The 144179-nt window shown below is 43.8% G+C and overlaps 1 protein-coding gene across 1 annotated transcript; it reads right to left on the reverse strand.

Moving 5' to 3' along the window:
- Positions 1-49284: 49284 nt before the first annotated feature.
- On the reverse strand, positions 49285-117787 carry LOC144827256 (lectin-like). The gene is made up of 5 exons (XM_078685638.1): positions 117718-117787; positions 111857-111945; positions 85727-85867; positions 66743-66854; positions 49285-49525 (listed from the first exon to the last, which is right to left on the reverse strand). The coding sequence occupies exons 1-5, from the start codon at positions 117773-117775 to the stop codon at positions 49440-49442; spliced, it is 486 nt and encodes a 161-aa protein (XP_078541764.1). The 5' UTR covers positions 117776-117787; the 3' UTR covers positions 49285-49439.
- Positions 117788-144179: the final 26392 nt, after the last annotated feature.

The raw sequence follows: 144179 nt of genomic DNA on the forward strand, positions 1-144179 counted from the left end.
AATGGATTCATCCCTGTTAACACAGAAAGGGCAGGTTGCTATGGTTTGCCAGGGTGGCTTCCAATTCGCTGTCCATGTACAAAGGGGCAAAACTCCAACCCTAAATTTAAAATACAGTGCCCTATCCAGAGGGTTGGAGATCACATCCAGGCAAGGTTCTCTAAGGAGGGAATTTTTAATTACCAAGAACTCAGCAGCAGATCTACAAAGATTGGAGTGGCTCACTCTCTCATTTTCCACCCATGACCAAAATAATTTCTTTAGCTGTTGTTTAGGTGGTGAAGATCTATTGACCCAAGCGTCTCCCAGGCCCAGTTCGAAAAGGAGGCGCTTTACTTCCATGAGCCAGCCGATTTTGGACCACCCCGGGGTTGCGAGGAGTTCACATAGTGCGTCTGCATAGCTTGAAAGTTCAGGGACATTCCAAATGCGGGCCCATAATAATAGAGGGCGTAACTTAGACTGCTCGGCTATGGAGCGTGTGCCTGTGTCAAGTAAGAGAGGGAGAGTGGGAAAGCTATGAGGGAGCCTCATTAGGTCTTTGAGGAATTTATTCTCAAGCTGGGACAGAGTATCAAATTTCCGCGTGCCCCACAGCTCTGCCCCATACAACGCCGCACTCACAGCTTTTGCCCTATAGATATCTAGTATCACCCCAATAGGTTTTAGGGGAGAGGCACGATGTTCTTTTAATAACGCACCTGTGACCCTCCTATGCGTCAGGATAATTTTTTGGTGATGCGCCTTCCAACTCATAGAGTCACAGAGTCGTATGCCTAGATAATCGAATTCCCTTACCCTTTCTAGTGGGACTGAATCAAGGGTTGGGGGGTGTACTGACTTCCTAGGGGGATTCAGCACCAGGAACTTGGTTTTGCTGATGTTAATAGCCAAGCCCCTGGCGTCGCAAAAGCCCTGAAACCTTGATAGCAGCGTTTGGAGGCCTAGCGGGGATTTCGAGATCAACAGGGTATCATCAGCGAACAGGAGAGTTGGTATCTTCCTGCCCGCCAGGGATGGTGCATCAGCTGGTAGTTTGAGAAGATGCTCCACCACTCCATTTAGATATAGTGAAAATAGAGTGGGGGCTAGCACACACCCCTGGCGGACGCCCCTGTCAACAGAAATGCGAGGTGTTTTTTGGCCCTGCGTGCCCCATCTAACTTGAGCAAAATTGCTTTCGTGGAACTTAATGATCAATGCGAGCAGGTATGAGGGCATGCCCAAGCCCTCAAGGACGGCCCACAATTGGTTACGTGGGACTAGGTCAAAGGCAGTCCGCAAATCTATGAAGGCGAGATACAGACTGCCTTTGCCCAGTTTAACCACTTTCCAATAAAGCATTAGGAATCGAAATGTCTGCTCAATCGTGCCAGTACCTGTTCTAAAACCGGCCTGAAAGTCAGACAAGACCTGCTTTTCCTCGGCCCACTGCAGAATCCTCCCTAAGACTACCTTCCCTGCTACCTTCTGGGTGGAATCAAGCAGACTTATAGGACGGTAGTTGGCAGGGTCGTCTCTGCAACCTTTTTTAAAAATGGGGACGACTTCCGCACCCCTCCAAGAATCTGGGAGTCCTCCGCCCTTCATAGCCTCATTCAAGAGTTGGGCAATGAGTGAGCTCCACACCTCCAGGTTAGTCCGGAGCAAATCGCCCGGGACGCCATCTGGGCCTGCCGCCTTATTGGGCACAAGACACCTGATCGCTACTTCGACCTCCTTGGGTGTAAAGGAGGGGACTAGCTCCATGCTCGCTTCCGGCATACTGTATCTGGGACCCCTGATCAGGCCCATGGCCCCTAATGGGTTAGAATAGAGTTAGGAAAAGTGAGCCAACCAGGCCTCCCCTGTGATGTTGCATGTCAGCAATGAATCGACCGGCCTGTCCCTTCCTCTAAGCAAGGCCCAGAAACCCCTTGAGTCCTTACTGGAGCAGGTGTCCATTAGGTCTCTCCAAAAGTTTGTTTCATGGGTATCCTTTGCCACTGCTAGGGCTTTTTTATAGTTTTTCCTAGCGAGTGAGATCTGAGCGGCGTCTTTCCTACCAACCGCTCGGATAAGTGCGCCTTTGGCTGCACGACAGGCGGGGGAGTACCATTGGTCTCTACCCCTATGTTCAGCTTTCCTAGTGGCCCTAGCCCTACCCTGAGGAACCACAAACAGGTCGCTGAGCGATGCGACGGTCTCCGTAAATGTCATAAGAACGGCAGTATCGGAGTCCAGCGCACCCAAGAGGCACTCAGCTTTCATCATTATGGACCCAGCTTGGGCCATTCTCATTTCGTCCGCTGCGACTTTTGCCCATTTTAATCGCCTGCCGCAATTGCTTGGAACAACTTCGTGGGATGATTTCCAGTTAGAACTGGGCGATAGTGAATTCCCTACTTCCCACGGAAGGGCAAGTGATAGGACCAAAGGGTTATGGTCACTATCCATTGTTTGCTGGACTTCCATGTCTTGGAAATACTGCCATGAGTTATGGTTTAGCAGTATATAATCTATTCTCGAGGTGTAGCCGACCCTGTTAAAGGTGTGCGCACCCCTGGTATCTGATTTAGAACGGCCATTAGTGGCCCTCAGGTTATATTCTAAACAGAGAGAATTAATATCAATGACATTCTGAGTCCATTTTTTAATTGGGTCCAAGGCAAGCAAAGGGATGCCTCTCTTAGTATCGTCTTCCCAGGTGTCCAAAATGTCTTCACTGGCCAGCGGTTCAAAACAGCAATTAAAATCCCCAGCCAGGACAATCAAGGAGTCAGTGTTACAACCACTGAGCTCCTCTTCGACTCCAGTTGAAGATAAAAATGAATTCCCCCCCCCTGGCCCCCCTAAGATACAAATTAAACACTTCTAGGTTCCTACCCCCCGGGCACTGTATGGTGAGTCTCATGAGGTCTGGAGATTGGGTATTTATGTGTCTTATCTTAAGCCCCAGTGTAATACTGACCCAGATAAGAAGGCCACCAGAGGGGCGGCCTTTACTGCCCTTAGGTTTAGATGCTGGTAGTGAATACGTCGTAAAACCCACCCTGTGCATGGGCTCCAAGCACCAGGTTTCTTGGAGGAGGCAAATCTCGAAGGGCTCCACAAAAGAGTTCCAGTGTGGCTTATCGAAATTTCGTGCAAGCCCTGCCACATTCCAGCTTAAAATCTTAAGCTGGGAGTTGCCTGCGGGTCTATTGCAGGGCGGGGGGGCAAGGGCTGATGGAACAGCATCGAAGCCGACAGGCCACGAAGACTGGGGAGGAGCTAAGGGTGGCGACAAGGCAACGTCTGTGTCGCTCACCATAACAGAGGTGCTGGTAATATAGTCAGAATTGGGTGGGCCCTGTACAGGGGGAGCCTGAGTCCTGAGTTGGACTGGGAGGGCAGTACTAGTCACAACCAGGGTAGGCAACAGAGGACAGGTATCAGCTACCACCACAGGGGCCTTAGGTCGGGGTGGTGGTGCCAGAGCAGGAGACATTGGGAGTCAGTCAACATCCTCGAGACTGCCGAACCTATTTGAAGTTGAAATCCCGAACCAGCCTCTAGATGAATTTTGCTCCCTGGAAGAGTACCCCCAGCTGGGCTGTTGGGGTACCATGGACCAATTGCCCCCGTGTGGGAATGCAGCACGTGGTGGATAAAAGAATGACAAAGGCCTCGGCACAATAGAGGAGCCCCCATCTTGGGTCACCCAGGCACAGATGTGATTAGCCGTGAGAGGGTCGTCAAACGTCACGACTATACAGTCGCCGGGAATGGATTTCCTTGTTGAGCCCACCCACGGTACTCTTCGTACCATACTGACTCTACTCCTCCTGCCATTGGGGATCGGTCTGTACGTGTTGAGCCAGTGCATGACCTTATTGTGTAGGGAATGCTGATATTCGTGATGGCCATTCTCTGCCTCTGGCACACCCGTCAAAACCACCACATAATCATTGGCTTCCGGAGGGAGATCAATATATCCCCCTCGAAAATTGCTCTTGGTTTGAAGACCCCCAGTAGAACGAGTGGAGGATTTGTTTTGGAAGACCTGGATAGGGCGGAGACTAGAGCTATTAGGATTCTGTCTCCTCAGGCCAGCCATATTAGTGCGGGTGTGTGGTTGTGGGATGGAAGCGTTTGGGGTATTAACCCTAGGCTGGGGTGCCGGATTAGATGTGACGACTCTCTTAGTACGTGGTTTGGGGATGGGCTGAGTGGGACAAGGCGCAGTAGGGATAAGTGTCGGGCCATGCGGCACTAAGGGGGAAGGGGTAGGAGCCTGGGGAGCAATATTGTTCTCTATCAAACCCTGGTGTTCAAGACCTCTCAGACCAAGTGTAGCCAAGGCTATGATGCTTTTCTCCATCTCTAAGAGATGGTTCTCGATTCGAGAGAGTCTTAGATCCAGGGGAGATAAGAGACTTTTCAGGGTATCCCAAACCACTCCTATGAATTCCCTATCCCTCCCCTCCTGATCATTTAGAGCAAGATTAGCTCTATCAGTTAGTGAAATGCTTTTGGAGACAACAGGAGCTAACCCCACGTTATCGGTGCACCATGGAGCCTGCGGGAGGGTATAGAGCATTCCCAGACTACCGTCGGCTGGGGTATTACCGGTGTTAGAGACCCCCTGGTTTTTGGTCTGTTTCTGTGGGGAAGTTGAGCTGAGGGAGCGTTTTCTTTTATGCGGATTGGCCGGAATGCTATCGAGTCTACCATAGGAAGTGGATGCAACAGAAATATCTGAAGAAAAGGAAATAGAAGTGGGGGGATGTTGAGGGCTACCCTCGGGGATGGATGAGCTTCCAGGCAGAGGTGATGGACACGGGGGTGGCGAGGGGATAGGCAAAGCAGGAGTGTCGTGCACAACAGCCATCGTTGATGCGCAGTGTGGAATGTGTGCGCGCTTTGGGGTGATGGCTGATGCTATGTGCCCTAAGGAGGATTTCTTGGAATTAGCAAATTCGAGTGACAACTTCCTTGCGGCTTCCAAGTCGAGGGACACTCTAGTTTGGAGTTTGGTAATTTCCTGGTCTATGGCGATATTTGTGCGTGTAATAAAATCGTCCATAGGGCCATTGTGGACCAGCCCCCCCTTGGCCGCCCTATTGCGAGTCACACGAGTACACATAGGGGCTTCAACAAACTACCAGCCTAGGCGGAAATGGTGACCAATGACGATTAGAAGAAGGGCAAGGCTGGGGCGAAAGAGAAGGGGCCCAGACCAGACCGCTCAGACCTCGAACGGCCTCAAACGGCCCGCTCTTAGCCCAGTCTTCGCCCCGGGCTGCGTCCCGCGCTGCGGGAGACTGTGGCAATGATATAGGGGGCGTAATGGGCGGTGGGCGGGCCAGCAGGGAGAGCAGACCGGAAGCTGGCCGTCGGTCTTGCAGGGACTCCTGGGTATTGGAGTCCCCGCACGCTCGCAGCCCTGCTGGTTCCTCTTACCCGGTGCCGCCTTGGTCGTTAGCCTGTCTGTAGAGCAGCCTTGGAGCCCGCAGGGCGAGATGTGGGCGGGGATGGCTGGAAAAAGTGCTGATGTGCCTCTGTCCTTCAAAGAACCTCCGTGGAAACAAAGCAGTAGCCCAAATGCAAAAGGTGAGAGATGCTTTTAAAGTCCTCCGTTGGGCGGGGGGCGGGCCAGCAGGGAGAGCGGACCGGAAGCTGGCCGTCGGTCTTGCAGGGACTCCTGGGTATTGGAGTCCCCACACGCTCGCAGCCCTGCTGGTTCCTCTTACCCGGTGCCGCCTTGGTCGTTAGCCTGTCTGTAGAGCAGCCTTGGAGCCCGCAGGGCGAGATGTGGGCGGGGATGGCTGGAAAAAGTGCTGATGTGCCTCTGTCCTTCAAAGAACCTCCGTGGAAACAAAGCAGTAGCCCAAATGCAAAAGGTGAGAGATGCTTTTAAAGTCCTCCGTTGGGCGGGGGGCGGGCCAGCAGGGAGAGCGGACCGGAAGCTGGCCGTCGGTCTTGCAGGGACTCCTGGGTATTGGAGTCCCCGCACGCTCGCAGCCCTGCTGGTTCCTCTTACCCGGTGCCGCCTTGGTCGTTAGCCTGTCTGTAGAGCAGCCTTGGAGCCCGCAGGGCGAGATGTGGGCGGGGATGGCTGGAAGAAGTGCTGATGTGCCTCTGTCCTTCAAAGAACCTCCGTGGAAGCAAAGCAGTAGCCTAAATGCAAAAGGTGAGAGATGCTTTTAAAGTCCTCCGTTGGGCGGGGGGCGGGCCAGCAGGGAGAGCGGACCGGAAGCTGGCCGTCGGTCTTGCAGGGACTCCTGGGTATTGGAGTCCCCGCACGCTCGCAGCCCTGCTGGTTCCTCTTACCCGGTGCCGCCTTGGTCGTTAGCCTGTCTGTAGAGCAGCCTTGGAGCCCGCAGGGCGAGATGTGGGCGGGGATGGCTGGAAAAAGTGCTGATGTGCCTCTGTCCTTCAAAGAACCTCCGTGGAAACAAGGCAGTAGCCCAAATGCAAAAGGTGAGAGATGCTTTTAAAGTCCTCCGTTGGGCGGGGGGCGGGCCAGCAGGGAGAGCGGACCGGAAGCTGGCCGTCGGTCTTGCAGGGACTCCTGGGTATTGGAGTCCCCGCACGCTCGCAGCCCTGCTGGTTCCTCTTACCCGGTGCCGCCTTGGTCGTTAGCCTGTCTGTAGAGCAGCCTTGGAGCCCGCAGGGCGAAGCGGCACCCGCGAAGCGGCACCCGCGAAGCGGGTGCGGCGAGATGTGGGCGGGGATGGCTGGAAAAAGTGATGATGTGCCTCTGTCCTTCAAAGAACCTCCGTGGAAACAAAGCAGTAGCAACAGAATGACAATGGGCAGTCTGGGCTTTAAAGCATGTGGCGGCCTCCTCCTGGCTCAGTGTACAGCAAGGCTTTCTGTTAGATAAAAGGTAAAACGCCAATGCTGCAACTAAAAAGAACGGGTTATAGTTCTTTCACTGTCTCTTCATTTTAGAACTGAAGTATTTTCAAAATTATATTCAACAAAGCCATGGCTGCTACTTATTTTACTTTAAACAACTAACAACCATTGACAAAGCCAATAGTCTTGGCTTGGGATGCACAGAAACAACTTAATACCAGTCGGGCGGAACACTATGCTAAGCACAGATTTTTAGCCTAGCCGCTTTAAACCACACCCTTAATTACATCAAACACCCCCTTTGAAGAGACCCCCCCAGCTATTATACACCACTTAAAGCCCTGGAAACACCACCATGTCACAGTCACCTCACATCCTGGCACTGTGCATCATGCATGCAAAATGAACTCTCCCTCCCCCCACCCCTTGCTTTAGAAACTACAGCAAGGTGGAGTTCTTGATGGGCCTCTCCTGTCTGCAACTCTGCAGACAAAGGCTCAGCTCATAATGTGAAAAGGTGGGTGAGTAAATAAGTGAAGGAATGTGTGAATGACTGGATGCATCATTGAAAGGATGAATAAAAGGGTGAATGGATATATAATGAAAGAAAGGATGGATGAGTGAATGAGTGGAAGTATGGATGAGAGAAAAGGTAAATAGATGGTTGTATGGGTGTAAGGGTAGATGGATGGGTAAAAGGGTGGATGGGTGTGTGAAAGGATGGATGGATGAGTGAAAGGGTAGATGATGGGCAAGTGAATGTTTGGATGGATGAGTGAAAGGAAGGATGGATTGATGAATTGATAAGTGAAAGGGTGAATGGATGGATGAGTGAAAGGGTGGATGTAAGGATTGATGAGTGAGTGAAAGGGGGTAGATGAACAAAATAATGTATAGATGTGTGAAGAAGTGGAAGGGTGGATGGATGAGGAGTTATAGGATCTATGGATGGATTCATGAATGGATGAGTAGATGGATGGGTGGGGGGGGGTGGATACGTGAAAGGGGGATGATGAGAGAAAGGGAGGATGCATGACAAAGGGTGAATGGGTGGAAGAATAAGTGACTGGGTGGATGGATGAGTATGTGAAAGGATGGCTATATGGGTGAAAGGGTAAATGGATGGATGATGAGTGAATAGATGGATGGGTGAAAGAGTGGATAGGTGACTGTACGGATGGATGGGGTGAAAGAGTGGGTAGATGAATAATGGATGGATGAGTAAAAGGGTGGATGGAGGGATGGATGAGTGAAATGATGGATGGAAGGATACATGGTGTAAAGGTTTGCAAATGGTGGAATATATTTGGATATAGATGGGCACATTGATGGAAGGCCCGAATGAATGGTGAAAGAAATCACCATTATCTTAAGTAACATTTCCTATACATCGACTTTCACGTTAATATGAGTCATTGTCTCTATATAATGTGTGTGTGATGTAACGAACTCTGACACCCTGCCCTACATACTTGGGATGAGTAACACTATAAAAGAAATAAAGTACACTTGAGAGACGGTCTATGTGAAGATGAGGAGCACCATTGGAGGGTGGTAGTAAACCCGGACTAGCCGGATTGGGCATCAGGTGTTTCCCTCGGAGGCTGGAAAGGGGGGGGGACTGTTTTGTTACTTGGGGCTGGCACTGCAAAGTTCCTTGTATATCCATTAGTTTTCAATCAACAATAAAAGCGGCCATTGTCTGGTGACTAATGTATCTGCTGGAGCGAGATGCAAATTTTGAATTGTCTAAGGTAACACGCTGCGGCCATACTGAAAAAATGTGAAGTGCACGATTGTCGCAAACTAATATAAACTTATTTTGACTTTTACTTAGGTGGTTGTCTATTTACTTACTTATATACTATTGTGTGACCTCCTCTGACGTGTCTATAAAACTTACCTTTTGTCCCGAAGTTTTGTCCAGAATTTTGACCTTTCGTCCTGAATTTTTGTTCGGAATTTTGTCCCTTTGTCCTGAATTTTTACACTCACCGACCTGAATTTGCGCCTCTGCCAGTTGGTCTCCAGCCCTCCTTGACACTAGCGTGTGCGGCCCATTTTCTGCCCTCACATTTTACGCAATTATTTTTAAAGCATCAACTTGTGAATAAGGGCCACGCTGAGCAGTTGCATATGATGGCGTGAGTGACTCTGTCCAGCCCAACCATTCTGTTAGAGACAAGGGTCTGACACATCAGTGTCTGTAGCAGGGACTTATAGGCCTTTCAGCGGCAGTGGCCTGGCTTGAGAGTAACTTTGCCAGACCCTGCCGTCCCTTCAGATGCGCTGGCCGGACAGGAGGGGTGTCTGTCTGTCCTTCACCACCACAGACCTGTGAGAACCACTGGCCTCTAAGGAAAGATTTCGCTTTCTAAATCCGTCTCTCACCCTCGAAGGGGGAGGAAGGGGTTGTAAGAGTTTCATGCAGCTGCCCAAAGACGACGACTCGTGACTCTGACTCTGACGTGTGGCAGCACTGGCGCGGTGACATGCCGACAGCGTAGAGGAAATGGCCAATCATTACTGCATGGCTTCACATAAGCCACAGTGTGATTGGCCATACAAGTGCGGCACTGGGCAGTTGCCACCACCCACGTGCAGCACCATACTGCAGGCTGCGGTGTCTCAGCCAATCCTGGCACTGCATTAGCAGCGTCACTGCACCAGGATTGGCTAAGAGCAAGGTTACTCCCTGCCCACAATGAGACCCAGGGGCAGCGGTATGAAGAAGCACCCTCGGGTCCCTCGCCACTGTCTGAGTCGCATGGGGAGGAGGGAAGGTACTACTGTATGTGCGTGTGCTTGTGCGCATGTTCGGGCCAGTCATAAAAATGACTAGCACAAAAATTGACATGCGCACACTGCTGCTGTGCTATTTCCGCCCTCAGTCACTCACTGCGACAGCCCCGCCCCACACCCATCAGCGCCATCCAGATTGAGACAGGCTTGTCCCGGTAGAGCTGTAGAGCGTTGAACAGAGTGTGAGTGCGCTCAGTGCGCCGTTGCGAGATTCGTTTTTCTAAATTAATTGAATGTTAGTGTGACGGTCGACCGTATGCTTAGTGGGGCAATGCTCCAATGCCCCCAATGGACGCACCGCCACTGCAGTAACCATTGAATACTCATCATTGTAATTAAAGTTTGCCTTCTGACTGCGAATGATCGTTAGTTTTTCTAAAAAGATCGTAGTTTTTTTTAAACAATCATTCAGTTTGAATTTTTACTTTAGTAGGCAGCTAAAGTCATGCATGGGATGCAGGGAAAAGCTGACGGTCCTGCGAGGAGTAAATGCAACACTGATGAAGAGTAAGTAATAAATAAGACCTGTCCAGTCCTGCAGGTGTTGGAAAAAAGGTTGTGGCCCTTTTTTAATTTTTAAAGGCTGTGGCGCTTGGTCATTTTCGGAAAGAGAAACGTACAAGATGGAAATCTACCTCAATTGTTGGCCGTCTTTGCAAGTGCTGCTGCAGTGCTCCTGATCTCGCATGTAAAAGGGGCAGGTGGGAGATGTGGTTACATAACGCGGTATGACCGCCATTGAAACCAATTGAGTCTTGCCTTAAGACGTGGGGGCATATTCTCAAGGAATTATGGCCGATTTATCGGCACTTTAGCGCCGCAAAAGTGGCAATAGATTTATCGCCCAATTCCCAAGCTGGTGCAAACTGCCGACATCGCCAGTTTTCCAGTGATAGCTGCCACAAAAAACATCACCATGGATGAGGGAGACAACTAACGCTATTTGTTGGAAATGGCCCTTTTTGCAGGGTTATCCCCCAACTTTTTGCTTCTTCCTCCCTTATTTTTCCTGACCTGTGGTTGTTGGTAATAGGACTCTGGGCACTTTACCACTGCTGTTCAGTGCTAAAGTGCATATGCTCTCTGTGTAAATTGTTACTGTAATTGGTTATCCATGATTGGCATATTTGTATCACCAAGAAGTCCCTAGTAAAGTGCACTGGGTGTGCCAGGGCTGGTGATTCAAATGCTAGTAGTGGGCCGGCAGCACTGATTGTGCCACCCACATGAGTAGCCCTAAAATGGGGTCTCAGGCCTGCCACCACAGTGACTGTGTGCAGTCTGTGAACTGCCATGTCAACCTGGCCAGTGTCCCCACTGACCAGGCCTAACCCTTCCCTTTCTGTACACATTGGTCACCCCTATGGAAGGCCCAAGGTACCCCCCTGGACAGGGTGCAGTGTATGTGAAAGGTAGAGCATGTACTAGTGCAGGTAAAATGCTCTGGTAGTGAATTACAGCCATTTTTGTTTTTCAAAATTGTAAGGCTATCTTGCCCATAGGCTATCATGGGGAATGCCGGCTACAGTGGCTACCAGCATATCTTCCCATAGGAGCAAGATAGGACATAAAAAGTCTGGTATCCTTGAACTCAGAATTTAATAACACATCTTTTAGGAAAGGTTGTTTTTAAATCCTGTGTTTGAGAACAGCACTTTTAGAAAGTGGCTGTTCTCTTGTCCGACCTTTCTGTGTGCCTTGGCCTGTTTGTGAATTGACTGTCTGGTTTGAGAGTGACAGGGGCTGGGGAGCTCACAGGAGGCTGGATGAGTCAGCCCTAGGCTGAATGACTGCATCTGCATCTTGAGTGGTGGGAGGGGATAGCACCCGGGCCTGAATAGGGCTGTGCCTACTTTTCACAATGCTGGCTCCACCTCCGGCTGGGCGGCTGACAACCCTGCCCCTCACTCTGAAAGGAAAGAAGAAGCCTGGAAAACAAAGTGCTCAAGGAACACCCAGTACTGGGTCAGACCGGGCTCAGAGCCCTCCTGCACAAAGGGAACAACGACTTTTAGGGGTATAAGTATAGGACCCCAGACTACAGAAAATTAGATCATCCTGGAATCAAGAAGGAACCTTTGCCAAGGAGAAAGCTGGAAGACTGAAGAAGGAAGACTCTCCTGCTGTTGCTTTGCTGGACTGACCTGCAGTTGCTTTGCTGCCAAGGAGAGGGGAAGGACTTTGCTTTGTGCTGTGTCCCCTTGCTTGAAGGAATCTCCAAGGGCCTGAAGAAGAGCTAGCTCCCTGTTAAGAAGTTCCAAAAACAAAAGGACTTCACCCCCAGGTTCCCTGAACTCCACTGAGAGAGTTCTGTACTTCCTAGAGTGTTTGGGCCAGTTGTGGTGCCTCTGGAAGTTGTACCTGTGTTGGGAAACTGGAAACCAAGATTTTAAAGACTTTTTGCAAGTTTTCACGCATCACTTGCTTGCGGAGCGTATACCCGTCAGTGCGAGGAAATTCCCACCACCGCGAAGGCCGAGATCGTTGCAGTGCCTGTTGCCGCTGCTTGAGTCGTCGCATCCTTCGTTTGCGGGAGGCACCAGTCTGGTGCGGGAAGAGTATCATCACTGCAAATATCGTCGCAAAGCCTGTCATCACTGGGTGAGATCGTCGCACTGCTTGCTTGCGGACCGCATCACGTTGCTGCAAGAGTCGTCGCAGAGCCATCGCATCGAGGGGCTGCGAGAGGAGAAGATCGCCGCTGAGCTGCGATTCATCGTCGCACCGGAGAACGTCGCTGCCCGAAGATCTTCACATCGTTCCTTTTACGAGTCGCTTCCACCGAAACCTGTGCTCCGGAATCCACGCAAGGTATCACATCCCTCCCCACACAGACCGGAGTCACCGCAACACGCCTGCTGCGTCCAGCTGGGTTGTTGCATCACCTCCACAGGGTCTCAAGAGTGACGCATCGCTTGCTTTTCAACGCTGCAGCTTTCACTTGGAACTTTTGTCACATCTGAAGGTACTGTTGGCTAAAACGTGACGCAACTGTGGATTATTTTACTGCAACCGTAAGAACTTTTTTGAAACAATATTCTTGAACTGTGTATGTTAAATTTTTGTTGTGTTGGTCTTGTGTAGTTTAGATTAAATACCTTTATTTTTCTAAACTGTTGTGGAGTCAGTTTGTGGTGTTTTCACTGTGTTACTGTGAGTGTTGGTGAAAATACTTTACACATTTCCTTTGATAAGCCTGATTGCTCGTGCCAAGCTACCAAGGGGGTGAGCAGAGGTTATCTAAAGAGTGTTTCCTCCTTGCCCTAACTAGAAGCAAGGGTCCCTATTTGGACAGTGGTACCTACCTCTGCCAACTAGAAACCCCCAGATCTAACACTAATGATATGCAGAGTAGGTGTTCCCGTGCAAAAACACCACTTCGCAATATTCTCAGCGACCAGCCAGATCTGCGATGCGATCCAAAAACAGGCGATAAGGCGCACTGGCAGCAGGGATTTAACACCTGGCTTTTACTGGTGTTAAGCAGGACGACAACATGCAGTATGATAGGGAGCCCAGCTCAGCGCCACATCTGAAGACCAACACATGTCATGGAGCTACTGAACATGCAGTTAGGAGACCCAAGAGGGCCACAAAACTCACCGCCACCATCCCCAGGCCACCCCCCGGACACCTCCCTGGACTACCAATGAGGCAGCACAGAATAAGACAGCTGACCTTCCAAAAATGGCATGGCCCCTCAACCGCACAATTGCAGAATGTGGGGGGAGGTGGGAACCAAGTATGTGTGATGGAGGCAAGTCACCCATTAATAAGAATGTACACAATGCCAAGTGTGGCGGTGATTTGCTGGGCAGACTTTAGTATGCAGAGCACAGACATGTCCTTGCAGGCATATACGGCTGGTGTTTGTAGTGTTGTGGACAGTGGACGCAACCATGTTATCTCAGGCAGTGGGGAAGACCTTGGTCATGTAGCTTTGCTGTCCCCCTGTAAGCGTAAGCGGAGTGGGATGGTCCAGAGTACACCAGTCCAGCGTAGGAGTGTGAATAAATAGGCCCGGGCTCTGGGCTTTGTTCAAGTCTGGGATGGCCAATGCATCTGCCAGGGTGGCGCCGCTCACCCTGCCATGAGTCCGCCGACATAACCAGCAGCCTCCTCAGCCGATCACAGGCTTCCGGGATACATGCCCCAGCGGCACAGCACCGCAGAGTTATGTGTGTGCTGAATACTACCTTCGGTCTACATGTTGGTCAGCGGGTCCCCCAATTCAAATCGAGTCTTGATATATTGATAGCGCAGTCCAGTAGGCAACAGACATTGCTTCCAGTGTGGCCCACCCGGACAACGCATCATCGCAGGCAGCACACCCGCTGAGCGCTTCAGGTGCCACTAACTCTGTGCAGCTCAAGTCAACGCCACATGGCTGTGGGACCTTGCTGACCGCTGCATCCAGCCTACACTGCGGTCAGCAGGGCTCACACATATCAAATCCAATCCTGACCTGCAAGGACATGCCATCATCACTGGCTGTGCATACGTTGAGCTCTTCAGGTGCCACTAACTCAGTGCACCACAACTGATGGACCCTTTATGATTGAGTTTTGTGCTGTGGACAGCAGACACAACAATATCACCTCAGGCAGTGGGGAAAACCTGGGACGATGATGATGAAGATGAGAAAGGTTTACCACACCCCACTGCAGCTGCCGCAGGAATATCCCAAAGGGACACAATCATTAACAGTTTCTTCACATGAGCACGCTCAGCTCTGGTGCCCCTACCTCAGTGCAGCTCAAGTCATCGCCACGTGGGGGTAGGCCCGTGCCGGCCGCAGTGCATCTGGTGCCACTAACTTAGTGCACCACAAGTCATGGACCCTTTATGATTGAATCTTGTGTGTGTGATTTTAGATCTGGTGCCCCTACCTCAGTGTACCACAAGTCATGGACCCTTTATGATTGACTATTGTGTGTGATTCCAGATCTGGTGCACTGCAATTCATGGACCCTTTATGATTGAATCTGTGTGTGTGGTCCGATGATCACTGTTCTAGTTGTTGCCAGCACCAACCACTCCCTGAGGGCTGGCCTACACTCACTCCACACCCATCCAGCACAGGCGTCACTGGACATGTGACCCTGGTAATAAAAAGGGGCCGGTAGCACGTGCTCGTAGCCAGTTCCACTATCTATCTGTCCGTGTGGACATTATGTATGTTTGTATGCATGATGGCCCAGGGCCCTAACACATTATATTTTGCTGTGGACAGCGGACGCAACCATGTCACCTCAGGCAGTGGGTAAGACCTTGGACATGTAGCTTTGTCTTCCCCCCTGTAAGCGTAAGCGGAGTGGGCTGGGCTGGCATATGCCAGTCCAGAGTAGGGGTGTGAAGAATTTGCCTGGGGCTCTGGGCTGGTTCAGTTCTGGCCTGGACAAGAAAGTAACTAATGCGTGTTTCTTTGTTGTAGTGTCCAATAGTCCTAGACAGAGAGAGCACTACCTGTAGCACTCATGAATGAGTGTATCATCTGAGGGCCCGATTCACAGAATGAACTTAGGACTAAATCTTAAACTTACTACTATTTGGTATTCACAGAATGCACTACTACTTTTGCCATTCACAGAATGAACTTACTACTTTCGGGATTCACAGAATGAACTTACTACTTTCGGGATTCACAGAATAGACTTACGACTACTAACTTTACGTCCGCACCCGGGCAGTAATTTCCGCCACTGGGCCGTAATTTACGGCTCTGCTGCAGGATTTACGATTCCAGCCAGCAATTTACGGCATTGTGTCGTAATTTACGATTCCGGGCGGTAATTTCCGATCCCGGGCCAGAAGATATGATTTTTGGCAGTTGGTTATGTTAGCCAAGGGTAAACACCTGTCCAAGTGCCTACCATCCCCCACCATGGATCAGCTGACATACTGCAGCCAATCCTAGCCAATAGCTCCATTTTGCCATGATGAATGTTGCCAGTGCCTACCATCCCCCACCACGTTCCAGCTGAAGCTAATTAACACTAATTGACCAGCACCACATAACACATAAAAGCAGCACACATTGAAGAAACAGGTTTGGCCACAACGCTCACAGTGCCACAGAAAATGGAATTGAGGAGAAAAAGGAACTTTACTGCAGAGGAGACCAACATGCTTGTGGAGTTCATAGTCAGGCACCAGAAATGCCTATATGGACTCACACCCTACTGCACCAGTGGGACACAGAAGGCAGACCTATGGCAGCAGTTAGCCACTGCTGTCTCAGCATTGGGGGAGGAGAGGCGCACAGTACAGGACATAAAAAAAGTGGCAGGACGAAAGGCAGAGGGTGAAGGAGAAATACTCCAGGATGGAATTAAGCAGGATCCTCCCTGCTGCATACCCTGGACCCCGCATCCATCTCACCTCACTGGAGGAGGATATCCTCACAACAATACACCCCCACCGTGTCCATGGGCTGCCTGTCAGTGACGTCTGCTACGTGGTACCAGGTAAAAGGAATTAAAAGAAAAAGTGCATGAAAAGATTGTCTGTGTTGCACTGTCATTGTGATTAGGGAACTTGCCCAAAGTGTATATAAAAATATAGTCAGTCAGAGACTCATGTGTCACCCTCTACGTAGCATCACAAGTCCCAGAATCCATTGCATTAGAAAAGGCTAATCCCTCCCCCCCTTTTGAAAACATGGGCACAGTACTGATGCCGTACATACCCAACCCTGCTAATTCAATAACTGTTCATATTGACTGAAAATGTGAAATGATATATGGAAATGCTAAATAAAAGTTAAAAAAAAAAGTAGCAATTGACAAATATTAGCAGGGAAGCGCCAGTACCAATGTGACATGCAATTCAACCCTTGCGCAAACACGGATGCCTCGCATTTACATGGCGGTGCACTATGGCACAGGGATAGACAGATGTGTGTTGTGTCTGATGGTGTTTAGGGGAGGCTTTGCTGGAGTCGTGTCGCTAGAGCGATGCAACTACAATAATGTACATGGACTGCCCATACCTAATGTGCTGCGCCACTCCTTACATCTGCTTCAAGCAGGCGTAAGGTTGCGTCGCAGCGGCCTCTGAAAAGTGACTCTGTAAAATCTTGTAGATTTCACTGAATCACTTTTACGCGGCATATCCCATAGGAATGCCCACCCTGCCTACATCAAAGCTGACTCAGGTTTAATGTTGCGCAGGGCCTCACAACGTGACGCTTCACCATAGATGCGTCACGTTGTGAATAATTCTAAATGTGTCATCTGTTGTACACCACCGCTGTGTCACAGAAGTGATGCTACAGCAGTGTAAATCTGATTCAAAGGGCTTGTAAACCTGCCACAAATTCTCCAAGAAGTACATCACCCTGTGCCAGCCTAAATCACAAAGCAGAAGGCGAGAGAATCATCAGATCAAAATATGTCATACACATATTCTGTTGACCATTTTCCACTCTGCCACGCCATTACATCCCCAACACACCACTACTCCTACCTGCCCCGTCTGCGGCAGTACTTCACTGTTAGTACGCAGAAGATATGGGGAAATCCCTGAAAAGTCCCACAAGCACATTTCCAATTTGGTTACTTTTTTCTCTTCTCACCCATTGACACATCATGCCAGAGCACGGACAACTGCAGTAGCAGAGGCCACTGCAGCTACTGAGAGGAATCGACAACGTACAGAGGAAGGCATGACAACCTCACAAACTGATAAGTCAAACTGGCCAGGAGATGGTCAAAATGAATACATTGTCAGGAGACGACAGAGGGACAATTAGTGCCCACCTATGAAAGTCAACCAGAGATGCAAAATTTGCTTCATTACAATTGGAGTTGTCAATGGACATTCACCTTTATCATATGACATTTGTGAACAGCGAAAGCCAAAATAGAAAATGTCTTGGCTCATCATACCTTTGTATTGTGGGACACAACATGTATTTCACCAACAGTCCCAGACCGGGGAATCCAATCCTGTAATCGAGTGCCACAACTAGTCAAAAGGGTGTGCCGATTATTTTGTAATAGTGTCTGTAGACCTAATCAAGAAATCCTATTTGCACAGATATGGAAATGATGAACAAGCAGTGAGATACCAGTCTCAGTAGTATTGACAATGCATCCACTGTCCAACTTCAAATCTTTCCAATATATATTGAATTGCACAGTCCACACAGCTGGTCATGTACTGCTTACATTGGATGTATTATTTTTTGGGCATCAACTAAACACAATAGTTGACCTTATCTCTTGATTCGTAGGCATGTAAATGTGATATAGGTAGCATCAAGGTAGTGGGCCCATCCTAAGTTATATGTGGGATCACTCATTACATTATGTATGACACACTTCTACAATGGTGGTGCCCACAACTGCTTGTGCTCATCCTTTGTGCCAGAAATTGAGTGCCATCGAGTCGAGAGGATAACGAACACTGCACTCTACTTCTTCTTTTTAAGTGATTGAGTCGCCCCTGATTTATTCTGGATAAATAATTATATATGAGACGTCACATTTGGATGTAGTGAATGCAGCAGTTTATTGATTGGACATTATTGTCTGTTTAGACTTTAAGACCTCCGGCTGGAGGTTTTTGATGTATATGTGCAACTTGTCCTGATGATGGTCCTATGGATTTACTTTAACCGACGAGGGACCGAAACGTCGACGCACGACACCGTTTTGTTTTCATTTGTACCATTGTTTGTGTGATGTTACAATGAATGTAATTTGTTGAGATATAATCCTCTCCACATGGTAGTTTGATTTTCCATGTAAAGAACATAAGGTGTCAAATACTACGAGAAACCAAATCTGTACATTGTGTAGTATTTTTGTTGCCATGTCATTTTTTGATAAAGAAAATAATGCATAAAAATAAATAACAGTAAAAGACTGTATCCTCCTTGCTTTCATATGCATGTTAGATCACTGTTGTGACTAAAAGAGTATTGAAGAAAACTATTTAAATAACTCCTACGGGGACAATTTGTAATTTTGTTATTGATTATACCCAGTCCTCCCGGGATTATTGGGTGGCTCTGTCTTGTCTAACAGAAATTGAGTGCATCACATGTGGCAGCAGAAATGTAAAGTTGCAAAACACACTTATCATTGTAGGTACAATGCGGTCCTCCCAGAATCAAAGACACACACTGACTTCTGCTACAAGGTTGGACGTGACATCTGGTCAGGGACCACACACTGCTCCGGTGCCGGACCAAGGTAAGTCAACCTGGCTGAATGCTCATTAATTGGGTCTTTCAACTCCACCATATGTGTTGTACAACACAGTTGTCCTGTATCACAATATGCTCACATATTGCATTTGAACACATGACAGAACACACCCTGGTGGCAAATGAGAGGCTGATACAAAATGTTTGCCAAGTGAGTGCAGAATGGACATACAATAGAACAATGTGTCAAATGAACTTACCAAAACACAACAGGCTTGCAATTCAATGATAGGATACATCCCTAGCAAAATAAACATGGTTAAATCAAAATGAAATTGGTATGGCTGAAGCACACACTGATGCCCGTTGTGTACCTTTGAGATGGGTGTAGGGGCTACTAAGGTGACTCTTCATGCATTTACACCTGCAAAATGAATTGGCTGAAGAGCAACACGATAAACCAGTGCAGGCGGGAAGCCTCAAAGCTTCTCACATCATCTGCCATGTGTGATCAGAACCACATGTTGTTTTCTGCTTGCCTCCCTTCTATCGTATTCACATGTATAGGTGAGTGTTTGACATATGAGGTTTGGAAGTCTGCTGCACAAGACACCATCTGTTGTCAGCTAAGTAGTACCATGATGTCGGAAATAGAGTATGGGAACAGAGGACACTCAAAGGATGGACATTATAAATCTGTGTTCTCTCATTCAAAAATTATCTGTGTGACCTCATGGGTAGGGAAGCACAAATGAGCAACATCATGTCACTGACAACTGCACATCTCACACATGAACTCCTTTCTGACTTGTTAACAGACAACATTACACTCATGAAAAATGTTAGTTTCAATGGTAAAGGTGAAATCAGTGTGATGTGGATGAGTTCATGTCATTTATCCCCTTCCTTGAAATATCAATAACCTTCTCATACAAGTTTGTCAGTTGATGTGTCATTTTATTGATGTGAGTGCTGCATGGATGTAACAGCTGGCAAATGCTGCATGTGAGCAGGTGCCCACATGTAAAGTCAATGAGGTAAATATGCTGCACATTATCCTTGATTATCCGCAAATTGTTATTGAGAATGACATGTTGGCTCATAGCTACAATCTGTTGTACTAAAATATGGACATGTATGTCTTATCACAGGTGCTGACAGGATGATACCGCTGCAGCGGACAACATCCCGGGGGATGCATGACATCCTGGCTGCAGCAGAGTAACCCTCGCTGGCCTGTCCTTCAGGTAAATCTGGCATGAGGTGTGTCACTAGCTTAGCTTACTAGGCCATGACAGAGATCAAGATCCCCTTCGGCATGGAATCAACAGTTGTTGTTTACAACGTGAATTACAAATCAGGAGTGTCACATGTGCCTGTCTGTCAATTGGTGATGCAGATCATTGAGAATGTTGTTTCTACCCTCTACAGCTATGTCTACAACATCTATGAGGAGACAGGTTCAGCTGGATACACCAGGGGGAACGCAAAGGGACAGAGAGTTGTGGCTGGCGCTGGTGAGTTTGCTAGTATTATGTACATCTTCTTGTAACACCTCGGTGCTATGGTGTGAGCGGTCACATGATCCTCATCTGTTGATGCAAAGTACAGTTAATAGAACCCTGGTGTTGCACCACATGTAATGCCAGGTCAATCACTAATACGGTTGCAACCTCTGTGTTTCAGATGATGCTGAGGGAGAGGATGACAGACCGACGACCAGTGCTGGCCGACGGGGAATCAGAGGGGAGAATCCCCTGATCCTCCAGTCAGTAATGTCGGCAGCAAGTCATGCTCAAGAGGAGGAAGAAGATCATGAGGACGTTGACTTTGAGGATGATGATGAACACATATCCATCCACTCCGTGGATGACGATTCTGATGTCACAGCATCACATCCTCGGCCAAGCAATGTTCGTCAGCCTCCTCCCAAACAAACAATACCATGTCCTCAGCATAGATCAAACCAGCCACGCTCCCACACATTCAATCACAGACATCACTCCCTCACAGGTCTCACATCCTAAACCGACATGGTGGTTCCCCTACCCGCTCTTCCCTATGCAATGTATCCCTGCCATTCTCTCCACCATCTGTGGGAAGTACCAGCCCTGTTGCGGTGCAGGTATTCATTCCCTGGGCACTATTCTCCTGCCCACAGTCTTCTACTTGCCAGCCCCTCTGGTGTTGGACCTGCTCATCTCATCCCTGCCAGACACCTGCAGACGGGGGCCTGCACCTGGTGATGGTGGCCAGTGGGAGGAGGACTTCTACCAATAGCAGGCAGATGTGAGACAGGACATTCGTGCCATAGGGGCTACCCTGTCAGACATGTCTGGGTCCCTGCAGGACATGGTCCAATTCCCTCAGGTGGTGGACAGGGTGAGCCAAGCTGTGGATAGGATGGATAGAACTTGGCAGGACATGTCCAGGAATATGACTGACCTGATATCCATCCAAAGGGAAGAGAGTGCAAGACACCATGACTTGGCAATGAAGATGATGGAGGGCATGGTGAGAGTGATCCAAAGTCTCCCTTCACGGCCAATGCAGGGAGGGGAACAATCATATCTGCCTGTAGGACAGCACATCCACACACCTGTACCACCAACTGCACAGCACCACAGCAAAGGTACACAAACACACCAGCACCCTGAACAGGCACCCCCACCACCTGCACAACCACCACCAACCCCTGCACTGTCACTCCCACCACCTGCACAACCACCACTAACCTCTGTACAGTCACTCCCACCACCTGCACAACCAGCCCTTGTCCAGGCACAGACACCAAATATGCAGACACCATCTGTACCTGCACTTGTAGATCACCCTGTACAACACCCACATACACATAGGCGACAACCTCAACCTGATTCTTCACAGCATTCATCACCCCCCAAAATTGCTGAGTCACAAACAGGATCGCCAGTGACATTCACGTGGTTCAATTTGTCTTGGGGTCGTTAGGTGTATAGTGAAAATAAAGATCTCCAAAAGTAATATTCTGTTGTGTATATTGTCCTGTCTAACGATGTAGGCATGTATGTGTGTGTGTGAGACACAGTTAAAAGTGTAACACATCATTGCAAGACGCTATTATGTGCATGGCATATGACTCACAACATATGTGTCAATATTTGGAAACAGACATTCAAAATGAAGTCAAACAAGTTAAACTAAGTAGAATTCCTCAAAGATATTTATATAGGAAAAGAAAATAACTGTCCGTTTGGAAGGGAGAAAGGAAAACAAATAATGATCTTAGTGCAGCAGGAGAAAGGAACTTGGATTGGGGTGGGGCAAAAAAAATATAATACGTCAGGGAGCGTCAGGGAAACCAGTCTATTTACAAGGGGAAAATGAAATCTTTGTCCACAACAATGTCTCAGTCAAAAAGTCAAGTGTCCTTCTGGTCATCCTCCAGGACCTCAATGTCTAGATCCTCAGTGTCCGATGCTGGCACACGGCTGGCTGGTGCAGGAACAGGCACCACATGGGATCTTGACACACGAGGAGTACGGGGGGAACCGTGTGGGGCAACGGACAGGGGGAAACATTGACAGTGGTATGGGAAGGGAGTTGGGAGACAACAGGCAACATGGCTGTGGTCAGGGACTGGACGTTGGGGGCGAGGTTGTCCATAGATCGGACAAGGTCCGCTCGCATCCTGCGTATCTCCAGACACACTTGGAGCATGATGCAAGCAGACATGTCCGTTTGACCCTCAACCATCCAATGCAAGTCCCCTGGCACAGCCACAGGAGGGATGTGGTGCCTCAGTTTCAGAGCTGATGTGTTTGGCTTGGTGGCTACGAGGAAGGGGACAGGTTGCAGGAGATGGAGCTGGAGCCCATGATGGCATGGGGACTCTAGAGGTAGGGAGGGGCTGATGACTGGCCCAGATTGAATGTTGGCCTGCCCCGGGGACACCTCTTCAAGTGCCACTGGTAAAGATTGTGTGGGAGAGTGGCTCTCCACCACATCATGGTCAGAGGTGTCCGGTCCTTCCCCCCACCTTCAATGTCCACAGCCTCCACCCGGAACGTAGCACCAGAGTTGTGTTCTTCCTCATCCCAGATGGGCGCAATCCCCTTGCTCCTGATGTTGAGGTCCCCTCCTCCTCCTCTTCTTCCTCTCTGGTGAAAAGAGGGTATAGCCGCCGGTGAACTGATGTCTTCCTGCCCTGGAACTGTTCCTGCAGTTCTTCTGTCTCACCAGCCGTGCCTGCAGAGATGTAAGCAAAATCCTTATGTGGTGGTTGGTTAATGCAGGACGAGACACATACATAGATGAGCCAAGGTCAGATTTTGGCCTCCAGTGATCACACTATACAGTTGTCAGGGGCCGATTTACGACTTTGGCGCATCTCTGCTAATCAGCAGAGATGAGCCAGAAGAGTTGCGACGCATCTGCCCAGCCGTGCGCCACCCATGATGCGCCGCATTTACAATACAGTGAATAGTCTGGGAAACCCAATAAACCCTTTTAGGCTTGGGCAATGAATAATTAAGGGTAAAGACTGTCTACAAGGGATTTTGTTTATGAAAAATGTGTAATTATTAGAGTCTATTTAATGAGTAAGTCATTAAAGTACCAACTCCAAAGTGTCCAAAGACAACAACACTGAATGAGAATGGATGAAACAAAGCACACGGGAAATCCTAATTATGTAGAAATATTTATATTTTTATATACCACAATTGAAAGGAGTACATACATAAAGTACACATCAGCAAAAATGTCATGAAAAGATGTAGAATCAAATTAGTCAAACAGTTCAAAACAAACATCAACTCCCAACATAATCACAAAGCAACAGTTCTCCAATAGAGAGTAAACGTCACTTAAAAGACAATAAATTTCTTTGGAGTTGATGGAAAGGTCGAAGTTTCGGTCTTTATGGCGTCAATCCGTTAGACCATCATCAGGACAATTTGTTTTTAGCAAAGAAAGACCCTTCATGTTGAATAAAGCCTGGATAAGGCCAACACATAAAATGTGGCTCAAACTTGAGATTGCAGTCAGGCCGTGATAGAGTCACTGATGGATGGTACAGATAAATTTCGAGTCGAGACCCAGCCTGATTGGCAGTATACTCTTCGAAACTTAGTTATTCAAATTTATTTCACGAGCAGTGTCGTATGGAAAGGCATAACATAACATAACATAATATCTGTCGTAGGAAAGTCCAAGCACATGGACGTAGTTTCCGGAGTGGGGGCGTCATTTCCGCGCACACGCATTCAGCCACAAAACCGGAAATTACGATTTCGGGTCTTAATATCTGAAAATAAACTAGAACACATCATTTCATACAGGCAATGTTATACAGGAAGTGGGAGACATGAAATACATCACAAGCCTTTTGTGATTAAGTGACCCATCCTCATGAGGTCCAGGTAAGTCTGTCAGGACATGTATTGTTTGTCATCAGCGTGAATTCTTTTTTTTTTGGGACATCCACTACACTGATCGCTGACATGGGCACATGACCTGAGGCACATTCCACCTTTTGACTAGTGTCAGCAGCTGTGATTTACATGCAGGTAGTGTGGCTTTCAAAGTCGTCTCAGGGTGGAATTTATTGACACAGTCGTTTCTATCCAAGTTTCATCATTGACAACAGACAGCAAACCACATTTTGTCCATGGCACTACAGGTTGCTCATGTGAAAAACGTGGCAATGAGCTGTTCACCGACTTGCCCTGACGTCGGTCATGTGCAATGACCCGGTTTCCCAGATTCAGAGCTAGCCAAGGTTCCAGAGGCATGTGTGAGCCATGGGTTAAAGCAATGTTGTGCAAAATGCAACAGGCTAATATGATCTTGCACACAACTTCTGGGGAGTACAGCAGCACACCCCCTGTACGGTCGAGACATCTGAATCGCGAGTTCAACAGACCAAAAGTGCGATCTATGATTGCTCAAGTCCGTCTGTGTGCCCTATTGTACATACGCTGAGGTACAGTGTTTGCACGCCTGTAAGGGGTGAGGAGATATGGGGAGAGTGCATACCCAGCGTCGCCTGAGGAGGGAAGAAAGGGCAGTTGTTTACATTTCCCTCTTTGACTTGCACAGAACATGATCTATACGTTAGTACATGCAGTGTCTGTTGGGCCATGATTCTTATTGTACAATGGTTAATATTAGGGGGCATTCAGACATTTCAATGACACATATCCCTCATTTTTAGTGCTTAGTACCTTCCCAGTAGCCACATGTTACCAAATTCTCCAGCAGCCACCCGCCGGGCAAGAGGTGACATGCGGAATATGAAGCTGTCATGGGTACTGCCTGGGAACACTGCATGCACATTGATGAACCTCCCACTGGCATCACAGACAGCATGCATATTGATAGAATACCATCTGTGTCTGTTGCAGAAGATGTGTGCAATGTGGCTGGGTGGCTGAAAGGCCACATGGGTGCGATCAATTGCACTCAGAACACGTGGAAATTGTGCAAGGAGATAAAAATCTCTTGCTGCCGTTTGTCTCCTGGCCAGTGTATGTGGCATTTGTATGTAGTTGGGGGCTCCAGCAGTGATGCATCTCAGTACCTGATGCAGGCACCGTGACTGGCTCACCTGGGAAATGCCCACATGGTCACTGGAGACCCTTTGGAGAGACCCAGTGGCAAAGAAATGGAGAGCAGGAAGTATCTTGAGATACGCTGGTATTGCATGTGAGCAGCAAGTCACAGAGTCAAGATACTGCTCCCACTCACATACCATATCCGAGATGACTTCTGGTGGGAAACGGTACCTGGCCCTTACATCTTGGCTGGACATTACAAATAGGTTGATCCTCTGTCTGAAGATCCTCTCTGCTCTCCTCTTCCTCCTCAAGTGGATTTTTTCATGGCAAGGGGCAGTGCTACAAACACATTCAGTGACATTGTGAAAGGGATTGTTTGTGTCTGCTCTGCATTTATACATGCTGCAGGGCTAGGATTGGCTGCAGTGTGTCAGCTGATCCATGGTGGGGGATGTTAGGCACTTGGACAGGTGTTTACCCTTGGCTAACATGACCAACTGCCAAAAATCGTATCTTCCGGCCTGGAATTGGAAATTACGGCCCGGAATCGGAAATTACGACACAATGCCGGAAATTGCGGGCCGGAATCATAAATCCCGCCACAGAGCTGGAAATTACGGCCCGGGTGCGGACGTAAAGTTAGTAGTCGTATGTATATTCTGTGAATACCGAAAGTAGTAAGTTCATTCTGTGAATGCCAAAAGAAGTAAGTGCATTCTGTGAATAGCAAAAGTAGTAAGTTTAGGATTTAGTCTTAAGTTCATTCTGTGAATCAGGCCCAATGTTATACATCGAACTTAATACAGATAAACAGTTTTTTAAAAATACTTAGCGTAAAAACAAACAAAAATATTCCAGTGCATCTGAAGGTCAACATAAGACAATAACTTCATCCGTATTTCTTCTTAATGCTTCCTTTTATTCTGAAGCAGAATTCATAACTCATATGAAACTTCAATGTGCAAAGTACAACTTCTTGACAATCATGAAGAAAATCAGTCTCAATGCATTTCGGGTGTATTCAACACCCTTCGTCCGGGGTTATCTACAACAGAACGTATACATTTTAAATATGTATTACCTAATGTACAACAAATTAATAACTCTGAAAAATCTCTCATTATCCGGGAAAGAAGAATACTAAGGGGTCCATTAGGATGTAGGGCGTATCGCTACCGCCCACATGGTGGTGGCGATCTGCCCTACACCCTTCCCCGCACGCCACCCATTTCCCCAACCCCAAACTAGTGCGATATGTACATACTGAAAAACATGCCCGTCAACAAATCTAAACATACCTTATCAAGTTGCAAACTTGTTAACAATGCTTAACATACTGTTACCCTGAACTCTGCCTGTAATAGGTTCCAAATATGTATTTTCTTATACAATCTATATTGAGCTAATCTCATAAACATATTACGGTTGGGGTAACAGTATGTTATGCATTGTTAACAAGTTTATAACTTGATAAAGTATGTTTAGATTTGTTGACAGGCACGTTTTCACTACGTACATATCGCACAAGTTTGGGGTTGCTTGAACACAGATGACGCTGACAACACTTACTAGATATCAGCATAGTGGATTCGTGGGCTTTTCGATAATTCACTTTGTTTTAAATTTGTGGATTCTTAGGTTTTTCGTTAACTCACTTTGTTTTAAATTTAAGTATCGCTATATTTCCTCTTACTCTATTCTTTGAAGGGTTTTAGTACTTTCTCTAAGACTTGCTAATACGGCCGCCAGGTTTCTACAACATCGCTATGTTATGAGAGTCCTTTTTTAGTTTCTCGTGACGCGCAAGGAACTTGAGATGAATGGGAGTGTTCTTTAAATACAGCTTAGGTGCAGGCTTCATTGAACTTTTCACTAGTGTGTTTCTGGGGAGTGGTTCCCCGTTTCAGCTACCGTCAAGGTGGTAAGTTGTTGAACGTGAGACCGAGGGGCATAGGGAGATGGGTGAGTGGTGACTTATCCTGATGTTCACATTTCATGCTGGTTAACTCCGGATTCTACTGTGTTGAGGTTTCTACATTCGTGCGAGAGTTTGGTATCTTTCTAGCAGGTGAGAGTACTGAACACTGGGGCACTCGAGACACACACTAGCGTTAGCTGGTCCAGAGGTGTAAGAAAGATAAATAGGAGTTTTATGATGTGTTTTAATTCCAGGAAGGTTGCAATCTTGGAGATCACTTCATTACAGTTGTGGTTCACAGGACAGACTTTCGTCGGTAGCTAACACCAAAGTGGCAGGTGAGAGCACTAGATAGATGGTAGGACAGCCACTTTATTAAATATGTTGCATATCATATTATAGCGATTTTTTTGTATTTTACAATGATCAAAGGACATCCTTCAGGTGTTCCTTTTAATATGTGGCTGGAGCCTTTAAAGTATTTGTGGGCAGCGCGTTATTATCAAAGACGAATTGAGGTAACGTGATCTCCCTCTAAGTCTAGAGTGTAATGCATGGATACATCCACTAGAGTGAGAATTAGCACAACATGGGTGGAATATCCCACTGTCACTATTAACAACGCGACTCACGTTATCAGCGGTGTGGCACTGTTTTCTTTCTTCGGTTTTCTTTTTTCTTTGATGTGGCGATTCACTTCTCAATGGCACCATAAGGATGACTTTTACTACTACTGCTCTATTGGTTAAGACTTAGTATTCTTCTTTCCCGGATAATGAGAGATTTGTAGAGTTATTAATTTGTGGTACATGATGTAATACATATTTAAATTGTATACGTTCTGTTGTAGATAGCCCCTGACGAAGGGTGTTGAATACACCCGAAATGCATTGGGACTGATTTTCTTCATGATTGTCAAGAAATTGTACTTCGCACATTGAAGTTTCATATGAGTTATGAATTTTGCTTCAGAAGAAAAGAAAGCATTGAGAAGAAATATGGATTAAGTTATTGTCTTATGTTGACCTTCAGATGCACTGAAATATTTTTGATTGTGTTTACGCTGAGTACTTAAAAAAAACTGTTAATCTGTATTAAGTTTGATGTATAACATTGATGATACACTAATTCATGAGTACTACAGGTAGTGCTCTATCTGTCTAGGACTATTGGGCCCTAGTTAATTTTTATTTTTTAATTTTTCTTTCAGAACCAGTGGGAGGGTGGAACACCTCATAGTGAGCACACTAACCGTGATTACTCGAGTCTGAGTTTAATTGGAAAAGGGTTCAATTGATTGCACCACTGCTGTTTTTTGTATCTGTTGTATTGTCTGCACCACCCGGCCCGCAATCGACAATGTTGCAATGTAGCATGCACCCGGAGGCGGGCTCGCACGAACGGAGAAATGAAGGAGCACAAGACCGCTTGAGGTATTGGCTCATGCATGCCAAGTGTTGTGTGTATCTGTATTGCTGCAACATGAGCCAAATGCCTAGCCCTAATCGCAGCACGAGTTCCGCCAGGCATGAACTCTACATCTGTGTCTGCCCTATCCTTACCTTAAGCCTACACGCACGTGGCTGCCCACCTTCAACGGCCAACATCATGGTGCCATTGTCAGGCTTGTGGACATGCACAGACAGGCATGACAATGGTTTGCCATATGAGTGCAAGTGATGCAACGGTGCAGCACACACAAGTAAATAGGCTTGGGAAGGGAGGACCAGCTGTGAGGCAATGTAACACACAGTGATGCCGCTCATTTGTCACATGCAAGATATTTCAAACATGAATCCCTAAGTCGCACACATCCCAACCCACCCCCAACAAGCCACATCACATTTCCTGAATGCAAGCAGATGACAAACTAGCATTAGGGATGAAAGCTCCTTTGTCTGAAATATCAGGCGGAAGCAAATCTGCACCTCCGACCTCGGAATTGCATGTGCCCGGCACCCCTGGCACATACTATAGCAGCTGATGCCGACTCCCACACCACGCACAGCCGAAAGCCCAACGTATACATACACCACACACAGAAGTCCTTCCTTGAAGTTATCTTGCATGGAATAGCCTTCACACTTACTCTCACACCATCCCAGGCGTACAAGCGTTACACTCTAAAACAACTCATTGATCTTAGCTGTGGCATGCTTCAACCAGAGCCACTAACTCAATGGTAAAGATATCCCGGACACATGCACAACCCCTGTCACATGGAACTGTACCATGCACGTATGCTGCATTTACAAGGGGCACTGCCATTGGCAGTGCTGTGGATCAGTTACCGGCTAAGCTTCCGCCTTGCCAACGTCACCTGTGTTCAGCCTGTGTTGCATTGTCACGCATTTTCAAGTGGTCCATGGATGTCTGCCTTTCCAATAGGACGGTAGCTGAACTAGATTTTGACATGTGTGTGTGCGCCCCCTGTTGGCCCACGAACAGGAGTGTCACAGTGATACTCGTTTATCAGATGCCTTGATACTTGGCACACATGCTGTCAGCTGGACCTTGGAGATTGCACAACTCCTCTTGTGCTGTAACCACATTGAACCACTCCCCTATTGGCTGTAGTGCTAATTGATGAAAGGGGGTGGACACAGCACATCTGTCCAGACCTGCTAATGGATCGCCTCGCCGTCCTGTTTGATGAAGTCGACAACTACCTCATGTTTGAAATGATAGCCTATGAAGCTGCAATCGCTCTCATGGACGATTAACTACGTACCTGCAGCCGCAATAGATTTGAACCCAATGCACATGTCCCAACACCTTGTTGCATCATGGAGATCCGGTCAGATATCCCACGAAAATAGTGGACATGGCTGCATTCTCCTGGACTCCGAATACATGAGAGGACAACAACGCGGGTTAACACACACCTGTGAAAAATGAGGCACTCCCCCGGAGTGGACAGCAGTGCTTGGCAACGTTCTTCATTCTGACATACTGCTGCATTGGTCTGCATGTCTTGGCACTTATCTTGCCAGTACTGACACGCATATGCTAATAAAGTCTACGCACCTTCACTCGTATTAAACTGTGATGAGTGTTGATTTGAATGACAATGTGTGTCTCACTGCCTATCTGGGTCATGGCCATACATGCGCATTGATAGCATTACCCAGGGAGTACCTTTTTGTGAAATCACTGCTCCTACATTCATCCATACTTTCATACTTGATTCAACATAGCCATGACACATCTGTGTGAATTAGAAAGTTTTATTCACATTCAGTGGAGGGTTGAAGCTGGACCAGTACAGGGCCATGCAAACACCACTTTACATTGTTGCCCTGTGAAGGGCCAGCCAGAGACCTTTAGGGATTGACAAGTTCATCAGAAGTGGAAAACTTCAGTCCGCAGTGTGATTGCTGTGTCATTGGTAACAAAACAAAATATGGCAGTCCATGACGAGGTCCAAGGTGAGTGTTGCTGAGTGTATCGGGGGACAGTGGAAGGTGTTATTCCAGGGCAGGATCCAGAGGGCAGAACCAAGCTGAAACCGGTCATACAGCGGAAATGAATGCTACAACTTCATTCTTACAACAATGCCAGATTCATCATGATCTTCGTCCTCTGATGTGTCAGGTGCCTCACATGTGGGTGGTGGTGCTTAGTCTGCATTACTGTGTGGCAGTGACACATCAGGGGTCGGAGGTGCAATGTCTGCCGTACTGTGTGGCGCTGACACTTCAGGGGTGGAGATGTAGATGGAGTAGTTGCAGCAGCATTCATCCACGCCAGGCATTGTGGTGGCAATGCCATGATGAGGATCTGCACTGCTTGGAAGATCACAGCTACATCTCGCTGGTGTGCCGCGTGGCACACATTGTTTCCGCATGCATCTGCTCCAAGCTCTCCATCATTCTCCTTATGTGTCCCAACTTCCGGCTGACATCGCTGGAGCCACTCTGACTAGGCAGTTGTTCTTGGCTCAGAGTCACGACTCCAGCCATGTCAGCCATGGATTATTGGAGAGCATGGAGCAGACAGTGGGTGTCCGTTAGGGACTGTAAGTCATCCCTGATGGGACTTAGACACCACGTATGGCATCTAGTTTGGCTGAAATGAGGTCGAACCCCACCCGCAGCTGATCAGCCATCTTCTTCTGGCACCCTAACACACTCGTTGGAATGCCATGTGTTGGTCTTCGGGGTCCAGTGAGACAGCTGTGGTGGTGGGTGCTTCCTGCTGTGTGGTCTGTGCAAGGGGTGGGGTCTCCTCGATGTAGCTGGGCTGCCCTGCTCCTGGAGGTGGGGTGCCAAAGCTGTCCATGAGCTGTTGGACGGCATGGGTGTCGATGTTGGGGAGGTCCTCTTCATCATCAGTGCTGAGATGTTCGATATGCTCTGCAGGAGGGGTTGATTCTCCCTCTGCATTGTGAAGGGGAGATGCAGATTGACATTGTGTTCATATGTATGTTCACACATTGTACAAGTTTACTAACAGACTGCATGACAATTTTGTGAGGAGATGCCTATTTGACGTGGGACAGTTGACATTTCTACACCATCACAGATGTGAGGTTGTACTTGTACATTATCATCTCACAGTTTCCTGCTATGCTAAATGCGAATGGCCATTTTCTAAACACAAGTGGCAGCAGTAGCGTCCTTTGTTCTGTTGTGAAAGTTTTGCAGTTTGTATCACATTGTTGTCAATGTTGAGGTACTCTGAAACTTATGTGTGTGTGCTGCATTGTGGTTGAGTTGCCCCTTCAGCTCTGATTTGGCTGGCCCTTATCCCTTTCAGGAGACGTGCCTTTCACTTCTGTGCTTATACTGTGCTGAGATGTTGGAGACTAGGGTAAATTGGGCTCTTGGTCGGAGTTTTGACTCTTGGCCATGGTTTGTCCACAGATTTACTATACTTAATTGTGCATGTGTGCCATTGTGCCCACCTTCCCTCATCCCCCCAGTCCTTGGTCGTTATTCGTGCTTTTGCTGTTGGCTCAGGTCATGTTGTGCAGTGTCCGTCAACTGATTCATTGGCAGTGGTAGCCGCTCCAACACACTCCTCAAAACTAGCCACCGGCATCCTTCAAGGTATTTTTATTACCGAAGATGCTGTAATAGCGACCATCAAAACAATTAGGAAAGACATGGCCCCAGGTCCCAATGGGATTCCTGCCCCTGTTTTTACATCAGCACATTCATGCATTCACCACTGCAATGAAGCTGAGTTCTTGGAGAGGTTAAATATACTTTCTCATCCATAAAATAGGTGACCGCTCCAACCCAACAAACTACAGGCTTGGGTCCCAGCTTAATCTAGAAGCCCAGGGTTATGCCAGAATTGTCTCGAAGGAGTTGGAGACTTGGGAAAAGGAAAAAGGAATCTTTCCATTTTTTCAGTCAGAATTCAGGCCAGACTGCTCAACTATGGGCAATATCTTAGCAATGACATACTTATCTACACAAGCTGTCAGGAGGATGCAACATCCCTTGCTATGCTGCCTCATAAACTACAACACTGCCTTTGACAGTGTGAATCGTGGAAGACTATGGGAGAAGCTGTCTGCATGGGGAATACACCCATGCTCCTCAAGGCCATTATATCCTTAAACCAGGGGACATGGGTTCAGGTTAAAACAAGCCCCACAACAGTAACCCCCAGAGTTGCCACAAACAACTGGCTTAAACAGGGCTGTGGTTTGGACCCCTCCTACTAAATCTCTACACTGCAGATGTGGGTGCTGTCCTGCAAGACTCTAGTATAGTTACCCTAAGGCGGGGCAGGATATGACTTCCCATCCTGCACTTTGCAATTGGCACTGTAATCATGGCCCACACTAGAGTTGGCCTACAGAGAGCCCTTAACGCATTCCATCTCTACAATCAGGAGAACAATCCTAGGTAATAGCATTGGGTAAATATCCCCAATAAAAGCAATCTCGCTGGCAATTGTGAGACGTGCCAGTAGGAACAGCATCAGCTTACAACTGCCTTGGTGTTTTGCTTTCTGAGGGACAAACTGGCCGCTCATTTAAGGCACCTCAGTATAAAGTCCAACCGCATCATCCACACATCAAAGCGCCTAAGCAACCGTCTTCTAAGTTTAACTGCAGAACCCATGCTGACAGTCTTGAAAGCAAAATTGAGCCCAGCCCTCAAATACAACTATCCAGCATTTTTAGGTGCCCTGGAGAGGCTTTTAACAGTCGTTTAGACTAAGGCACACAAAGCCGTGTTGTTGGTCCCACGGCAAGCCAGAAGAATTTGGTTGAAGTTGGACCAGACTTGGCGACTCAGGGGGTCCTAATAATGTTTTTCATCAGGGTCCTGCGAGCCCCAAAATACTCACTCAAACACCAACTGAGGAAGATCTTTGAGGAGGAGGGCTCCTCCTGGGAAACTGGGCTTGGACGGGCAATCATCAGCCGAAAGATCAAGGCAGAAAGTTTGCTCTCCGTCGACATTCCGCCGTCTGCCTGGAAAAAGGCGACGAACAGGCAGGTGTTAGAAACCATTTGAAAAGGAGCATGCAAATCTTCATGCTAATCCCATCACAACGTCATTGGATGCATCATACATCTTGGGGAAAGCCCAACCCTACTTTCATCATGCCCTGATAGTCCAGGCCCACGTTAAAATATTCTACGTGAGTCTTATTACATTACCAATCTTTGACGTCAACCCTGCCTGGGTACGCAATGCTAAGTACATATTGGAAATACAACTGGCTGCATTTGTTGTGCTGTTGCCCTAAACTGGCTGATAATCAACGCTGCCTGCTTTGCCTTATCTTTCGGGCTAATAAAAACGGGACTTCCAGGGAGGCGTTGGACTTGTGCTTCATGGAATTGTTTTAAGCCCTGGCAAGACTTGGAAAGTTCACGAATTCCATCAGGTCTGCACTCACTGAGTTGCCAAAGATTAATATCAGTCCTTGACTGGCCAGTACACTGCACTTTATCTGTTTCCTACCGCAAACCTGAAAGTCATTGAAAACCGTAATGAGCCACTCCAGCAACTGTGAGTGATAAATGCAATACTAGGAAGCTAACAGGACAGCACTTCACACTTTACTCCTTCTACCTTATAGCACACCACGTTCCCTCCCCTACTAAAAGGAGCTTGTAGTAAGGGCCTCGATTGACAATTTATTTTAAATGGTCTTGGACCTCAAGAGTTTACTTATTTTTTGGTTTTAGAGCGTGATAAGCCCCTATTCATTTCGTACAACTGATTGTATCTGAGAACATGCCCATATTAACAAAGAGTGGGCATTCCCATGTATTGCCTTTCACAGCTGCAGGTGTAATTCACACCATCTTATGAGCGCCCTTGAGACAGGGCAGGTGCCCTAGGTTGAGGCAAAAATGGCAAGTGTAAATTTACGACTGCGGTACTGAAATTGTGAGGAAATTATTCCTTAATAGAGATGATGACAATGGGTACGAGTGAGAACTGGAAATCCCCCTAGGGCGCCATAGAAAGCAAAGTGCAATAACAGGCTCTGTACAATACTTATTGAAAGCTCAATTTGGTGGATCTGTTTGTATTTTATATTTTTTGCATGAGAATGAAGGTGGGGGGTGCATAGTTGAATATCTTTTACTGTAAGAATTTTAACAAATCAAACAGGATATAAATAGATTCGGTACATATATTTATATATTTGCGGTATTATTACATTGTTCTTTAAAGCAAAACAACTATTTTGTCAGGGTATCCCATCTTTATTGCACTGCATTTAAACTGAAACTTCATAGCACCCCGTGTAGGTAACACCTTGCCTGCTCAGCAATGCACCACTGAATCAAGAAGGCTTGAGGGGCCATCTCTACATTCCAGACCGAGTACCCAGTTTTGATGTTGCCAAATTCTACCCCTGCCCCACGTTACTATAGGCAATTGGGAAAAGTTTGACATTAGAATGATTGTTTCAAATACATCTCTTGACCGATTTTTCTAATATTATTAGGGCTTTTGCCAATATGTGTGTCCACTGTACAAAGTAAGCTTTCCTTGGACATTTGTACATGTACACCTAAAACATGCCCTTCAGCCGCCTAGCCATGTGCTCAGGAATCAGGGAGCAGAGCATAGTCTCCAGCATTGGAATGCATCCAAGCCCAAGAATCCACTGCTGAAAGAGATTGAACTTGAGGGTGATCCCCAGTTTTTTTAGCACTTTCAGAGTTCTTCATCATGGAAACGCACACAGTGTCCTTGCACATTATCCTTTGCCCATCACAGCTGTCGCTGACAGAGATAAGAACACTTTTGAATTTGATGTAAATGTCATGGCTATTGTGGTATTATAGACCAGGCCCACAACAGACCCCCACAAAGGGACTGCATGTACAAACTTGTCTGGTGGTGGTCCCTGACTGGAGCCTTGCCGGTTGCCCCCGGGCTATTTATTATCTTATGGTTGCGTACCCCAGCCATCACCACTTCCGTTACGCACACTGGGTTTTACCAATATCCCACTGTGTCCGGATCACTCTATGGTGTGGCTCATAACTCTCCAACACTACCTTCCTCTTTTACCAGGAGATACAAAACATATCAACGGTTGAACAGGGAAACATCAAACAATAATAATGCTTCGCCACAGTCCATATACTGACATACATTTCACATCATACTCTCACTTTGTGTTGTGGTACAAAGCACCTACTCACAAACGTAACATCGCCATAATTCTCTGGTTAGCCGGAGACAAAGTCTTTGTACTTCAGATGACGTCCTTTGTCACCCCTGGATGAGAGTTCTAGTGAAGATCCTCTTTGGCTTGGAGTGTTGGAGGCTCTTGGGCTCCTGCTGAGTGCCACCGAGAGTGTTTTGTCTGTGTTTTGAGACTTGCTTTGCGGTAGTGCTGAGAACAGTTCCTCTGAGAATGTGCCTGTCTCTTGATCTTTATCGTACTCGCTGTTGGATGTCTGGGGATCTGCTTGTCGTGGCATCTCCATGCGGGGCAGTTAACATGGGCATGCTGGCAGCTCTCCTTGGGGCTTTCTGGAACTGAAAGATGTTCCACGTAACGCATTTGTGGCCCCTTTTGGCCGTCACTAAAGTACCTTTAATGTCAATGACAACTCATGGATCCAGTTCGAAGGGTAGTCTTAACTCTGCGCCTTGGTGGCGGTCTTTCACAAGTACTTGGAGGTCAAACTTGATGTAGCTCTCCCGAGCCCGTCATTTTTGGGAGGCGTACTCATTGGTTTCGGGTTCTCTGGAAGTCTAATTGGTTAGGGAAATTTGGTATTTCCTACCGCACAGGGTGATTGGGAATGGTATCCCTCACCGAACAGCCAAAACCTAGCTTGCTTGGGGAGATAATAATAATAATAATAATAATAATATTAATAATAATAATAATAATAATAAATTTGTTAGGCATGCAAATCATCCCCGGGGGATCTTTCAGCTCCAAAGCTGTCAGATGCAGTTTACAGTTCCATTAGGTGATTAAACAACCATGTTTTCAGGGGTTTCTAAAAATGGATTAGGTTTAAGAATGAGCAAAGGGGCAAGGGTAGCTTGGTCCTGTATTGGGGGTTAAAAAAGAAATGGAGCAGTCAACATATCTGGCTCTATGGATACGTTTAGGGCATCGTAGTAGAAGCTCGCTGGATCTGAGCTGAAGTACCGGGATATAGGGCTCAGGTTTTTTTCAAAGATACCATGGTCTCCTCCCTTGTAGTGATTTAAAAATCAAACACTTAAGTTCGAAGAGCACACTTTTTTATAGGAAGCCAATGAAGTGAGAATTACACAGGTTCATATGGAGATCGTGGAAGAAGATTTCAAACAAGACGGGCAGCTATGTTCTGAACCACCTGAAATCTGGAGAACAGACCTTCATTCATGCCAACCATCAGGGAATTCCCATAGTCCAGGAAGTTCACTATTAACGTCTGGACTAGGGTTTTCCTAGCATTCAGAAGAGCCCATTGACAAGTCTTCCTAAACATGCGCAGCAGACCAAAACAAGTTCCAGAAATGGATTTGACATGTTTCTTCATAGAGAGATTGTCATCCAAAAATAAACCCACATTTTTAACCAATTTTCTAGGTATCCGCTTGGTCCCAGTTTGGTTGGCCACCAGTCTGTGGACCAGATTGAATGAGTCTTCCCAAGAAGTAGAACCTCTGGCGTACTGGAGTTGAGCTAAAGGAGGTTAGCCGTCATCCATGATGCAATTTGTAACATACAGTGTTGAATTTAACTTTGGTAAGTTCTGGATTTGGATCCATGGTGATGATTAGTTGAATGCCATCAGCATTTGAGATTGTGTCAAAGCTGCAAGACCTGATCAGCCTGGCAAGGGCAGTCATATATATGTCCAAAAGAGCAGGGCTCAAAATAGATCCCTCTGGAAGCCCTTTATCCAGGGCCATGGATTTAGAGTGATAAGATTCCATAAGTACACTATGAGTTCTTTCTAATTAAAGAAAAAATCCACCCATTTCAGAGCTTTGCCACTGACACCAATCTCCTTCAATCTTTGACATAGAATTGGATGGGAGATGGTATCAAATGCAACTGATAGATCAAGGAGAATAAGCATAGCTGAATTCCCCTCGTCAAACGTAAGTCTGATTGTGTCAGTGACATCCATTAGCACTTAATACGTGCAATGAGATCCACAGAAGCCTGACTGGGAGGGTTCCACAGTGAGTTGGATTCCAAAAAAGACACCAATTGGTGGCTTACCAGTGAATCTTATACTTTGGCAATGAGATGGAGCAGTGATATAGACCTATACTTTTGCATATCCATAGGATCCGCCAAAGGTTTGTAAGAATGGGTCTAATCCATAAATTTTTTCATTTTGATAAAAGTGTTACCAACTTAAATGCAAGATTGCATAGATCTGTGATGGGGGCAAGAATGATTAGAGCCAGAGTGATAATGACGTAAGGGGGGGCAGGATCCAATGTGGACCCAGATTTTATCCTATGTAACCTATCCAAAACTTGATCACGGGTGGCGGGATTGAAAGACTCCAGGGTGGAGGACTGGGAGTTAACATGAATTTCAGAGGAGGCTAGTTTTGTCAATGCCACATTATTTGAAAGAGATAAATAGATATTATTCATCTTTTGTTCATAATGAGCTGCCAGGACATCGCAAAGCATCTGCAATGCTGGCATAGTAGAGATCCAGGTGGTTGGAAAAGTAAATTATTTAAAACATTTTTAAAACTCTTTATAGGATTTTTTTGCAGAATTGATTCTGTCCACTAAGTGAGTCCTTCTTGCAGTATTGTATATTTTTAGATATTTTCTTAATGGCATTTTAAAGATGAGTCTATCCAAATTTAGACTTCTCCATTTGCAGTCATGATTCCGACATATGGATTTTTCCTTTTTATGGATTCAGTATAGCAAGGAGCGGGAGGGTTTTTTGTTTTTGTTTTGCTCAATTGCAGGGGAGCAATAATGTCTACAGCCTGTGTTATGGAATCCTCAAAAACGTTTAATGCAAGATCCATATCTTCATAGTCCCTCAGAGGAGGGGAGTAAACATAGAGGAAAAAGTGGAAGGAACTACGGGGCATATTTACAAGGGCTTTATCTCCACTTTTTTGGCTTAAAAAAACAAAAAAGCAGAGATAAAACTATCGCCCTATTTACAAGAGGGTGCTAACATGCCAAATTGCACGTTAGCACCCTTTTCCCAACTCTTCCCTTTGCATCTCTAATGAGATTCAAAGTGGGCATCACTGGGCGTACCACGTATGGACTACCTTGCAAATATTGCTGATGTTCACATCGCGATATTTACAAGGCAGCCCACAGGATTATAGCACACGTTAGTTTTGGGAGAAAACCGCTGTTTTCTCCATAAACTAACGTCTGCTAAAATGCAAACTTACGTATCCCTAACATTGGGGTGGATTATGTTGATACGACCCTCTGGGTCGTATCAGCAAGGTTATCGCCGTTTTGCAGGGAACATCGCTGGAAAACCAGTGATGTTCCCTGCAAAACAGTGATTTTCCCTGCTATCTCTGTTATTTTTATCACCCGGGAGTAACGTGTTGTTAATAACGCGTTACCATTGCGAGAAATTCCAGAGATAGGCGGCGATAAATAACAAAGCGCTAAAATTGCTTTGCGTTTATTTATCGCCATCCTTGTAGATATGCCCCTACCTTCCTCCAGGATCTGGTATGCTTAGAGCCATTAGAATAGCCAGCGCTGGGTTTCCGAAATGCTAAAGAAAAATTAAGAGAGAAGTGCATACCAGAGCAGTTGGGGGATTAACCACTATGTTGGGGGAATTGGTACACACGGTGTCCAAGGTATGTCCAGCGATATGGGTGGGACTAATTACCTCTTGATAAAGACCAAGGGATTCTAGATCTTCAAGAAGACGGATAGAAACAGAATCAGATTGATTGTCCACATGATGGTTGTAGCCCCTAAGAACAGAAACTGGTCTGCTGCCAATATATGGGGTGCTAACCGTTCCATAAGCATAGCACTGAAATTCTTCTTTTCGCCAGGACTGCGGCACACCAGGACCCCCTTCCAGGGAAAATCTGAGGTGATTTTAAGTTGACAGATGATCATTTCCAACTAGGTACGGGAACAGGAGCCCAAGGATGTTATCTGTAATGGGCTACATACAGCAATGGCCGCTCCACCCAACATTTTTAACTGCCTTTCCAATCTAGTCAATTTATAATCATCAGGGAATGCTACTGCAATAGATGAGGAGGCAGTTGAGTGAAGTCATTTTTCAGTATAAAGCATGTTAGGTTTGCTAGGATCTAAAAGATTCCAAAGCTCCAAAGCATTCTTAGAATTGAATGTGCATTGAGATATAAGCCGTGTAGTTAAGAGGGGGTACACCTAGGAGTACCAGAGGAAATCCTATTTTTACTGATTGAAGGGATATGTCCTGTGGTGCAAGGTGATTCTAGCTTGATCTGAAAGTGGGAAGAAGCGCAGGAGAAGTTGCATATGTTACAGTGCCATGTACCTTCCTCATCCAAAGGAAATAATATCCCTGAACAAGGGGTGCTAAAATTTAAGGGGCAGATTTATGAGGCACTTGCGCCACGTTTACGCCGCTGTTGCGTCACGCAAGGCGGCGTAAACGTGGCGCATCCCTACGAACGATTTACAACGTGGCGCATCTAGGCAGATGCGTCACGTTGTAAAGCCCTGCGCCGCTTGTGGGCGTTCCGGCGCAGGGTGGGCGTTCCGGGGCAGGTGCGCCTCGCAAAAGTGGCTGAGTGAAATCTATAAGATTTCACTCAGTCACTTTCAGGCCAATGCTGCGTCAAAAGCCTGCGCCTGCTTGAAGCAGGCGTAGGTCTTGACGCAGCATTGTGGAGATGGGGCACCCCCGAGCCTTGCTGGAGCTGCGTCGCGCTTGCGACGCAACTCCAGCAATGCGTCACCTTTACGGCACAGATGCGTCACGCATCTGTGCCGTTTTTGCCCCATGGTGCGCCGCATCATAAATGCAGCGCACCATGGGTGGCGGAGCTGTGGCGCACTGTGGCGCATGTTAACTGGCGCATCCCTGGGGATGCGCCAGTTAACATAAATCTGCCCCTAAATTCCTTATCATGGTGTGCGGCGAACTAGTATAGGATAAGTTGCCCATGGCTTATCCATTAGATAAGATGTAGACTTTGTGGCGGTGGGCGGGGGTGGGGTCCAAGCGCAGACGGGTGCAGATGGGCTTGCCTTTGGTTTCCCCTCAGCTTGCCAGCAACTCGCAGTCTATGTGTGTCCCCTCTGCGTTCACGGTGGGGCTTATATACTAAGTGAAAGCCTGGGTAAGAAGAAAGTTGGAGACCATTAGACGGGCTATGAGGCGGTGCTTGATATTGTGAGAGACCAGATACCCCACTAGCTCAGAGCTGATGAAGGGGTTGTCCATTGTCCGTGCTTATTCAGGATAACGTCTGCGACAGATGTTGTCACTATGATTTCTACTTCAGGATAGCGTGAGTTGACACCCACAATGACCAGCATGTGTTTTGATTGCCATTCTCATTGTAGACTGCCAAAATCTGTGCTTACTCTCTGCCACGTGGCTCTGGGCCTACTTCGGTGATTACCGGTGTTGTGCAGTCAGGCGGTCTCATGGGAAACAGATTCGACAGCTTTGCACAACAGCCTCCTCTTTCTTGTCCAAACCCAGGAATCAGACCTTGCTCCTTAGCCAGTTCTTGGACTTTACGATGCCTTGGTTTGCTCCATGTGAAAGGAGCGCTGCCTTCTGAGTAAGACATTCCAACAGTAGGAGTCGGGGGATGGTTACCGACAGCTCCTCACAGACGTAATACAATGCCTTGAGGATTGACTGGGCCTCTTCTGTGTGGAAAGATGCTGGGTTTTGCAGCGACGCCAAATCTTTGATGGCGACTCCCTTGATGGCAATTTGCAAGGAGTCATCTCATTCGATGACGCCTATTTCACCAGGGACATCAGAAGAGGTTTGGAGCGATCCACAATCACCTTCACATACTCTTCGGTTTCCACAGCTTCCGCTGACTCAGGAAGAGGGTCAGGTCAGGCATGGATGGATGGGAAATCGGCAGGGTTTCAGGTGCCATGTCAGTATTCAACAGCAATTAAACTCTTGCAGATGCAGGATCCATTCCTCAATCCTCAAGGGAGGCCTCGACGACAATCCTTGAAAGAGCGGGATCAGTGGCTTATGGACTATGATGACAAAAAAATGGGTGGCCAAATCGGTAGATGTAAAAATGCCTGCAGACCCATAGAATGGCAATCGCTTCACCCTCTATTTGAGAATAGCGCTGCTCTGTGGGTGTGAGAGTGTGGCTGACGTAGGCCAGCAGAGCTCATTCTCTGCATTCCTACCATTGAGCCAGTACTGCCCCTGGCCGGTGGGACTAGAATCCACCACCAGCTGTGATGCTCTCTGGGGGTTGAAGTACACCAGAGTGCTATAAGCAGACAAAGCTGCCTTAGTGTATAGGAATGATTCTTCCTGCTCAGGTCCACAGACCTATGGGCTGGATGACTTGGTGAGATCCATGAACAGGCCGGTGATGTCTGACAAGTTTTTCATGGAGTGTCCGCAGCATGTCACCATGTCTACGAAATTACGGACTCCTGACATGGATGACGGTGATTCTTGAAATGCCCTAACCCCTATCGGGGTCAGAGCCAAAGCCTTTGTCCAAAAAGCGGTACCCAAAAAAACTAATGTCCTTCCGTAGGAATTCATACTTTTCTTGAAGTTGTGTTAGCCCATGTTCCTTGAGTTGTATGAAGATGTTACGGAGATGAGTCAGATGCTTTTCAACTGTGGGGGTGTGATTGAGGATGTCATCGCTCACGTTGAGCACCCTGGGCAGGCCATGGAGGATGTTCTTCACAATATTCTGGAAGACCATGGTGGCACTGGAGATGCCAAGGTTGAGCCTTGTGTGTCTCCACAGGCCTAAGTGGGTCAAGAAAGTGATGATGGGACGGAAGTCTGGCTGCAACAGGATTTGGTGGTACCCGGAGCTGAGGGCTATTTTGGATAACCATCTGGAACCCGTCAGCTCCCCAATGTTGCCATTTATGGTTGGTGTAAGATGGCATTCTAGCTTGATCGTTTGGTTTGTGACCTTTATGTCAACACAAATGCAGACTGCATCTGGTTGCTTAGGCTTCTTTGCCACTATGATGGGGAATGCCATGGTGTGGGGCCTCGTAGCCGCTCAATGATGCCTGCTTTCTCCAGTAACTTCAACTCGGCTTCTACTTTGGGTCTAAGGTGGAAAGCAATCCTTCTATGCCTGTGGCCAGAGGAGCAATGGACTTATCAATGTGCAGTTGGATGTCGGGACCTGTCAGGCAGCTGATTCTGTCGAACAGCAGTGTGAAGTCCTGCAACAGATGGTCTAGATCAAACCCATGCACCCTAAAAGCAATTTGTATGAGGTCAAGACCTTGAGCCATGTGGCAACAAAGCAGAAATCCTGACCCGTTTTGTGACACATAGATCTTCGCTCATCGGTGTGTGGAGTGATGGGACAGGTTTGCCTGAAATATGCAGTGATGCAGCAGCGGTGAGCAGTTGCCAAAACAGTATATCTATATGCTAGTGTTCCTGAGTGCCGGTGGGCCAGGTAAGCTGTGCCTGACATCCACTGCCATAAGATTAATAGTGGCTTCTGTGTCTATGAGAGCAAATACAGGGTGATTCTGTACTTTGATCCTACAGATAAGGGCAGTCTTGAGGTTATCCAGCTTCCTCACCACATGGACAACCGATTCATCATCTTCATCCATGTCGATGTCCCACAGGTTTTCTGCGTGTGGTTCCACTGTGTGCACCACTTTCCATGGGCCTTTGGGTTGTTGCCCTTGCAAAGAGCGGCAGACTTTGGAGAAGTAGATTGCCACATGGACTGCACATCTTGCCGTTGGTGCGGCAATTTCAAGTGTGAGGGTATGGGCCAAGCACCATCTGCAGGTGCGAGCTTGCAGTTCTTGTGTGGTGGGGCTTGGAAAAAGCTTAGCAGACTCTGGCTTACCTCCCTGCGCACCTTGATGGAGGGCATTCATTGCTTCTTCTTAGATAGGGGTAGAGGATTGTGGGTCCATGTGGGCTGCCCGAGCAATGGAAAGTTCCCTAGAGCGCCCACATTTTAGAACATGTCTCATGAACATGTTGGGCTCTTGCAAGACATGCTCACACAGTTCAAGGCGGTATACCCTTGAATGAACTGGGCCTGGACGTCATCATCTTCATCTGGCAGAGTGCAGGTGCTGGCAAGCTTTCTTAACTGCCCATGGAAAACATCCACTGATTCGTCCGGTAGCTTCCAAGCTTGGCACAGAGGAATCTTTCAAAGTCTGGGTTGGTGTAAGGTTCAAAGTGTGCAGTGACGGCATCCCTCATGGTGGCGGTATTTTTGCGGGGGACCTGCTTCAACCAAAGACTTTGATATTTTATGAATGTTGGCTCCTTCTAGGAGGAGAAGCATGGGGCATCTGCAGACAGCAGGGACCTCTATAGCTTCAAAGTAATTCTCCAGGTGTTCACACCATGCTTTACAGGGAGCCGCTTAGGAGGGTCGAGGCCCCGTGATCGTGAAAGGGTCTAGTGAAGGGATGGTAGCCATGTGGCTGAGGTGTGATGTGCAGCAGAGGTGATCAGGGGTCCCAAGAGGTCACAGTCCGGGTTTGAGGGTCGGTACAGTTGCTATGCGCACTGAAAATAATGGATACCTTGACCTGTGGAACCTGCGAGTGGGCGACATGTGGAGACACTCCTCTAGCCAGGGAGTCCTGAGGTCATGACCTTATCTCCCTCTTAAGTATGCTGTGCCTTGATATCTTCTTTTTTTGTCAATGATGGATAATTTTCACACTTGAGTGTTATTTCTGTTATATATTTTTTAGTATTCCTCCGTGCACCAAAGATGCCCCTCGGCCTCTTGGGGGTTGAGCTTGGGGACTGGAGTCATTGATGTGATCACCTGGTGAGGCAGGATGTGCTAATGTGAGCATAGAGCCCACCCCTCGGACACAGCGGACCCGGGTGGGGCAGAGATGCAGCAGGTCGACAGCTCTCAGGACTGGGAGGCTCCGTTGGTGAAGTACCGCGGGTGCTGGGAGCTGCTGAAGAAGAAGTGAGAGAATGCAGAAGGCTGGAAGGATGAGGGAGATCACACACATAAGTACTGTGGCCCCTTTGTAGCCAGTGTGGTGTCGTAGACCAATCACACAATTGACCCTACAAAAGGACGGGATATACAAAGTGATCTAATGGTGGTCTCTGACTGGAACCATGCCACGGCACACCAGGCTTTTTTATTTTCTTATGCTGGCTTACACCAGCCATCACCACTGCTCTTACATGCAAGGGGTTTTTACCAATATCCCCCTGTGCACGGAACACTCTATTGTGTGGCCCATGACCAGGCAACACTACGGGTATTATTATTATTGTGTGTGGTAGGTATCTTCATACTCTCTGCAAGGTAAACAACATCATGGGTCTCATCTGTGAGTGGCAGATGGTAAATGGTGATTTGCTATGGGCTTCCTCCACTGGTCTGGGGACAGTGATAAAAAGCCTTTTCGGTATCAGAAACATATTCTATGTGAGACAGTCTCTATGCAAGTCTCTAGGCAAGTCACTGTCAGGTTTTGGGTGGCTGGCTTCAGTAGTGCCTGCCTCTGGTAAGACAATCATAGCAGGCCTGTTTGAGGAAGAGAATGCAGAAGCCAGAGTGTACATGGCACCACATACACATATCCTCTCTCCTTGTTAGATCCGAAGCATTACACTTCCGTTTATGGACGGTGCTTAGCACTGATTAGCTGACTTGGGCCAATCAGACGCTATACGGGAGGAGCCAGTTGTTGCCCACAGGCTATTTGATGCTTGCCACAGCACAAACGCGCTGCTTGTGTGCCAAAAGTGCGCCAAAGGCAGGCCCTTCTGCCACTGTCCGTGCCTGGACAGCACCAGGTGCTAGGCACTCTGCCTGAGGAAATAGGCATAAGCTCTCATACTCGCCTAACAACCTCTTGTCCCTCAAGGCACAATGCTCTACTTGTGTTAATCACGCCTGATTCCCACTGGGGGTCACCTTAACTGCAAATAATGTGCGTTCCTCCCCACACCTCTGTGTTCAGGTTTCTCAGCTGGAATTGTAGGTCCCTGGCCAAGCATTATGCCAAGGTGTTTGACCTGTTACTAGAGGAATTCACAGATAAGTGGTCCTTAAGGGAAACCTAGCTGACACAGGACTCCATTGTTGAATCATGGTTAGCATTACCCCTGGGCTACGCTATGAAGCAATTAAATAGAGTCCGTAACAGAGGGGGGCATTGCAATAATATTTAAAGAGTTCTACTACTGCCGCTTCACTTTTTAAAACTACCCTAAACCACAATATCTGGCTTGCTCATTTATCTTCCTCCAGGGCCATCTAAAGTCTTAAGGGAAGAGCTGGTTAACAAAGTCACCATATTGGCCAGTAAATCTATAAATTGTACTATTCTGGGGGAACTCAACCTACATCTTGAAGATGACTTTAAGAAGGAAATTGCCAGTTTCTTAGCAGATTTAGAGGCTTGCCAGCCATTGCAATGCGGTGTTAGGGTCACGCATTTCTGGCCTCCAGTGAGGTTTTCCCTCCTCTTCACATGGGTTGGTTGGATCATTTCCTTGTCTCTATTTCCCTGCGATGTCAAGGGCATCCACTACAGATTTGTCTGCAGCCTGCTATTAAACAACCCTGGCACCAAATTCGACGTTAACAACTTCTCTGATCTGCTGCTAAGTCATTAACCCCAGCTACCCTCTAACATATGTGCAGCAAATGTCCTTTTTCAGGTCTGGCTTACACATGCCCTTGACAGCCATATTCCTGCTAAACGGAGCAATAGAAAAAGAGCGAAATCTAACCCTTGGTTCAATGAGTCTTTGACCCATGCAAAAATAAATGCAAGCAACTTGAGGGTGCTTGGAGAAGCTCACATGGCCTAGAAGCGAAAAAACAGTATCGCGCACCCACCGCAAGCCAGGGCTGAGTATATTGCCTCTAAAATTAAAGAGAATAATAATCCTTCAAAAATGATCTTCACCCTTCTTAAGGTAATGAAGAGTTCAAATTCAGAAACAGAATCGCCCATCACCTCGACTAATCAGTGTGACGAGTTGGCCAGATATATTTTTAACAAGGTGAAGAAGATTTACAATAATTTTCCAACCATAAATGCATTGCCAACATAGATTGTAAGGGAGGTCAAAGGCACAACCGAAAAAATGTTGGAAGAACATTGTTCTACTTCCCTCTACTATACTTCTCTGAGGTTGAGTCTCTCTGAACTCAAATTAAATCAGGCTCCCCAGCTGATCCTATGAAACCAGATCAACTCTGAAAATTTCAAAAACTTATTCTACCAGTATGTTGGGAGCTGATTGATTTATTCCTGACTCTGGCATCTGTACCACTCGCATGGAGGCATGCTAAAGTAATACCACTATTAAAAAAAAAAGTCTTTGAAGCCATTCAAGCGAAAAAACTATTTCCCTATATCTCAGCCCCCTTTCCTGGCCAAAGCTACTGAATCTCATGTGAATGCCATCCTCACAGAGTTTGTAGAGCTACTGGACTCATCACCAAATGGTTTCAGATCACGCCACAGTACTGAATCCGCTTTGTTGGCAGTGATGGAGCAAATTCGAAGCAGTTTTGATGAAGGAAACTCTGCGGCTCTAATTATTCTTGACTTAAGTGCCGCATTTGATACAGTATCCCATAAGATCCAATTGCGCACATGCAGGGCATATGTATAGGGGTGCGGCCTTGGCCTTGTTCGGATCTTTTCCTCAAGGCAGAACATTCCAGTTCACTGTACCATCCCACTGTTAGCAGGAGTATGCCATCCATAACTGTGTGCTGCAGGGATCAATATTGATTCTCATGCTCTTTAAAATCTACCTGCAACCCCTCGTGATGGTAGAAAAAAGCAAAGGTTTGTCATTAGTATCTTACAATGATGACACCAAACTGGTCATCTCCTTTTCCAAGAGCAAAAATAACCTCTTTAAATTTAAGGAGGGCATGCTGGCTATTGCTGACTGGATGACAGCAAACTGCCTGCAGTTAAATGCCAGCAAATCCGAAATACTACTGCTTGGGGGAGACAATAAATTGTGGTGGAGCAATGATGGCCAGATGAGTTGAAGCCTGCACCCCTTCCTAAGGAGGCAGTGAAAGATTTTGAATATGGGTTGACAGTGGGCTATCCTTAGAAACCCAAACAAAAGCAGTTGCAGGGCTTGTTTTGGGTTTTTGCGAGGACTGAAGCCCTTTTTAGGTTTCTTTGACTCGCAAACCCGCAAGACCATTAACCAAGCCATGATTTTATCCAGACTGGTCTACGGTAATTACCTTTACCTTGGCGCTGATAAATATGGGATCCAGCGCCTACACAGGGTACAAAATGCGGCAGCACGCACTCTTTTTGCTCTGCCAGAATTTTGCTCAGTGTCAAAGCTTTCACCTAAGCTACACTGGCTGCCTGTTGATAATTGAGACATTGTGCTTTGCTCACAAAATTCTGACCCAACAGGCACCCCCTGTCTTAGCAGATATGCAAGCACCGTACTTAACGCAATGTACATTGCGCTCAGCCGATCCAGTTTTAGCCTTTACCTTCCCATTCCTAGGAGCAAGAGCTGGGACCACTCTTTTATGGCTTTGGCGGTTGGACTCTGGAATTCTCCTGTATCCATCAGAGGTATTCAGAACTATCTACACTTTCGAAAGACCATAAAATTCCGGTTATTCCCAGCTTAACCTCTCTCCCTCTGCGTGTCTTCCTGCAATGTGTACCTGGGTAGCGCTGGGAAGCCCCGTCGCTGGGGCAGCAATGCGCTTTATAAATCCTTTAACTTAACTTGTTACTGAAAACACAAGCCTGGAGGAGGACATGCCGAGTTTGACTGTAGGCACTCAGTGAGAATTGTGTGACACTGACGTCCTGTGATTTGAATCCCTAAGGCACAAAGTCTTACCCCTACATCTGCATGCTGGTGTTGAGCTGGGACAGGTAAGAAATATGGGAGACTTTGTTGGTTTTGTTGATGACCAGGCGGAAGAATTATTCTGCATACTGTCTGAAACTGCGTTTCATCTTGTTGCTGGATTTATACATTTATAAGGCTTGAGACCATGACGGGTGAGTAGTTGTGCTATACAAGCCGATTGATTGATTGATTGGTTGATTGATTATTTGATTTTTCCCTTCATCTATTGATCTTTTCTGCTTTGTGGAATTCCTCCTTGGTTTGGAAAAACATATATTTATTTTAATATGTGTATTGGACCTTTCTTTCCCCCTGTAAATTAACAGTTTTACTTTTTCAAGTTAAATTTCATTGGTTCAGTCTTTGACATTAATAATGACTTCTCAAAGCTCCTGGTAGCCAGGAGAGGAAAGAAGCCTCAGTTGTTGCAGGGTTCATACAGGATCCTAGCCCACTCTCACATGGTAACTATGTGGTAAAGTGAAGAAATTCTAAGAAAGCGTACAACATATATTCATGAAGATAGAAAACAAAACAACTTTTTTTTTCAGTTTGTGCTATGATTTTATTTTGAATTCAATTACCAATAACTCCAGCCTCTAGTTATATACTGACATGTGATCATTAAAAGTAAGGATTTATCATTTCTAATAATTAAAATATTAGAGTGTAGCCCTTCTGGCAAAATCTGGTATGGTGCTTATCCAAGAAAATCAAGGATGTCATTTGATTTGCAGACAAATGCCCAAGTTGTGTCGCATTTCACGTCATTCCATTTTCCAGGTCCTGTGGAAGATACAAAATACATAATATATTTCATTTTTTTCCAGGATGCCATATATCTGATGTCAAAATTTAAGTTTAAACATCAAACGACATTTGCTCCAGAAATTGACGAATCTTCTTGTTGATATTTGTATAAGATGTTGGCATTACCTACCCTGTACTTCCTCTCACATTGTTTTTATCATGACTTTTTGACATCATTAACACATAGTCTAAAGTTCTATATGTTCCTGTATGAGTGCCCAGTCACTAATTATGCTTCAAGCCCTTGAGCTGATCTGCTGTTATTGGTTAACTGGGGGTCTAGGGGTAGCCTGGCATCGGACAGGCTACTCACCTGATTCTAGGGCCTATCAAATGGTACCCATTAAACCACTACTTCACAAGCAAATGATGATGCTTCTTTCTACAGTTTGCACCTTCACAATATTTGCTATCTCAAAAATAGTCCATGTTGCTAAAACCTTGTACAAAAAGTTTGACCTTGACTTAAAACTTCCCATTATTGCCTCTCCTTTATCTTTGAATGAACTTCTCATTACTTTCCATCCTCTGCATGCCTCCTCTTTTTAATACAGCCAAATGTAAGTCATATGCATGTGTGTATTAGTCTCTAGTATTGTATTACCTTAAATTGCGCCTTACCTCATCTAAAAAACGAATTTGGTCCTTTTTTAAAGTCATATCCTGCAACCTAGCAATACCTAATCCCCTGTAGCTCATCTGCTAATTCCACCAGCCATCTGCATGAACTCACATACCCCATACTTGTGCACTAATGTTCACACCTAATTCCTACTAATTTAATGCACCAAAAAGACACTGGAGTAAATGCCCATAATGGCCTCATTGAGAGCACAAGACTGATCCCAATGACACCAATGACCACGAGCCTTGGATTCCAGAGCGGCTTGCTCCTGACGTTCAGCAGTTCTGTGCCTCTTCAGGAGCAGTAAGCACTATAGAACTGCAATTAAAATGCTATAAATGTGCAAATTGCTCAATAGATTAATATATTTGCAAATTTAGGAGAAGTATGCCTAAAGGAATCTGTAAGATCAAGTGTAAAAATACCAAGATGCAAATTACCCTTGCTCCCTAAGTGCTTGACATAGTTTTGCATTGAATTTACAGATGATGGCAAAATATGGCAAACAACTAATATACTAGTATTCATTAGGTCTGGGAGGGACTAGTTGAGTTTTGCTCTGCTGAATTCTGCAGAACTACATGAAAACTCTGCGGGATTCCACAGCTGGATCGAGTGGAGCATTTGGTGCTATGGAATGCTGATGGTACTTTCCACTAACTTTGGAAAAATTAAAGGCTTAAATTCCTAATAAGGATTTAAAATTCCAGTATTTTTCACAATGTACAAATCAAAATTACAAATGAATACCCACTGATGGCCGAGGGCAAGATGGACGACCCATGGACTCTGCTGCCCCTAGTACTGCTGCTCTGCACCATTGTGCGGTCCATCTTGATTCCAGAATGATGTGAGTACAATAGAGCCCTGCTGTGAGCGGTACATCCGTGCTTCTCTGTGGTACCTCTTGAGGTACCTCCCTACATCTCTAGGAGCACCTCCCTGCACTATCTCCTCGCCTCCTTCAGCTTCCACCCTCTCTCCCACCTTCTCTGCTCCACATACTTATCATCCCAGCACTCCGCTTTCTCTCTTTCCAACCATTACATTCTGCCCTCTGCCCTGCACCTCCCTTCTTTCCTGCCCCCTCTTCTCCTTCCTTTCAGTTCCCACTACCCACTTTCTTTTCATCCCTTTACTCTCTCTATTTGCTTCCGTGGCCCTGACCTACACCCTCTTTCTCGCCAACGTCTTTCATGCACCCCATTCCATGACTATCCCTCTACCTATTTTTATCGTCCCCCCAGTGCCTGTCAAGACATCTTTCTCATGCCTCTTGCCTTGTCGCAAAGACCCTTCTGACTGACCCTTGCATGTATCCCTCTCTTTTAGGCCCCGGATATTTGCTGTTTGTTTTTGCTATTTAGCGGCATTAATTTTTCCCCTTCCTTCAGGCTCTCAGAGCAAGCCCTGTCAGCATCCATTTTATTCTGGTGTAATTAGGGGCCCAAATCGACTTTATATATTAGGGAATAGTGGAATTGGCCTGGATGACAACATTGTCGCATCCCTGGAGGCCAGTCCTTCAAATAAAGAGCAGTTCTGGCCTGAGCAGGTTGTTGTCAGGTGCCACTCTGACATGATCCTCCCTTAGACCTGATTGACTTTGTCCAAAGCCTGTCTGGAAGGAAGCCTTCGGCATGCAGAAGAGGCCAAACTGTGGATCTTAAAGCCGGGTGAGAACCAACCTTGTGGGGGAAATTCCTGAGCCTAGGAGTGTTGGATATCATCGCCCAATGTGCTCCACACAGACAGTCGGTGCCCTCAAGGGGCTGAGCAATGCCCATGGGCAGCTAGTGTATTTCGGGTGGGCATGCACCAACTGACAGCATCGTAGTGATTTGGCAGTAAAATTAACTGGTTGGGGCCCCCAGGGGCCTCCCCTGCCTCCAGGGGCACTGGGTGTGGTAGCTGCACCTTCGGTATGCATGTGCTTCAGATCTAAGTACTGGCTCATGAGAAGCCCGGTAAGTGACATTCACTGCATTGGTTGCCATGACAAATATTTGGCAGCAACCGGTCTCCGTCATTTCACTTATGGCCATGTATGATCTGGGAACCTTCTCTGAATGAGGATCGCCAGTCCTTTGAAAAAACCCGTCTGATCGCCATCTTGATGCCCCAAGCTCTCCCGCACCCACCTGTGAAGCATCATCCCTGGCAGCACCAACAGCTCAAATACTGGGTAGGATGCAATGGACAGCAAGGGGCACACTTAATGGGTGAAGCCGGCATCTACCTCACACTAGATAGCGCTTGCCTCATCTTAACTACTTCTAGCTAGCACCAGACTTGTCCAAGGTAACATCCGCCTTATCCTAGCTATCATTATACTTATCCTAGCCAGCACCTGCCACAATGAAATGTATGTAATGACACCCAACAACTGCACACAAAGGTGTGTTGTTTTAAAGGGACCAGAACCCCCTCTCCACCATGGATGTGATTACCTTCAAACACTGCAACTACCCATGGGGGAATTCCTTTCCACTCCTCAAGTAAGTAGAGATTTAGAGAAAATAGAAAGAGAAAGAAAGAGAAAACGTAAAAGAGAGAATGTGGGAGGACAGGAGAAAAAGAGTTTGAGAGACTGGAAAGCAAAGAAAGAGAGAGAGGCTGGATTGAGAGAGCATGTGACAAAGACTTGCAGTGCTGCATAAGTTTCCTGGAGGAGTGACATAATTTAATAGTTTGTTAGTAGTTAAAAGAGTAATGTGGAATTACTAAATACCTCCAATTTCATCGGTGAAATTAAAAATTACACCAACTTCTATTATTGATGTACATTTCGCATGTGTTATTGGTGCATGTTTGCTATTTTGAACATGCATCAGTTGTTTGATGTTGTCATTACAGCTTCATTCTGGAATAAACCTGGTTTGGTCTGGGTCAATGCATCCCTGTATGTAGGGATTGAGGTGTGCAGCCGGTAGACTTGTGAAGAGAAGAGCTTGGCATATATGTTAAGCAAGGATATCGGGCGGTAGGAAAGGCATATTGCCTGATACTCACATGCTTCGCAATCACTGTGATTAGACCATCTTGCATCCATCTCCCTAAATGAGTTGCCTAAGGGCTCCAGCAGTGGGGATAGTTGTGTGCCAACGTCTGTGTAACAATCTGCTGGGAACCCATCTATGCTGGGCACCATACCCATCTGTGGTCACAGAATTGTGGCAAGTACCTCATTCACCCGTATTTCTGCCTTTTCGGAGTGCCCTTCTGACGTAGGGAGATGTACAGTGTGCGCGGAGAAGAGATATGAGTATGTCATATCAAATCATTTTCATTTCATTTCATAATCTTTATTTCGATGATTGTTCATCATAAAAGATACAAAACAGTACAATCATACAATGTAAAAAATAGTATTGCAATATTAAAACTCCCACAGTTAAAAGATTTAAAACTATTTCAGTCAGATGCTCAAGTTAACCGCAATATTCCTAATTTCGAAGGGCTGCATTCAGACAATAGCCCCTCCTATGCCAGACAGTGCCCAAGTAATTTGCGACAGCAAACACGATGTTTTCAGCAAGGTCAGATTTAAGCGCCCTGTAAGCCACCAAGCACTCAGTGAAGCCTAAATTTTTACACAGTGGTACTATCCATTTCTTTCTTGCACCACTGTATGCTGGGCAGAAAAAGAGGATGTGGGTATCTGTCTCTCTATCTGCTCCACACCCAGGGCAGCTACTCTCAGTGGGCTTACCCCACTTGCTTGTGAGGGCACGAATCGGTAATGACCCGTGCCTCCACTGCACATAAAGCTTCCTTATAGAGGGCGGGTAGATAATATCTAGGACTGGTTCGAAACAGTAACAGTCTTTGAAGAGCAAAAAAGACTCAGTGCAGGACCCCATATTTTTATTTTGCACTAGTGTCGCTAGTTCATGGTCATAGTAGATTTTTGCCAATCGCTTCTTGGGCAGCACTGGACAGGTGACCAAAGGGTTAGACCATACAGTATGTAATCCAATCCTCTCCAACCCCGATTTAACAAACTTGAGCCAGGGAATTTTGCCTGCTTTAGGCAGGGAAAGAATCTCTTGCAAGGCCTCCCTATAACTGGCTAATTCTGGCGTTGCCCAAATCCTGCGCCAGAACATCAATGGTCTCAAAGATAATTCTTCATCAATTGGTCTCAAGCCTATATCCAGCCTCAGTGGGGTCAGCGGTGTGCTAAGGGGGAGTAACAAAAGCCTCCTGATCAACTTATTCTCCACCTTCAACAGGTCATTACAGGGTAGATGTCCCCACAATTCGCTACCGTACATTGCCGCACCTTTTGCCTGGATCTTATAAATCTCTAAGGATGGGCCAACAGGTCTCATCGATGACTTGTTCTTCTCAATCATCTTTGAAATCCCACCTACAAACTGGGCTAATTTGAGGTGCGCTTTTTCATGTTGGTGGCCCCAGGCTAAGGTTTCATTCAGGGAGACCCCCAAGTATTCGAAGGTACGAACCCTTTCGAGTTTGTCCGGGCCAATGGACGGAACAAAACGGAATTTGGGAGTTGGATTAAAGACCATATACTTGGTCTTTCCGGTGTTAATTTCCAACCCGTGCTCACTGCAAAAATCCACGAACCCGTTAAGGACACGTTGAATCCCCATTGGGGATTTGGAAAGCAGCAGGGTGTCGTCTGCGAACATAATCACCGCCACCCTGCTGCCAGCGAGCCTAGGGGCATCACTGTCTGCAACCCTGTTGAGGTGGTCAATAACCCCGTTGACATAGAGGCAAAACAGGGTCGGTGCAAGCACACAACCCTGTCTTACCCCCCTGCCAACGGGGAATTCACCAGGGAGGCCCCCAGTCCTACCACACCTGACCCGGGCGTAGTTGTCAGTGTGGAGACGAATTATCACCTTCAAGAGACTTGGCGGGACCCCCATATCAAATCAAATATACTTTATTTAGACAATTAAGTCCATTAAAGTGCCAAGTGTCATAAAAAGATTAAAAGAAGGATCAATACATAATATGAGTATGTGGCCCGTGGGTCCATTGATTCTGTGCTCCAGAGGTCAGTATAAAAATGTTTGAATGCTTGTTCTATGTCATGGTCAGTGCGTGCTACGGAGCCTATTTGAGTATATATATCCCCTGAACTCTATGTTTGTGCGCCTCTGCTTGGAGCTTACATGCAAAGAATTGTCCCGCCTTATTACCGCTGATGCAAAATCTCTGTTTAGTGTGAGGAGGGCTAACTCGGCTCAGTCATGTCAAGAGCCCTGAATTGGTTACGGGCCACGGTCAAATGGCGGCGCACTCTATGGTGCTGGTTCGATGATGTGCCTCCTCGAGTTCTTGCACCTGGTTTTACGGGGCAGACCTCTTGTCCTTCCTAGTCCCGCTCCGCTTAGTCGATATGGCCAAGAAGGAACCTTGTTCCACTGCCTTTAAGATGTGCGATAGTATTGTGATTGGAGTGTTATTGGAGTTGCACACCTGAAAGTGGTGGCAAATCATCTCATTCACTTCTTCGATTTTAGATGCATAAGAGAGGAGTGTGTGGTTGATGCACCATGTTTTATAGGCATTTGGGCCCCATGAGTGTGTAACAGCAGCATAATGGGAGCATGGTTAAGAAGGGCAGAGACCCTGATATCAATGACAACATTTGCTGCCCCAAGGCGGGAGGATAGCACAGAGTAGTCTATGCAGCGGACCTATAACATAGGTGGGTGGCAGAAAAGAAAGAGTACTCTCTTGGTGTGGGGTGGTGAACCTGCCCAGGCATCTATGAGGCCCACCTCACAAATGCCACCTCGTCCAAGTTCATAACTATCCCAATCTTTGGGTCAATCTCTCAAGGTCAGCATTAAAGACCAGATAAAAGTTTCTTCATATTGTAATGTCTGCATCTGTGGTTGGCGTAACTTGATTAAAGGACCGGAAGAGGAAGCGTTCCTGTTGTTCATTAGGTGTGTAAATCATAGCAATCATAAAGGTGTATGTTAAGAGGGTAAGTTGTAACATCCGGAGTCTGCCCGTAATTTTGGCTTGGGTCTGCAGCACCGATCCCTGAAACTTGGAAGAGAGGAGTGTAGCCACACCTGCTTTCTTACAGGGGCCTGATGAAATATATTGTTGGTCAAACAAGCATGATTTTAGCTGTCTCCAGTCTTTCAGTAGAGGTGCATTTCTTCTAGTAGCCATATTTCGCAGCCCATTTCCCTAAGCATCGACAACGGTTCTTGTCATTTGTTGGGGGCATTAAGACTCCTGACATGTGAAACTGAGTATTTAAAGCATAGAGGGTGGCGTTTAGGGTTGGCTGTGTGGAACTGGCATGGGTAGGGAATGACACTGGCTGGTATGGTGACGAACTGATAGCGCAGCAGACTGTCAAGTAACTGTGCAGACCACCAAAGGGGATGGGTAGGAAAGGTTGGGGTAACTAACAGAATAGTACCCCTGATAGGGGTCAGTGACATGGTGTAAGGGGGGTTTGTGTCTGAGAATATGAGAGGTCCGTATGCCTAAGCTGAGGGAAGGGCTTTCCTTACCTGTCTATATGTTTTGCAAAAAAGACTGCGGTCCCCAAGTGCAAGTCATATTGGGAGGAGAGAGACCGTGTAGTCAGTATTGCATGCATCCAATTTGCAAAGATTCATTAGCAAATCCTCGATTCTTAATATCATCACAATTTGTACATCACACATCAATTATTAAACACATCATTCCAGATTTAAAAAAAATAATTATTAAAAAATTCTAATTCTGGAAAAATTCTATCACAAGTCCAAAATGTTTTAATTTTTTGTTATGAATTATGTTGTGACTACATTTACAGCAGCTTAGCTAGTTTGCATGTTTCTGTGTGTATGGAACCTTGGAGTGCATGATGACAGCATGGAATGTTGGTATGCCTGGTGGACTGGAGGAGTGACAGTTGGAATGCGTGGGTGAGCTATGAAGATCAGCTCCTGGTGGGGCCATGTACTAGCTTGGATTTACTTTATACCATCTTGAATTGATCCTGTAACCAACATGAATTGATCTTGTAACAACTTAATAAAGCTCTACTTGGATCTACCCCATGACTACCATTATACTTCATTTCATTGGCGACGAGGATGGGTTAAATCGGATTTGCCAACAGTTCTGCCTCCACAAAAATTGCCTCCAGTACATAAGTAAAGAAGCTAATCAGTGTCTGTCTGCTATTGCCCACCTGAGAGGGATATTTTGGCGAATTGGCTGTACATTCAGAGTGGACTTTAAAACTGCTTGGCTCAGTGAGGCTGGCAATATGCACCTCAAATGAACTTTTTAACAAGTATTCATGACTTCTGCGGCGAGTTTCAAGAACTTTCTGGCCAGTACTGGAATATTATCTTGTTACAGTTTGGATGAGCTTTTTCATGCAATTTTGTTGAGGCAGAACTGTTGGCAAATCCAATTTTATTCTGGTCTTAGAGACGCTTTGTCTATCTTGTACATTGGAATTTATTCGATGGACAAAGTAGTGTTACTTTTATTTAAAATGTCGAAATGTTCATATACTTTACTCAGGGGCCAGTAATATCGACAGTTGGGCATTGCTTGTATATTTTTAAAAGAGCTGGCGCTTCTCACCTTGACAACAGGAGTCTCCTCAGCCTTTCATGACGTCTCTGTTCCTTCACGATCTACGAGGCTGCTGATTGAAGTTTGGAGTAGGAGCATGCAGTTAGCCACCCGGCGTGCGTCTCCCGTGCGTGACGCCATCTTCTGGTTAGAACCTCCTGACACTCTTTGTGAGAAGCTTTCCAATGTGCTCCCTTAAAATTTGCCAACTACGATTTCTTCCTTTATTGGTAATTTTAAACGGACATTCATGCTGCTCTAATACCGATGGTTGACAAGAAAAGGTTTGTTTCTCTTGACAAAAGCAAGTTTAACACGGACGTCCCACAGGTACTTAATGAAATATGTGCACATCGAATGTCTGACAAAATATCGATAACACAAATATCGATATACAAAAATATCGGAACAAAAATATCGAAGTCAAAAATATAGGAATCCTATCCCTAACAAGGTAAGTACAAATATATCGAAAAAAAAATGTAGAATGACAAAAATATCGTTTTTTGTAAAATATCATTTTTTTTATTAAATAAAAATCTAATATTAACAAAATAATACTTATAAATGTAATAAACATATGTAAAAATTTACTATAATATTTCAAAATAATACATAATGTAATACAAATTAATATTAATAAATATATAATACATAATATATTTTTCAATAATATTAACTCTAAATTAATTATTTTCATAACTTATAAAAAAATATAATTATAATAAATTACTAATACATTTATATACATAAAATAATCACATAAATAACAATTAATAACAACATAATACTAATAAAAAAGCTAAATACATTTTAGATAGTGTATGAGTAAAAATGACTATTCCCACTCCAGAGAGTGCAACAGTAGGGAAAGTGTTGGATAGCGTAGGGGTAACAATTACTATTCCAACTCCAGAGAGTGCAACAGTAGGGAAAGTGTTGGATAGCGTAGGGGTAACAATTACTATTCCCACTCCAGAGAGTGCAACAGTAGGGAAAGTGTTGGATAGCGTAGGGGTAACAATTACTATTCCCACTCCAGAGAGTGCAACAGTAGAGAAAGTGTTGGATAGCGTAAGGGTAACAATTACTATTCCAACTCCAGAGAGTGCAACAGTAGGGAAAGTGTTGGATAGCGTAGGGGTAACAATTACTATTCCAACTCCAGAGAGTGCAACAGTAGGGAAAGTGTTGGATAGCGTAGGATTAAAAATTACTATTCCAACTCCAGAGAGTGCAACAGTAGGGAAAGTGTTGGATAGCATAGGGGTAACAATTACTATTCCAACTCCAGAGAGTGCAACAGTAGGGAAAGTGTTGGATAGCGTAGGGATAACAAATACTATTCCAACTCCAGAGAGTGCAACAGTAGGGAAAGTGTTGGATCACGTAGGGGTAAAAATTACTATTCCAACTCCAGAGAGTGCAACAGTAGGGAAAGTGTTGGATAGCGTAGGGGTAACAATTACTATTCCAACTCCAGAGAGTGCAACAGTAGGGAAAGTGTTGGATAGCGTAGGGGTAACAATTCCTATTCCAAATCCAGAGAGTGCAACAGTAGGGAAAGTGTTGGATAGCGTAGGATTAAGAATTACAATCCCAACTCCAGAGAGTGCAACAGTAGGAAAGTGTTGGATAGCGTAGGGGTAACAATTACTATTCCAACTCCAGAGAGTGCAACAGTAGGGAAAGTGTTGGATAGCGTAGGGGTAACAAATACTATTCCAACTCCAGAGAGTGCAACAGTAGGGAAAGTGTTGGATCGCGTAGGGGTAACAATTACTATTCCAACTCCAGAGAGTGCAACAGTAGGGAAAGTGTTGGATAGCGTAGGGGTAAAAATTACTATTCCCACTCCAGAGAGTGCATCAGTAGGGAAAGTGTTGGATGGCGTAGGGGTTGAAATAACATACTTATAAAAAATTATTCATTATTACTTAATTACATTAAAATTAGTTCGCACCATATTCCCCTAAAAACACACAACCCGCAACAGAACACATTTATCAATTAATGAATTATTTAAAATTAATTACCAATTAATTATAATTATTTACCAATTAATAACAATTAATGTATGCTTCGTACTAATTAATAATTAATTCTACATAATTAAATTACTTCCCACCCTATTCCCCAATAAACCCATAACCCGCTACAGAACATATTTATCAATTAATCAATTAATTAAAATTAATTAAAAATAATTCTCAATTAATTAATTAATAATTCCTACTAATTAATAATTAATTTAACATAATTAAATTACTTCCCACCCTATTCCCCTATAAACCCATAACCCGCTACAGAACATATTTATCAATTAATCAATTAATTAAAATTAATTAAAAATAATTCTCAATTAATTAATTAATAATTCCTACTAATTAATAATTAATTTAACATAATTAAATTACTTCCCACCCTATTCCCCTATAAACCCATAACCCGCTACAGAACATATGTATCAATTAATCAATTAATTAATATTAATTACAAATAATTCTCAATTAATTAATTAATAATTCCTACTAATTAATAATTAATTTAACATAATTAAATTACTTCCCACCCTATTCCCCTATAAACCCATAACCCGCTACAGAACATATGTATCAATTAATCAATTAATTAATATTAATTACAAATAATTCTCAATTAATTAATTAATAATTCCTACTAATTAATAATTAATTTAACATAATTACATTACTTCCCACGCTATTCCCCTATAAACCCATAACCCGCTACAGAACATATTTATCAATTATTCAATTAATTATAATTATTTAAAAATTATTCTCAATTAATTATTTTATAATTCCTACTAATTAATAATTAATTTAACATAATTAAATTACTTCCCACCCTATTCCCCTATAAACCCACAACCCGCTACAGTACTAAAAGTCAACATTTAATTAAATTACATTAAAAATAAATTATTAAACATAATAAATACAATATAATATACACAAAATTTATTTAAAAATCGATATTAGTAACATCGAAATTATTTACTTCGATATTACTGACATCGATATTTAAAACTTCGATATTACTAATATCGATATTAAGAGTGTCGATATTACTTACCTTCTATATTATGACCCTTCGATATTTAAACTTCGATATAATTGTATATCGAAATTTAAAACTCGATATTTTGTCTGTGTACCTCTTGTAACGTTTTTTCGAAGCTCTTCTCAGGGGTATGAAATCTGATTTTCGCTGTGCTGTGCAATGCAGCCTTTTTACTTGTTTTTTTTTAGCTACAAGTCTATTGAACATGAACAGTTTTCCGATATACTAAACAAGGTCACACTGCCATCTAATGGATTATTTTGGTATTTATATTCTAGTTCTTCATTGACTGGTTCTAAGGTTTCCTGGAGCTTCTACTGTTTTAAAACACTGTACTTATTTAAAAACAGTACTGCTTATGATAATGTTTACAACATTTTAAGTAAAGTTGATTTATTTTAATGACTTGCAACAATTTAAATGCAATTTTACCATTTGGGTTAAGCTATGCAGCGTTTTCAGGAAGACTTATTTATTTATGAAGATAAAAGCAGTTTACTTAGAGGATTGTATATGTTTTACAATTATAGCGTTTTAATGCTAATGTTTTATACTGCTATTTAATTAAGATTCTAAGTTTTTGTGAAGTCATCCAGCTATTTCTTTAAGTATGTTCTATTTTAATATTATTAGCAGCAATTTTTGTAAGACTGTTATGTTGATAATGACTTACAGATAGTTTTAGTAAGATTGTTCCACTATATTCATAGTTACTTATACAGCATTCCAGTAAGACTGCTATACTATATTATTTATACAGCATTTCAGTAAGTCTATATTATTTTTAGCGATTCTTACAGCATTTCAGTAAGACTGTAATATTTATGTGATTCATACAGCAATTTAGTAAGACTGTTTTATGGGTATTACAGCAATTTAAGTAAGACTGTTATACGTTAAATGATTTATACAGCAATTTTGAGTAAGACTGTTTTATGGGTATTACAGCAATTTAAGTAAGACTGTTATACGTTAAATAATTTATACAGCAATTTGAGTAAGACTGTTTTATGTGTATTGCAGCAATTTGAGTAAGACTGTTATACGTTAAATGATTTATACAGCAATTTACGTAAGACTGTTATATGGGTATTGCAGCAATTTCAGTAAGACTGTTATACGTTCAATGTTTCATGCAGCAATTTAAATAAGACTGCAATGCCTGGAGTAATTCATTCAACACTTATTTCTAGTTATTTACACTTCTATTGTGTGTTACGTGGTACAATTTTTGTGTGAGTTGCTTATTTTTCTCTTGGTATTGCTGACGCTCTAAGTGTATTGGTTGTTTTTTGTCGTAGGGCGGTAGTATTTAAGAGCTGGTCTCTATACTCTTGATCTAGTCTGCAGTGTGGGTTGTGCGCACATCCTTTTCACTGTTCTCACCCTACCTATGTAAACTTTGTGTCTACATTACTTTGTACTCACCTGTACCTGTTTTATGGTGTGTTTAGTTTAGATCTGCACACGTTATTTTATTATTACTCTCTAACTCTCTAACTTTTCTCTATATTTTTATGATGTTCCCTAGGGAAGGGGTGGTGTGTCTCGCTACGTCTTCTTGGTAAAATCCTGTTAGCATCTATTCATTTACATCCTGTTCCTAGTATGTAATTTAGTATGTACTATTTCTGCCTGTCTTTATCTTTGGCTTTCTGCTCTTTTCTTTATTATTCGTTGTAACTATTTATTTATTTGTTCTCTTTGTCTCCTTAAGGAAAGAGGATATGTTGTGACTACATTTACAGCAGCTTAGCTAGTTTGCATGTTTCTGTGTGTGTATGGAACCTTGGAGTGCATGATGACAGCGTGGAATGTTGGTATGCCTGGTGGACTGGAGGAGTGACAGTTGGAATGAGTGGGTGAGCTATGAAGATCAGCTTCTGGTGGGGCCATGTACTAGCTTGGATTTACTTTATACCCTATAACCAACATGAATTGATCTTGTAACAACTTAATAAATCTCTACTTGGATCTACCCCATGACTACCATTATACATTTTTTTTTTTTGGGAGTTTTATATAGCGCGAACTAGACCCGAACCGAATCAGGTATCAGAGCGCTTTACATATTTTTCCAGTTACGTTACATTTTACGTTTCCAGTTACTTTCATTTTAGGCACAGGGAGATTAAGTGATTTGCCCAGAATCACAGGAGGTTTTGGCGTCGTTACAGAGACTCGAACCCTCATCCCCAGGTCCGAGGTCGAGCGCCCTAGCCGTTAGGCCAACTCCTCTCCTACTTCATTTCAAATTACAATTTATTATTCAGCAGTGAGCCTCTGCAAATAGGACATGCATGAAGGAGTGGAATTATTTAATACACAGAGGGCCAGATGTAGGTAGAATAGATTTACCGATTCTTAATTACCGATTTGGTAATTAAGAATCGGTAAATCTGAGGGGTGGATATGTAGGTATTCCAGATGTGCTGGACTACTGAATCGGAACAATTCGGTATTTACCGATTCACAAGGGTGCAGGGGGTGTCACTTTGACACCCTCTGGCCCCCCCAAAACAGGCTCGGGTGCCATGTGGCAGGCATACATGCCTGTCATATGGCATAGGTGTGCATGCACACATGTGCATGCACACCGGAATCGGTATTTTACCATCAAATTGGATTTGATGGTAAAATACCGATTCGGTAAGGCTTTTGGGACTCTGAAGAGTCCCATCTACATCTCAGATTTACCGAATCGGTAAAAATGCCAATTCGGTATTTTACAGAATCTGTAAATTTACCGAATCGGTAAATTTACCGATTCTGTAAAATAGTGCCCCTACATACCGATAACCCATTTACCGGTCGGTAACGACCGAAATCGGCCGTTACCGGTCGGTAAATGGCCAGAAACGGCCACCTACATCTGGCCCTAAGGGCCAGATGTATGTGCCCAAATAGCGGTCGGAAACGGCCGAAAATACCGATTTTCAGCCGTTTCCGACGGGTATTTGGGCATAGTTATGGAGGGGTGTTGAAAACATACATATTCGGTAATTTTACCGATTCGGTAATTACCGAATCTGTATTTGCTATTGATTCCTATGGGCTTCAAGGCCCATAGGAATCAATGACAAATACCGATTCGGTATTTACCGAATCGGTAAATACCGAATCTTACCGATTCTGTAAAAATTACTGATTTTTTATCTACATCTAATTTAGCGATTCATAAATACCGAATCGGTAAAATTCGGTATTTATGAATCGGTAAATTAGATTTACCTACATCTAGCCCTAAGAGTCCAGGCTGTTTCTCTAGGTTTTTATGAATGTTCAAATGTATGTCCATGTATTTATATTTTGTAAACCATATTCAATATTAATTTGAATACCATTTTTTTTAATAAGAATAGAAGACAGGTGTTAACTGTTAACATTGACCAATTTGGCCAATATTGTAAGTTTTCAGTGCATACTTATAATATTACAATTGGACATTTACAGGTTGCTAGCAGGAAAGGGAATTTGTTTTTCTTAATTGTTTTACCTCCCCTGTCCCTTTTGGCTAAAGAGGGGGACTCTCTTTATTTAGAATTATCAAAAAGAAGAAATGTTTTCTCCAAAACAGAAAGAACATGAAATACTTCATAGATTCAGTTAGATGTAATAGAAACGTAAAATAAATCAATGGATGTTGACTCAGAGAGCAAGGGTTTAGAACAAAATAAATAGCAGGAGAAGTCACAGGGGAGACTGGTGACTGTGACTGAAGGGCAGATGTAAGTAACTGAAGACAATTAGTGTAAGCGGGAAGAGAATATTTAAAGTAGGCTCTGTGGGTGAGAAGAAATGTGGAAGAGCCAGAGTGCCCAATAGACCATTCAAACATTGAACCGAGTTACATACCAGGTGCAGCACTTTTTGTGATGCACCGGCGGCATAACATATGCATCACACTGCGGCATATCTACAAAGTGATGCTTCAAAGCAGATGCGTCACTTTCTAAACCCCTAGGGCCTCATTTATAAAAGCCCTGCGCCACCGGTGCATCACTTTTTCCCATGTTAAAAGTGACGCACCGACGGTGCAAGGCCCCTACTCTATATTATATCTGAATCAGGTATAATGTATGCAGGGTGGGAATTCCCTTGCTAAATAGGCTTGTAGAAGGGTTGCAGTGAAATCTATAAGATTTCACTGTGATGCTCCTAGGACATCAAATCCTTGTGCCTGCCTCACAGCAGGCGTAAGACTAATAAAGGCCCTTTAGGACACATTGCTGGAGTTGCATCTGTTTTCAGACACACCCTAGCAATGTGCCATGTTTGCACCTACAGATACGTCAGGAATACTGATGTATCTGTAAATCATTGTGACGGTTCGATCCCCGGCTCCGGCGGTAGGGGTCTGCCCAGAACCATGTGACTCTGGGCTATAGCTCGCTTAATCTTCCCGATGGCCCCCAGCGCCTTGACACCTTCAGGAAAAAAATACTGGACAGTTACATGGAGCACTGTACAGTAAATACGGAAGGTGTCGCAAGGAGGGAGCGCTGAAAAGTGTTGCATCGCTATTTTCATGCAGCGATGCAACACTTTTCATAAATGAGGCCCTAAATGAAATATTGTCCATGAAATTGGCTCCTGCAGGCCTGGGTGGGGGAGCGTCTATTTATAAGTGGGAGGTGGCTGCATATTAGAGCAGCTGCTATTTGGTGTAAATAATAATGAGCGAATCGCACTTAGATGGCTATATAACATTCCTAATTGGACAAAATAAGCTGTTTTGTATGTGAATGAAATATGATCATTTGTTGTTATAACATATTGACCCTGATTATAAATAGCCCATTGAATTGCAACCCTTGCACAAACACCTGTTTGTACACGGATATCAATTACGATGCTTATCACCGAATGCAAAAAAGATTACACCCTTTGTTACACTGCAGCAGTTCAACCTGTCAGAATATGACAACGGGCAAAGGTCAAATATGTACAGGGACATGCAGTGGTAACAATTAATTTGCATGTTACTCTCCGAAAACGGAGACTATGCATTAACTATTGCAGCCAATAAATGCCTAACACCTAGGTTCGGACTCTTATCAAATTCAGTAACTATCACATTTCACAGGGCCTACTCGTGAAACCTGGAATTTAGCTTGGATAATGCAGTGATGTGATTAGGCAACACAGTCTTCCAGACTTGAGCACTCTCTCAACGTTGCCACGCTCTGAATGGAAACAGCTGCTTAAAAGGACCTTCCTGCAATGGCTCTGTTCAGTCGTGCTCCACTCAGGATTGCCAGGTGGCCAGCAGGGCTCATCAAAGTGCCAAATGAGTGTCGATGGTAAACATAAAGATGTACATTTGGATTCATGAGAGCATTAGATACACCAGGTGAGTAGGAGCTGTGTAGTGGAGTCATCGCTGCATAGTGATGGTCCCCCCAAGGTGGCATTGACAATACTATCTGTGGAGGGCTATTTTTGCTAGTATTATTGCTGACACCCAGCATTGTTTCAATCCATATCTGGAGCTCCAGTTAGGTGCACAGCTGACCGACACCATATGGTTAGGTCTCAGGTGATACTCATCACACACCCATTCTTTTGCATTTCTTCGCCTTCTCCACTTCTGTAAATAAATCTTGACCAGCACTTTCTGAGGGTTGTGAGGGAGCTGTGAGGAGATAGTCATTGAGACAACAGTCACAGTGTGTTGATAAATCCAGAAGGAAGGAAACCTGGCCAGGCAAGGGAGGGCTCAGTTAGGGATTTTGGAAATAACACATGCTGCAAGAAATAAAGCGCAAACAGCCAGCTTGTGAGGCTGGACAGAACGAACACTACCAATCAAGCTGAATGAGGCACTAAATAGTAGATAAACAGTATACAGAAACATAATCTGGGTAGTTACTGAGTGCTATTCTATAGGAGTTCTCACTTACTTTCATAGTTGAAATGCACGCAGGGCTCCCGCCCACCTTTGTTGTCGGGTTCATTGTTATACCATGCCTGGAAGTTAAACTGAGAGCCATCTGTCCACATGAAGGTCCTATCCTGCAGACAAAGGAGATTGAAAACACACATTTACTGGAATCAGATATGTATTTCTACTTATTTAGGTTGTCCTTCTTTGAAATCTCCCTAAAGCAGACATGTTTGCAGTTACAATATCAGAAGACTTATCTTAATCTGGCCCCAAAGTTCCCTGTTCAAGGCTCAATTATTGCACCAAATTAAGGTAATATGGTTCTATTTAGCAGTCAATTCAGAACCTGCGTTCTATCCTAGCAAACCCCATGCTGCGCTCAGAGCGAGCGGTGAATATTCATCTGTTACATATAAAGGGCTTCAACACAGAGCACCCCTGCCAATATCTCATCATAAGTGAGTATGTTGGAGTGAAATGGAAGATGGGGATGGGATTTGGAGAGAAGCACTAGAAATAAAATAGAGACAAGGGCTGGAAGGACAAAAGGTAGGATTTTCTACTGCTCAGTGCAAATAACTGGAAAAAATCCCAAGCCAAAATAAATGAAAGAAGGAAAGGCAATATATGTTGCAGCAATATGTTTCTGAGAATCACCTGACTATAATGGTAACCACTTTGGGGAATTTTCATCAACCAGTTGCGTTACCCTTGCACCATGCAACGGGGTGCAAGAGCGATGCAACTCTAAGTTAGATTTATCCAGTCAGACAAGGCCACCTTTCGTGGCCATGAAAGGCTTGATAAATCTGGAGTAACGCAATGGTCAGTTTTCTCAGACGCGTAAAAGCCGAGCCCGGAAGCAAATGAGGTTTGGTTCCTAAATCTGCTTCAAGTCTGCTGTTTGCCGTCTGCTAGTAGGCTGCCACCTGGCAACCACTTAGTCCAGTGCAGGCAGTTCAAGGGTGGAATGGCGTCCCCTTGCCCTGAATTTGCAATAAAACATGTCAGACGTTCAGCTTAAAATGGTCTAAACGTGGTATGGTTTTTAATCATGAGTGAGGGCACCACAAATTAAAGACGGATGTAGTGTGCCTCTCCATAACTTATTTTTAATCTCTCTGTGTGTTAGAAATGGGGTTTCTGGTTAGCTAGGGTATGCACCTAAGCCAGGCAGACCCCACCAATCTAGTTGGGGTAACGGAGTTGCACACCAATTATAACCCCTGCTCATCCCATTGGTAGCATGTCAAAGCAGTCAGGATTATCCCAGAGGCATTGTGTAAAGCGTTTGCGCAACACACACATGCGCGCACATCAGTGACACACTAGGCACGGGGAACATCCTTTACAACCCAACTTTTACAACGCACTACCATTACGACGCAACTTTTACAACGCAAGTTATTACAACGCATTGCACTGGAGGGCGCTCTAGGATGGGAATAGTTTATTTACTATCCAACACCTTCCCTACTATCCACGGGGACTGGAGTTGGATTAGTAAATTAAACTAGTCACTATCCAGCGCCCCCCAGCGCAAGTCATTGTAACGACTTGCGTTGTAAAACCTGCGTCGTAATGGCATGCGTTGTAAAAGCATGCGTGGTAACGTCATACATCCCTAGGCACACCACAAAAAGAGACTGCACACAAGGTTATATAAAAATATCACATATATTGTATATAAAACATATCAGACCACAATCACATGAATCACTTTGCCGCTACGCATTTGTCATAATAACTCATAGATCATAAATCTCTTTGCCATAAAGCGATTGTCATAACAGGCAGTGCGCTTGGTAATTAATTATAAGTTGCATTTGGCATGACCACCAGCACGAATACATTATGTCTTATATCACAGTTTATGCAAAAGCTAAATACCAGTAATGTTTCCCCTGTCATAGAAAATATCATTGATGCCTAGCACCACCTTACACCATCACTGTGCAAATGTATGCAGTTCCTGAAGTAAGAACACATTTTTAAGTGGCATTACATTTAGGGCATCAAACAAAAATCCAGTAGGTTTGATTAAAACCCAGTGAGGTAATCCCACATCCCCATACTGGGGCTGGTAACGCTGCAATACATAATCACTTACTAGCACTGTGAACTCAGCAGAAGCAGCTTCCCTGCCCTTCTACTACCCTTCGTAGGGAACATTAACGTGGGCCACCCAGGCACCAGCACTCTTGCATGCTTTACGGTGGTTTCTAGCTTATGCACTGAAGTCACTTGGTGATCCTATTACGCTGTTCTTAGCGTTAGGGGTCCAGTGCATTCCTATGTTATACTTCCCCCACCTGCCCTTGATGTAGCTGGGGTTGGCAGCCAAAGCCGCACAGACCCCATAGGCACAGTACCTGCCTCTCAGGGCAACAACGGCCGGGTGGCACGTAGAATTTCAATCCCGCTTTAAGTTGACGGTACTGCTGGCTTCCATTGGCATCCAATGGCCTTGTGGAGGTGTGCGCCCAGTTCAAATCTGTGGTTGAGGCACTGGGAATGGAGCACAGCAGGCTGAGCATGGCACACAAGGTCTACTCCTGACTCTCGACCACGTGACATGTCCCGGGACTCCTCCAGATATCTGAGCTGTGTCCTCAGTGGCCCAGCAATGCTCCAGCAGGGCAGTCGGCTCTCGGGTGCATCGCACTTGGGTGGGGAACATGGGTCCCAGCTACAGGCCTGCTACTCTTCTTCTTGGCAGGATAAAATACGCCCACCTTGCTCTCAGCTCAGATAGTGCCCTGCGGCTGGGCCAGACTGCCTTTGCCGCACAGTTCCTCTCCAGCTGGCGGAGGTAACATGAGGGAGCAGGGACTCCCTCGAGGATCTAGTTAATGTCCTGGGCTAGAGGTCAGCACTCACTACGCACTCCCGACAAGGGGCCCAGGTAGCATTTCCCACATGTACACAAAGGGGATCGCCACACAATGATCCCTTAGGTACATATAGCACTTACCATGCACTAGCAGAAGAAGGCATAATAAGCTCCCTAAGAACTACATCTGCATAAGAAGGATTTTCACTTTTAAGCACAAAACATTACAGAGACGCACCCTAAAGCGCTCCATGCGCTCTCTTTTGAATAAACAGGTGGTAAGAACAATCCAATTCTCCTCCTGCTCCGGACAGGAGTAGCAACTGCAGGCCTTCCCACCCCAAAAATATCAGGGCTAGTGCTCCTCATGCAGTTCTGCAGTTTTCCTTTCGGCAAATTTCCCTTGAGATCCATCCAGGATCTTCTCGTGAGGTCTTTGATTTCCCTGATACATCCAACAGGAGGCAAGCATACACAGCCCTTGGAGATTTCTTCACATGTGGGATACCACAGCAGGGTAAAAGAGTCTGTCCTTTTCCGCCACCACGGAGAGAAGCATCAACCGCAGGCTAACCCACTCCTCACAGAGAAAAGGCGGCACTCCTCGCACAGTTCTTCTGCTCTTCTTATTGGCAGGATTCTCTTGTTTCAAGAAGTAATATAAAGTCCTGGGGTTTAAGGTGTTCATACTTATAACTCATGTTGTCATTTTTCTGTTTGTGGCAAGGATCTCTGGCTCAGTCCAAACCAGTCCTGTCCTCCTTGGTGCAGCATGACCACAGGGGGTGGGACAGCATTGTGCAAAGGAGACACAGCCTATTCAGGTGCAAGTGAAACTCCTTTCACCACTCAGAACCAGGCGGCCCGTCTTGTCCTTCGTCTCCCCAAGTTTTCCCATATCACTCCCGCCCTTAAAACCCTTCACTGGCTCCCTGTTCAGTACAGGTCCCAGTTTAAACTTGCTTGTCTGGCCTTTCGGGCGCAAGCCCGCTCCGCTCCTTTTTTCATTAACTCCCTCATTTCCTCTCATGCCCCTTCCCGTTCCCTCCGTTCCTCTTCCCTCTCTCTCCTTCACGTTCCCCGCTTCCGAAAGTCTCGCACAGGGGGCACCCGCTTCTCTGTGCGCGCGCCGCAGATCTGGAACTCCCTCCCCCTCTCCATCCGTTCCATCCCCATCTTTTCTCACTTTCGGAAAGCCCTCAAAACTTTTTTCTTCCTACAGGCTTTCCCGGACTAATTCCTCCCCCTATCTGTTAGGCAGATGTTGATGTGTTCCCCAGCGCCAGGAAGCCGCTTGGCCACAGAGCGCTTTATAAATCCCTTTTTCATTTCATTTCATTTCATTTCATTTCATAAAAGCAGACCAGGTCTATTCAGCCCAGCGATGAGTCACCCAGGCAAGGCAGGATACAACTCACCCCCCTTATGACTGTCTATAGTGAATGCACACCTGAGGCTCAGCCGGGAACGCGCACTAGGCTAGCTAATACATTTGCGATTGAGGCTGTTTATTTTTTAAACAATTTGTGATAGTGTGTCATTGCTGTGACTTTTAAAAACATTTCTTTTAAAAACATTTCTGGTGATAGTGGGATTCTGTAGCTACTGTTTCACCTTTTGCTGCGCTGCGCTGACATTTGAAGTGATTCTTTTTACATCTTTGCCCTACCTGATTTGTCACTCCGGCTAAAAACGCTGTTTACAGCGCGGCCGCCATCTTGGGAGAATCGGCGGTCAGCACGCTAGTCTTTTGCGGCCTGTGAGCATAAAACACCCCCTTTCTAGCGCCGCCTTAGATCTGTTCCTGAGGCTCAGCCGGGAACGCGCGCTAGGCTAGCTAACACATTTGCGATTGAGGCTGTGTATTTTTTAAACAATTTGTGATAGTGTGTCATTGCTGTGACTTATAAAAACATTTCTTTTAAAAACATTTCTGGTGACAGTGGGATTCTGTAGCTACTGTTTCACCTGTTGCTGAGATGCGCTGGCATTTGAAGTGATTCTTCTTACATCTTTGTTTTTGGAAAATAATGGGTTTTGAGTTTAGGGAGCAAGAAGTAATGGCGCTCTGTGCAGTTTGATCTTGTTTCTTAAATGTTTGTGCAGAAGGCACACGGTGCAGAACAGGACAGGGGAACACAAACCCAAAGGCGTACACCAAAAGTTTGAAGAACAGATCCTGTGAACACGTAAGTGTAGTTTGTAGTCCTGGAGTCAGGACCTGCGGAAATGCTGAGAGAAAGGGTTTTCGTAACGGTTTAAAAGATGCCAAGTACAAAGGTTCAGGAGATTGAAATGTTTATAAATCAAATGTTGGTCAGTACAGTAAGAGTAGCCAGCTGACACGTGTTTCGAGATGTGACTCATCAGGGCTAAGAGGGACAAAAGGAAGGACAAAAAAAGGGGGGTTTCAAAATTGAGAAAAACAAGATAGAATATAAATCGAGGATTAGGAACTAAACATCTCATAAAGATTGTTCTTACAGAATGTGAAAGGTGATAGGTTGTGAGAGTAAAACTAGGTGACTGTGGAAACCTTATGGTGCGTAAAGTCATGTAGTGATATGGCGTAAACAAGAACAGAGGTACCCAACATAAGTGAAGTGCAGAGTAATGCATTTGAAATCACGGATAAAAGGTATTGAATGGTACGAGAGAAAAGAGCTCAGGTCTGTCAGTGAGAACCGTCTTGAATGGAGTATCCGGATGACCTAAAAGAAGACAAAAGGGGAGACAAAGACACCTTCCGATAATCACAGATTTTTACAACATGGCGCTGGATAATGTGGACAGGTATCAAAAGAAAGTCTGAGTAATGGGGACTCAGAAGATATGCTCTCTCTCGATGTCCTAAAAGAAAGCATGGGAAAAAAACAGAACATCGGCGTAGGTAAAGGCAAGTTAAGTGACAGTACATGATAACATTGGTGTCCAAGTGTCTGTCATGCTATAGGATAAAGAGAGGCACGATATTGCTTGCATTGGTAGCTAGAAATTAAATACATATGAAAGCGACTCTTGGAAGCAAAAGAAACAAATTGTCTTAAAACATGGTTGACGCCATCAAAACTGTGCTATGTCAGGGAAAAGGAGGAACAAAAATGTATCACTGACGAAATGTACAAAGCTGGCATTGGGCCAGATGACGTAGAAACATGACTGTACTGGGGGCCGGGGGCTGTACGTAAACAAGGTAACAATGGTAAGCAACGTGTGTGGCGTAATATTACGATGGAGATAAAGATGACATAAACGTTTTGAAAGAGTACACAATGAGGAAAACAGAAAACAAAGAGATGTTGAGAAACAAGGCCAAGCAAAGGAAATACGAAGAGGTGGTGGACGATGAGACAAAATGCATAATGGTGAAAATGGTCGGCTTGGGGCAGCAAAATACCTGAAAGGCTACAGTGGGTCTTTGTGGCAGAGCTGAAAGGACGTCTGCCGCGTGCGTACGGCACTTGCGAGTAAAGAGATAAAGGAGCTCCGCTCATCCGGAGGGAGTTGAGGTCGAAGGCGTGTGCGTCCCGACTCTCATGTGGTGGTCTGGAGGGAAATAAAATACAGGGGGACAGGAAAATCGATTAGACGCGTGGAAACGTGGCACGGGGGAAATGAAACGGGGCAGGAGCGGGAGCTGGATTTACCTGGGTCATGAGGAACGCACCCGATCCGTGCTGTCCTGAGGCGTGCAAGGTCCGTGTAATGGATCTGACGCTGGAGTAAACGCCAGGAAATAAGTACTACAGGAAAATGTAGTAAGCGGAAAGGGCGTGGCGAGAGATTCCAGAAGGGAGACTAGACCGCGGATAAATGCTGGCAGGCAGGAAGTGAGGATGCGGTGGGGATATGACTCATATGTAAATGAGTGTATAGGGGGAATCTTACGAGCTTGTGCCGGGATAAGCACAAAACGATGGGATAAAGAAAAATGAAGGCGAGCCAGATGTAGGAAACCTAAATAGGTGAACAAAAAAGCCGGGTGGGTTCAAAAGGAATTAAGGAGACAGAGAAGGCCAGGGATAGAGACATAGAAGAGAAATAATATCACTGTAGTGTTACTGTGGGTAAGTGAAAACAAATGATATTAACACCTTGGCTGCTTGAGATATTTTCCTCCTGTGCTGGGCCATAATGATAATGGGTGTGGTCATGACGAGTTCAGCTCGTCATGAGCACTCTAGAGGTATACCTCATGATGAGCTGAGCTCGTCATGAGCATCCAAAGGGTTAAAGGAAATCAGAGTAATACAGGTTGTTATGTATTTTTACATGGAAACATGGATAATAAGACTCATGCTGACAAAAATGGCATTGCAAGTATGACATGGCTTACAACCTGGACGTAGGACACAAAGTAGCAGGTTAAACGTATCAATAAATGAGAGTTAAGGCTTTTGAAACATGTTTACAGAGATAAGGTCACCGAAGCACAGAAAGTGGTAGTCATGAGCCCAGGAAGTATTGTAGCTCATGGTCCATGTTGAGCCCATGCTTGACTGCTTGGAGTCTCCTTATCCAGGTGGCTTCAAGCCTTCTTAGTTTGAGTTCTCGGTTTCCACCCCTGGCACAAGGTTCCGTGACGTCTATGCCATAGTAGCTGAGACTCTTGTTTGGTCCTTGTGTGGTTCAGCTGTTGATGTGAATCGCCATGGGATATCTGGCATCTTCATTGTACATTGCCCTCACATGCTCCATGATGCGTTCTTTCAAGGATCTAATAGTGCTTCCTACATAGTACTTTTTACAGGTGCACTCGATAATGAAAACAACGTAACGCGTGTTGCAATTGATGTTTCTGTTAATCATGAACTTACTCCAATCCGAGAACTCCTTAATCTTATTGCGAGCCCATTTTAATTGTAAAGGGCGCATTGGTGATTATTTTACTTGAACACCTCTAGGACGACGAGGTGATACCTCTGAGGCACGTTGCATCCAGATTAATTGATACACACGCCTGTGCACAGTCTAAAAAACTTTTTGAGTTTATATACATTGAGTCGCTCCAGAATAGACTGTGGCACGACCAGAACTCGTTGTGGGATAATAGCAAATTATCATGTCGACATATGATGATATAACTAAGATTACGGATGCACGTGCAGACACATTTGCATTTGCAACAGAAGATGTTTCAAAGATTTATGCACTTATAAATGAAGACACCAAACCCATTCTAATCAAAAAAAGCAAAGAGAACAACATCAAGCAATTACTATATCTAACAAATCGTGAAGTAAACCAACGACTGCATGCAAGCACTATAATAAGATATCCCGGGGCGCAGAGGATACCAAGAGGTCTAAGGGTTCCGTTGAAGCCTCTATTATGCAAGCATAATCAAAAGTTTGTCGAACGGTGGTACGCCATATTAAACAAGTGCTCGTTAGACCTTATCTTACTCATCGTTGAAGAGCTTTCGAAGGTTTTGGAAAAGCTGAACAAAGAAATAATTCAGGCAAAAAGTGAATTACAAGAAACTCTAGAAAAGGAAGATTGGGACCAAGTGATACTTGATATCAATAAACAACTGGACAAATACAGGGAAGAGATCAATGAACGCAAGGTTTGAAAGTTTAAACGTGATACGATTGATTACAAATTGGGGGGAGTTTATTCATGGGCTGAAGTTTACGCGAGGAGACGTCAAAATAAACCACAAACAAATACCTCTGAAACAGAGACATCATCGTCGGAAGGCGAATCTCGCCCTACGCAACAGAGACCAACCACAGAAACATCCACTGCACGCCCAACGATTCAAACTTCTGCAAGTGGGCCTTTTTTAGAATTAGGCCAAAAAGAAACTGTAGACCCAGGCGGGGCAAAAGGAGACGAACCATCAACTTCGCAGTCAAACCCAAACGCAAGAACAGATAATGATTGAGAAACAATTAGTGAATAATATTTCATCTCATCAACTTACCAAATAAGAAATACAAACACTACAGAAAGGAGCATCTTTTGTTCCAAAGCATAACGCAAACAAACTAGAGTTTCACATCAGCCTTTTCAAACTGACATGGAATTTGAAATTACGTCATTTTTTTCAGAATGTGTTACCATTGAGTGAAGATAGAGAACAAGACACTGAATTGAAACACCTCAGACCTAAAAGCACTTATCAAGCGCCAATCAGCCACAAGTCAATTGACACATTTGAGTCTTTGGTTAAACATGACATAAACCAATTGGATTACAAATATTGTACCAAATTCCACAACCTATCAAAGAAAGAACTAAATATTCTAGGAAACATTTCTGATAATCCTAAAAACACAGTTCAGAAAGCAGACAAAGGAGGGGCAATTGTCCTGATGGATACAGAATTTTACATCACGGAAGTGGACGCTCATGTTATGGATCAAGAAACGTATGCCCCTCTAGGGTTTGATCCCACAAATAAATTTCAGGAGTTCCTACAATCGATTTTGGAACAAGCATGCAAAGATGGTGTCATCACAGAAAAAACTAAAAAATTCCTCACCAAAACGCATCCCAGGACACCGTCTATCTATATGCTCCCAAAGGTTCATAAGAACTTACAGCATCCACCTTTACGCCCCATTGTTAACACTAGGGACAGCATCCATGAACCAATAGGTCAGTTTTGGGATTTTGGATTTATACCTTAAAGAGTTTGTTACCAAAGCTACGTCATATATCAAGGACACAACTGATTTTTTGAATAAGTTGGCTCAAATCACACTATCCGAAAGGCAGGAAATATGGCTATACACCATAGACATGAAAACACTCTACACCTCCATCCCGCATGATGCAGGCATTGAAGCGGTTGAATCGATGTTATTATAGTCAGAATTTGATCATGATTTTCAAGTGTTTCTTATTCAACTATTGAACTTTTCACTTTATCAAAGTTACTTCAAATGGAAAAATGATGTTTACCTTCAACTCACTGGAACCTCAACGGGTAATTGTGCAGCTAATAACAACCAGAGATTGGGGGTCCAAGGGAGAAGTTTTATGACCTACACAGTGACGATTCCCCTCTCATAACATATACAAAACTTAAATTACTGTGAGTCCAAAGCAATGCTAGATGAACTTAATTAAGTAGCTTCTCTCAGAACAAAAAGTGTATACCATAAGGGGAATTCATCCCTTAAGGATAAGACCCCTCACTCACCCGAGGGTGACATGCTTCATCATATGGGGTCTCCTTACCAGTGAAGAAATCCTAGTCGACACTGGGAGCTACTACTTCGTGATGTTATGAAGGAGCTCAGAGATGTTTTAGTTTTCTATTAGGATGGATTCTAAATCCCATATGTGAGTATGAAGGGTGTCGTGAGGTTGCAGCGCTGTGTGGAGAAAAGGACCAGATGAAAAAAATGAATGCTGCTGCTTAATACAAGTGCAATAATGAATACAAAGTAATTATACAACCCGTATTCCTGTGACTTCTTAGAAGGAAATACTCAGGGTATCTGTAGATTTGAGAGAGAAGAAAACCAAATTGTGCTCAATCAATACCAAGCTTGCCATCAGTTTGTGCATTTTTAAACAATACTTCAAGCTCGTATGTTTCTCTAATCATCGTGATTAAATGACTTACCCTTCCTGTAGAATAGCCCTGCCTCACCTCAACCTGGCTAGCCACTCAGGACGGAGGCCCCGCTTCTATGGGAAAGAAATCAATCAGTATTCCCTTCTAATATTTGTGTGACGACACAAATACACCTTAAAAGATCTAAAGATCTCTATTTAGACCCCTAGACATTGTTAGATCACTGCAACTCTGCCCGGATATAAAAACAAAGCACACATAGACATAATATTTGAGTTATGGCTGAGATTTTGGAGTAAGGGGGTGGTCAAATATACCCCTGCGTTAACGACTAAGTCTAATCCCTCATAATAGCTTATATGCATCTAGAGGAGGGGATAGCTAAAGGTAACAGACTGCGCATACAAGAAAGCGTCAGTAGCAAATTCTGCTTACCTATCCGTCGGTACCTCGAAGTATGTAGAGCCTGCCCCGGGAGGTACCGTTCATCTGTTTGTATCGGGCTTTTATTCCTAGTTACGTCATTGTAGGTCCTTTCACAAATGGAGTGCCCGCTCCAGTGCCTGTATTTTGCTACGTCCTTTGTAGATACTGGGCATGCACGACTAGACCGCCACTATCACTACTGTGGATACACTAGCGTACATGCGCATAATCGAAGCCACTGATTATGTGAAAAAAAAATGCAATTCTGACCGGATAGTGTCTTATGCCGATGACACGCAGCAGCTTTTTACCTGCGACAAGAACACTGACTTTAATGGTGTGAACATTAAGAGCTGCATTGAGACTGCTTTTTCATGGTTCCAATTGAACCAATTAAAATGCAATTCTGACCAATCTGAGGTTCTCTTTTTCGGCTGCCCCCCAGATATCAATTGGAAATCCTGGTGGCTGACTGATATGTTGCCTCCTTCAGCTGAGACCCCCATGGCGAAAAATCTGGGTGCAAAAGTGGACACTGGATTGACTCCCAGATTCTTGGTGAAGTGGGACAATGCTTTGACCTCTTAAAAATGCTCACGAAATGTCTTCCCTTTCTGTCGCATGTCCACAGGAGGATCACGGTTCAGGCCTTGATTGGATCACAATTGGATTATGCTAACATACTCTATCTCGGCCTCCCGGAGTATCTCCTTGCGCGACTTCAATCTGTTCAAAACTCAGCCGCAAGAGCAATTTTTGGCCTTAGTCGTAGGTCCAACACTTTGTCTCTTCTAAATACGCTCCATTGGCTACCGGTGTGCATATGTATTTTTTGTAAAACTCTTACTATGGCGTTCAAATCTCTTCACTGCACTGGTGCCTTCTACTTAAGGAATATAGTACATTTCTACCATCCTTCCAGAGCCCTTCGGTCATCCTCCCAAGTGCTAGCTATTGTCCCAAAAATCAAACGAGCCCGCATTGGGGGACGCTCCTACAGACTTTTGGCACCTCAACTATGGAATAAGCTGCCTCTGTCCATCAGGAAGCTAGAAAGTCTGCTCTCTTTTAGGAAAGAGCTTAAGACATGGCTGTTTGGACAGTAGCCTTCTGCGTTGTTCTTGGTTTTGGCCCTGCAGATCTCATAGCGCCGGGACACTCTGCCGAGTAGCTGAGCGCTTTACAAGACAACCATTAACATAACATAACAAAATGTAACATAACATAACATAACATAACATAACATAACATCCCCAGCTATGTCACTCCATAACTAGACTCTAACTGCACAAATAGTCAGAAGAACAAACCCCTAGATTCATCAAAGTCCCCTTTTGCGAGTCTGTAATAGCGATTATTAAGGAATCGCTATTACAGACTCGCAAAAGGGGATTCATGTACAAATCTCAAGTTTTTTTGCGAGTCCTAAAGCTTCCTTATTTGCGATTAGCTAATTGCTAATCGCAAATAAGGAATAACTCCCCATTTATCCCTATGGGCCTAAAGGCCCATAGGAATGAATGGGAAGATATATCAATGTGCGAATCGCTATTAGCGATTCGCATTTTGATTTTGCGATTTCAAGGGTGCAGGGGTATCCAAAGGACACCCTGTTGCACCCCTGAAATGATATTGGACGCTGGTGTTACACCCACACGTGTCCCTAGGACACGTGTGTGTTTAACAAACAACTTAGAAAATGCACTTAAGTGTTCTTAACAAATTCTTTAACAGCGATTATTGCATTTGGGATGATGAATCCCAAATGCAAAAATTGCACTCGCAAAGGGCCAGATTCTGAGAATCTGGCCCTTTGCGAGCCGATTTTTTGTTGATGAATCTACCTGAAAGAATGGTAAAGCAAGAAAATGCCTATTTTCTAAAAGTGGCTTTTTCAAACACACAATTTCAAAACAACCTTTACCAAAAGGTGTGTTATTAAATTCTGAGTTCAGAGAGCCTAAACTCCATTTCTCGATTTTGTCCCAGTTGAAAGTTGCACATGTAAAATGTTACAATGTAGCCCCAATGATAGCCTATGAGACAGACTGGCGTTATGGCGTGCGGTCCCAGTCACCGATGGGATGGTGGGCGGACTAAGTCCGCCCGCCATCCTAATGACCCACCTAATCTTGAAATCGAGATGAAAACGAAAATGAGGCAAATCATGAAAAATTGTTGATCCAATCCACAGATCTCAAACTAGTGATCTAATTTACTCATGGCACATTCAGTTTAATTCCTCCTATACCGGATTATTTATATACTGTTGGCTTGACATGTCCACAAACATAAGTACGAATGCTACAGTTCTTCTCATGCATAATTTTTAAATTGCACAAACTACTGAACTTAGTACTTTTTTTAGTTTTATCATAACTATAATCTCTAACTATTACATGAGATTAATTGACTATTTACAGTTATTGAGTACCAATACTACCTCTAATAGTATTTCATAAGAAAGTCAAGGGTCTGGCTTTTATTGGTAAGAACTCCCCGAAATGCTCTAAGGCTAATTCTATTTGTGAAGCTTGATATGCGTTCATTGTAAAAAAGAGTAAAGACTCTGTTGGATCCTTTCATCTTCTGTGGTTAACTACAACTAGTTAGGTCATGTTTTTCATAGATAGGATTTCAGCTACTTAGGCTCTGTTGTTGCATAAGCAACATATGATGTGCTACACCCTGCAGACTCTACTTCAGATCAGAGGGAAGTTTAGCCTAATATTGTTCCCCTGGAAGCTGAGGAACCATTTGTACTTCACAGTAATCCTCTGGCTCGCCGTGGGAACCACTTCCACCTAAGGTGCACATGAACTATCTACTGTAAAACTCTAGGACACCTTCCATGATTAGTGCGTTATCCACTGGCTCAGATCCAGACTCTTAGAAATTGGCCTGTGTCGCTCCTTTATTGAAAAGCATTTATGGACCCTACAAACGTGCCCACATTTCCCAGGAGTATTCCCAAATACCACTGTAAAACCCTGGGGGGAGGACATTTCTCTGTTGCCCTGACATTTTTCTTTAAGGGAAAGGATACCCTTTACTGGGTGAACGTTATGCTAGATAAAACACTAACCCAACCTAGGAGGGGAAGCTAGATTGCCTACGTTGTCTCTAGAGCACCTACAATTCCTCATTAACAAGATTGGCTCTCATAAATTCTTGCATCCATCCTCAAATTAATATATATTCATATTCTGCATAGGACTCTGTTTAAGAGTTAATGGAAATGCACCTGCCTGTTTTAAAAAAACAAAAAAATTTGTTGTCCTAAAATTATGCTTAAACTTTGCTAAGTGCCATATACTAGGCGAGAGCCAAGCAAAGCCAAAGAAGAGTAGACGACTGCAAGTGTCAACCAGAAAGTCCATATTAGATATTGCAAGAAAAACTAAAATGAAAACTAGGATGAAAAGCGCATCAAATATTTGATCATAATAGATAAATAAATACAATCCCAGTGTAGGTTTAGGTTAAATAATGATGTAATGGCTGTGAGAACTGCCTCTAAAGCATTTGAATGGAAATAATCAAATGAAAATACTAATCAAATCTAGTTTTATAACCAAGCTTCTCTGGTGATTCTCCAAAGGCAGCGAGGATAAGCGGCGAGGAAATACTGGTGAAAGAGGAGGTCAACTCAGATATTGCATGACACAAGTAATTACTCTCAAAAAAGGCACTATCTATTCAGAGTTATTTCTTTCAAAATTACACTTTTTCAATGTTGTTTAACAGATTAGGCTGTAGTTGGCATGTGACATCAGGCCCACCAAAATAGTATTACAGAACACCAGTTACTAGAAGGCACGGGGGGCCAATAAATGAGAGCCCTTGAGAGGGTGAATGTAGGGGAGAAGACAATTGAAAAGAGTAAAGCTTCACAATTAGGAATCTGTAGGTCCTTAATATTACATTTGTAGTCCTTTTTATAAATAATAGCAATGCCTCCTCCTAAACTATGTGGTCTGTTTATCTCTAGAAGGTATAAGTTGGAAGGAAGCGCAGAAATTATATCAGGAGAAGAGCCATCTTGGAGGCAAGTTTCTGTTACAAAAAGCTGGTCAGGGTCAGCATCAAGGAAAATGTTAAATAAATATACCTGATTATTTTGGAGGAAGAGACAATTTAAACTAATATATTTAAGCTTTTTTGGCTAGCCTCCAGTCTTAGGCAGAGAGGAAATCTCTTTTGCAATGGAGGTTGAAACAGATTCAGGCAAGGAATTACCAGCCCATTAAAACTGATAGTACGTACAATAAGATTGGGGTATCTTGGGATTAGGAGTCTTGCAGAATGTATTCAGTGCGGGCCTGAGATTTTGAAGACCCTGTGGGGAGTACACACTAGGGGCTTCTTGATCAAGAATAGGGGTTCTGGCCCCTCAACCCAGCTGGATGCGGACAGGTGCAGACGGGCTTGCACATTTGCATGTGCTTAAGTAGGGGTGCAAGGGATAACTGGAGTGCTGACCGCCTGAGGATGTCATAGGGTGAAAATGAAATTCACAATGTGACCTCTGCCATCAGCTCAATCGGCACTACAGCCATGGTGGACCAGGTCAAGAGGCAGAGGAAAAGCAAAAAACAGCATTGGGGAGAATGGGAAAAAAGCGTGATTTAAAATTGTGTGCAGTAAAATTGTTTAAAACAGTGGAAAGTCCCACTGGGAAGGAAGGTGAGTTCATGCGGCATCAGCAGCCCTGTGTTAGTATTAGGAATCGGGGTTACTAGGTTGGCAGAGAGGTTTATAGAACTAAATCTAAATCCGCAGCTGGAGAGGTTACCAAAGATGTGAAAAACTGGCAGAAGCTACCAGTCTCACTTAAGGGAAGGATTGTCTTGTTTAAAATAATGGCCCTCCCACATTTACTATATGTACTCCAGAATACTCCACATCAAATCCCGACTGCAGTATTTCGAACAATTCATGCAGAAATATGCATCCTGTTGTGGGTGGGGGAAAGCCCCCGATTTGCTCTGCGAAAGCTGCAAAGGGCAGTATATGAGGGGGGACTCGCGTTGCCTGACATTCGGTGTTACTATCTGGCGGCTCACCTTGTGAACGAGAACGATTGGGTATTTGCACCGTACGAGGAACCAGCCTACAGGGTAGACCATCACGCACTGGGACCTGGGGGATATCCTGCTGCAATGTAGAAGGATGGACGTAAGACGCATCTGCCGGCGTATAAGATGACGGTCATTCAGCCATGGTGAATAGCCACAAAACTGCTGGGGTGGGAATCCAAACTGACGTGCCAATACCCATTGTGGGATTGTGACCAGTGGGCAGAAGTGGGATGCCTGAAGGGCTTCTGTAGGTGGAGCCTCATTGGAATTGACAAGCTCATGGATGTCTGACGACATTTGAGAATCTAAAATGAGAATATAAATTGGCAGAGGGAGAGAGACTCTGGTATTTACAGCTGAGACATGTCCTGAGGTGTCATGGGATGGAGGGAGTGCAGTTGCCTGACTTTTACCAAATGGAGGATAGCTTACTGATGGACCCGATTGTGGGCGAGCTGTAGCACTTATATATTGCAAGATCATGAACAATCTAGCGGATCCTCTAGGCCCCTTAAGGAAAGCGTAAGAAAGAGATGCGGGACTATTGGAATATGACAACTGGGCAGACAAGTGGGTGAGGCCATGCAGAGCCCTAGGGAAATTGCCATATGGGCCAGATTCAGGTTAGTCCAACTCAGGATTCTACACAGGTCCTACATGGCCCAAACAATACAGCAGAGACTGGGCCCATGTGAATCTAGTCAATGTGCTAGAGGCTGAGGGGAGAAGGGCACCTTTTTTCACATCCTTGGGACCAGTCCCAAGATTTGGAGATACTGGGAAGGGGTATCTCGGGTGATGACAGCAGCAGTGGGTCTGCAGGTTCCTGTGGAGGCGAGATGGCACCTGCTGATAGTCACAGGGGATACAAAAGAGAATGATGGACGGAGCGTTTGAACAAATCAAACACTCACCCCCAGTCAACTGATCTGGGTTTAATCCATCACCATTCTTTAGTTCACTCAGCCACCCCAGTTCAGACAAATAGTCACAGGGGAGGCAGTTTGGCCCAAACATACAAAAATGTGTCTGGCACTGGCATCCGATGTGACAAAGAGGAATATAGCGAGGGCATGTAATGCCGCAGAACTGCCAAAGGTGGGGGATTGGATAAGGGACCTAGACTGGTGTCAGCATGCCAAAAAAGTGGTCGACGAGAGTAGAGGATGCACTAAACAACTGGGAGAGGGTCTGGATCCTGTGGGAAAAGTATAGAAGCTAATGAACACTGGAGCCGATAATTTGTGAATCCCGAGGGGGTACTGCGTGGGTCCATTAGCTATGGAAGGGACAAGTTTATAGTTTATAATGTGTACTGTTGTAGAAGATACCACAATGCCCTGTTTTGGTCTGTATTGACAAAGGAAAGCAATGTGTACTGAGCAACTGGTCAATAAAAATATTTTTTTACAACAAAAAAAAGATGTGTATTTGATAGTTGATTACTTCCTAGTAATTTGTAAAAGAATAATTGTTGGGTCCCAAAGTGTCACTCGGAATCCCACGGCTGGTGCTAATAAACATAAGAGATGCTGAATACCAAGGCTGTGTAGTCGTGATCTCACCTCATGATTTCTCTTTTATCCAGCACAGGACATTCCCTGCTCTTTTATTTTATAGCACTCTTTCAAATTCTTCTGCATCCCTCCTTTCTCTTTGTAATAGTTTATCTGTCTTTCTCCTCCTCTCCATCCTTGTTTTTCTCGCTCTGGCTCTGGATCAAAGCTTGATAAGTAAAGATATGTGACTGTCCGCCTCACCTGCAACCACCAGCTAAAATTAAATACTGTATGTGTCACATTTGCTCACGGCTAATAACATAAACTAGCCACTTTTTATGTTAGCAAATATTTCAGGCCTCATTTATAAAAACAATGCTGCAAGTCATTTTGCTGCAGCGAGTTGCGTCATTTTAAATGCACAGGTACGTGGAGGAGTGTGGCTCAATGGTTAGAGCGGCAGACCCTGATGCAGAGTTCTGGCCAGAGACCAGGGTTCAATTCCCGCCTCGGCGGGGTTTGGGCTCAATTTCCTCGGACCTGGTCATTCTCGCCTCGGTGCCTATTCTAATCACGGGCCCCAGGCTGCTACTCTGGGCAATAGCTTGCTTAGCCTCCACACCACCCCCAACAGCACTAAGGATGCCTGGCTTCACCCTGGGGGTGCCCAGGAGTGGCCACATCACAGGGAAAGCCAGGAGGGGTTCCACAGCGGTATGAGTATCAGCGCCAGGAAGCCGAATAGGCCACACCGCAAGGTGACCGTCTAGTGACAGTGCGCTCTATAAGTACCATGACATTTACATTTTACATTTACATTAGCCACAAGACGACACATCATTGTGCTTACCCCTGCTCTGTTGCACAATTGGCTGCCATGCGCCAATGCAGGCACCCTTGAATCATGTTGTAAGGGTGCCTGCATTTCAGGGTGAATTGTTTCAGTGCAGGAAGGAACACCCTCCTGCACAAAAACAATACCTGATGGCATTTACCTCTTTCTATGTGTGGTGCAGAATGCAGCATGCATAGAAAGAGACCATTAGGAGAAAAAAGAAGTATTTCTCCTTGTTAAGTCACTCTTACACCTCCCTTGAGGAGTCGTAAGATTATTTTTTTTGTGATTTTATATGCATACAGCAAAAAAAAATCTTATATGGGTTTACAGCCCCTGAGGATTCAAGGTATGACATTAATAGTGTACATTTTCGGCAGGGTCCTCTTGTGCTGGTTATAGGTTGATGGTAGGATAAAGAATAGAGGAGAGGAGGAAAAGAAAAGTAGGACTAAGGGTAGGAGAATTATAGGATAGGAGATATTCTGATGCATTTGCAGCTTTACCAAACTTTGTAAAGCTGGGAATGTTTCAGGTTCCATGGATGTTGCGTGGGAATACCAACAGCAACACACATGGAACGCCCCTTTCACACAGAGTAGGGCCCATATTTACAAGGCCATGAAAAGACAAGGAGGGTGACTTTACGTGGCCTTGTAAATATGGGCAGGCACACTGCGCAGCTGGTGCGTCGCACTGGCAGTGCAATGGCCTTGTAAATGAGGCCCTTCATTTTTAACATTGCATAAGTATATGGACCACACACTTTCATGCACTGCCGACTGCACTTACCTTATATAAATCACTGGCACCAATCCAGACATAAGGGTCGCCAATTACACTGTCGTATATCAGCTCCTGAATAAAATGGTTTTCTTCCAGGGAGTGCACAGAAGCAAGATGGGCACCAGGTGTAAGGCTCTGGCAATAGATCTGAGGGAACAGATGTTACTCACAGCATGTGGAAGAGATACAAAAAGCAATCTTGAAAAGTGTTTTTTGACCATAAGAGTTGCAGACTACAGTCATGGCAAGCATTTCAATTAAAGAGGGACACAGAGTGTAAACCAGCCAGGTGAAACCTACTGTGATATGTGGAGGCTCAATGAGTGAGGGATTGGAAACCTGCAGGCTAGAATACTGTGAGCAGAGCAGAATTCAAGTATACAAAGTAACTCTCACTGAAAGTGGTAGACTGATCAGAACAACAAAGTACCAATCGTGAAGCCCAGTCTACAACAATTATAGGAACATCAGACAAGACACAACAGTCTATAGCAAAGTCAATATATGAGGTTAAACAGCCCAAGGGTGGTATCGTTGAGTGATGGGCGGTGATAAGGCAAATGAGGACAAAAAAAAGACACAACAGTAAAATCTTTGAGGCAGTTTGGCATGTTAAACTAACCAAAGTATGATGGCCCCCAAAATATTTCTGGTCTAGGGCCACATAAATCCTCAAGATGACACTGTTTCTTACCTCTCATATATCACAAAGCATGAGACACAGAGAGGAGAAAAATTGAAAGCAAGATCATGCCTGAAAGCTAGGCTATTCAGAAGTAGTACAAGTGACTTATAGTGGCTTGCAGTAACGTGGAGGCGGGTTTAGTTGTGAGCTGGGCAGAAGAAACCTCAACCATAGAAGAAGCACTAGGAAGGTTCTGTCAAGTGCACGTGGCAAAAGACCTGCATTAGGAGGCAGGAGAAAGAAATATTCATGAAGAAACTCCAAACTTTCCAGCTCCAGAGGCCTACTTGTGATGCTTAAATGTGTACTTCATGTAAGTCTAAAGGCGGACTTCCAAAATACAGGCCTCTGCTGTGCTTGACTTCTGATTTCTGACCTCTCTATTGTTTTTATTGTTTTTCATTGATCACAAAGTTTAACCCTGTTCCTCGCTGGTCAATTGTGCGCTGGATTGGTTTCATTTTTAATACTATTGAGGGTGTTTGCTTCTACAATACTGAAAGACAATTGAGGGTGTTTGCTTCTCAATCCTTCAGCAAACTCCTAATAATCTTGGGTTCTCTGGCACAGTTGTTCATATCTGACAGAACTCAGGCCGTTGCTGTGCCGCCTTTTGTTTCCAAGAGCAGGAGATTAAGAAATGGTGTGCCATAAGGCTACAAGCTTTTGCCTTCATTGTGTAATCTGTTAACAGGGCATTTGGCTTCCTTACTTTGCTAGGTTGGAGTATGTTTATCTGTGTATGTTGATGACTCGGTTACTTACCAGTAATCTTCATTATTTCTAGTCATAGTCTTCCTCGAACTAGTTCTTACCAATGAGCACTTCATGTCTCACCCACAGAATTCCCCCGTAACAAAAATAAACAAACTTTGCCTCAAGCAATATGGTTCCAGAGAAAGTGGATAATCTATTACCTATAAAGGAGAAGATAAATGACATAAATTCCTGACATGCCAAGCAACAATATATATCACAACTTTTATTGCTCTTTCTTCCAGGGAGGAAGGGAGGGAACCAAAGATTCGGATGATGAAGACCATGACTCAAGGTAATCAAGATTACTGGTAAGTAGCCGAGTCATTACCTACCTCATCCGTCTTCCTCATCCCAGTCCATTTCAGTGATTGTATACCAAAGCTGCAAAAACAGAAAGGACACCATGCCACTAGAAGTAATGCAACACTCAAGTGTCCCAAATTCCAAAGAAAACACCACCCCACTCTCAATCTGAAGTTAGTAATAAAGTTGTAAAGGTAAGTCCAATCTGTAGCAGCACAAATATCTTTTAAAGAGGCGACCCTGAAAGATGCCCAAGAGGAGGACATACATCGAGTGTAGCATCTCTCTATGTTGGGAGGAAGGCCTACTTCAGAATTCTAGAAAAATTACCATCTGTATCCATTGATTTAAATTCGAAGTAGTAGGGCGGTGTTACTTGCTGGATAAGCCTTAAGTAACAAAGTTCACCTTTCTAAATGAGGAAGTACTTTCAATATAGACTGGAATGGCTCTATAAAGCCCTAAAATATGAAAAAGACTCTCTTGCTCAGTAGAGGTACATGGAAAAAGGATGGTAGCACCAAATCATGGGACAAATGAAAAGCAGAAGGTGCCTTGGGGAAAAAAGTAAGGATCTGAGTAAAACACCACATTTTCATGAAAGAACCTTAAAAATGTAATGTGACAAAACAAATATCCAATTTCTCCTAATCTGCTGACACATGTAATGGCCGCCAGGAAAATGAGCTGAAGACTTTCGAATTTTAGAGAATCAGTAAACAACAGTTCAAACAGAGGAGACTGTAGGCTCCTCAGAACGAGAGGCAAATTCCAAGACGGGACCGGAAAATAGATAATCGGTCTCCTTAAATGAAAACTCCTCTGCAAACATAAAGCCAAAGGGTTGAAGTAGGAAACAGAAGGACCTCTAATGCACTTAATCACTATCCAATGGCTACATAACAAGGAGACAGACAACCCCAACAGAAAACCAACCCTGGGAAGTTCTTGTATCTTACCCCCTCACAAAAAATCTGGAAGATACCCCCTTGGACAACACCTTTTGTAAAAGAATACTTTCTTTTCTGGAGTCCTGGGTCGAAAGGGCAATTTCTGAGGAACTGACTTATTCCTCCAATCTCCTCCTCTCAATCTTGACCCCTATGGAGAGACAGATTTGAGATTTCATTGGAAAAAGAGATAATCTGAAAGGAGAATGTACAACTGGAAATAACCTGGTAAGGAGAATCAATAGATGATGCTATAAGCGGAATCAGGGTTGGCAGGTCCAGAAGTGAACAACCAGCCGCAGAAACTTGCTGATCAGAGAAAAAGGCAGAAAGGTGAAGAAAAGACTTTGGGTCACCTGAAGCTCATTGTGCCCAGCCCTCATACTGGCTGGTTTGGCAGAAGGAAGCAAAAGCACTGAAGAAGAGCATCCAGGGGAGATGCAAACAGGTCATGCCATAGGAAACCAAATTATTATTATTATAATCTCATGAATTATCTTGGGGCAGAGAGAAATCAATACTGAGGAGGGGAATAACCAACTCAGCTGATCTGCACACCCATACTCCCTCCCCAACAGAAAAATTGCTGTCAGAGACAAAGGATTGTACTCTGCCCAAATACCGATCTGTTCTGCCAGAAATGCTAGTGAAGGAACACTGGTACTCCCGAAACGGTTCACATGGGCCCTTGTGAAATGATTGTCTGTTCTGATCTGGACTACTGTGCCCCTGATCCGAGGGGAAAAACTTAGGAGGGCTTTGAAGACAGCTGAAAACTCTTTCCAATTAGATGTCATGGACTCCGCAGAGGCCCAAAGTCCCTGAGCCAATTAATCCTGCAGTATTGCTTCTCAACCGAGAGCACTTGCATCAATTGTGATTGTCTGTGGAAGGGGACGTTCCAACAGTACTCCTTTCAATATATTTGATGGATTGGGCCACCATTGCAGTTTCAGAGAAATTCGACCAAGGATAGGGACCAAAAAGTCATAGTTCTGAGACATTAAGTTCCAAACTAAAAGAAAGTGATAACAAAGGTTTTATAGGTGTCTGTCTGCAAGCCCAGAGTACTAGACACAGAGCAGCTGCCATGTCACCCATTATCCTCACCCATTCAGTTGTTGCAGCACCTTGAAAGACTAGGAGATTCCTCAAAGTTCCTGCAATCTTCTGTTGCCCTAGGAGATGAAGAAATATCTTTCCCAATTTTGTGTGGAAAAGAGCCACAATGAACTGCAGCTCTTGAGAAAGATTCAAGTGTGATTTTTTTCACATTTTTGTTGAATGTTCAGGCATTGGCACACAAACTTGATGGCTTCTTGACCCTTAAGAAAAGAGGAAGCAGAAATCAGCAATTTTCCAGCAGGAAATTGGGTTATTAGTTGTGCAGGATTTGAGACCTGCTCAAATAATGGGTCCACAATTTCCCCTTATTGGGAACCAAGCAGCGCATTGTAGCACTGGACTCTCTCAGGATAGCAAAGCAGTGCAGTTTAAGCCCTACTCAGGGGAGGTGGTGTGCGCTAGTAATCACTATTCACTGCCCTGCAATAAAAGTAATAACACTCAATAAATAATTGTCCAGTCAGGGCTTTTTCTTTTCAAAAAGGAAAAGTACATTTTTTTTACACACACACTACTAAATACAGCACATTAAATTGCAAAAATATACATAAGGCAGATCAAAAATACCTTAGATTAAATTATGAAATCACATTTGACCTCAGATGGTCTTGACACTCAAATCACAGTGCCCTCCCTCCTATACCAAACAATACATCAATATATAGGGATCACTTTAGATAAAACAGCTCTATTGGCATTAATAAGGATTCATCATAGTACAGGAACAACAAACAGCATGTTAAAAGCCCCATCATTTTGTGTGTAAATGCAATGAACAATAATAACCATTGGTAAATACAAATGTTAATGTCAATAAAGCATATCAGCCTTCATCAGTACTCACTGTCAGCATTATTATTTCAATGAAACAGTTTACCATGAACATAAAATGTGATTCTATGCTTTTGAAATTCTTTCAGGCCACATAAAATGCAATCATAAAAGCAGCCCCTAAAGGGCACCACTTTCAAGCCGCAGAAAGTGCAACCATAGAACCCACACATATAGAGCATTCCATTAGTCTTTTTGTACATCTTCAGAACATATAAAATGTATCCATGCAACCAGCCCCAAGAGTGCTGCACTTCCAGCAGTGAAACTTATGTGAAAATCCCAGTGGCAGGGATTCTTTGACCCTGCAAACGTAGGATAATTTTACAAAGATTACTTCTGGGGGCAGGTGTAACTCCTGCTGCTCCTCACAACACTGTCCAGAAACGTTGGTGGTGCCCCTGTCATCCTAGGGCCACCACAAGGCAGGAGGAATATGCAGATTAGGTAGCTCTGCAGGATATCCTGGGGCAATCCCAACAGGAGTAGTGAATATTTTAGTAGCGGGTCTCTCGCTTAGCTGGGAGAGCCACATAGCTTTACTTGTGTTCATTTTTCACCTGGGGTTGCCCAGACCGACCCGAGACAATTTTAAGGTAGGTGCTGCAGTACAGACTGCAGGGGGAGCCCTAGGGCCCCTGTGACCCCGGCAAGGTCCCTCGCACTCTCCGTTGGAGTGGGACCCAGTTTGTACTCTCTCCCCTGCTCGCGCTCCATTTGGGCAGAAGATAGTCTGATGGTTGCCCTCTGCCCCCCAGACATCGGCAGGGGGCTAGCGTGGTGCTCCCAGCTGTGTTTTGTGCTTAGGGTACCAGTGTTAGGGTCTCGTGCTCGAGATCAGCTTTTCCTCTACTTGTGAAGATGGGACCGCTGGGGACAGGAGCTAAAATGAGGAGGAGACCTTACGCACATCCCCTCCCAGCAAATAATAAATGAATTCTCGTGCCAGCTTTTGAACGCTTGTCCATCCCAGGAGTAGAATCCAGTAGGGTGGCACAGCACCACATGTGCCGCTGCTCGAAAAAAAGTCAGAGGTTGCTGACCTTAAAAAGGCCATAACATGGACCCCATTGGCCCAATCCTGGGCTCAATTTAATCCTGGTGGTGAGCTCTAGCTTCCAGGAGCAGTTATAGGACAACCTCCTCTCTTCCAAGGTAGTGTATTATGCTAGGAGTTAGTTCCACTGGCTCCCTGCACCTGCTCTCCTCCTGGTCTTTGTCTCTGTGTGTAGAAGTTCTGATCTTCTCCCCAACTGGTCTTTATGGGTGCCAGCCTCACTAGACCTTGGAGGGACACACTGGTCCTAGAGTCAACTGGGGGCATACTCCTTAGTCCTTTTAGAAACCAGGGGGTTTGTCCTTCAAGTTGTCTGTGGCTACCCCAGTCCCAGGGTCCTGCAGCGAAAAGCACAAAAGCACCTACTGCTTTTTCTCTCTCTTGTGCAAGGGTTTTGAAAAGGGACTAGTAGGTTTAGGAAGTTATGCACCACTGGACGATCACCTCTCCACCCCTGACCTAACTCTCCTGCACAGGACATTTGAAGATGGCATCATCCCTGAGTCACTGGGCACATCTATTCTCGGGGTCTCCGCTTCACTCCTCACTGACATCACTGTTAGGGCCTTTCTCACAAAACGTCAAAGAGGATCTCCTTCCTGTGTTGGTTCCAGTTGCCCAGCTCTGTTATAGTGTCATAGGTAATCAAAAGATGCAGATTTTCATCCTAACCTCTTCCTCCTCAAGAGCTGAGGAAGCACTGTTAATTACTCATTTTGTGTGAGGTATGGCCTTTGGTCTCTCTGCTGGGGAGAAATGTAATTAACTTGGCACAGCAGGGTGCCAAAAAGCCTGCGCTCTGATACTGAGCTGAGCCAGAGAAACACGACAACTCTGGATGACCCATATGATGGATTGGGCGTACCTTTTACACCCCAGTTTCATATGTCACAGTACTTTGTAGGCCTAAGGGAAGTGAAACTGCACTCTTAAGGCAGATTTTCCCAAATGTACACAATAAAGTGTCACTGCAAACACAACGGTAAACTACACTGACTTTACCTATACATGTCCATTAACATTATGTGGCCTATCCCAGGTCAATATTTAAACCTGTAGAATCCACTATGCACCAGTCTACCGGTGCATAGTTACTGGGCTGCGCACAACAGTAGTCTCACATGCACAGCCTGGAAACATATGTTCACATTTAACCAACCAAGTTTACCTTACCCAACCTGTGTCGCAGCGGCAGTATCCTAAAAGGCAGACATTGGTGGTAAAAATAAGCAGTCCATTTTGCCATGTGATTATTGAGGGTGTCACACAGGTAGTGAGACTTGCCGACAATAAAAAGTCCAAACCTGGGTTTTCCAAAAAGCCAAGAACTAATTTTGCAACAGGTAAATCTAACCAACCCAAGGAATGAAGGTTCCCCACCAAAGGTGTAAGAGTCTTAGTAGACACCCTCAGAGTAGAACATTGAAACCCAGGTTTGAAAGTGCTGACCCAGTGCAAAGAATGTTAGATACTTGTGGGAAATAGGATGAACCAGGATGTGTGAGAAAGCATCAAGAAGTTCAATAGATGCTAAAGAAATGCCAGATGAAATCAGAGGCTAAATGTGTTGCACCATCTTGGGTCTCTAGTAAGGAATACAGAAATTCACAGCTTTTAAGTCCAGAACTAGATGACACTCCAAGAGCTCCTTTGAACTACAAACATTCGGAGAAAGGAAAACACAATCTGGTAACCTTCCCGAAACAGTTGAGGGACCTAGGTATCTGAAACATCTTATCCTGATAGTCATTCTTCAGGGTTGGCTGGAGGAGCTGGAGAACCTGCAGGTTGTTGCTGGGACATTTTGTTGAAGGGAGTGCCACAGCCTCGTCCCTGTCTCTGTAAGGATGTTTAGCACCTTTAGAAGTGGATGCCTGATCAAATGCTCAATTGAAGCCAAAGGCTCGTCCTCTCAAATGAGGTTTAACTTTGGCAAGTAGCTTGCTATGCTCAGCTGACTTCCTTACAAGTTCTTCAAGTTGAGGACCAAAGAGTTTAGAGCCACTGAAGGAAAGATAAGTCAAGAGAGACTTCTGAGAGTTCTTTTGCCTTCCACGACCATATCTCTGATATGGTGTCTAGTTGAGATGATGGAGTCAGATGCTGTCACAGCAGCGGACAAGGAATCAAAAGTTATGTCAGATAAAAATCTGACCTGTTCCTCCATAATTGACATTCTCATCTTTCCCTGGCAAAGTTCACCAGCTATGACCAGGAACGAGGAAAGGATTGACTGAACTATATAGGCAGCATCAGCCCCTGAACTAACTAGCGACTGAGTATGCCCTCTTAATCGCTCTGTCCATCATTTTGTCAACCTGTTCTAAAGAAGAGGAACCCTCCAAAATTATTTTAACACTCGAAGCCAAGCCAGCCATGAGAGAATCCACCTTAACATTGGCAGGGAATTCCTATTGAAAACATTAAAGAGGTTATGTTGTAGCAAGGAATCTCTGAAAGTTAGATTTCTCTTTTTCCGTTATTCTCACGATAACAACCCTCTGATTGCCTTGTGGATGGGCAGGTCCTTGGGTTCTTTTCTTCTATACTGGGAGAAAAAGTCTTTCTCAGCATGTAGGGGAGGCGCAGTATAAAATTGTAAAGCATCCTTTAAATGGGATAGAACCCCCTGCAGTTCAGAACTCCTAATGTAGCTTTCCCTGCTCTCTTCATCATCAGAGATATTCAAATCGGGGTCTGTTTGAGGAGAGTTCCTAGGGACCATTGCTTGAAGAGTTCCTAGGGACCATTGCTTGTGGCTGGCTCCCTCTAACCACAAAGGCTACCTCTACAGCCTTATTGATCAAGTGGTTTGAGAGATTGGGCAGAATGCCCTACCCTCTAAGACTTTTCGGGCAGGTGGTAGGGTCCAGGGACTTGGGGGCTCCAGAATTTGTTTTGGGGCTCGGGCGGAGTTTTCTTGACATTTTAGTGGTAGGTCAATTAGGTTAGGGTGCCATTTTAGAATTGGGTACATTTGGCTGGTAGGGACCATCCTTAGAATTTTTTCAGCTTTGTTAGGTAGGTGAGCTGTTATGAATTGATATCATAGTTTATCTGAGAGTGTAAAACAAGCATTGCAGGTGTTGCGGCAGGCCGGCAGGGATGATTTGTTGGTGCAGGGGGCCCTACAGGAATCATGCAGCCCACCATGGAGCACCCGAAGAGGAGATCACTGGAGGAGTGGCAGCGGCCGTTATGGTCTGTTTGCCTCAGTCGTGCAGGTGAACTAAGAGCTCTGTAGGAGGTGGTCGGGGCAATGCAGTGGCATGGCTGTCTATAGCCGGTTTGCCATGCTGGGCCTGCATTGGCAAGAAAGACAAGTTACTGGCGAAGGGGGTGAGAGGCGTTCACAGCACCTCGGTTGCGGAGATTTGTACAGGGTGGATAAAGAGGCAAGTAGAGCGCGGATGGGGCCGCTCTGGTATCTTGCACTGCAGCGGCCTACTTTGGTCGAGGATGCATGTCGTGGGGAAGTGCACAACTTTGTAATGTAAAATTACCTGGGCCCCTGGTAACTGCTGCATGGGAACAGTGGCTGGATGGCCATGTATTCCCCTTGACAGTGACACTGCATGTGGATGCAGGAAAGCGGGGACAGCTCCAGAGTGTGGTACCGCCTGGTGTTTCCCAACCAGGTGATGCTGGTTGGCAGGGATAGTGTTTCCCTGGCTTGCCACAGGACCTATTGAGTCCGCGTAGGCAGGCCCTGTCACAGATTGTAGGGAGGGGGGTGGCAGGAGTGAGGAGAGAGGGTGAATTGAACTCCTCAAGGCTCCAGGTGCATTCTTGGCAGATTTTCTGTTTGTTTTTTTGTTTGGGCTACAATGGTTCCGGACGAGGCAGTCGGTAGACAAATGGCATCCAGTGAAAAGGGAAAGAGGAGTTGGTGTGGTACAAGCTTTTGAATGAGGTGAAGGAATGGAAGATGGAAGGACCGTTTTCAGACTGACCTTTGGAGAATTTGAGGGTCTTCCTAATTGGGTGGCTCCTAAGAAGGAGGTTGGGGAGTTTAATTTGATTCACCATCTGTCCTGGTCAGAAGACTCATCAGTGCAAGATTACATTCTGGGGGAGTGAGGTAGAGGAAGCACTATGCATCAGTGGATTCTGGGGTGCATTTAGTGAATCTCATGATTTATATTGCACTGATGGCAAAATGTGACGTCAGATCTGCTTTCAGCTTACTGCCGGTCAACCCTGAAGATTATTGAGCTGTTGCGACACAGTAGGGTGACATTTTGAGTAAAAAGCTATCCCTATGCGTTTAATGTTTTATGTTCTTTGTTTTAGGCATTTAGTACATTTACAGGACGCTTTGCACATATGCAGCGCAGACGAGGGAAAGTCAGGAAAGTTTGTTGATGTTTATGGATATGATGACGGATCACGGGTTCCTTTGGCACCAGGAAAAGAATATTTGGACCAGATAGGAAATTATTTTTTTGGGTATGGAATCGGTTTCCGACAAGATGGAGATTAGACTGCTGGAAGAAAAGAAGGTGTGTTGTATAGAGTGGTTGGTCAAGATATTAGACAAAGGGAAAGTACAGGTAAAGATATTCAGGTTTTGTTGGATCATTTGAATTTTGTGTGTAGGGCTGTGAGAGGACTTTCTGCAGGAGATTGTGTTGGGCTTTGGGAGGCACAATCTTCCCACACCACCATGTGCACCTCAAAGTGGGAGTTAGGAAGGATATGTGCCTTTTAGGAACATTTGTCTGTGAATGCAACGGTATTCCCGTGGTGGGACTGGCGGAGCAGATGGAATGGGCAGCCGAGCTGTTTTCTGATGCAGCAGGTGGCCATGTATTCGGCATCTTTTGGCAGGAACGGTGGGGTCCAGAGGAATGGCCAGATGCATGACAGAAAGGGGGCGGTGAGTGTGTGATGCAGCACATCTTTGGTCGTTGTTGGTGTCTACCCCTAAGGTGTATGGCCCTGCATAGGATGAGTGTTGTGCAGTCTGGATCAGTGCGGCAAAGCGGCCCAGAGGCCTTGTGCTCTTTTTCAGGCTTGTGGACGATTCACTTTTACAGGATACACAGTTGTTCCATGTTTTGTTTTACAAAAGCACTGGCATCCTTTGGTTACTGGGCTGAGGAATTGTTGATTCATTCTTTCAGGGTTGGGATGGTGATGGAATCAGAGCGCTGGGGTTTGGGTGCGGCAGACATCAAGCCCACAGGGCGGTGGCAGTCAAATTGCTATCAGCAGTATTTGTGACTGAGGTTTTTCATGTTTTGCATCAACGTGAATTATTTTCTCCTAAGTTGCATTGCAGGCCCGGGGATAGGGCAAATTGAAGTTTGAATCTGGGGGCACTCTTTTGTGAAGTGGGCAGTTAGACATGCCATCAACAGGATGGAAAAGGTGTCATGAAAAATTCTTTGGTAAAGCATTGAGCCTTCCTCGACTTCCTGATTTTGCACCTGAGGGGCAATTATTTAGTTATGTTAAAAGGATGGGCCTAAGTGAAGTTCATGAAACAGGATTTACTGTGTTTAAAGGGTCTTGGTCTGGCACAACAATGGTTTTGATGAATAATGGCAGTAAGAGTTTAGAGAGGGGCAAAGAAACCTGGGGCAATACACTGAGCTTGCAAGCAAGGTAGTAAAGATTTGAGAACATTTTGCAAAGGGAAGCGAAGGGTATAGGTTTTTGGAACATTCCGAAATTAAGTATGAGATGTTGAAGTTTTTCAGAGATGATGGGGTTCATCTATCTATTTTGGTATTGAGTTGTATGTGACATAGATACTGGATGTTTTGGCAGGGATACTCCATTCACCAGTAAGTTCCTAATAGAACGGGGAGTGAGGGACAGAAACCTTTTTCTGGTGGTGGTCCCAGGGACCGAATCTATGACATATTATCGACAGACATAATATCTACATACAAAAATATAGGCACAAAAATATCGAAATCAAAAATATCGGAGTTATATCTTTATAAAGGTAAGTACAAAAATATCGAAAAATTAATATCGTAGTACAAAAATATCGAAATTGAAAATATCGTTTTTTTAAATGTATTTATAATAATGTAAAAATACATATAATTTTACAAATATTAAATAAAAACATTAAAACATAGTCCACATATTGCAACAGTAGGAAAATCGTTGGATAGCGTAGGGGTAAAAATTACTATTCCCACTCCAGAGGGTACAACAGTAGGGAAAGCGTTGGATAGCGTAGGGGGTTAAATTACTATTCCCACTCCAGAGGGTGCAACAGTAGGGAAAGCATTGGATAGCGTAGGGGTTTAAATTACTATTCCCACTCCAGAGGGTGCAACAGTAGGGAAAGCGTTGGATAGCGTAGGGGTTTAAATTACTATTTCCACTCCAGAGGGTGCAACAGTAGGGAAAGCGTTGGATAGCGTAGAGGTTTAAATTACTATTCCCACTCCAGAGGGTGCAACAGTAGGGAAAGCGTTGGATAGCGTAGGAGTAGAAATTACTATTCCCACTCCAGAGGGTGCAACAGTAGGGAAAGCTTTGGATAGCGTGGGGTAAAAATTACTATTCCCACACAAGAGGGTGCAACAGTAGGGAAAGCGTTGGATAGCGTAGAGGTAAAAATTACTATTCCCACTCCTGAGGGTGCAACTGTAGGGAAAGCGTTGGATAGCGTAGGGGTAAAATTTACTATTCCCACTCCAGAGAGTGCAACAGTAGGGAAAGCGTTGGATTGTGTAGAGGTAAAAATTACTATTCCCACTCCAGAGGGTGCAACAGTAGGGAAAGCGTTGGATAGCGTAGGGGTAAAAATTGCTATTCCCACTCCAGAGAGTGCAACAGTAGGGAAAGCGTTGGATAGCTTAGGCGTTTAAATTACTATTCCCACTCCAGAGGGTGCAACAGTAGGGAAAGCGATGGATAGCGTAGGGGTTTAAATTACTATTCCCACTCCAGAGGGTGCAACAGTAGGGAAAGCGTTGGATAGCATGGGGGTAAAAATTACTTCCCACAGTACTCCCCCTTTAACACACAACACACTACACATATAAAAAAACACAATTAATATAAATTTCAATTAATCAATTAATAACAATTAATATTACTAAATTGATGTAATTATAAATTAACTAATTAACACATATTAATTACTAATTAATTAACAATAAATACCAATAAATAAATACAATCTCTTTAATTAATTACATTTAATTATATCACACCCTATCCCCCTATAAACACACAACCCACTACACATAAATAAATCACATCATTTAATCACTTAATAATTATTAATTACCAATTAATTATTATTTAACAATAACAAAAAATTAGATATATTAGCACATTAACTCTAAATAATTTAATTAAGTAATTAAAATTATTTAATTACCAATGAATTATTAATTAACAATAACAAAAAAGTAAATATATTAGCACATTAACTCTAATTAATTTAATTTACTAATTAATATTATTTCATTACCAATTAAATAATTAACAATAACAAAAAATTATATATATAAAAACATTAACTCTAATTAATGTAATTAACTAATTCATATTAATTAATTACCAATTAATTATTAATTAAAATATTTTCGAAAATATATTAATAAATTAACTAATTAATATTAATTAATTACCAATTAATTATTAATTAAACATATTTACAAACATATATTAATTAATTAATTATTATTAAATTACTTCCCACCCTATTCCCCTATAAACCCACAACCCGCTCTGATACTAAAACGCAAAATGTAAACAAATGTACTAATTTTCAAACATACATTACAAAACATATTTAACAAACATATAAACAACATAATAAAATACATAACACTTAACAAAATTTCGATATTAGTAAATTTCGATATTAGTAACATACATACCTTAAAAAAACGATATTCTGTCTGTCGATATTTTGGACATCGATATTCTATACTATCGAAATTAAAACATCGATATTATTGTATATCAATATTTTAATTTCGATATTTTGTCTCACTACCCCAGGGACCACTGCCTGCCCTTAAAAAATGAAACAAAAAGTTTCATATTTTTTTCAAATGCATCCCGTTTTCCTTTAAGGAAAACAGGCTGCATTTTAAAAAAAAGCTGCTCTATTTAAAAGCAGACCCAGACATGGTGGTCTGCTGAGCCCAGCAACCCACCATCCCTGGGAGGGCCTGTCATTACCAAAGGGCTTGCAAATTGCGTGAGGCTCATTAATGTTCATGAACCTCGCAATCTGCGACCCCCACTGGGAATCGCAAACTGTGTTAATCACACTATTGTACATGCCAAATAGTGCTTCACAACTTGCGAGTCGCAAATGCGATGCAATTTACGAGGCGCTATTTGGCAGCTCGTACATCTGGCTCTTGGAGTTTTATTCCACTCCAAGTCCCCATTGGTCCACACTAAAACTAATTCTGTCCCATATTGAAAAAAGCTGCCAGATCCCAGTGATAAATGCCTTAATGCAATGTAAACTGGGCTATGAAAACGTAATACACGTTATGACAATGGAAACTTGTAAAGGGCACCTATCACCACATAGGCCTCATTACACTATTGAATGGTAATGAGAAATGATCCTGAAAACTCATTTTAACTGAATATAAAAATCTTAAGGATTTTTCCTAAAAAGACGATGGGGAGATGTGATTCTCAAATCAAGAATACTCCAGAGACGTGGTGCCAGATTTGAGAAGGTTCTATCTCCAAAAGAGAATTTCCTACAAATTGTTTGATTAAGTAACTGAACAGAGTCTGACCAAAGAGTCAAAGATGCCTTGTAGCAACTGACTTTACATTTTAGAATAAAAATCTTCACCATTTAGACATTAACGCATCAGGCACTGTGTCTTGAAGGAAATCATATTGTTGATCGTCATTTAGTGAATAACTGCAAGAACAGTGTGCACAATTAACTAATCTGGCCGCATGCTTCTGGATTGCGTGAAATATAGTCAAAAAATGTTTATACATTCAGTGCTATAAGAAGTTTCAATAATCTAGTCTAAACCTAACAAAGGCTGTTACATTTTTTGATGGAAAGGGGGGTATTATGGGTTTCAATTTCCACAACCAGAGAGGGCAGGGTGAGACCACCTCTGATATTTGATTTTTCCATGGAGAGATGGTTGGTCATTGTAGCTGTTTACCGGTGAGACCAATGCTTGTTTCCAGAGTTCCCTGAGCTTTTGCTATTCTTGTTTCCAGTGTTTCCTGAGCTTTAATTATGCCTTGTTCCTGACCTGCTGCTGTTTTCCCTGTTCCTGAATTAGCACTGCCTGAAGTGCTACCTTGACCCCTGAGCCTTAGTATTCCTTGTTCCTGAACTACAGCAGTTTCCCTTCTCCTGAATTAGCACTGCTTGCAGTGCTACCTTGTTTCCTGAGTTCCTGAGCTATAGCTATTCCCTGTACCTGAATTAGCACTGCCTGCAGTGCACTTGTTTCCTGAGTTCCTGGGCTATAGTTATTCTTTGTTCCTGGGCTTAGCTATTTCTTGTTCCTGATTTGCACTGCTTGCAGTGCTCTCTTGACTCCTTGTGGCACTCCACTCTGTTGTTGCCTACCCTTGCCTGCCGCACCGAAGCCGAACCGCAGCCTGTGCAATCGAGCGCCGAGCCGTTTTCACAGCAAGCCACAGCGTGTGAACGCTGGACGCCGGACGCCGGAGCCGGGAGACTAAACAGCGCGACGCGCACGCGGCGAGTCCCGGTCTCGGTCAGAAGAGTGCCCTCGCATGACCCATGTGAAACACACAACCCAGTATACCCTTGAGGGCTTGGGTAAAAGATAATCAAATAGGTAAAAGGTGCCTCCAAGGGAGTTTAATAAGAGAAATATTCAACTCTTTTGAAAAATTATTTAGAGAAGGCTAATTAATAGTCCTAGTCAAGTTGAGTTCAAATGATTACAAGCAACAAAGTTTTTCACACTTAACATGCAACAATCACAATAAACAGTTAACATTAAACAAAAATATTGGACATGTGTGTAGGCAAAAAATAGATTTTATCAAAGAAATTTCGCGGGATTCTAAAATACAAATATACAAACAGGAATACAGGAGAAATTATACTAAAATCAAATCAGTTTCTCTGTAAAGCATGTAAACACTTATCCATAACAAAAATTGGTCTGAGTTTTTTGGATAAAGATAAACGGTTGACGTTTCGGTCTCCTATGTGTTAATCCTTGAGACCATCATCAGGACTGGTAAATGGATATTTGCAAAGCCCTATATAGGGGATCCTGATTGGGCCTCAAAAAAGGTGGCACTTTAGGACCTCACAAAGGGTCTCATAGGTGTATCTTTATAGAGATCCACAGATTTATTTAGAAAAATAGCGAAGGTATGTAGTCTCAGTAATCGAGTCGGTTTTGCGACGGCCGGTGGTTTGTGTGAAGATTAACACTGCTCTCCAGATCGATCTTTGGACGATCCTCACCCCTTTAAATACTCGACTTGAAGCAAAGTTAAATGTTTTGATCCTCTTCTCAAGAGTGACAGTTATTTTCGATTACTGAGACTGCCTACCTTCGCTATTTTTCTAAATAAATCTGTGGATCTCTATAAAGATACACCTATGAGACCCTTTGTGAGGTCCTAAAGTGCCACCTTTTTTGAGGCCCAATCAGGATCCCCTATATAGGGCTTTACAAATATCCATTTACCAGTCCTGATGATGGTCTCAAGGATTAACACATAGGAGACCGAAACGTCGACCGTTTATCTTTATCCAAAAAACTCAGACCAATTTTTGTTTTAGATAAGTGTTTACAGGTTTTACAGAGAAACTGATTTGATTTTAGTGTAATTTCTCCTGTATTCCTGTTTGTATATTTGTATTTTAGAATCCCGCGAAATTTCTTTGATAAAATCTATTTTTTGCCTACACACATGTCCGATATTTTTGTTTAATGTTAACTGTTTATTGTGATTGTTGCATGTTAAGTGTGAAAAACTTTGTTGCTTGTAATCATTTGAACTCAACTTGACTAGGACTATTAATTAGCCTTCTCTAAATCATTTTTCAAAAGAGTTGAATATTTCTCTTATCAAACTCCCTTGGAGGCACCTTTTACCTACTCGCATGACCCAGTCACCCCTCAGCCACCCCTCAGCCCCCCAAATCTCGCAAAGGAAAAAGTAGCGAGAGAGCTGGCACAGGATCAATTGAGGCTACCGGCCCTGCAAGATACCAGAAGGCAAGCCAGTCAGTGGTCCTGTAGCTGGGGGGGGGGGGAGGGGAGCAATACAGCCGGGGAAGGCGAAACAGCATTTTAGGAGCCAGGTGACAAAAAAAGGAAGGTGTCATTCAGGCTACGAAGTTGGTCTATAAACGTCAGAGCTTCATAAGCATCAGAATAAGGAGATTAAAACCCCAGATTACAGGGTAAACTGGAGTCACCCTTAGAGAGGAAACCAAGAGGAAAACAAGTGCGGCAGGGCAGGCTGGTGGACACAAGGCACAACAGAGGTAAGTGAAAGAGTTTGTATATTTTAAAGTCAACTGAGCTGTGAGACTAATTACAGCAGCATTAAAGGTCAGTATCAGTGATAAGAGCACCACAATCTAATAGATGGCCACGAAAAGAAAGCAACAATCGCGCATGGACGAAAGCCCAGGGAGGAGTGATTTAATAGAGGGCTCAGTGTCATTGGAAGAGAGCCAGGCCTCCGCCATAGACAACAGCAAGGGGAGTTGCAAGAAAAGGAAAGTAAAAAGAGCAACCAAAAATGTCCCACAAGCCAAAGGGGATTGTGCTGTAAAGCGGAAAGATAACACGGCAGCTTCCAAATCCATATAGGACTTTGTAGGAAAACACTACAAATTGACTGTGATGGTAATAAACCTGGAACGCAAGGAAGATGCGGAGGAGAGTGACGCGGAGGTCATAGAAAATAGGGGAGTAGAGGAGGGGAATCAGCTAAGGAAAGAATTGGGAGAATTTCCCGAAGAAGAAACAGAGGAAGAAAGGATTGACCCTATACCGATAAACTTCACGCTCCTGAGTCAAAATCTGCAAATAGCAGCACCCCGCCTTTCATCATCGCCAAAAATGTGTTCATTGCAGTCCTCAGGAAATGAAGGACAAAAGGATAATGAAAGTCAGTACCCAAGTGTTGTCTGGGGAGGTGCATCAGATCAAGCTCTGCTGTATTTAAATGACCAAAAAACCCAGATCGAGCAGGAAGTTATAAGAACTGGAAGTCAAGTCAAATCAGAAAGGAATAACCCTCAGGACTCGGTCCTCTCTGTAACGCCTTCTTCCTCAATGATGGAACTAATACTGATGTTACAGAAGACATTACAAGGGATCCTAGAAGTTACTTTGTCAAATAATGGAGTGTTGAAAGCTCAGAAACTGTTTTTAAAAAGGATTGAAGAGAAACTGGTGGGGATTAAGAGCCAAATGCCAAACATGTTAAGACCAGTAGCTACCCCCCAGTCCTTAGAAGAAAGCATAGCGAATGAACATATAGAGGTAAATGTGGTAAAACTAGTAGCTTCCCCTCAACACATAGAACAAAGTATAGTGAATGAATCTGAAGAGGCTTTAGATTCTGTATATATCTCCAGACGCCCAATGCTGATAAAAAGGCGTGGTGTGTATACAGTGGCCCCCACAAGGAATAGGGCAGACATGAAGCGAGCCTCGAACATTCCACCGAAGAGAAAAGGGAAGAGATTGGAGGGGGAGGCACAGTCAGGCCTAAATGCATTGGCTCCGACCTTTATACCGACTGGACCACCCCAATTGGAGACTAAAATAACTAAGACCCCAATAGTATCAAGGAAAGGGGGGAGTAATAAGGAGCTGAGGGAGAAACCCCCAATAACCCGCCCCTTAGATCAGAAAGTAAAGATAATTTCAGGATTACCCAAAGGTGGCCAAAGAGCGGACAGCACACAACATCGAGAACCAGCAGGAGGGGAAAGTAAAGGGGCGACCCCAGGGAGATCAAAGGGTAAACAGGTAAAACACGAAACCCCCAAGAAATTATCAGAGGTAGACAATAACAAATGGGTATACCTGGAACAGATACAGGCTGTACAAAGGGGAAAGAGGGTTAAAAAAAAGAACCCCCTAAATAGGCAGAAAATCCTGACCGCATTTGTCAAATGCAGTAGCCTGAGTGGGATCAGCACAACCGATCTGAGGCAGGTAGGCTTTGTTGAAAATAAAAAGGGTAAGGAAATAACAAAAGTGTCACTTCATTCAGACCAGGTAAAAATGGCAATTCTAAAAGCCACTAGGGAGATAACAGAAGTGGGAATAAGGGTAATACCAGAGAGGGAAGTAAAAGTCACCTTAGGTAGCACCGTTCTAAATTTCCATGCAGGTCTAGGGAGGAGACAAGTGAAGTTAGCAAGAGATAACGAAGACGACCGTAGCTGTATGAATATAGTGATAAATAATACAGGAATTGATGCCGCATGGGATAATTGGAGTCAAAGTAGAAGCTATATGGGAGACCCCAATGAGAGTTATACGGAGGAAGGGGCTGATGTGGGTGGTCTAAGCGAGGTAGAATAGGATGGGGGGTGTCGCAATGTCTAGGTCTCTTAACATGGAATGTAAATGGGTTAGGCAATGAACTAAAGCGAGATCATATATAGGAAGTAGTAAACGAAGTGGAAATTGCCTGCCTAAAAGAGACCTGGACATGCGAGGAAACCACACTCTTCGATGGATATCTACAAATGAGCCGCCCGGCCACGATAAAAAGATTTGGTCGCCCATCGGGGGGGTTAATGACTCTAGTCGCAACAAAAATACTGAGAGAAGCAACATCTTTAAAAATTAAATGTAAATGGTTACAGGCTTGTAGACTAGAATTATTGACCTTGGAAACGAAACATAAAATGTTGACTGTCATAAATGTATATATGCAGTGGGAAAATGCAGTAGAATATGAGAGTGAGATGGGATATTTTAAAGAGGATGTCGACCTTTTATTAGGAAAATATGCATCTGATGTAATGATAATCATGGGAGATTTTAATCATAAGCTAAATCCAAAGAAGGCCGATCTCTGGAATAGAGAATTGTTAGATGTGTTTGGAATAAACCATGCTTGCTTTCCAGTAGGTAAACCCTCGAAACAGGAGACTGAATTAGTAAACTTTTTAGGAGGTAGGGGTCTCCTATGTCTGAACGGCAGAATGAAGACAGATTGCCCAGCAGGGAAGACCTTTAAAATAGGTTCACAGAATTGTCCAATCGATTATATGTATTTGCCAGCCTGGAATTTCCCTCTAATACGGGAATTCAGGATAGATCAAAAAGAACTTAGTGACCACAATCCACTGCATTTAATGATATTTGGGGGAAGAAAGATGCCTAGAGATAAAGTGACCCCACAGGATGTCGAGTACCCTAAACGTGTAACGACACATCTCACTGAGGAATACCAGGAAAAACTGAAGGCTCTGCAAATTAAAGTTGAACCAGAAGATTTAGAGGGAAGGAACTTGGAGTGGATTATAAAGAAGATAGACCAAGTAGTCCAGTGTCTAAAAATAGAATTAAAAAAGGACAAAAAGTACAACACAAAACCCCCGGTTAGTCGCGTTAAATGGTACTCTGTTAATTTGCCAATTAAAAAAAGAGAGTTACGGAGAAATTCACCCAAGAGAGAAATAAATGTATAAACAAGCTGAAAGCAGAACTTCAAAAAATGGTAAACGATGCAAAAAGGTCATATAAAGAGAAATGCTGGTTGAATCTGTTAGAAGCAATCGAAGATAAAAATATAAGACAATTTTGGAAAATGGTAAAGGAAGCTGCTGGTCCAACAGATGGGGAAATGAAATGTGTCGTCAGTGAGGCAGCCTGGGAGGAGTACATAAGGGAATTGTATGGGGCACAAGCTCCTCGAGGTCTGGCAGAGTCCCGAAAGTGGCAGGAAATATCTGAAGAATTTAAATCAGAGTTTAACGAAATGCAAGTGGAGCTTATAATAAGAGAACTGAAATTACTCGAGCGGCAGGCCCAGACAACCTCCCCGCAATAATTTTAAAGTCAGAGGTAAAGTGGTGGGCAAGATTTTTTGCATGGATGTTCCACACAATACTAGCAGAAGGCATAATGCCACCAAATTGGAAGGGCGCAGTAATCAGGCCAATCCATAAGAAAGGGAGTATGGATGCGCCACAAAACTATAGACTGATTAACCTCCTAGACATAGGAGAGAAGGTATTTTCTAAAATCGTACTAAATTGACTTAATGCATGGGTTAGGGAGTTTCAAATTATACCCATAGAACAGGGAGGGTTTAGGGAGGGGCACTCCACGATAGACCACGGTTTCGCTTTGTGGGCAATGGCAAAGAAGTCAACGGAACAAAACGGCAAGTTATGTTGCTGTTTTGTTGACTTCCGAGCAGCCTTCGACTCAGTAGACCGGGACTGCCTTTGGGAAACCTTAATGAAGGAAAAAATTCCCAAAGACCCACTGACAATAATAAAAGAACTACACCGAGGAAACTGGGCCCAAGTAATCAGGGATACTGGGGGGTCATTGACACAAAAAATCCCCATTGCAAAACGGCCTGGGACAGGGTTGTGTTCTTGCCCCTCAATTATTCTCCATATTCCTGTCAGATCTACCGGCCTACTTAGAGGTTGAGGGTAGCGCAAGTCCCAGAATGGACAGAAAAAAGGTGCCCTGCCTACTTTACACAGACGATCTGGTAATAGTAGACCAGACCGAGATAGGCCTCCAAAGAAAGTTGAACCCCTTTAAGGTATACTGTGCTAACAAATTCTTAACAGTAAACCTAGATAAAACAAAGATTTTATGCTTTGGTAAAAAGGCAAGTAAGTTTAACTGGTGTCTAGGGGATCTTAAACTGGAAACGGTCAAAGAATACCGTTACCTAGGGATATGGTTCGATAAGACACTAAACTGGCGTACACATCTGGAAGCCCAAAAAGCGAAAGCTCATACTTCTATCTGTGGACTAAAAATGTTTAACCGGGACTATGGGGATCTGTCACATCGTCCAGTTTTAAAAGCTTTTAACGCAATGATACCCCCACAATTCCTCTACAGAGCAGAAATCCTTTGTTTGAGCGGTAAGGAAGTCTGAGACTTGGAGGAAGGGAAATGCTTGAAAAGCCTGTTATCTCTACCACAATCATCCATGGCCCAAGCAATAAGAATAGAAATAGGAACAAAGTCTTGGGAGGTACACGTACAAACTGCGATAATCAGACTCTGGAAACGATTGGATGACATAGAAGGTCAAAAAGTTGCACAATGGTGTAGGGAAGAAATACAAAATAGTGACCTAAAATGGGCAAAAGCTTGTAGGGAAAGAATGGCGCAGGTATGTGAAAGGCTAAAGGTGGAGGTGAACCAGGAAACTCAACAAATCGTCTGTACAACGAGCGAGCTGAAATTTAATGGTAAAGAAGTATCCAGAGATTCTGATATGGGTTATGTGGTAATGAAAAAATCTGTAGAATTTATGATGAGCTCCTGTGCAAATGATAAATGGTTCCCCTACCTAGATATCCTTCCAAATCGCTGTTATAGGCAGGAGATATTGAGATTGCGGATTGGGATCAACCCATGGTTGATAAATAAAGATCTCAAATCAAAAATGTTAGATCATAAAGGGTGCTGTAGGTGCACCCTAGGCACCAAAGGAGATCTTGTGCACATACTATTAGACTGCCTAACATTACTAGAACAGCGGAAACTTTGGCTGCGCCCAATATTTTTAAAATATGATTTAAGAACTAGGGGCCAGATGTAGGTAATTCATATTTACCGACTCTTAAATACCGAATTTTACCGATTCGGTATTTAAGAGTCGGTAAATATGAAGGGGGAGATGTAGGTATTACAGAATCTGTAAATACCGAATCGTTAAGATTCGGTATTTACCGATTCTGTAAATACCGATTCGGTATTGCCCATTGATTCCTATGGGCCTTGAAGCCCATAGGAATCAATGGGCAATATCGATTCTGTAATTACAGAATCAGTAAATACTGATTTTAGCAAGGGTGCAGGGGGTGTCACTTTGACACCCTCTGGCACCCCAAATACGGGCATGTTTGCCATGTGGCACACAGACATGCCCTAAGGGCATGTCTGTCTGTCACATGGCTAGGTGTGCATGCACACCTGGAATCGGTATTTTACCACCAATTGGATTGGGTGGTAAAATACCGATTCTTAAAGCCCTGTGGCACTCTGACATGTGCCAGCTACATCTGCATTTATAGAATCGGTATTTTACCGAGTCTGTATTTACCAATTCGGTAATTTTACCGAATCGGTAAATACAGAATCGGTAAAATACCGATTCTGTAAATGCATGCCCTACATCTGAAAACCCTAATACCGGTCGGAAACGGCCAAAATCGGCCGTTTCCGACCGGTATTAGGGCTCCTACATCTGGCCCTTGGGCACAGGCGTATAACCTTCTTAACAGAAATGCCCACTATTGATATCGCTATTGCCCTAGGAAATTATATAAAGGCGGTCCAGAGACTTTTAAGAAGTCAGGAGTAATTTTTTTAATTTTATGAATTTTAAACTAATGAATTAAACATCCGATCTAAAAGGAAATAAAAATTGCTTTAATGTGAAAATAAGTCTTAGAAAAAGTGCAATTTTATTGGTGCCGGTTTGTAACGTGTAAGTATATGTAATATCTTTAAGCTATAATGGAATATTTTGTACATGTTTTATCACCTTTTATCAGAATATTTTAAACTTGTGGTATTATTTCTTGCTTTTGTTTAAAGATTACGATCATAATAAACATATCCTTGACTGACTGACCATGGAGATATTGCTATTCCATTTAATTCTAAAGTATTTAACTGTCGTTTTAGTTAAGAGATGTTACCAAAGGATGCTGCCAAAACGGTCGTGGAATTGCCTGAAAAATATCCATTGCTCTGTAACTGGTGCAGAACACTGCTGCTCTCATCAGCATTAAAACCCCCTTGCCTGGCTCACACAAGCCTGGTCCTGAAGCCACTCCATAAATTGACCATGCACTCCAGAATTGCATTTCAGGACTAAACATCTGTTCACAAATGTGTCTGTCACAGCAATCCTACATTACTAACATTACTATCTGGCAAGTTTCTATTCATTATCTCTCCAATACACGTCATTCATCCTTGCAAAATCTCCTTATCCTCCCAAGGATTCAAACAGTCAGCTTCGGAATTAAAGCCTTTTCAGTTCCCACAGCCAAGTTGTGGAATTTTGTTTCTTTTTAGGGGCTGAATCAAACCTTCTTTCTTTGAAAAATCTTCGTAAACCGTGAAAATTCAAGAACTAATCAGGACCTCCCCACTCACCTGAGAACGTTTAGTTTACAAAAGCTAAGTGTAACGAAACAGGGATGAAAATAGTGAAGGTTCTGTTCACACAACGATTTAAAAAATGTGTATGAAATTAAGGTATTAGTTGCAGGGGTGAGGACCCACCTCAGATTATAACCACAACCCTTATCAGGGTGATTCCTTAGAGTCTTTAAGTGTTCCCTGTAACATGGTCGAGCCCACCCCGACTTTTAGCAGTCGAGGTGAGCCCTATGATGAAGCATGTCAGTATAAGAGTGAGAGAGGGCTATTTAAAGAAAAGGGTCTCTTTCATTTCCCACCGGTAGTAATGGGTTGGACATATTTAATTAGTTTCTCTTGTGAACTTTGTTCAGGAGAAGATCACCATTTTACCCTTGGTAACCATCCACCCAATTTGTATCACGCTTTCGTTGCTTGTAGGTGAGTAGCCCAGGAAAAATAGAAAATGCAAAGATTGCAGAGAGCACTCCAAGATGCTTAAAACCTATCCACTGTAAGAGATGTGCCTGTCTGTGGATAGGCGCATACAAGATATTGATACCACATTGGTCAAATGGTACACCGGAAATGTGCAATACAATATTCTGCCTTTCTTAAGAGTGCATAAGGAAGAAATGATGACGGAATGCTGAACAATGCATGCATTCACAGCCAGTCACAAAGATCTGGGTTTAATCTATCGTTCTTTTGCTCACCACACCACCCCAGTTTGGACTCAGACATATGCAAATCAGTCTTGACCCTGTTCCTTATGGGAACAGTCCAGCCCAAACTGTCAAGTCAGGGCCTCCCTGGAACAGAAACAAGCATCCTGGGACTGGTTTCTGATCACCACCCCTGATCAGCCAGGCTAGATTTAATCAAGAGGAGCAGTGACCACGGGACCCACATCTGGACATACCCTTCCCACTTAGGATGACGAATGCAAAAGAAATACATGATGAACGGAATGCTGAACAATGCACGCATTTACCCCCAGTTATAAAGATATGGGTTTAATCCATAGTTCTTTTGCTCACCACGCCACCCCAGTTTGGACCCAGCCATAAGCAAATCAATCGTGACCCTATTCCTGTATGCTTGTGTCTGGTCCAGGAGAGACCTGGCTTGGCAGTTCGGGCTGGACTATTCCCATAAGGAACAGGGTCAAGACTGATTTCCATATGACTGGGTCTGAACTGGGGTGGCGAAGTGAGATAAAGAATGATAATGGAATCAACCCAGATCTGTGACTGGGGGTGAGTGTCTGATAATCAGCACTCCTTCCATCATCTCCTTGTGTTTGCTATGTTCAGGATACTCCAGGGTTTGCTAGGCAGCTGGTGAAATTGATGCTGCAGAAGTGGCATTGTGTGGGTTACAGACCTCACGTATCATGGTGAAAGCCTGGCTACTAGATAATGACATGTCTCATACAACAGCAAGAAAATATGTGGCTTTTCAACCTGAGGTCACTAGGCCATGTGACAAATGGGATTTATTCAGGCATTATCTTAATACAGAGGTAGGTTCTCGCCGAAGTGGATGGTTAGAGGGGTGCAGATTCATGAAGATATTACAAGACATCCCTGAGCCATGGGTTCATATAGATTAGTGAATACTACAGTATGGACCCCTACACTACACTGCAGAGATGTATATGGCTGTGTCTGGTTCATTGCTATGATACCTGTTAACATAATGCTCAAATATGCTTTAACAAAGTCCAATACTGATGTTAATTGCACCGTTAGTTTATGTGGTACTTTAGCTTGCATTGGTTGTTACTCTTAATTCGAAACACAATAAAAAGGATAATTATTAAGAGACAAAATTAGTAATAAACATAAGTGATTAAGATAGTAAAAGTTTAATCAAGAAAGACACTAGAGGCAAGAAAACATCAGGGGGATCATTTAATAAGAAGAAATAAGAGATGCATGGATAAGTGAGGAAAATTAGGAAACAGATATGGCAAGAGGGAAGTTTGAACATTTTTAAAAAGGCCAAATTGAAAAAGGAGACCAAGCGAGCATGATGAAGGTAAAAAAACGATTACAACTGTTGCAGAAAGTCAGGCGTGCATTCTTTCCCCGGCCAGAGAAATTTGTGTCTTACCTCTGCTTCCACCCAAGTTTTTTTAGTGGGGATATACTTGTAGTAGACAGAGGATCTCGCCGACCATTCACCTGGGAAGCTGGCTTGTCCTGTTAAAAGAATTGATATGATTCAAAGCATGTTTTTCTGACACAAATTGACTTTCAATTTATTCTAAAAACTGCACAGTCGTTAGTGTAAAAAATGTGGATAACACTGTTAGTTGGACTGAGTGGAGGTACTTTCCTACAATCAAACAACATTTTAGAAAGGAGTTACTATATGTAGTTTACAAGCATCATTCACTGACTGTCATAGCCTCACTGCACTTGTGGGTTTCTCGGTATGCAGACAGACGTCTGCTCATTGCGGGCTTCATAAAGGAGTGGGTTGTGTCACTTTTTCACCAAGCCCATTTGTGTGCTCCATGGGTTTGTATTTTAATTACAGTTTGAGGTGCGTGTGTGTTTGTGTGTCATTGTCTCCCTCAATCAGTGAACAAGTCAAGTGTTTATTCTTTTCTTATTACCACTGTATTCCTTAAACTAGCAATAATGGAACAGACGTACAAAGCCATGTTGTGATTGCAAACCCTGCGTTTCTCAAAGTCACATTGTTTGCTATTAAACTCATTTTGCAAGTTGGAAAAGTATTTTTGACTTTCACAACTGGTTTACTGACAGATACCGAATCGCCATTAGAAAGCGGCATGAAAGGGGAAGGTTCCCTCCTACTTGTGAATTGGTATGATATGTCAGTAGTTTGATACTGCAATTGCGGTCGTGAACTACTGACCTCAAAGATGGTGTTAATTGTTTTAAACACTGCAAGGTATCCACTGGGTCCTGGACTACTGACCTCAAAGATGTTGTTAATTGATTTACACACTGGAGGGTATCCACTGGGACAGCTTAGCCTTTGTGACTGGTGTTGCTAGCCTCTGAGGGAATATGCAATGGTCCAGAGCACCACTCTTTACTGCATCCTCAATAATTTCCCAAACAGGAAGCCATTTTTGTTTTTTAATAAAAAGCAGTAGTGGTTCCTTTGAGGAACAGAGGCTGCTTTAGAAAGGGTTTCCCGTTAGAGAATGCAAACAATAGGTTGGCAGTCTGCTCTGCACCTTGCATTGCACTAGCCTTGTGTTTGCAGCCAATCACACAGGGATACAAATAGTAATTTCAGTGTTGTTGTAATAGTTGGTATATCAGTAGTGTAGTTAATGCAGCGCATTAGCCCGTAATGGGCACATAATGAATAAGAAGGGGTTTGAAAAGAAATCTGTGATGTTGGCATTCAGGTCTTAGGGGGTTCCGATACTTTTCTTCAACTCTTAAATCAGAGGTTCTGCGAAGGTGGCAGCCATAGTGAAATGAGAACTAACAGCAGCCTGTGAATGACCAATAACCCCAACCCTATCATACCAGGGGCCTGTTTGGTATAACTTTGGCCAATTCCATTTCTGTGGGAGGCCGACTAGGAGACGTGGATTATGGGCCATTGCTTATATGTGACTGAGCTCAATCAATTAAGGACAGTTTCAATACATTAGGTGCTGTAAGAGTCCCTTGTGTTACAGATCAGTTTTGTGGGTCTAGATGTATTTAATAGCTTGTAGTGCGATGAACTGAGCTCTCCTTCATCAGTATGAACTAGTGCATTAACAGAAAGTGGCCATTATACCTCTAGTCCCATTAAGTGGAATGAGTGTGCCATGATATGGACTAGGAATGTTGGGTCTCCCCATGCACCTAAAAAATCTGGGGGATATAATGAGAGAGTTCTTTGCAAGCATATAGAAAATATTTTAACATTCAGTAGAGACCATTTAAAGGTGGAGAAGGTGCACTGTTTTAATCAGTGATTCAAGCATACATTAAATGTTATTAGAAAAGAGGACTTAAAATATCAAGCCAATTTCATGATCAAATCTATGTATCAGGGGTTAATAGTACAACATGTGTTACATATATACCAAGTTTTGTGGTGAGACAGTGCACAGGTGAGTAGAATGAGTAATTCCTATATATTATGATTGCAGTGAGCTGATCGTAGGCCAAATTCAATCATATCCCATAAATACTATGGGGCATATTTATAAAGATTTTACAATGCCCCTGCACCCTACATGAGGGCGGAAGGGGGATGCAAATCCTAGGTCAAATTTATCTTGCATGGCCATGCATGGCTTGATAAATGTAGAGTGACACTAGGCAGCGCAATTCGCTATCTTGCTTTACTCTGCCCTAAGGTGGAGTTTCATGGGTGTGGCGTGGGAATTCTCACTAATGTATGACATAACATGCATGCCATTACCACGCATTCCTTTACCACATGTCCTTTACCACGTATATGCCTTTATCATGCATGCCTTTACCATGCAACGTTTTGCCACACATATACCTTTACACACATGCCTTCACAACGAAAATGTAAGTATTTTGCAGGTAAGTGCACCATCTTTATATAAACCTAGATCGATAGACAGATATATAGATAGATAGATAGATAGATAGATAGATAGATAGATAGATAGACAGACAAACAGCCAGACAGGCAGACAGACAGACAGACAGACAGACAGACAGAGAGAGAGAGAGATAGATAGATAGATAGATAGATAGATAGATAGATAGATAGATAGATAGATAGATAGATAGATAGATAGATAGATAGATAGATAGATAGATAGATAGATAGATAGATAGATAGATAGATAGATAGATAGATAGATAGATAGATAGATAGATAGATAGATAGATAGATAGATAGATAGATAGATAGATAGATAGATAGATAGATAGATAGATGGATAGATAGATAGATTCACTGAAAAAACAAAGGCCACAGAGAAATTAAAGTTAGGCTCAATTTTCACTTGCACACAACCAAAGAATACACAGACCTTATACAGAGATGTTATAGTTAGGCTCAGATTTCACTCGTACAGAACCAGTTAAATTCAACAGTTATAGTTAGCTCAGATAACTATAATTCGCCCCCCCACAATACACTGCTTATAACTTTACATATTATGTCACTCATGACACGGTCAGTGACATTACTGATGACATCGCTGATAACATCGTGCGGTGACTGTTTTTGAAAGGTTTCTGAGTGTTAAATATATATACCAAGGCGTATTGGTGAATATGAAGGTGTATGAGTGCCTGTATGGATGATTCAGTGGCTGCATGATTGACTGTATAAGTGAGTGATTAGGTGTCTCAGTGACCGTATGGGTGAGTGACTGGTTGTGTGAATGTCTATATCAATCTGTCAGTTGGTGTCTAAGTGGCTGTATGGGTGTTTGAGTGGTATGCGAGTGGCTGTATTGGTGAGTGATTGTTTGTCTGAGTACCTGTATGGTTGTCTGACTGGGTGGGTGAGGGTGTGTGTGACTGCCAAAATGGGTGAGTGAGTGGGCGAGTTGGTGGCTGTATGGGTTAGTGAGTGTGTGTGTGAGGGGCTGTATTGGTGAGTAAGTATATGAATGGTTGTGTGGGTGAGTGACTGGATGTGTCAGTGGTTTATAGGTGAGTAACTGGATCTGTGAAAAGCAGTATAGGTGAATGATTAGGGAATATGAGTGACTGTATGGGTGAGTAAGTGAATGTGAGAGTGGCTGGATGGGTGAGTGTGTTAGTGAATGTGTAGGTGAGTGAGCATGTGTTAGTATTAGTATTAGTAAGTGAATGGGTATATATGTAACTGTATGGGTGAGTAAGTGGCTGTGGGATTGACTGTAGGGGGAGTGAGTAGGTGTGTGAGGAGATCTATGGGTGCTTGACTCACTGTGGGAGTGGCTGTATTGGTGTATGAGTGGATATGTCAGTGACTGTATTAGTGAATGAGTGGGTGTATAAGTGACTGTATAGGTGAGTGAGTGGATGTGTGTAGATCTATGAATCAGTGAGTGGGTGTGCAAGGACTGATATGGGTCTGTGAATGGGTTTGTGAATGGTCAGGTGGAAGTGGGTGTATGAAAGGTTATATGGGGTGTGACTGGATGCATTAGTAATTTTCTGGATGATGTAATCAGTGACGTCATTTGAGATATCATCAGTGATGTAATTAGCGATGTCATCAGTGATGCCACCAGTGATGTCACTGACCATGTCATGAGTGATGTATTATGTGAGGTCATAAGCAGTGTTGTAGTAAACTGAGCTAACTATAACTGCTGAATTTAACTATTTTTTTCTATAGAAACTTTAGCCTAACTATCTCTGTAACCTTTGTTTTTTCAGTGATTCTCTGAGGTTTTTTAAAATGCTAATTCCTAGCTATAACATCCCAGTAACATTTGTTTTTTTGTGAGTTTCTATGTTTTTTTTAATAGTATTTGCGTTTGCAGAGTGGTGGAGAAAGGCGGCTGGGCCTCCGACCAGCTCTCAGGAAACCCCCTGTGGTGGACTTACAGGGGGTACTAGGAGAGCTTCTTGACCCCAAGGTCCCTCAGGAGTAAAGTGGACTTCATCCAACAAACCAGTAGTGCTCCAGCAGGGGCGTTTGCAGAGTGGTGGAGAAAAAGTGAGTCACCTCTGAAGACCTCTTAGCGACCCCACTTTGTAGGACTTACTGAAGGTAGCAGGAGGGGAAGTTGGCCTCCAAGGACATGCTTGCCAGCCATGGGTGTTCAATTGTGTTGCGTGTTACAAGGAAATGTAATCCTGGAAATGCAACAAAACTGCACGCCTCCCTAGGGAAGATGGAACAAGGAGAAATATATTTATTTCTCCTTGTTTTTTTCTTTCCTTGTGTGCTGCATTCTGCTTCCATTTTGTGTAGGAATGTGTCCCTATCGGCACAAAAACAGTCCTGCCAACAACGCATACACCCTTGCACCATGGGGCAAGGGTGCCTGCATTGTAGATAGGCATCAAATTGTGCACCAGCTGAAAGGACAGGAATACCCTGTATCTCGTAAATACGGTGCGTTACTGCCCTTTTAATTTGGTATAGGGAAGCGCAGCAAAAAGCCTTGAGGTGCTGCCCTGCACCAAATCATACTACATGAGGACCGTAGTTGGTGTATACCAAAACAATGGTGAACTTACACTACAGTGTACATTTACCTGTGTGACTCAGGGTTGGCATATTGTGTTCATCTGAAGACATGCAAGCTAACATATGAACAACAAGCAACACCCTGACACATGAAAGTATGAAGCCACAGATTAGAAGATTGCAATTTAGTAATATCTGTTTTTTTGCTTCCAAGATTAAGTAACACTAGAAATGCTCCAAGTGCACATGCCTTGATGAAGCTTAACGTCTAACTTGCCACTTTGAGCGAAACATATACACATCTGTATAAAGCTCACAGTTCTACCTCCACTCCAGTTAAAGTGGTCAGCTGCTTTTCAGTGCAGAGACAGACAGACAACTTCAATATTATCCTATATTAAAAGTCTTACATGGTAAAGATATGTGTATGCCAAAAAAACTGAGAAATGTCGAGACTTATTAGTTTTATTTGAAAATATATCTCTAATAAAGCTAAACATCTTAGTTTTAAGCAAACCGTGCTGTTGTACTGACATTCTTCGTAGGCATGTCAGTCCTTCACAGAGTGCCTATAGTAACTCCTGCAGCTTGTGATGCTCTAGAGCTACCTTGATGGTAATTCAATTTTTATCTAAACCAAGTTTCTATTTTCCTTTTCCCGCCTCCTATTCATGAAGTCCTTGGGACTCTCTCAATCAGATTTTTATGGTGTCTCTGTACCTTACGTTCGGTCCTCCTCATCCTCAACACATCCGTGTGTACTGTGCGCAATAGAGCATTCGATTCAAAGAATACCTTGCACTAAATACGAATTTTATTACATCTAAAAAAGTAATTAAAATGCCGCTGCGTTAATAATAAATAAACCTTACCTGCGCCGTATGAGAACATCGCACAGAGCAGAATTATTTTGCCAACAACTTCCTGCATGTTTGGGTATCTTCTGAAAAGAGGAGCAACAAAGAGTCAAAATACATACTTTACTTACTGTCCGCATCTCATATACAAAATATTACTCATTGGTGTAGATGCTAAAACACTGGAAATGTTAAATGCCGGGAAAATATTGTAGATGTAAATTGGCTCACAATTCCATATTGCGCAGGTTTTAATGTTGATGTTTCTCAATATGGGTGTGTAACAAAATGTGTCCAGGGAGAGGGAGGGGAGCATTATATGTTAGAAGGGAGACCAGCTTTTGGGTGGAGTCACAGACTTGGTAGCAGGCGGGAAGGAGAACACCGAGTACATTTTGAAGGGGGGGGGGTTATACAGGAGGTGTGAGAGGAGTAGGAAACACAGTGAAGTAAAATACAAACCAGGCAGCACAAAGAAAGATTTACTGGGGCAGGGCCAGCCTTGAGGATGTTAAATGTCTTGTGACAGGGGAAAACAGGGAATATAACACTTGCAACAAAATGACAGGAAAGTTCAGGAAATATACAATGGAAGATGGAAAGGGCCTTTGATTTGCCTTATAAATTACACTTTACATTCAATATGACGGAGCTCTTCGCCCATCCACAGCGTTTCCCTCAGGATAAAATGTAACTATCTAATAACAGGTGCTTCTGCAATCACCAATACATTGTCTAGACAGTACACATTACAGAAGATTGCCACCACACTAGTTTAAAGAGAAACATTGCAAATATTTTTGCAAGGCAAAATGTTTATACCATCTCTAAAATAATTGCAAAATATGAACATTTTTCCCAATCGAATGATACGTCAGCAAATCAAAACATAAAAGCACTCCATACACAGTTTCCCAAATTATTCAGGTGAATTTTTCTTCTCTCATCTCCAGATGAGGTCCGATTTTTGGGGAGGCCCTAGAGTAAGAGATTTCGAGGGTCTCTGATGGATTTGAACAAGAGGGTCACCATACACCTCTCTCATGGGCTTAGGGAAGGAGGCCTGCAACTGTGTATCTAAAATCAGGGGCGACACAAACTGCAAAGTTGACAAATGGCTGGATGTCAGAGCTGTGTGGACATTCTGCCCAACACTAGGTCAGTGTATAAGTCAGTATTCATCTTTGCAGAAGACCAACTATAGAACATTAATGGGCAGAAATTATACTAGTTTATTTGAAATGCAATCACTTTGCCTCTGCTGGATACAGCACAGGAATTTCGTGAAATGATCCATGAGAGGGGAGAGTTTTCTGTAAATGGTTAGTACAACAAACTTTTGCATGCGCAACTGTGTTAGACACGTCTGCTCATGCAAAAAACCTGTGGCTCATGTACTAACCCTACTTTGTGAGTCGCTAATTAAATAGCCACTAGCAAAATAGGGTTAGGGACTCGCTATTATGAAAGGGTGTTCCTAGGGCGTCCCTTCTTAATAGCGAGTCTGACCCGTATGTAAGAATGTTTTGCGACTGCAATTGCGGTGGCAAAACACTTGCAGTTTAACACCCTCTTCAAGAGGGTGGTAAACCATTTGCAAACAGGAAGGGGTCCCCTTCTCCTTTGTGAATGGATCACAACCATTTTTCAGAGCAGACAGTGGTCCCAGGGACCACTACCTGCCCTTAAACAAGCATTTACAGTGCAATTGGTTTCACCTGTGGGACCTTATATGATTTTAGCTATGCAGCACATTAGCCTGGGTGCTGAAACATCTACTGTTCTTTAACATGGAGGGAAAGTAAGCACCAAACCGCGTGACACTCTAGGTATGGGATCACATGGAGAGAAATATTGGCTTTCAACTGGAAATGGTATAGTCCAAAGCTGTTTTTAATATAAAATCAGGGCCTTCGGTGGTCATATCACTGAAAATGCAAGATATGAAAAAAATATTATTGTCTACGGGTGCTCGTGGAAGACAATTTCTATGGACTGGAATCTAGAGAAGGCTAAAGTGATTCTGGTATTTTACTGACCTCTGCTGGTCGTTTTCAATCAAGACACGTAAATAGAGGCAGTTCAATAGAAAAAAAAGTGGAAGCAGACAAGTCCTAGGGCTGATCTCCAGAGCCCACAAAGTACATATACATATAAGTATATACTAAGTATATACTAAAGTATATACACGAGGTCTCAAATGGTCGACCTAAAAATAAAACAAACACGTCTAATTTTTTTTTTTAATAAATCCCGTTTTCCTTTAAGAAAAATGGGCTGCATTTCAATAAAAAAACTGCTTTATTTAAAAGCAGTCCCAGACATGGAGGTCAGCTGACCCCGGCAGGCCACCATCCCTGGGAGTGGCCACCATTCCCAATGGGGTCACAAATAGCGAAAGCCTCATTAATGTGCATGGGGCATTCAATTTGCGACCCCATTGGGAATTGCAAACAGTGTCTCAGACAGTTTAAATTGGCAATTGTGACTCGCAATTTGCAACTCGCCATTTGGCGCAATTTGCGAGTCGCAATTGCCAATAGTCGTCATCTGGCCCTCTAGGCCTTATTTAAAGTTTGGCAAATGTGTCACTCCCTCACAAAAGTGTTCCTTACTGAAAAGGCCATAGGATATAAAGCTCATGTAATAAGCTGGCAGGATATCTGTTACGTTTGTGAAAGAGTAACCCTTGTGCCACCTTCTAAATTGGGCTCTTATTCTTATAACCATTCTTTTTCTTCCACAGCCATTGCAGCTTCTGTGACACAACACTCACAGGTCACCGTCAAGCATTCAAGAGTTTAAGTTCCCCTCTTTTATACAAAGCACCAGTTACTGTCAATGAACAGGCATACTTCCCATTCCTAATCTCTCACCCTCTCAGTGCTGAGTTTTCTCTATTGTAGTGAACCCTTAGCCCCGCCTCAGTCAAACTCAGATCTTTGTACGGATCCTACCAAGGCCCCTATCTTCTCACTGAGCTCCATGAGGCTCACTTGGACTCTGCAGCTAGGGGGGTCTTGGTGGGAGTCCAGTATCCTTCTCTTCGATTCCCTGTAACTACGGTGGCACTTCTTCCTTGATACAGAAGGCGTGGGCCTGTAACAACAAGGCACTTCTTTGAACGAAATTTGCCTTTATGTGTGTTTATGGTTATTCTTCTTTCTCCACACTGGTTAAATATGGAGGTTTAAAGGGTCAAAAGGTAAGTAATGAGGAATGGCACCGGGACATGATGTGTAACAAGTCGGTAATGTGGTTCTCTGTTTATTATAATGCACGAGCACACCATCACCCTAATTCCCTTCTCACCTCAATAAAATCTTTGGTCTCTTGCGGCCCCTGGTTATAACCTACATGTTGGTGATATGCAGCGTCAGCTGAGATCCGTGCCGAAAACCTGAAAACGGCCTTTTTGCAAACATATTCACAACACTTGGACATACATCAAATTCAGATCTAGTTTCGTGATTTAGAAAGTGTGGTAACATAAATAAAGCCCTGCTTCCCTCCACCCACCGCCAGAAGCGCAATAAATAAACAGTCCCTCTCCTCTGGTAATAAACAGTCACTCTGGTAATGAATGGCAGCCCCATGGAACACAGAAGGAAAGAGGACTGAAGGCTCGTCATCCTTTCAGGTCTTTGATAGCTGGGGTTGCTTTGGGTGTTGTTTTTCACGCTGTCTGCTGGTTGTGTCTGAGGGCATTGTAAGGTCGCACCCGAATAATTATGGTGCTGATGACTCCCCCTTGTAACAGGCAAAGAGTGATGTGACCGCGGGTTTGTAAAAAGCAAAGTAGATAAAAGTGTTGTACAAGGAGCACTAATTAGACTGAGTAAGTTAAAATAAGTGAAGGTGAATTCAGGAGAGGGAAACAAAACCAGAAAATCATCTGGAAAAAAAACAGCACTTGGCACTCTTACACAATTCTTGTGTCAATGCAAACCCGTTGTCTTACCTTGTAATATGGAGCAAGAAAACGTTTGGAAGAGAAGATCCCGTCTGTTCTGAGCTTCATGGTCGAAGGGGTCTTATTAAGTGACATCAGCCACACCTCTCGTTCACCAGCCAATCACTGAAAAGAATAATACTGAGCACTAAACTTGTCGCCAGAGATGACACGAAGAGCATACCTTTGGCTCTGTGCCACCAAATATTTCTAGACGTCTCCATGCAAATATTCATGCGAATATTCTCATCTCTCGTTCCATTTACTTCGACCTACTGACTGACGCACAAGATATCCCATGTTGTAGAAAACACCAGGCTGGGGGCAGATTCATGAAGGCCTTGCGCCGCCGGTGCGTCACTTTTTCCCATGTTAAAAGTGACGCACCGGCGACGCAAGGCCTTCATAAATCTGCCCCCAGGCACTTTTTCTTTTTCTCATTTCCCTTTCCTATAGCTCAATCCTTTTTCCCACGTCTCCTGCATGGAGCAACCTCTCACTGATGGTGGCAAATGTGATATCATGGATCAAATCATTGGTAGTGATACATATCATATCAGTGATTGTGTCATTTTTATGGCCGTTATCATCCTATTTACAGGGTACTGTGTGCTATTATGTCTATTTTTCAAACCTTATATTTCTCACTTCCATCCAACTAGGTGTTCACAGATTAAACTTTAAAGAAACACATTACAACGTCATTTCAATTGATTTCCAATCATTTGTTGTCTACGTTTTGATCGCAGTGACGTGTTAAATCCATCAAACCTGGAGCGGCACAGCAAGCATCTTTGTATAATATTTGGTGGGCCACAGCATTGTTTCTAGAGATGATGTCATGAACAAAACACATACAGAGATAAGGGCTTTGAGACGACTCCACCAGCCATTGGTTGCCAAGGGTCAGTCTGCTTCACGACTGCTTGTTTGAAGTGTCAGTCAAATTTTGGATCAGCCCATGGAGTATCCTCTTTACAGGTCTCATTGGTCAGCTAGTTCATTAGAGCATAAGGTGCATCAATCCACCTATGGACTGCTCCAATTGTAATTCATGGGCTGAGAAGCGTCCCTACATTACAATGAAATCCCACAGTTACTACACACACCGGGGCCAACGCTTGCTCCTCCTAAATCTATCTTTGTGACAAGCAAAATGAAATGTATTGAGATACAGCAGTGGAAAACAATTATCATCATTTAGACTTGTGAAAGGGCAGGTGAGAATTGTCAGTGGTTGTACACATGAGCAACCGCCACTCTGACAGAGGACCATTCACACTAGGGCTCTGCCTGAGTGATTTTACCTGCCCTGGCCTCTATTTTTGTAAGGGGTAAAAAGCAGTTCTTGAAGTTCCGCAGTTTTTGCTTTTTACCAAAGCAGCCTTTACAGTGATTTAAATTTCTGCTCAGTTTTGCAATAATGTATAAATATTTTCAGCAAAAATGTAAATGTAGTAAAATTAATATTGACAATATTTTGATGTCTATCTAAAATTCATCATTTGTCCTTCTTTTATCTCTATTCATTCTCTGGTCTGCTGCTGCTTTGAGCTTGTCTCTCAGCATGCAATTCGCCCTTTCTACATCTGAGCATGCCAACCAGCTCATGTTTGCTGGCTGGTGGCCAACGTGGTACAGCTTCACTCCTTGGACACCACAAATGCAGCACTACCTCCAAGTGTAGACAACAAGAGGCTCAGGGGCATATGTACAAGCCCCTATCACCATGGGAACGTCCTGACTTAACGCTGCCTTGTACAGAAGGCCCCCTTTCAAGCTATGGTTAGCGTGAAAGGGGTGTGCAGTTGGTGTTGCGGTGGGCGTCCCACCGCAGCACCAATTGTATTTGATGCTTTGCCCTATGTACAAGGGTGGCGTACATAGGAGGCCACGACAAAATTAAGACCAGGAAAATCGAGGAGAAATGCATTATTTCTCCTAGTTTTTGCTTTTTCCATGTGTGCTGCCTTGTGCAGCACACATGGAAAAAGCTAAATGCCATGGTTTGTTTATGTACAGGAAGGTGTCCCTTCCTGTACATAAAGAAACCTTTTTAAAAAATTCCATTTTGTAACTTTCATGTGTGCTGCATGAAGCAGTACACATGAAAGTTACTAAATGGCATTTTAGGATTGTTCATGTCCAGGAACGGACACCTTCCTTCACATAACCAATCCTCCCCTGCACACAGACACCATTGCAGTCTGTTGCAAGGGTGCCTGTGTTGGCACTGAGTTGTTAAACTAAGTGCCATCGCAGGGGGACACGCAAGGCTGTACCACATCCTTGTAAATATGGTGCAGCCTTGCGTTTTTGAAGTGGTGGAGCTTGTCGTTATGCCAAGGGGGCTAACGATTTACTCCTCCACATCATTGTACATATCCCCCTGTGTTTTCCGACATTTCAAACCTACAGCTTTGTCTACATGTTTTCAGTCTCACATGTGCTGGGATAAGGTCCCACAGGGGCATATGTACAAGCCCCTGTCGCCACCACAATGTCACTTTTACAAGCTTTGTAGTGGTGATAGGGGCAGCGCCTTATGTACAAGGCAGCGTTAAGGCACTTAACGTGGCTTAACGCTGCCATGTACATAAGGCCCCCTTTCACGCCATGGTTAGCGTGAAAGAGGTGGGAAGTGGGTGTTGTGGTGGGCGTTGCACCGCAACACCCATTCATTTTGACTCTGCCCCCTATGGACAAGGGTGGCGTACATAGGAGGAAGCGCTAAAATTAAGACCAGGAAAACCCTGGTCTTAAGTTTGTGAAACAAGGAGAAATGCATGATTTCTCCTCCACATTTTCCATGTGTGCTGTCTTGTGCATGGAAAACGCAAAATGCCATGGTTTGTTTATGTGTAGGAAGGTGTTCGTTCCTGTAGTTAAACAAATCTTTTAAAAAATGCCATTTTGTCACTTTCAAGTGTGCTGCATGAAGCAGCACACATGAAAGGGACAGACTTGCACTTTAGGATTGTTTATGTGCAGGAAGGGACACCGTCCTACACATAAACAATCCTCCTCTGGTGCAAGTGTTCCTGCATTGGCGCTAAGTTGTTAAACTTAGCGCCATCGCAGGGGGAAATGCAAGGCTGCACAACATTCTTGTAAATATGGTGCAGCCTTGCAGTTCCGAAGTGGCGAAGCGTATCGTTAAGCCACAGAGGCTAATGATATGATCCGCCACTTCATTATGCATATTCTCCTTAGTGTCTTCTGGCTCTAGACAGGATATCACGGCATGCCTGCATGTACGGATTCCTTTACTTCTGAATAGGGGCTCAAGGATGCGCCTCCTCTGCATGGCCAGCTTGGAGCAGATGCATGTTAAGTTAAGGTGATTCTCATTGTGTGTCCCATATAAACGGCACCCTCTGTTTCCAGAGTATATCCATGCTGGCTAGAGATTGAGGCAGCCCAGGCAGCACTGCATAGTTTAAGTTTCAGGTGCAGCGGGTAAGTGCAGGCTAAATACAGTGCTCGTGATCATTTAGATCAGCTATTAATGATATCCAGGTTTGCCCTCTTTTAGCAAACTTCTCCTTATTCTTAAAAAAAAGAGATTTTATATATGAGAGTGTCAGCCCCCATCGGTTTTCAAGTTGCACAGTTTTTAAGGACTGATCCATGTATTCTATAAGACTACTGCTGCTGCCCTCTTTGTTAAATGCTAACCACAAGATGTTGTTGAGGGTGTTAGTTTCAGCTTGTCTTAACTTAAAGCAAATCATCTATAGATCCCTGCCACTCAATTGACTACCTTTTGAGGCCAAACTCCAGCCGAATTTGGCTAGTGGAAGTGTTCCTTGTTTGATTTAATACTTAACAGTAGATTTTCATTGGAGTTTGTCCAGTGCCGCCGAGGCACAGTCCAAGAGAGCCTCGCAACCCTATGTCACAGTTGGCAGAATTTTTGCCGCCAGGACCTTCAACAGCGGATCGAATTATGAGCCTTTCAACTTCTTGCTCACAGTATTAAAGGTGGCAATGAGTGAGTTGCGCTTATTTGTAATGGCTCGAAGCTGTTTGTAGGCCGTTCCCCTATCATCCAGCAGAAACCCTAGTTACATGTACTCATTTACTGCATCTAAGATATGTGTGCAAAAAAGGCAGGTTACATTTTTCCTAGTTGCCTTGGTGAGCATCAGCACCTTGATTTTGTTCCAATTGATAACCAAGCCATTTAGTGCTGCATGCTGAAGAAGCGTATTGATCAGTCTCTGAAAGCCAATTTTGGTCAAGCTGCTTAAGACTACATTGTTCGCATATAAAAGATCGTTCAAAGCTGCATAAGACTACATTGTACGCATATGAAAGATGGTTCAAAGCTGCATAGGACTACATTCTACGCATATAAAAGATGGTTCAAAGCTGCATAGGACTACATTCTACGCATATAAAAGATGGTTCAAAGCTGCATAGGACTACATTGTAAGCATATAAAAGATGGTTGAAAGCTGCATAAGACTACATTGTACCCATATAAAAGATCGTTCAAAGCTGCATAAGACTACATTGTACGCATATGAAAGATGGTTCAAAGCTGCATGAGACTACATTGTACACGTGTTAGGAATGGGATTTCTGATTGGCTGAGGCTTGCGCCAAAGCCAGGCAGAAACCACCACTCTAGTTAGGACAAGGGAGTTACACTCCACAGATAACCCCTGCTCACCCCCATGGCAACGTGACAGGAGCAGTAAGGCTTATCCCGGAGGTAATGTGTAAAGCATTTGCGCACACACCCACCATCCAGGCCTCCCACAAAAGGGACTCCACACAAGGTTATATCAAAAATAGTCTCTGTATTCTCAAAACACATCAGATATTAGAACATTGGAATGTTGGAAGCTCCATTGAAAACAATGGAGTGCTCTGGGCTTATAATGGCTGGTATAAGCCTGGAGCTCCAACATTCCAATGTTTCTTTGTTCACAGCTCTGGCTGTGCACAAAGGGTTCAGGGAGCCTGAGGGGATTCCAATCCCCTCACGCTCCAAAAAGGCTTTGTTCTTTTTGTTAGAACATTCTGTCCTCTAGTGACAGAATGTTCTAATAGCCTTATAGCCCTTCGTAGATGGGCTATACCGCTATTAAAGTCCCTCTCCCTTGTTAAAGGCCCTCGCCTTTGGCTCGGGGCCTTTAACGCTGGAGAGGGCCTTTAATAGCTGGTTTAGCCCTCTACAGCGGGCTATAAGGCTATAGTAATCACACAATATACATTGTGCCAACTGGCACGGGCAATATTTACAAGGGATTATTTACACCTGACAGGGCCACATGGACCACTGTCAGGATCATCACAAAGTGAACTTGGTAAAAGTGAGCTAAATAATAAACATACAAGTAAAATAGGTCATAGAACGTACAGCCAGTAAACACTGATAATCACTGTACTTTTCAACAGTCTGTGACATGAAATCCATCATGCACAGTATCCCACAAGTCTAAATACATTAGACCCTAAGCACCTAAGTAAACATTACACTAGGGGCGTAAATCACACAGGGAAGTATAACCTCCCTAACACAAACCTAAACAGGTAAAACAACCTCCTATGCATAAACCATATCTAGAGGTATGAATACAGGGTGCGCAAAACACACTATAGACAATACATTTCCTAGCACCCATAAGTATTAGCACACAAATCACAATAGCACATAAAACACATTAGGGCCTGTGCCCTATAAATGTAACAATCCCCCCATGCCAACTGGCCATCTCAATTAAGGAGGCTCAAACGCCCTATGTCCAGAGAGTCAGGGCTGCTGCCTATGCAGCGAAGGTCAAGGTTGCGCCACCGTGCCAAAACCTAAACGTTGCAGCTGCCCACTACTTGCTGGGCAGCTGAGAATAATAACTGGAGGCCTAAATGCTGCAGCTGGCACTAAGTGCTGCACAGCAATGGAGGCCAAGATAGGGCAAAGGGAGTACGGCTCACTCCTGGGTTCACAAAGAACTAGTCCCCTGAAAAGAAATACCTAAACGGTGCAGCTGCCCACTACTTACTGGGCAGCTGTGAATGCAAAACTGCGGCATGGGCCCTCACTGGCCCTTGGGACAAACTGCGCCAAATGCTGGAGCCCTCTGGCTCTTGAAATACATACTGCGCACATTGGAGCCCTCTAGGCTCTTAAAACGAATGTGCCCCAAACACTGAGGCATCCCACGGGGATCCACACAGGCTTCTCTGGCCACTCATGGGCTCTCTGAAACAATGGTTTCCCCTGGGCCATGCGGGACCCATCAAGAAATAAATGCCACTAAGGACAGGGAGGCCAAAAGGAATAGGGAGGAGCACCACTGGGGCTCCCAACTCAGCCCCCACTCAAACTTCACTCACCGGGCTGCTCTCTCGCTGGGGTGTCTCCACCTGGTGCCCTGCTGCAATCGTCGGGGCTTGCAAATCTCTGGTCTTCTTCCTGTGCTGCGGGACCGGCAGCACTTCTCTTGCGGCGCAGGGCTTCCCTTTCGCTCATGGGAACCCCGTGCGGCCATCGGCGGCCTCTGCCGCCTTCCTGCTTCACCCGGGCCCCCTCCTGGGAGCCCCGGGACTTCTTACTGGCACTCGAGGAGGCGGGGTGGGCTCCCGACCTCCTCTCTTGAAAATTTCCTTTTCTGCCGGGGCGTGCGCGGGACTTCCTCTGTGAAACCGGAAGTCCCGGCCGCCGTCAGGTTGATGGCTGCCTGACTTCCTGTTTATCGGCCAGGCCACGGCGGTGATTTTATCGGGGTACAACGAGAGGTAGGCCCCCTCGAGCTCAAAAATAAGGTTAGTATGCGTGGAAGGCACCCGCTGGGACTCCAATAAGCGGGGTGGGCACCCACAGTAATTATAATATCGAAACGAAGACGCAGGGTGGGCACATGCGCACGGAGCATACTCAAATAAAAGGCCAGCGGCCATAAGGCAGGGTGGGCACCTGTGTTAAAGTATCAAAATAAGCGGACAAAAGGAGAAAAAGCTCCCCAAGTGCTAAAGGTACAGATATCCAGCCCTGACACTCAAAATAGCCCAAAAAGGGTCCTAGGGCATAGCTGTGCCTGGAAGGAGGGTCCAAAGAGAAGTCCTCCAGGCATCTAGGGGCTGGGCAGGGCCCAGGGAGGCCAGCCTTCCCCTGGGTCCCAGCAGCAGCACGCCCCTGGTAGATTCGAGTTGAGCACAAGAACATTTTCATAGGGTCACAGCCCCTCTTTTATACAGACATTTCCTTTGTCTCCAAAGGAACAGGCAAGGGGCGAACCAGATGCAACTGGTTCTGGAGCACTTTGTTTTGCTCAGCCCCTCTGCCAATTCACAGGATGTGTCAGGGACATCAGACACACCACAGGGGGTGGAGCCAGCATTGTGGAGGGAAGGCCCAGCCTTATTCAGGTCCCAGGTGCACTCCTCCCTCCCATCAACATGCAGATCTCCCCATTCACCACCGGGCAGACCCATCGTGACTCCTGGAGCCAGGCACACCAGCCAGCTCCAGCCAATCAACAGCCAGACAATCAATTCACATTCACTGCACAGACATGCCAACTTCTAAAAGTGGCACTTCTCCACTAGATACATTAAATCTGCACACATCATTGCGCAGCATTTAATCTCACGAGTTCGCACATACCAAACTCACCCATGAACTCCCCACACATCAGCAACTATCTTGGACATACATATTCCCCATGCATTCCTACGGGAGGGCAGACCAATCTCAACACACGCACTCAGAGAGCGCACGCACTTTACACTGGGCCACAGTGCTAAAGTGCGCAAAGACTAGAAATCACTATAATTATGTCATATTAAACGGCAAAAAGTTCAGGGGTGAACCTGCCAAAAGCGCACATATGAAAGACTTTTCAAAGCTGCATAGGACCACATTGTACGCATATAAAAGATGGTTCAAAGCTGCATAGGACTAAATTGTATGCATATAAAAGACGGTTCAAAGCCGCATAGGACTACATTGCACGCATATAAAAGAATATTCAAAGCCGCATAGGACTACATTGTACGTATATAAAAGACGGTTCAAAGCAACATAAGACTACATTGTATGCAAATAAAAGATGGCTCAAAGCGAAGATGCCGAACCTGGGGGCATGGCTGTTAGTTTCATCAAGAGCATGAGAGAGGTCAGCCATCAAAAGATGGAAAAGAAGTGGGGATAACACGAACCCCTGTTTTAGGCCATGATGGGTTTGCATCTTCTTCACAGTAGGGAGGCATCACTGATTTTAACCCGCACCCATACATGACTGTGATCGATGAATCTGAGCATGTGGGAGGGGATGTTCCAAGCCCTGAGCTTCCTCCAGAGCTTCACATGATTTACACAATCAAACACCAATTCTTAAACAAGAAATCATAGATAGGTAGTTCGATTCAGCTTTGCCATTTGACCCAAGATGGTTGGCAGCGCTAAGATGTTTGCAATGGTGCCAGAGCCCCATCGAAAGCAGGATTCAGTTATTGGAATTAATTGATTAGCGTCAGCCCAGACGGTTAGGTCATAAAGAATATGGGATGCACTATATTTTGCTTCATTGTCTAGGAGCATTATGAGGCAATCATTTTCTAGGCATGTTTTATACCCTACCTTGTGTAGTAGGGAATAAAGAGGTGGTCGGGGGGAGGTGGTCAGCTTCATTACCTAATGCGGTGGGGCTTGCTTATAAATAGCCTGGGTATTCCTTTTGGCCTGGGGAAGCAGTACTTCCTGGCTTTGTTAATAACCTGCTTAACCTCTTATTGTGGAAGTTGCACAGCTTCTGGGCTGACGGGACAGATCAGGTCCGAGCCTAAAGACAGTTGGCCATGTGAGCAGTAGCCTAAACTATGACATAACCTCAGGTTGGCAGCTTGATCTGCTGGGGAGACATTTGTTAATGGCTCATTTACTGCCTGGTTTACTGCACAGAAGGACTTGTCAAGGGATGTGTTAGGACGCTGGGCAGTGGCAGGACAGGAGAAGCTTCTGTGTGTGTTGCTGGAGCCAGTGCCATTCCAGCCAAGAAGTGTTTCTTAAGAAATATAATCCAACAATCTTCCCTGATTGAGAATAATCCAAGGGGTCTGCTGCTTCCCGTTGAAATTATTCACAGTTTGCCAAAAAGATCTTGAGTTGGATGATTTGCTATTATAGAGCAGCTTGGCCCTGAAGGCGTCCATATCTTTCTTTCTATTGGACCAAACAGTCTTTTCATATTCCTTTTTTTCCACCCGCAGTGCGTCTAAGTTATAATTTTTAGTTATAAACCCTTTCTTGTGAGCTAGCCTCAGACCCTGGTTTAGCTTTTTCTTGGCCCGGCGACATGCCACTGATTTCTATTGAACATTTGGGCTGAGTTCTGGGTGTGCTAAATCATTTTGCTGAGATGAGGCACTATTAGTAATCACAGCAATAGATGAATCGACCATTTTAGATTTTTTATAGTTCACAGTAAACTGGGAGCTGAACATGGCTGGTCTACTCTCAAAGCCCTCCCTATTGAGGTTCAACACCAGAGTTTGTGGAGGATGGCTTCTCTCACAGTGCTCCGAAGTGTGGAAGGAGCGAACAGCAGCGAATAAGGGAGGGGATTTGAAAATATAGTCAATGATGGATGCCAAGCGTGGGCTGATGTCCTGCCACTAAGTACTCTCATCCCTAAGTACTCAATATTACGTACACAAATGTATAGTAGCCCAGACTATGTAATTCACACTATCTCTCATGCATTTCTAGATTATAAAGAGCTCAAAGGTTTAATATTCAACCAATATTTGAAACAACCGACCAATACAAAATGTTTCTTTTTTGCTGATTGGTCTAAGCAATTGTAATTTTTGCATTTGTCAAGTTGTGCAAATGTTGCTATAAATAGCACCAGTACAATCTGCGTAAACTCGAAAAGAGGGCGCCAAATTAGGCCCTGATTACAAGTGGGGTGGAAGACATCAGGTTATCATTGGACCTCGTATATATCAACACAATGGTGTAATATGATCATAAAGTACAGTAAGTATCTCCTATTTTAAGTTCAAACGTGGAAATCGGACCGCACATACATCATTATAGAGCTTACTTTGGGCCTAGGCTATATAAGTAAATGTGTAGCTATGTTTAGTAATAATAATTTCATCATTAGCTACTGTTAAATTGTAAGTTTCATTTTTAAGAGTGCCCATGCAAATTGCCCCTTTGAATGAACATTTCCTTATGAAGTGAAACATTGTACACATGGGATGTAATTCAGAAAGGTATTTTATACTATGAGTAGTAGTACTCCTGAAGTACTATTTTATGCACTCACAAATGCAATTTCCTTTCCTATCCCTCATGTGTGAAGTTCGCCACTGATAATGATTAGAACTATGCACATATAGGGGCAGATTTACAAGCCCCTTGCGCCACTTTTGCGTGATTTTTCCCATGTTAAAAGTGATGCAAAAGTGGGGCAAGGGGCTGGTAAATAAGCCCCATAGGTCTGCATTTCAGGTGCAACTGTAGGAGTGGCAAATGGAGAGGCTAGAACAGGAATGTCTGTTAAAAAGTGGCAGGAGGAAAGATAAATTTAGAAGTAATACAAGGAGAGACACATGAGTACAAAAACACACTTACAAAATTGTAAATCAGTTGCAATTCACAAGTGCTACACCCAGATCTACTCCAGCAGTACTAGAGCTCAAACAGGCTCAATTTACTACAGACAAGACTCGGAGAAACTCTTACACCACAGATGGCCACCCAGAGGTACAGCACGGGAATCACCATCAAACAAACACAGAGAATGCCACTACTAGAACAAAAGACAACACACATAAGAACAAATGATAGGAAAAAATGTAAAATAACTTTCCACAAATACAGACAGCTATAAAAAGGCACATTCATAATATTAATAATCTTTAAAAAAATATTTCATTCAGTATCTTTACGGATTGCAGACACTAATACAATGTATATTATAAAAATGTATAAATACTAGATACACATACTTAAAGAAATACACATACACATCATGACACATTAGATGCACAAAACCTATACACTCACACAACACACACCACAAACAACCCACATTAAAACAATATGCCATTTTAATCAACACCATATGCAAATAACAGACCATTCAAAACCACAATAATCACAGTAGAAACTTTTACTATCTTTACCCGTCAACCTTGGAACTATACCATTCAGTCACCTACATGTGTTACCCTAAGAAGCCAACCTGCACACCGTTTGAACGAATTGAATCTACTTGCTAAGATTGACTGTTGAGCAGTACTTATATTCACGCATTCTGCCCATCGTGTGCCAACTTATCGAGCAGTTTACAGCCTACCGTGTTTGGCAGTTCATCGTTTGGATTTGAAAGCACTCGGACTCTCTAAAAGTATACATATCCCTATACTCAATATAGGATTCAATTATTCTGCCTATCAGGGGTTTTCATTGTGACGACTTATGAGAACCACAGTCCATCTTGGACAACTACATAGATAATATTTTTGGCTTTTCCTGATGAAGGCGCAGTGTGCGCCAAAATGCGCGTTGAAGAAGATCCATCTTATAGCCTCTGTTCAGTCATATCTGTCTTTATAATTATGCTATCAAATGTATTCAATTTTTTGTCAGATTTATATGTAGGTTTTATGTAGTATGTTGTTTTGTATTATATTCATGCTGTCCTTTATATAGTGTATGTTGTTTTCTCTATAGCATTGATATGTTATATATACATATATGTCCAAAAATGTTTTTAACATGAGATTAATAAAATAATGGAATCTATTTTTTAAAGTAATGTTGTAGTTGATACTGAGTTAATTGCATCATGTTTGTTCTTGATATAAGTCTTTGACTGTTCTTGACCACATGACTGCCTAGGTATTCACCCTAAATATATTATTGCCCTGCCCTAGGAATCGCAAATTATTGCAGGGGTCCAAGGTATTTGCAAGAAACCTTTCCTATCTGCATAAAAATAATCCCACACTGGTTACATTTGTAGATTTGCACTGCACGTAGATAAACATGTAATATAATTGCACTTTTGAGGTGATCTTGGAGGGGGACCCGCCAGTATTATACTGAGCTTTATGGGGCCATATAGCCTGATGGTGAAGTTTGCACACCTACCATTAGCAAGGATATTGCGGATATTTCTAGGTTTTGCAGTTGAGCTTGCAACCTCTTGGTCCGGGACTGTCACAAGCATTGTGAGCCCACCAACATTGGGACCACAACAAAGTCTAGGATGTGCTTGTAAGGTCAACCTAGCCCCACACCAGGTATTGCCAGTGGAACACACTGAAGAAAAGGGTCCTACAGGCTACCTACCTAGATCTCCATGATCAGATGGAATAACATCAGCAGAATGACAGTGGTCCCTGCAGGACTCCGTCTATTTATGGGATGATTACGGGAGAAGGTATGAATGCTTGTTTTCTCAAGCAGATAGAACCTAGTTATTACAAAAAAAAGAAATTCAAGATCCTAAAAGCAGCATTTGGCGTATGGCAAAAAGTTGGGAAACGTCTGGGAATAACTAAATTGAACACCTACACACCCTTTGAAGGGTCCGGCTTATTACCTTCCGAAATATTTTCCGACTTGCCGGCCATCAGGTGGAATGTAAAAGGGGTACGATATCTCTGCGATCTCTTCTGTGAAGGCCATTTGGCCTCTTTTCAGGAGTTACACAGCAAGTACTCCTTAAATAGAAATGATTTTTTAAAATTTCGACAGATTTTTTCAAAATAGTCTGTCTATCTCAGTCAACAGCATGAATAGAGTCGCCCTCTTGGATCACTTGCAAAAAAACGCATCAATTGGTATTTTATATTTAAGTTTGATACAGGGATTTGGGGATGATTTAGATGCTTGTCAGGGGAAGTGGGTAACCAAACTGGGGATTCCTGAAATTGATGTTCATGAGTCTGTTAAACTTGCCTCTGAATTTTTAATAACTGGGATGATGAAATCTCAACATTTTATGTGCATACACGATCTCTATTACACTCCCAGTAAAGTTGTTAAATGGAGCACGACAGTAGGGACAAAATGTAATCGATGTGGCTTGTTTGCAGCTGATGCTGTACACATGTTTTTCCAATGCCCTAAGCTTGGAGAGTTTTTTCAACAAATTGAGAATTTTTTGGCTGTAGTTGTTAAGTCTAAGATTACAGTAACTGCAGAGCTGGTTTTTAATTGGCATGGACTCAGGCACCCCAAGACCTAAATCTTTAATTTGCTCACTTTTTATTTGTATGGCGGTAGCCCGAGCATGTATTACAAGGGATTGGATTAACCGGATCCCCCTTCTTTTTTCAATTGGAGGGAGAGATTATTATTTATGTATAATATAGAATCTGCTATGTATAAAGTTAAGGGGGTCAAAAGAAGGGCTCTGGGAGTAAAAATTTAGGCCCCAATTGCTGATTGGATCTAAATATCGATCTATGCTGTATATGTTAGTAATGATTTGTAATGAAATGTATTTTCGATGTCGAAACTGTTCATTGCTGTATTTCCTTGCATAAAATAATTTTAAAAAAAAATAAAAAAAAAGAATGACAGTGGCAGGTAACATGTATATTAATTGTGATCCTGTAACTATCAATAGCATGTTTTGTTGTCTCATGTTTTGTTTGGTTTGTCATATCCATGTTGTCAAGATGCCAAGTAGTTAACAAATGATAAATTATGTGTATTACTTAAATGTCCCCCATTTTTAGAGTTACATTCCTATCCATACATGTTGAAACACAAGAGATCGGTTTTTGGAGAGTAAGTCTTGACTGGGGCATTGCCATGGCGTCATGTGTTACAGTGCTCATGACAGTGCTTTGCCAAAATGTTGTGAGAAATCAGATCAGAATAATTCCTAATGAATTGAGAAGTTAAATTACGCAATGATCATATGAATTAGAAACATGGCCTATATTTTTCTGATAGTGTGGAAATCATACATACATCTTGCAGTTGTCTCATGCAAATTCCGGCCTCATTTTAGCAACTGGTATATGTTACGCAAATTGTTTGGCATAACACTGTTGTTAGACCTGTCAGCCTTAGGGTAGTCTTTCCCCAAACGTTTTGCCTGCTTACCTCCAATTTTTGCTGGATTTTTGCTTTTGTTTGCCTTAGTACTCTGTGCACTGTACCACTGCTATCTAGTGCTAAAGTGCTTCTGCTCACTCCTTAAACATGGCTTAGTTGGCATATATCGTATTGGCATATTTGATTTATGTATAAGTCCCTTGTAGACTGCTATACCATATCACAGGGCCTGCAAATTAAATGCTACCAGTGGGCCTGCAGCACTTATTGTGCCACCCACTTAAATACCACCGTAATACATGCCCCAGGTCTGCCTCTGCAGCCAATGCAGTGTCACACTGCCATGTTCACTTGGCACTTATACCCCATTTCCAAGCCATAAACTCCCCTTTTATTACATATAAGTCACCCCTAAAATAGGCCCTAGATAGCCCCAAGAGCAGGGTGTTGTGTAAGTAAAAGGTCGGGCAAGTACTTACAAGTTTTACATATCCTCGTAGTGAAAAACTCCCTAATTCATTTTCCACTACAGTGAGGCCTACCCCTCCAATAGTATAACATTGGGGATTTCTTTTAACATTTAATAAGCTGTAATTCCTAAGTGAGAGGAGTTAGCTCATGTAATGTTTGGTATCTATGAACATGATAAATCCTCCGTGGTGGTAAATTTGGATTTTTCATTACAATGTTTAAAATGCCGTTTTTAGAAACTTGCCATTTTCCTCCCCCTCGCCCTTTTGTGCCTGCAGCCTGGCATGGGTCACATTACTGGGTGTAACTGACAGTTATACTTTGTAAATTCCTCCCAGACAGCCACATAATAAATGGATTAGTTTGCATGAATGGGACATTTGCCAGCAGGATAGGGGCCAGAGCTGAGCACAGCCACTTACACCTGAATACCTTGTGCTCCGCCTACACACAAAGGGCTTAATGACACTGTATTGTCACTGCAGCCAGCTTAGAGCCAGGGCACGAGTATCAGGAAATAATTCCATGCAGTTCAAAGAACCTTCCGAGAAAGCTTCTCCCTTCTTCCAGAAGAAGGGCACCAAGGTATAGAAATAGGATCATCAGACCCACTATTCAGTGCCTACTCGACCAATGGATGGACTCTCAGAAAACTGCCTGCTGATGTGAGCTGTGCATTCTGCCAGCCTGCTGACGTATCTGGAAGGACTGCTTTGCTGCCTGGAGCCTACCTTGAACCCTCAGAGGCCAGCCTGCTTGTGAGACCTGCATCTACACCTGCACCCAGGACTTCCAGAAGGGCCTCCAGGGGCTAATTTGGTGGCCTCTTGTTCAGAGCCACTTCGATATAACATGCTCACCATCTGGAACCAGACCTTGGACAAAGTCTGAGTGAGTCCTGGGCCTCCATGAGGTGTCCCACAAATTTATGGACCCTTGGTTGTGGTGCTAAAAGTACCCAGAGGGTCAAATTCTTAAACTGAGGACAAATCTGCCCAAGGTGCATTGCCGGTCAGACTGACTTTGCAGCTTCTCCCTTTACCATCTTCTCTGCAGCAGCAAAGCTGTTTCAGTGTTCCTTTGCCAAAGTGGCAGCCAATCTCATGGCACTATCTTCAGCTGTAGCCCTCGGCTTCGTCCCGATTGAGTTTTTCAAATTCCAGTTCAGCGATTGAGTCTGAATGGAGAAATCTTCACTGCGGCTTCGGCCCAAGGCACTCCGATGACTGACCTCACTTTACAATACCTCCTCCAGCCTTGCCCTGCTGAACTTTACTGTCTTAGACATTTTTCGTCAGAAATCTTTCTAAGTCTGAAGGTAAGTGCTGACCAGGCCCAATCCACTTCTTGTATCCGAGTCTTACTCCATTGCATTCTGCCTTAACTGTCGACTTTTACCCGGTCTTGCATGACGTGATGCCTGCGGTTGGCGCATTGATCTTTTAGGCTGTAGATTTCACTTAAAACTTTATAACTCTGATTCTAGATTTAGTGTTGTTGGAAATGGCCCTTTTTGCGGGGTTATTCCCAAAGGTTTTGCTTGTTCCTCCCTTGTTTTTCCTGACCTGTGGTTGTTGGCAATAGGACTCTGAGCACTTTACCACTGCTAATCAGTGCTAAAGTGCATATGCTACCCCTGTAAAATAGACAACTTCTGGAGTCAAGAGGAATCCCTGCTGAAGAAGATCAGCGAAAGAGACTGAGGAGGAAGACTGCCATTGCTGTGTGCTCTGGGGCTGACCTGCAGTTGCTGTTCTACAGAAGAGGGAGGATAACGGACTTTACTGTGTATTGTGTCCCCATATTGCAACAAGGACTTTGCTGTGTGCTGTGTCCTGAAATAAGAACAAAGTCTCCACGGGCCAGAAGAGAGTTGGCCTCCTGTTATTGAAAACACAGGGCAATAACAGTTTCCACAACAATATCGTTTTAATTTGCTCTGTGCTTGACCCTGCACAGCCTGGGCCCTTAGTGAAGCCTGCTGGGTCTGTGCGTGATTCACCCCTCGGATCGACTCTGGCGGCTTGTGTCTTGCTGGCTGCGGAGCTGTGTCAGCTGGCCCATATTCGCACCATATGTAGAGTGTGATAACGGGGCCGCCCTAGGGTCACCATTAAGTTGAGGAGCTCCCGGGAACTGTGGTTTAATCAGTATCCACGCTTCCCTCCTGAGGTCATCGGAGTGGCACGAACCGGCACCACAGAAGAGCTGCGGTATCAGGGGCCAAGGATCTTATGTGCTTTTCACTGTTTGGGGGGCATAGTGTGACAGCGCTGACCCTGGGATCATCGGATTAAGAAGCACATCAGCATAGCCAGCCGGCCCTGAGGGAAATTGCACAGAGTTGGCGCTACTGTAGTTTAGCACACATGCACGAGGGTGCACAGACATAATATCGACTCCAAAATATCGTCTGGACAGAATATCGAGTTTTAAATATCGTTTGGAGAAAATATCGACTAGACAGAATATCGACAGCCAAAATATCGTTTTTAAGGTAAGTGAAGTAATATCGACTGTAAATAATATAGACAGTGAAAATATCCAAGTATATAATCTAGATAGTAAAAAATATAGTTTTTTAAATAATATTTAATTATTTATAGTGTGTTTATGTTATAATATGTGTGAAAAGTGTCAATTTATTTTATTATTTTTTTAAATTAATTATTTTTTTAATTATTGTGTAATTTAATTCTGTAGCGGGTTGTGGGTTTATAGGGGAATAGGGTGGGAAGTAATTTAATTATAATTAATTAAATATGTAAATTTATTAATTGGTAGTAATAATTAATTAATTGGTAATTAAATAATATATGTTAATTATTTAAAATGTAATTGGTAATTAATTTTATTTAATTGATTAATTGCTAATTATGTCAATTAAAATAATTTATTTTCTCTAGCGGGTTGTGGGTTTATAGGGGAATAGGGTGGGAAGTAATTTAATTATAATTAATTAAATATGTAAATTTATTAATTGGTAGTAATAATTAATTAATTGGTAATTAAATAATATATGTTAATTATTTAAAATTTAATTGGTAATTAATTTTATTTAATTGATTAATTGCTAATTATGTCAATTAAAATAATTTATTTTCTCTAGCGGGTTGTGGGTTTATAGGGGAATAGGGTGGGAAGTAATTTAATTATAATTAATTAAATATGTAAATTTATTAATTGGTAGTAATAATTAATTAATTGGTAATTAAATAATATATGTTAATTATTTAAAATTTAATTGGTAATTAATTTTATTTAATTGATTAATTGCTAATTATGTCAATTAAAATAATGTATTTTCTCTAGCGGGTTGTGGGTTTATAGGGGAATAGGGTGGGAAGTAATTTAATTATAATTAATTAAATATGTTAATTTAATAATTGGTAGTAATATTTAATTAATTGTTAATTAAAAAATGTTTGTTAATTAATTAAAATGTAATTGGTAATTAATTTTATTTAATTGATTAATTGTTAATTATGTTAAATGAAAGGGGTATTTTTAGGGTTCAGGGTCAGTTTTTAGTTTTTGGGTAAAGGGGTATTTTTAGGGTTCAGGGTCAGTTTTCAGTTTTTGGGTAAAGGGGTATTTTTAGGGTTCAGGGTCAGTTTTCAGTTTTTGGGTAAAGGGGTATTTTTAGGGTTCAGGGTCAGTTTTTAGTTTTTGGGTAAAGGGGTATTTTTAGGGTTCAGGGTCAGTTTTCAGTTTTTGGGTAAAGGGGTATTTTTAGGGTTCAGGGTCAGTTTTCAGTTTTTGGGTAAAGGGGTATTTTAAGGGTTCAGGGTCAGTTTTTAGTTTTTGGGTAAAGGGGTATTTTTAGGGTTCAGGGTCAGTTTTCAGTTTTTGGGTAAAGGGGTATTTTTAGGGTTCAGGGTCAGTTTTCAGTTTTTGGGTAAAGGGGTATTTTTAGGGTTCAGGGTCAGTTTTCAGTTTTTGGGTCAAGGGGTATTTTTAGGGTTCAGGGTCAGTTTTCAGTTTTTGGGTAAAGGGGTATTTTTAGGGTTCAGGGTCAGTTTTCAGTTTTTGGGTAAAGGGTTATTTTTAGGGTTCAGGGTCAGTTTTTAGTTTTTGGGTAAAGGGGTATTTTTAGGGTTCAGGGTCAGTTTTGGGTTTTTGGGGTACATATACAATATTGCCTATTATTTAATTAAATGTTGTTACTATATATATATGTTTTAAGAAATATGATTAAAAAAATATATTTTTTTTACTTTCATTAAATATTTAATTATTAAAAGTTATTTTAAGTATTGTTAATTATATTTTAGTAATTAATTTTTTATATTAATGTAATTAAACATTGTTTTTAGTAAAGTCGATATTTTTTACAACGATATTTTTGTAAACGATATTTTGTAGTCGATATTTTTGTACTTACCTGTTTGTACATACAAACTCGATATTTTTGTAGTAGATATTTTCACCTCGATATTTTGGGTACTCGATATTGTGGTAGTCGATATTCTTTCAGTGATCCATGCACGAGACAGCGGGGGCAGTGGTGAGAAGGGAGCACCAGTTGAAAAGGGAAGGAATCGTACCAGCAGTTACTGCTTAGTCGAGTATCTTGCGGGGAAGTGATTTTCCCCATGCTGGCAACCTGAGTTTTGTAGTATCACAGCTCCCGTGTGCCTGTTCAGCCCGGGGTTTATTTGTGGCATCTGTTCCCCAAGTTTGTGTTACTAAAGTAAATTGAACTGTGCGAGCACAAAGAGCATTACTATGAGGAACTGGGTGAGCACAAGGAGCATTACTGAAGTGAGCCTTTCTTTTGGCTAGAAACATACCAAGGAACTAATTGAAGAGGCACAAGAATACTAAAAGAACATTGCCAAAGTGAAAGTATTTCAAAAGACCATTTCTGAGGAAGGAGTAATTTATGTGTGTGCATTTTTGGGCATTTCTGATTTGCCTAAGCTATATAAATATTTGTATATTTTTATAATCACTGGCGTAGTGTCCATTTGTGGTGTTCACTGGGTTGCTGCGAGTGTTGGTGCAAAACCTTTACACATTGCCTTGGGGATAAGCCTGTCTGCTCGTGCCAAGCTACCAAGGGGGTGAGCAGGGGTTATCAACAGTGTGTTTATATCTCCCTTACCCTGACTAGAGTGGTGGTTTCTGCCTGGCTTTGGTGCAAGCCTCAACCAACAAGAAATCCCATTTCTAACAAGAGTGAAAAAAATATCTTATTTTTTATTTAATATGCTTTTATCCATGGTTAAGCGCATGTATTTTGAGTGACATTTTGTGGTTCACCCTGCAAGTAATTGTGCTGTTGCTTGACCATGCCTCACACCCAGCCAACCACTAATCCTATTTCTCACAACTGTCATCTGTTGCGTCAGACACACCTCTGATTAAGATCTACAGTCTATCGTGCCATCCTAAGAGTATTTTAGTGTGATATGACGTGAAAATTGTGAAGTGTGGTACATGGATATTGAGGGAGGGGAACATTTGATACATTCTGCTCCTTTGTTGGCCAAAGTCAGCCACTAGAAAATTGTGTATATGAGAAATCCATCTTTGTAGGGGCAAAGGGAGTATAGGAAGGGCCAACAGGACTGCACAGTGTAGGAATTAAAGTGTGTGTGACAACATAAATTGCACTCATGATTCTTCAAATATTCACTCTTTCAATCACTCAAACGTCAGCTGCAAGGCAGCTATAGGAGAATACAACCAAGGAAAAGTAAGGCAGAGACTCCACAAACGGAGAGTGTGTGTCTCTCCGAAAACTGGCACTGTTTCAAAGAGGTTCTGGGAAGAGGCTTCAGCCACTACTAAGGGGGTAGTCAGACTTGACCTCACATGCCAGAAAAAGTCTGATCACAGAGTTCCCCCAGGCCAGCAAGAAACTGTGTTATCTGAAGGGTTGATTCCTTCACCTTTTGATTGTTATCCCGACCCAGGACCACCAACTAGGCCTAGGCACTGCTAGCACTTAAGCTTGAGGTTGCCTCTCCAGTCAACTCTTATCGGTTGGAAAAAGTCTCTCACTGAAGGGTCACCCTAAAAATTTTGACTTCCTCACCCATTTTTCTCATTTTCTTTTTGTTGACCTTTGTCACAACCTTCGTCCTGCTCTCTCTCTCCGTCGTAACCCCTCTTGCTTCTACAATGTTGTGGTTTAGCGGCAGGGCTCATGTTGCTTTACCCTTTTGGCACACTATGCACAATATGACAACATAACTGATGCTTTCCTCACATCCTCATGACCTATGTTAGGGCTCATATTGCCCTAACTTTGCAGGGTATGCCCATATGTGGGTCCCTTGCTCACTTTGCCACTGGATTCAAGCTAGACTGGCTAATGAGGACTGTTAGCCCGAAACTGGTCCCAGGATGCTTGTTTCCAGTCTAGTGAAGACATGGCTTGGCAGTTCGGGCTGAACTGCTCCCATGAAGCACAGGGTTAAGATTGATTTGCATATAACTGTGTCTAAACTGGGGTGGCAAAGTGAGCTAAAGAATGAGGATGGATTCGACCCAGATCTGGTACTGGGGGTGAGTGTTTGAAAAGTTCCAGCACTCTGTCAATTGTCTCTTTCTGCTTGCTTTACCCCATTGGCACTCTATGCAGCTGTGATATCATGATCGATGTTTCCCCAGCATCCCCCATGACCGATATTCCCCCAGCACCCTCATGACTGAAGTTTTCTCAGCATTCCTCATGACAGATGTTCCCCAAGCACCCGCTTGACTGATGCACCCCCAGCATTCCTCATAACTGATATTCCCCCAACATCCTCATGACTGATGCTCCCAAAGCATCCCTCATAACTGATGTCCCCTAGTATCCTCATGGCTGATGCTTCCTCCGTACTCTCGAGACCAATGCTTTGCTACCACTCGTAATTACATTGTGCTTGTATCCTTGCAAATGTTCCCAATATTCTGTTAACTAATGGATTAACTGTACTCGTACCCGATGTTACTAGAGCCTTGGTGTGGTTTTCCATTGAATACTTACAAGCTTTCCCCAGAATCCCATGAGCCAATGGCAAGCCTTGCTCTCGCTGTTTTTGGGGATGGGTGTTGTTTTCTACTGTGCACCTTTGAGTGAACATTATACATTTGTTTCCTGTTATTTGGTTCCAATCTACAAGTTGCATCTGCCCATTCTGTAAGGTCAATGAGAGTGCAGAAAAGTATCTTTTACCCGAAGTTCAAGAAACTTCCACATGGCCATGTGCCACACGTGATTGAACTACATTCATTGAGCCTTCACGAGGGTATATAAACCTCACCCAAACATGGTCTTGGCCTCGGTCCCTGAAGAACAAGTTTCACCCTTCCCTTTCACCTGAAGTATCCAGCCGAAACTGAGAATCGCTTCAGTCTCCTTCAACTCCATTCAAACCAGTGGTTCCTGTGGCATCAGCTCCCTAAATGCCTTACTCCTCCCTCCCTCCTGCACAGCCCCTCCAGACCCCCAGAACTCCCTGAGTCAAGGCTTTGAGATCTTCTTTGAATATCAGACAAGTTAAAGAACTAGGCTAAATATTTGACATCAGGTTAGTGCACGCGAAACCTCTGACAGTAGTAAACAGGACCAAGTTTCCCCATCTTCAAAGACTATAGACATTTCCTCCATGTCCTTTCTGTGAGTTACTCCATCTCCTCTTGTGTGTTTATCCTCCAAAACCTTCCTACAACCTTGATGGTAGACTGTCAACGCACAATGATTCAAGACTTCAGTTCTGTGTTAGTTCTGTGTTCACTTCAGAGTCTTTGATATATGCATCAACCTTATACCCCATCCTGTGTTACGATGATATCCCTAGGACTGCAAGTAACTCTAAGCTTTCCTCTGAGTGTATCCTTAGGAGTGCAAGTAACTCCAACCTGTGCTCCGAGTGTATCCCTGGGAGTGTTAATCACTCCAATCTGTATTTCAAGTTTATTCTTTTCAGTGCTCCACTCCAATCTGTGATGTTGGTTATTCTGATCTCATGCCAAGCTGTTGATGGAACTTTAGAAGTCAAGGAGGATAGACAG

This window comes from Lissotriton helveticus, chromosome 4_1 (assembly GCF_964261635.1).
Source record: "Lissotriton helveticus chromosome 4_1, aLisHel1.1, whole genome shotgun sequence".
Classification (NCBI taxonomy): domain Eukaryota; kingdom Metazoa; phylum Chordata; class Amphibia; order Caudata; family Salamandridae; genus Lissotriton; species Lissotriton helveticus.

Coding starts and splice junctions, on each gene's coding strand:
- LOC144827256 (XM_078685638.1), bottom strand. CDS start 117,775: ATGCAGGAAGTTGTTGGCAAAATAATTCTGCTCTGTGCGATGTTCTCA. Junction 85,868..111,856: donor AAACTTGGGTGGAAGCAGAG/GTAAGACACAAA, acceptor CTGTTCCCTCAG/ATCTATTGCCAGAGCCTTAC. Junction 49,526..66,742: donor CGTGCATTTCAACTATGAAA/GTAAGTGAGAAC, acceptor TATCTTCCACAG/GACCTGGAAAATGGAATGAC.